At 47.8% G+C, this 139,859-nt stretch overlaps 7 protein-coding genes across 9 annotated transcripts in view; 2 read left to right on the forward strand and 5 right to left on the reverse strand.

The window, feature by feature from the left end:
- Positions 1 to 36,079: 36,079 nt before the first annotated feature.
- On the reverse strand, positions 36,080 to 40,717 carry LOC130610090 (DNA-directed RNA polymerases I and III subunit RPAC2-like). The gene is made up of 5 exons (XM_057429674.1): positions 40,653 to 40,717; positions 39,281 to 39,378; positions 37,601 to 37,677; positions 36,608 to 36,690; positions 36,080 to 36,279 (listed from the first exon to the last, which is right to left on the reverse strand). The coding sequence occupies exons 1-5, from the start codon at positions 40,689 to 40,691 to the stop codon at positions 36,232 to 36,234; spliced, it is 345 nt and encodes a 114-aa protein (XP_057285657.1). The 5' UTR covers positions 40,692 to 40,717; the 3' UTR covers positions 36,080 to 36,231.
- Positions 40,718 to 40,780: 63 nt separating this feature from the next.
- On the forward strand, positions 40,781 to 56,562 carry VAMP7 (vesicle associated membrane protein 7). The gene is made up of 8 exons (XM_057429592.1): positions 40,781 to 40,845; positions 47,356 to 47,509; positions 49,277 to 49,334; positions 49,899 to 50,036; positions 52,446 to 52,536; positions 53,118 to 53,185; positions 54,228 to 54,320; positions 54,561 to 56,562. Exons 2-8 carry the CDS (start codon positions 47,364 to 47,366, stop codon positions 54,627 to 54,629), a joined length of 663 nt encoding a protein of 220 aa, XP_057285575.1. The 5' UTR covers positions 40,781 to 40,845; positions 47,356 to 47,363; the 3' UTR covers positions 54,630 to 56,562.
- Positions 56,563 to 58,552: 1,990 nt separating this feature from the next.
- On the reverse strand, positions 58,553 to 78,905 carry LOC130610043 (SLAIN motif-containing protein-like). 2 transcript variants are annotated; one of them, XM_057429595.1, is made up of 9 exons: positions 78,419 to 78,905; positions 76,300 to 77,024; positions 70,065 to 70,198; positions 67,324 to 67,473; positions 64,101 to 64,241; positions 61,928 to 62,245; positions 60,964 to 61,101; positions 60,491 to 60,812; positions 58,553 to 58,878 (listed from the first exon to the last, which is right to left on the reverse strand). In XM_057429595.1, the coding sequence occupies exons 2-9, from the start codon at positions 77,004 to 77,006 to the stop codon at positions 58,821 to 58,823; spliced, it is 1,968 nt and encodes a 655-aa protein (XP_057285578.1). In that variant the 5' UTR covers positions 77,007 to 77,024; positions 78,419 to 78,905; the 3' UTR covers positions 58,553 to 58,820. The 2 variants fall into 2 exon arrangements, with proteins under 2 accessions (XP_057285578.1, XP_057285579.1); XM_057429596.1 differs by lacking the exon at positions 67,324 to 67,473.
- A 1,239-nt stretch (positions 78,906 to 80,144) lies between these two features.
- Positions 80,145 to 105,557, reverse strand: ZNF185 (zinc finger protein 185 with LIM domain). Its single transcript, XM_057429605.1, has 31 exons — positions 105,461 to 105,557; positions 104,645 to 104,783; positions 103,737 to 103,790; positions 103,390 to 103,428; positions 103,003 to 103,077; positions 102,643 to 102,717; positions 101,946 to 102,026; positions 100,876 to 100,959; positions 99,573 to 99,611; positions 98,916 to 98,990; positions 97,106 to 97,180; positions 96,381 to 96,461; positions 95,892 to 95,960; positions 94,372 to 94,455; positions 94,109 to 94,153; positions 93,623 to 93,727; positions 92,909 to 92,992; positions 92,324 to 92,425; positions 91,796 to 91,894; positions 91,256 to 91,369; positions 90,612 to 90,692; positions 90,314 to 90,412; positions 89,696 to 89,848; positions 88,386 to 88,499; positions 88,025 to 88,120; positions 86,821 to 86,925; positions 85,334 to 85,402; positions 83,702 to 83,782; positions 83,257 to 83,359; positions 82,599 to 82,697; positions 80,145 to 81,823 (listed from the first exon to the last, which is right to left on the reverse strand). Exons 1-30 carry the CDS (start codon positions 105,483 to 105,485, stop codon positions 82,599 to 82,601), a joined length of 2,544 nt encoding a protein of 847 aa, XP_057285588.1. The 5' UTR covers positions 105,486 to 105,557; the 3' UTR covers positions 80,145 to 81,823.
- Positions 105,558 to 122,464: 16,907 nt separating this feature from the next.
- On the reverse strand, positions 122,465 to 131,368 carry NSDHL (NAD(P) dependent steroid dehydrogenase-like). Of its 2 annotated transcripts, XM_057429608.1 has the most exons (7): positions 131,318 to 131,368; positions 128,886 to 129,047; positions 127,824 to 127,970; positions 126,528 to 126,656; positions 125,697 to 125,839; positions 124,120 to 124,222; positions 122,465 to 123,438 (listed from the first exon to the last, which is right to left on the reverse strand). In XM_057429608.1, exons 1-7 carry the CDS (start codon positions 131,336 to 131,338, stop codon positions 123,103 to 123,105), a joined length of 1,041 nt encoding a protein of 346 aa, XP_057285591.1. In that variant the 5' UTR covers positions 131,339 to 131,368; the 3' UTR covers positions 122,465 to 123,102. The 2 variants fall into 2 exon arrangements, with proteins under 2 accessions (XP_057285591.1, XP_057285593.1); XM_057429610.1 differs by lacking the exon at positions 126,528 to 126,656.
- Positions 131,369 to 132,570: 1,202 nt separating this feature from the next.
- On the forward strand, positions 132,571 to 136,231 carry CETN2 (centrin 2). The gene is made up of 5 exons (XM_057429677.1): positions 132,571 to 132,627; positions 132,802 to 132,981; positions 134,352 to 134,480; positions 134,780 to 134,917; positions 135,467 to 136,231. Exons 1-5 carry the CDS (start codon positions 132,571 to 132,573, stop codon positions 135,554 to 135,556), a joined length of 594 nt encoding a protein of 197 aa, XP_057285660.1. The 3' UTR covers positions 135,557 to 136,231.
- Positions 136,232 to 137,049: 818 nt separating this feature from the next.
- The window catches only part of LOC130610089 (glutamine amidotransferase-like class 1 domain-containing protein 3, mitochondrial), a 3,640-nt gene continuing 830 nt past the window's right edge, over positions 137,050 to 139,859 (reverse strand). The window contains exons 2-4 of the mRNA XM_057429673.1: positions 139,298 to 139,469; positions 138,591 to 138,792; positions 137,050 to 137,751 (exon numbers count right to left, since the gene is read on the reverse strand). Coding sequence (XP_057285656.1) covers positions 137,559 to 137,751; positions 138,591 to 138,792; positions 139,298 to 139,469 — 567 coding nt within the window. The 3' untranslated portion in view covers positions 137,050 to 137,558. The remainder of the gene's footprint in view (positions 137,752 to 138,590; positions 138,793 to 139,297; positions 139,470 to 139,859) is intronic.

Genomic DNA, 139,859 nt, shown 5'->3' on the forward strand with positions numbered 1-139,859 from the left:
GTGGGGTCTATTGGTTTTCTGTTTGTTTTTTAAATCACAGTGACTGCCACAGTCTCAACGTCTGGCTGAAATATGCTGTTAAGCAGACTTGCTATTGACTCTACTAGGCATAAGGACTCATACTGATGACACTTTCACAGACAGGTCAAAGAGAGCATCCCCAGGTCCCTAACCAGAAGCACATGGAGAGGTGGGGAGCTGGCAAGGCAGATTTCCTGTCTTAGTTGAGAAACCAGCTGTGCAGATCAGATGTGTGCAGTATTTTAGTACCACCTCCATGTGACCCCTGCACGTCAGCTTACAGGCACAGGATACAGGCTGTCCCTTGAGCAGCATTGCCAAAGGGCTACTGATGGACTGCACCCTCTCAGATTCATTTGAGGTGGTGCAGTCTGATGTAGGTGTGACTGTACACAGCTGTAAGCAGGACACAGGAGAGTAACAGCGTGAGTGGCTGAGTGGTGCTGTAGGTGTCGTTGGAGATTTGGATCTGTTAGAGATTTGGATCTGATTTTGACTTGCTGTCATGGTGGCACTGGTGAGGGTTGAGGAGTGAGTAATGTGTGGATGAAGGTGAACTGAACAAATACGGTTGGAGTCTGGGAGTGTTTGTGATGGTGCTGGTGTGACACAGGTGGTGAACCTGTGGCAGGCAGAAAGCTGGAGTCTGGCGCGCTGGTGCAATGCTGTCCATAAGGGACTAGGAAAGAATCCACAAGAAGGATATCTACATCAGAGCTGCAAATCAGCATCTTCCATATTACAACCGGAGAGGACCTGAGATCCCTCATGGCTAGTCATAAAAACAAACATCCACTACATCTTCAGGCTAATTGAGAGAAACCATACCAATGGTACATTCCTGAACATCTCCCACTCTTATGAAGTAAAACCAGTCTGACTGCACAGATGCTCAAGTTGCATCCCTTGGGGTGCAATCTAAGGGAGTGATAGCCCCTGGAGCTAGCTCCTCTGCAAAGACATGGTCATACACTTCCCATTTCTGGAGCCAGACTAGCTGAATTATAATGAACAAAGGTGAAGCATCAAGAAACATAAATGGTCCCTTCTGTGAACGCCAAGCTCACCTAGACCAGAGCCACATTAAGCAATCTACATGTGGGTTCAGCCAAAACCTAAAGTGCAGCAGTACTTAAAGGCAAGTCAAGAGAAAGCAGTCCAGTGCTGTTGATGGAAAGACCTTCACTGAGCACCCCTGAGAGTCTGCAAAGGAGGCAGAAACTATAATTATGGCTAGAGATACCTGACCAAAATCAGGTTGTGCACCCTTCCAAAGCGTGCTACTGTGTTTGATAGGGATTCCCTCAAGCTGCTTTCAGAAAACGTCATCTTTTCAAACCAATAAACTTAAATACTCGTTTTCCTCCTTCAAAGAATCAATGTCAAGTTGTAAACCGTCACCAGAGGGCGTTAAATCAATGACCTTCCCAATCAAGCCAACTGCCTCTGTAGGCAGTGAAGATCTCGGAGAACTCTTCGCTGCAAACCTTGAGGGGAAGGTTTAAAAGGTCTACACGTATCAAAACGGCCTCCTGACAACTTCCTCTCTGGCTCACGAACTAAATGCTTTACTTCTCTTCAGGCGTGCCCTGAAGAGTATCAGCCCAGGGGCCCACGAAATGCACCCAGAACTGTCCTGCAGCTGGGCGTGAGCTGCGCCAGGTCTCAGCAAGTTCCTAGAGCTGCCCCATGACCAGGAACACTGTCATTTATACATATCCCATCAAGTACCAACTGCTTAATGATCTTGAAGTCATGCTGGACAAACTGATGACCAGGTCCTTGAAGAAATCACTGGGAAGTATGAGGTGCAGTGCCTGGTGGTGCTCTATGCATCCCAGAGAACACAGTCCATGTAGGAGCTCCATGCTCCTGTGGAATCAGATGTCTGTGACCCTACTGCTCCAGCTGCTGAAGCTGGCAACTGGCCACAATGCTGGGGGAAAGAACATACTGCTAAAGGCCCTCATATTCCATCTCTGCAGGTTACATGGAGTTAGGACATCACAGCAATGCTTTGTCTGGGTTACACAGAAGAATCAGCAGAGAGGTCTAGTTAGAAAAAAAGTTAAGGAATGTTCTAAATATAGAACAAGATGGGAAGTTTCTATGATTCTATGAAAGATTCTATGGTCCTGTGATAAGTTAAAGGGAAAACCAGACATCTGTCACAGGTAGGGCCCACAGGTAAAAACTGCGGGTGTCCCTCCAGAACTGGCAGCAAAAGCTGCAATAAAACATCGCTCTGGACCATAAGGATCTCTCTGGCTGTGGGCACCCTCCAGCCCCTGGCAAGCACTGTGAGCATTACAACTGCTTGCAGATTTATTTTTTTTTAATTTTTTTGAACAGAACTTGCTATTTATTCCAGTGGAAACTCCCTGCAAAGAAAACAGCCCCGCTCAGCTACTGTTTGTCTTGGATGATCTGCTTGAGAATTTCAAACTGGCATTTTGAATGATGTTTACAGTTTTCTCCCCTCATTTTCCATTCTTTCAGGCCAACCCCATGCTAATACGATATTCTGTTCTTTGTTCTGTTGCGTTTAAAAAAGTCACCAAGGGCCGCTGCCGTTCAGCACAGACTGAGCATCTCTTCCCCACCAGCATCCTCCCTCCTCGGCTAGACTGAGCGCCACGACGCCGTACCAGAAGGACAGCTTTGCCTGCCACCGTGACCGGACAGGAACGCCGAGTACCGCGCACTTGACAGGTCTCCTGCAGTGACAGCGGGCTGCAGAAGCGCCGCGGTTCTGCCACCGCTCTGGAAAAGCCACTCCGTGAACACGCCTCGAGCAAAGGAGCTCTGGGAACCCCTCGCCGCGGAGATCTCCAGGTTATTCCCTTCCTCACCCGTCCCAAAGCCAAGCTGCTTCCCCGCTCCTCTCCCACCGCCCCCCGCTTCCCGTCCCTCCTGTAGCCGTTCGGAGCAACCGGACGCCCTCGCCCCCTCCCATACTGGCGGTGCTCCTTCCCCAGCGACACCCGACCCGGCTCCGCACACCCTCCGGACACCTCCGGGGATGCGCAGGAGCCCCGCCACATGCGGGCAGCTGCGGGCATGGGTCCGAACAGACACCGCGGTGCCCCAGAGACCCCGCTCCGCAGCCCCCGCCGGGAAGGGCAGCCCCGGCCCCAGCGCGGTACTTGCCTGGCTCCTCGCGGAGCCCGCGGCGCAGCTCGGGGCTCGGCCGCCTTGTCATGGCCGCGGCCGAGGCGCGGCGCGGAGCATGGTCGGCGGCGGCGGGGGCTCCGCGGTCGGTCCCGGCGCGGCGGCGGCGGCGGCGGCGGCCACCGAGTGGCGGGAGGCGGGGAGGAGAGGGGCGGAGCGATCAGGATGGACCCGCCGACCATTGGCTGAGGGCAGGGAGGGGCGGGGCTGGAAGGGACGGTCCCGCAGGCCATTGGCTGAGGGCGGGCCGGTGTAGGGCGGTGGCGCCCCCTCCCGGCGCGGGGCGGTGGCCACGGGCACGGAGCGGCGATGGCTGCGCTGGGGCAGCGCATCCCGCTCGGCCGGAGCTGGAGGAGGAGGGAGACCGGGAGGAGGGACCCGTGGGTGCCCGCCCAGCCCCGTGGGGATGAATGCCTTGCGGAGCAGCCCGGTCCGTAGCTCCATCCCGAGAGACCCCGCAAAGGCACAACCCAGGCTCATCCAGCCTCTCCCGCTCGCCCAGAGTCCTGAGAGCGTTGCGCGGAAAGGACACGGAGCGTGGCTTTTCCTGGGAGAAGGGCAGGAACTGCTCGTTGGAAATCAGCGTTTCTGTGCGAGCTTGGGCATGCTGGGGAACCGAGAAGCAAAGCGAAGCAAACCCGGCACGAAAGGATTCAGTAGATCCAGTCCCTGCTCCTGCTAGTGCAGAGCCTCACTTCCGGGAAGGGTATTGCCAAAGAGCAGAGTGAGGAGCTAAGTATGGGGAAAGAGCCACCCAGAAACTGATGCTGAAAGATAGGTTTTCTGGGCAAGCTTGGTGGAAGAGCCGGGATGGGAACTTGAGACTGTCATTCTCTTGTTCTGGAAAGCAGCTGTTCCTGAACGGCAGGGTACCTGAGCAAGAGGGCATGAAAGTAACTTTGCAAGGTGTCAGACACAGTTCCCAACCTGCTTCCTTCCTTCACCTGGACCTCCAGACCTCCTGCCCCAGCTATCAACAACGTATGTGCCCACCCAGTTTTCCAACTTCTCCTAAAAGCAGTCGGCTTCCCACTTTGCCTGATCCTATCTGAGTCATTCCTTACACCAGTTTCCACAGAAAGCCCCCGCAAATCTTGTCCAATTTAGTGTTCCATCTGTTCCTTTGGGAGGAAGACTTGGGTTACAACCGAGTGGTATGCATGAGGGTATTTGGCCATTTCCTCTCCATGCTGTGATCTTTTCCTGATATTCACTCTTCCTCCTTCCAGCTTTCTCACTTTGTTTCGAACTTCTCCCTTTTCCTGCATCTTTTCACCAAATAGACCACACTCGTTGGGAGAGAGACCACAACCGACTCGGAATTCTGACTACAGTCTATTGCGAGTACAAACACAAAAATAATGGTGAGAAATTTTCCATGGAATTTTCTTCTTCCAGTGGAAAGAGCTGAACGGTTCACATTTGGGGAAAAGCTGTTCCTTCTGGCAACTGCAACGGAACTCTGGCAAATGCAGTGGAACTCAGGCCACAGGAAGGCCTTGGCATGGGCTGGTTTGCTGCCAACGCAGCTCAGCTTCTCAGATGAAAACTGTGTTTTTTGAGAGCTTATGATTACAGCCCAGGCTGTTATCTGGGGGGTGGTCAGATGCTGGAGGCTCTGCGAGTGTGGCTCCCACTGTCAAGGAAGGCATTTGATGTCTGGCATCTAGGTTGGAAGGCTAAAGGTCTGTGACAAGCACGTCTCCAGGAGGGGTGCAAGAAGGGCAAGGGCTCCTTCGTGACTTACAGAAATGGACATAAATGCTGCCAGAGCCACTGCTGCCAGGTTAACCAAGTACTGCTGCTGTTCTTTGTCTTTGGTTTCCTGGCCAGGTAGAAAATCTGGACATTAAATCCACAATTCCACCATGATTGCTATGTAGTAACTACCATGGAAAGTAACTAAAGCATGCACTGACTAGGTACATACCTCTGAAATTATTCCTACAACTGTAGTGATGAGACCCAGGTATTGATGAGACCCATGATTGAAGCACACTTCAGGGGATTGCAAACAACCTCCTGTGGCAGTCACCCAACTTTCCACTCTTCCGTGCCTTCCACAGAGAACTTGGTACCCATTTGCCCTTCTCTGCTATGTGAAGAAAACTCATGTTCTGTGTTCACAACGCTGTGATAAAGCTGATGGAAAAGAAACAGAGTGGATCTTAAAGGGAATGTTAGTAAAAGAGAAAAGACATTTAGTAATGCAGGTTCTTGTTTTGGAAAGATTTCCAGATTAGCCTATTGCCTTTTCCTTTCTAATTAGTATGAGGTGAATGTTTGTGGGAAGCCATCATCTGTCACCAGTTTTGCTAGGTCTTTTTGTGTGCCCTGACAAAGACTGTATCATTCCCCTTTCTATTCCTTTTCTCTTATTAAATATCTGCTTTGAACATTTTGGCACTCCCTTACTATGAGCTTTCACCTGTATCATAGATCATCCCCTGCAACGTGTGGCCCTGGGAGGGGAGTCACTGTCTTGTTTTGGGAAAGACTTGCTTACCATCCTTACTGTATTTGTTTGACCTTTTCCTTGATCTTTCTGCAAGGAAGCCAGTTAATGGCAATTGTGCTAATAGATTTTATCTTGAAGTTATTTGTTAGTGTTGCTATGATGTACACGGCTGAAATTTTGTGAAGAAACCCCCTAAGTTGGGGCTTGAGTCCCACTGCAAGTTAAGAGTAACCGGGCAGCTAAAGGCAGTGGCACTCCGTAGTGTTCTCACTCCAGGATTTTTAAAGTTCCTGCCACGGGAATGTTCTGGCATTGGGAACAGAGTTGAGAAGTATGTAAATTCCCCCAGAGACTAGCCCAAAGTCCTTGCTGTCCCCCATTACTGGCGCTGCTTGAAGTGGGATCTGCCTGGGTGGCTGTCTCGGAGGCTGAAGTATCTGGGACCATTTATTATTGGGAAGACAGGAAAAGCAATAGGGGCCAAGTGTGTTCCCTCCTGCTCCCCCTCCTTTATTTGTTGTTGTTGTGTAGGAAGTTTCCTTTAGAAGGTTTTCTATCTGCACAGCAGGGAGATTTTGCCTCTGTGGGGAAGTCTGTTTGTGTGGAGAAAGAAGGCTCTTGAGAGGCTATTCCAAGGTAAACATGTACCAAGGGCGGATACTTTCACAGTTCTGTCACTTTGACAAATATCCGTGCTATAAAATCCTCTCTGGAGATGTGCTGAAAAGAATACATTACACAGAGAGAACGCACTCTAATCCACGCGATGATGTTTTCCTCTTTCACATCCTCGGTTCAGTCCTGCAAACAAACGCTTAAAGCATTAAATAAACAAAGTGTTTAAAAACCAAAAGAGCATCACATCTCAGTCACACCGCTGAAGTCAAATGATCATTTGAAACGGTAGACAAACACAAGGAATGCTTTATTTGACACCTGGCACGCTGTGGTCTGGTCCTTGTTTTCTCTATGTATACAAGATTTGAGAAGTTGCAACCTTTCGGTTATGACATCTCCCGTCTCTAAACATCCCTTACAAATATCTTTGACACGTAAGAGAGACTTTTGGAAAAGGAAATGGCCACTCACCCACCCCCTCGTACCCCAAAGGTCTGTGTGGTTTGTCTTTAAAAAGACAAAATTAAAGCAGCCAGCCTCCTGCCAGCACACATTTGTGGCGTATTGCAAACCATGCAGACCCTCCCCATCAGCTCCCGCTCTCCTGGGAAATACCTCCGGAGGCATTTCCTGCAAGAGAAAAGGTACAAGTGGGCCAGAAAACGTTCAGATTGCAAACAACACTAGTGCTTATGAGTGCTTTTCATTCACATTTTCTGTGTCTGGGGAAGTGGATCCACAATCCTCATTACAGCAGCAATACCTTAAGTACAATGGCACAACCTTTCCAAAGGAGCTCCCCAGATCAAGTTTCTTGAGCTTTTCTTTCCAAAGTACCTCTATCCTCATCTAGTGAGCAGAGAGTTTCCTTTGCAGTTGCAAGTTCCTGTGAATTCTGAATTTAAGAACACTCACTGTACTAATTAGAAATGCTTTAGAGCCTCTAGGCTTACTACACTCCCATTTGTAGCTTGATGAAATTCAGCTGTGGCTCTTTGTCTCCACTGCATGGGCACAAGGCTTCAGGATACCTGTGTTTTATAGATCAGCAAAATGCATCAATAACCACGAGAACATTTCTCCTACATTTCTGAGCAACCTTAGACAGAAGATCCCCTTTGCCTTCTGCCCAGCAGACATCCATGAATGATTGACCATTTTCTGAAGAGCAGTTAATCTTCATAAGAAGAGGCTCAGAAACAGGCTGCTGTTTCCTCAAGCTGGTTTATGGTGTCCCAAGAGTCATATGGAGGATGGAAACAGTTGTATCATGCTAAGTAAGGTACAAGTGCTGGGTCATTTTCTCTGTTAGTGATAGAGAATTTAGGATGGTCATCTCTGCTTGGGCTGTCTTTGCTTGTGGCTTTGTTGCTCCACTCTATCATCTGCCTTTCTGAATCACTCTGCAATGTTGCTGGTGTTTTCATTTTCCTGTTTTGAAATGCGAATATGCATCAAGATGGGATTTTTTTAAAGACACAACTGCTCCACGCCAACCAAATTGGCTGCAAGCCTGGATATTATAGGGAGGAATTCAGCCTTGGAAATTGGACAGCATCAACGGTTTTTATGTCCCTGGTGTCTTTCAGAGGGGCACAGGATGTCAGTGCTTCACCGAAGCAGCCTTTTCTGGCAAAGAAACCCATTTGCAAGCAGATGAAACCCAACTTGTTCCAACTGTAGCCTTTAGAGTAACTTTTAAAAGAGTTATTCCAAATCATTGTGCTCTGGAATGAGGCAAACTGCTCATTATCACATGGGAGGCATCTCACATGGACTCCATTCCACACCTTTGGCCCATTTACATTAGAAAATAAAGAATCAGCCAAGGGATTCCGCTCCAGCACAGTTGTTTTCTTTGCTGCTTATGGATTCATTTCAAAATGTAGTGCAGTCCAGTCCTCATCTTCTTGTGCAGGCAGGGAAGAGCTTGGAATGCTTCCTTTGTTCAAGGGCATGGCTGAAAACCTTGCTCAGCTGCTGTCGGGTCTCCTCAACACTGTTGCTTGAGCACCACTGATGAGGTCTCTGATGGGAGCAACCCAGAGACAGACCAGTGCTGAACAGAAGTTAATTGCTCCACAGATAGGAATACTTCATTTTAACTTTTTTGGAGGTCTTTTTTGGTAGAGCAGAGGAACTATTAGAAAGAGTTTCCGATGCACGGGATCAGCCAACAAGTTCACTGTGCTCCTGGGTTTGCTTTCCACACTACAGTGCTGCAGAAATGCTACATTTCTCACCATTTGCCACACCGTTGACACTGCTGCCTACATGTGTAACGCACTGATGTCCAGTGGTCCTAATTAGATTTGTATTGAACAAATGCAGGGATCACCTAAGAAACTTTTCCATGTCTAGCAATGCACTGTCAGTGAGCTGAAACCCTGGGAAATTCCCTCTTCCCTTCAATCTTGAAGTCATAGGCCATGGCTGAGAGCAGGAAATTGGGTTAGCTGGGGCATGGATTAGATCTGTACAAAAGTCTGTATTCCTGTGCTGTGAATTTTGATGATAACCTTTGATGTGTGAAGGCTAGTTCATCACATCCTCCCTACTCAGTGTCAGGCTGGATCTTGTTCTCAAGCTAAAGGTTGAGCTGGCCCCTGCTATAGAAAGAATACATCCTATAGGCATTGTGTACTCCTCTCCCTGATTTACATCGTGTTTCCTTTAGTAAGGCTTGCTGGCATCCTGTTTGCCTGGTTCCTTTGTCTGCTGTAGCTTCGTTCTGGGCTGAAAATACCATAAGGATGTCTGTACAATGATTTGACATGTCTGAAGAGCATGGAGGCTACTAAAAGGAATATGTTTCCCAATGGCAGATACTCCTTTTTCTTTCCTTCCTCAGGGCAAGAAGTCAGTTTTATAACAGCCCTTGCCGCAGTTCTCTTAACCACCACTTCAGGTATGCATTTCCCATGCAGTTTCCGGTCATTGCCCTTTCTTACCCTCAGCCTGATGAGCCTTACCTCTCATGAATGACTTGCTGCCTTGTGAAAGGCTTTTTGCCCAATTAGCACAGGTCCCTTTGCTGCTTGGCTGGTACTCATTAAAGTGGAGCATCACATGTTTTTGCTGCCAGGCCAGGAGAAAAATGTGTTCACAACGTATGTAATGTTCTCCCACAGGTACACCACCCCTACCCCTTCCTAGCATGCATGCAAACAGACAATACAGAGATCTTTGAAAGCCACCTCAAACTCGGAGTTGTGGTTGCAGTACAAACGCACAGTGTGTCTTGCCACGCCATTAATCCAGCAAACAGCGTTAGAAAACACCTCACTTGTGCTATTTGGCCAAGGTGGTGTTGCTTTTGGAATCTCATCTTTTGTATTTCCTTGCACACTAGATTAGCCAGTTTCAGTGTGGTTAAACCTCCATTTAGCCATAGGAGTAGCTGGAAATACCCATGCAAAAATCCACGACCTGCTGAAATCAGTGGGTTAACTCCTTGCTTGCTCCCTGCTCCTCTGTTTCAATGAAACATTAATCACATGAGTAAACCCAGTGAGATTTAGGCTATCATTTTAAGCAACATGATTAATTAGGTTTTGCCTTGCTTCTATTTCATAGACCCCTGCAGACTGAGAGGAGCAAGCCACTAGATTAGAAAAGCTGTGTTTCCTAAACAGTTTTGCAGAGATATAGAAGAGACTGGAAAGGGAAAGAACTGGAGAACAGGCCTTTAGATCTTTAACAGTGATGGCATGAGGAAGGCTCTCATCCCATGCCCGTTCTTGTTATTGCCTGTCTGGAAATAGCTTGACACAAAGCTGGTTTGAAAAGGCAGGAATATGACTATTTACATTGGGACTGTTTTCTCTCAGGTAGAATAAAAGACGACAACTCAGAGCTGGATTCCCAGCTGAAATGAGCATCTCTCCATCACTCTGTTCTCACACACTGTTGCTTGTTGAATGCAGCTCAATGTAGGAGTTATCTAGATGCTGGGAGACCTGTGGCTTTCTTTGATTCCTGAATAAAGAAAGGTCTTGTGAGGATTCTGCTTTGTGAAGCTGACGTTGAAGTCCTCTTCATGCAAACTATCCCAGCAGAAACCCTGAAGCAGCAATGACTTGGCCCCCGAGATGGAGGAGTGGAAGCTCTGTCAAGGTCCATTACAGAACTCTAACAGATGCCCCAAAGCACACTCAGGGGGAATTTTCAAGCACTGGTAATAATTCCACTTCAGGTTCCACCCTCCTCCTGTCTCAGCACACATCACAGCCAGGGATTTAGTGGCCTTGGATTAAGTCCTCTTTCCAGACCTGGTCCTGAGCGCTGCCTTTCATCTCTCCTTGCTGGAGGCCTATTGGAAAGCGTGCAGCCTCGATGTTTTCACAGAGGGGAGCCCTGCACACTGAGGGTTCGGGTTTGTTTCTTTTCACTTTCCTTGAACTTGAAAATACCAACTGGGATTTTGTTCCCAGTTTCAAAACAAAACAACCTCTCTTAAGAGAGACCAAACATGGGAAATGGGAGGTCAAACGCTCAATGGAAGCATCCTAAGCAAACTCAGGATGACACTGGATGGTTTTGTGCAACCCTACATTGTGGTGGCTGGTATCTGCTGTAATAGCACACTGAAATGTGTGTCAATCACTTAGAGAGAAATCATGCTGAACGCCAGAAAACTTTACAACGCTCACTGTGCACCAGAGCTTTCGAAAAATCACTTTAACAGGTTATTAAAGCTATACATTTTCTAAGATAGTTTAGAAAGGAGTTGCTATCATTGTTAGTAAGTATGCTGGTACGGTCCTTACAGGTGGCTTGTTTAATTTGGGGTATACCATCACACACTGCCCGTGCCCAAGAGGGGCTGGAGTCGGAGGTGTGCACTGCTCAGTCTGGACATGAATGTCCCTGAAGGGAGGAGTTTCTGCAAACCTCCATGTGCTAAAAGGGGTCTCTAAATTGACCACCAGTGAATTACTCCCTGATACTTTCCCAAGCTGTTCTCATCTCACTATGACCATAGTGCTGCCTGTCCCTGGTAGGGGAGCTTAACCTACCTCCAGCAGCGATGGCTGTGGTTTGGTTGCTCCATGTCCTTTGAGTTACATGGGGAAGATGGAAGTCTCAAGCCCTGTGTGCTGGCTGCAGTGCCCAAGCACCATCTGTGTGTATTTCAGTGGCTGAAGCCACCTAGGATTTTATCCTGCGGTCCAAGCATGTCACAGATCTGCTCCCTCATCATTAATGAACAGAGCTCCTCCCTGTGCCCGTATCAGTTCATGGTGACTGGTTCTTAGTGACTGGCCATTTATGGGAAAATATGTGCTTTTGAGAGTATGAACTTTTACCATGGTAGCACCCTGCCCACGCAGGCAGGGCTGTCCTTGCCAGCTTCCAGCCTTGGTCCTGCGTGCATGATTTAACCTTTGGAAAAGAAGAGGTCGGCGCATCCTGTGTGTGTTGAGGAATTCACAGCAGCTTGTGAAAATGACTTATTGCATGTGTTGAGCACCAAGAATGTGCAGGACCGAGGGCTCGCTGTGGGATCAGCCTGTGCTTTCCTTGCAGTCGTTCCTGGGAGCATTTCTGAGCAACCACCATCAAGTAGTCAGGGCTGTGAGGAGCACAATAGTCACAAAACCCTGAGGATTTCCATTCTTTTCCTTCCACTCTTTGTCAGATTCTTCTCATCTGAGCTGTGTGTTGGGGGACCTGTATGGTAAAATAGCGATGACAGGTTGACTACGACTGCAGACCCCGTATCTTCTGTGAGGAGCGTATGTGAGTTTATGTGAGACACACAATGTGTGTTTGCAACTGTATGCAGCATGTGTTTTTGGATGGGTGTGTTTACAGATGGTTTTGGCCCACTTAAGACATCTTTGGCAAGAGGCAGTTCTGTGAATCTGAACCAAGCCAAACACATCTCTGAGGTCGTTCCTGCCATGAGATCACCACGTAGGCAGAATGCTCGGGACCTTTGAAGACTCCTTTTGTAGGTTCCTCTTAACATTTTCCTTCCTATTTGAAGCTGATCCAGAGCAATTGCAGTGCGCCAAGGGAACAAGCAGAAACACTTTGCAAAGCAGAGCTTAACTGCTAGGCATGGAGATCGCATGTAGGGGCTAAAATAAAGTGTGTTGCTGTGCTCTGTTTTTTCGCAAGGGCTCCAGGCTCCTGAAGTCAGTATGACTGCCATTACCGTGATCCTCTGGAATTTCGAGTACAGCCTTCTCCTAGGTCACTATTTCAATGTTTGCATAGAAGCAGTCTCTGCAGAACATTTATGAAGCTTAATTTTTCTCTTCTATTTTGGCTTCACACGAGTTAATTTGACTTGTCAATCTACTTGGCACATACCAATTGTTGTTCAGGAACCCAGCTTAGAGAGGGATCCAATCATATATGTCAGATACGTTAGCACCCCTGGGTGTTGGGGGTCCAAGCTGTGTGGGCTGGGGCAGTTCGCAAGCCAAGTCAATGTCTGGGGCTTGTTTTGGAAACCAGAAGAAAAGAAGCCTTGAACTGCAAAGTGTGAGAATCGTATGGAAGAGCACGGTTGGAAGGTTACTGCAGTGAAGGAGGGAGCTTTTGATTTCCCTGTGGTAGCAGTGATACCTGTGTATACATTTGGTTAGAAGAAGATGGCTCATGGGCTCCAAAAACAGGAGGCACTTTTCTGGGGTGTCGTTCTGCAATGATCATCAAACCAGAGCACTGCAGCAGCTCTGAAGTCTCTCTGTTCGCCCAAGGGAGCTTTGAGAAGATGCGATGTTTATTTGTTTGAAGGGGTGGACAGCTCTTGCTGAACCTTGGCACCCTCCCCAGGCTGTAATACCACAACTTTTCTGCTTCAGAAATGACACTGGATATAGAGTGTTAACAGGGTAAAATAACTGTGTAGTCCGTGGGACTGGAAAAGGCGGTCAGAGCATCCGGGATGGGGTGTTCTGTTTGGCAGCATGGTGCAGGCGCTGCATCCATCTCTGCGCCACCCACAGACATCCTGCCTCCCTCACATCTCCTCTTTGCAATCCTCTCACACACACCCTCATCCTCCAGTCCTCTTCAAGCGGACTCTCTCTTTGCAGCCATACGCAGCCCCTTTTGTCCTGCTCCACTCCCTTGCCACCACCCACCCACTCTCTCTCAATTACTTTCTTCTCTGGTCTTCATGCAGACGCCTTCCCTCCATCCCCTGTCTCGCACAACATCCCCTCTTGCCCGACACACAGACACCCTCCCTCTCCAGAGCATATGCAGAGCAGAGGCATTTCCTTTTATTGTCCATACAGCCCCTGCAACCCCACCCATCTCCCGTTTATTCACTGCAGTAACACATTTGGAGTGGAAGTAGTCCTGCTGAGAGCAGCCACACAGGCAATGCAGGAGAGCCAAGTCTTCACCCAAAATTGCTCCCACTTGTAGACTACTGCTTCCTGCCTGCACACCCGGAGGAAGAGGCACGCTCAGGCTTGGGAGATGCGGTGGAGAGATGTCCTTTGCTGCTCAAAGACTCTGAATATGTTTGCAGAGCCCCTCTCTTCTCTGCCAAAACAAATCTGGCACAGGCAGCTTCAACAATGAGCTTCCCAGCGCACGCTTTCCTGTGACATCCACCTTGTCTGGGAAAACCACGAGCACGGAGGGGAACAGAACAACATGGTAAAAGGTTGGAGAGGACCAGTGGTGAGAGCACCAGCTTATGTTACACGGGTCACGGGCAGAACAGCTCCAGTGCAGTCAAAGAAGTAACAGCAGCTTGTGCAAGCTGACCCCAGAAAGCAAATCTTCATGGGGCTAGATGACAAAAACAACCCCAGAAATGCAATCAGCAGGACACTGCCCACGTATTCTCTCTTCCTTAGAAAAGCAGATTTGAAGGTATGGAGCATTTATGTGTTATGATAAGGTGCAGCCTACAGGACCATACTGGACCAAAACTGATTTCTATTAGTTCTTTCTTTCCTCAGGACCCCTCCATGAATTGCTCCTGTGCCAGTTATCACTTTTGGCTTTGCACCACTGCCCGCTCATGAGCAGCCAAACACAAACTGGGGACCACTACTTACAACAGAGCTCCTCAGCCCTCTCACAGCAGATCCACATTTCCCCTTACTTCTCCTCATTCCTAACAGCTCCAGACCTTGCACTGCTCCACACAGAGCCCAAGTGAATGTGTTACAAAGCCCTTAACACCTACTGGTACGAAGTGCTTAAAACTACAGGCTTTACCTGTAATGTTAGTGCATTTTATTAGCAAAGTGCACCTTGCCATTGAAGGATCAGTGATGCTGTACAGGGTCCAGGAACCCTCTGAAATCAATGATCCATCATGTTAGGGGCTGTATGCAGTCTATACATGGTATACATTTATACATACATATAAATATATAGATCACTTAGTCCCTGTCCCACGTCCCTCAGACTCTAGCGTGGTAAGACGAAGGAACGGTAGCATAGTCACTGTGAGGTGGCTTACACATGTAATATATATTTATAATTTATATATATGGTTTTTTGCTGAGTTAATTCGAGCTGGGATAAGGTCCCCCACTGGGAGCACCCTGACAGCCCTGTCAAGGGCTGCTTCTTCTGGTGCTGAAGCCAGCTTATGGCTTTTTAAAGAGACAATGAAAATGCAGGCAAAGTGTAGGACAGGACCCTCTGATGGTCAGTGTCAAGGTTAGGAGCGTAACAGCCCTTGCTGCTAACTCCTCATCCAGGGCCATAGTCACTCACTGAAGCTGGCTATAGAGATACAGAGGAAAAATAGCTGCCGCAGGGAAGCCGCAGAATGTGAAGACACAGCACGTCTGTCTCACCAACCTCTTCCTCTCCTCATTTGCCTTAGTACATTTGTCTAGGGATTAAGTGCCAGATGAGATAAAGAAAGATGCACCCCCACCCCTTCATCTTCCCTTCATTGTTTACAGCCCTTCCTGAACCTGGGGACAGCAGCAGCAAGAGGAAAAGGCACGGAATGAAACCAGCCCCAGTCTTTGATATGCCTGAGAGTGATGAGGACAGAAGGCATGTGGATGAGGACAGTAGGCATATGGCAAACCTAATTGCTGTGCAGAGATGGTTTTAATAGAGAGACTTGGCGTCAGGACCAGTTCTGGGACATTAACATCACTGTGAGCTCCTACAGCAATGAAACATGAAAAGGGGCTGGTGGGTGGTGGGGAGGGCAGGAGGAAAAGGAGGAGTGGGTGTGAACTTTGAGGGATGCTCGGTGCTGTGTTCTGGAAATGCCTGACAGCCCCAGTCCTGTTTGGACTGCTGACTCTCTTTGCCATGGACCGCCACTGCCAGAACTTTGTTCGAAGTTTAATTGGTTAGGAGCTTAACTCCTTTTGGGTTACATGTTAAAAGAAACCCTGTTAGCAAGGGCTTTTCCCACACAGGCAGATGAGAAACCAACGTTTATCCAGCCAAAACTAATGAATCTGATGAAAACTCATGAAAATTCTCAAGGACTCAGATATAAAACCTCCCAGTTTTAGACCTGATTTCAACTTCAGGCTTGCCAGTTGTGGTCCACAACACTTTCCTTCCTGCTCTGTTATCTGAGGGGTGAATAAATGTAGCTCTGAGCAAAGAAAATGTTCAGAAAAGTTGCTCTTGCAGCATTTCCAGCCGTAGACCCAAAACTTCAAGAACTCACAGCAGAGCTTTTGGCTCTCAGGAGCTTTTTTGTCCAGTTCTTCACAATCACATCTTTGTGTAGGGCTGGAGTTGATGATAGAGTAGCTCCATCTTCAGAGAAAGCTCCCTCTGGCCCTGAGGGGGCTTTTGGTTTGTACCTTACCTAGGAGGACCTCTCAGCTTTGAAGAGAGCTGTTCCACTTTGAATAAATCTTGAGATGCTTGTTAAAGTGGGGACTTCTGTGTTCATTTTTTTATGTCATCTTTGGTATTAAAAATGTAACTACAAAAGGCCACAGGAATTTTCTTTTTAAGTGTGAAGAAATGCAAGTCCTTGGAGTCTCACTGGGTATAATTCCACTAAAGTGTATTAAAAGCACCATTTTCAGCTGACTTAGAACTTTCTGTTTTGTGTTGTAGTGGAATTGTGTGGTTTTCATGCTCAGAACAGGCAGATTTATCTCTTTATAGCTTCTCCCATCTCACATAAAGATATATTTAGGCTTTATGGTAAAGTACTTTGCAATTCTTGAGTGAAAAGTTCAAAATACCAGGTACCACCCTGCTAATATTATCAGTCTGGTCCCCTGACAAGGACGTTGCGATATGCCTATTTGAGTGGGTAATCTTATCATAAGGATGAACTGGTCTCAATCTTTTCTTTTGGTGTGTTTGACTCCAGACTTCCCTTCTACATCTGACATATGGGTTTTATTATTCAACTGACTTTCTTCTTGTACAAACATCCTGACTGAAGCACGTGCAAAGGGAGGGCGGGAGACATTCTTCTCCATATATGTTGGAGTTTCTCCGTTCTCTTGCTATGTGGTCCCAGGAACACATGGAGGACCCTGCCTACTTATAAGCTCTTTGTTTGCCCATTTCCAGAGCCAGCCTATCACATTCTGATGTTTTGTGGCACTTTTACCTTTAGGCCCTGAACTTGTTACAGACTGTGCCCTTACCATAGCCGTGGGCAGCTGAGGAATGTCTTACTAGTTACTGCTTTGGTAATAGGGCGAGGTGCACCAAAACTAAAGGAAGAACAGACCTTGGCAAGGTACTTTTCTTGCACTAACCTGCCACAGAATACTTTTCTAGTCATCTGTGCATGAGATGGGGTAACATACACCCTGGTAACAGTCATGGCAAGGCTAATGGATTTGTTGTCTAAGGTCAAGGTCATTGGACTGCATCTACGTTCACAGCTGCCTCCCACTGGATGTTGCACTTGGGTCTTTGTGCCCTTGTTAGCTAAAGAAATTGTCAGATGTTCCCATCTGGTTTTGACATCACCTTTATTGTTAATGACCTTATTACCAATTAGATTGTTATAATACCACAGTGATCAATTTTATATAAGCAAAAAGCAGGAGGTGGTCCCTCATCATCTCATGCAAGACAAAGAGAAGGAAAAGAGGCAGAGTTCATTCATTTCATGGAGAATCCTCTTCTCCTCACTTTGGAAAAGTTGCTGCAAGCTGTATATGGTGAAGAACATGAGTTTGGCTGGAGTATATGAAACGATGAGGTTTCTGCTAATGTGAAGGAAGTAGGAGAAGGTACCCACTTGTCAGCACAACGTCTTCAAGGTCTTGTCCGAGATTGTAAAGTATTGTTATAAACACTTTCTTTTTTTTTAAGAGGACAATAGGAGCCATGATCCACAGGGTAAGAGAATTCTTGTTTCTCTTTCAGTCACAATCTGCTGTGTTTTCTATCATGTCAAATCAGGGATGAAGTGGGTTACATCTTTTTCTGAAACTAAATCGGCATTAAGATCCCCCTGTTCAACCCAGGTCCTCATGTAGTTAAAACCTGTAGAACTTCATTACGTTACAATGACAAATCTGAACAGGCTGAAACTTTTCCAGAGCTTAATTAAAAATTAACGTATTTGGGTTTATAGTAAAAGCTTTGTTTTACTACAAAACAAAGCTAAGAATACATTTGAGGTCTCTAAGGAACAATGAACTAGATCCCCTTTACCACTCAAAAAAGACAAAATCTGTGGGATGTCTTTTAGGTGTCTCTGCATGAAATAGTTCTCTGCTGATTTCTTTCATCTGGGTCTTATTGAAATTCCCCTAGGAGTAAGACCCATGGAGAGAGAATACTCACTTTATAGTTTTTGGCTATGGTTTATGATGTATTACAATTTCAGAGCACTTACTCTCCATAAGAAGCCTGATCTTCTTTATTGTCCAAGTGCTCCAAGAGAGGACACTATATAGGCTGTACAACTGTAGGTATGGTGAAACTGAAGCATCTTTGCAAGTGCAGTCAGTTCCACAGTTGTTGCTGATGTGGCTTAGTTAGTCTGGGTCTGTATTTATGCTCATCACAGCTGGGTTGCAACAAAAAGCCCAAGCACAAGAACTGAAACCACTCAAACCCTGGTGAAAAGACAGCATGTGCAGACTTAAGTCACCTTCTTCCTACTATCTTACTCTTACTGCTGCCATGAGACACAGGTCTACGTGAACTGATGTGGTACAGGAGTTGGGTGGGAAGGCCAGTGCTGACACTGGTGATCAGTTACCTAAGAAAAAGCTATACAGTCCTCAAACCTGGACCTGGTGTGGATGCATCACCAGAGATAAGCAAACTGCTCTGAAATGGCAGAGAGCTAGTGAGCTTATTTACATTGCAAATGGCACTTTTCCATATTCAAATTCAGGGACAGATAAAGATCACGAAGTTCTCTTCACTGAGCAGATATAAAGGCAGCACTTTCTAGAGATTGCTACTTGGCTTGTACCTGTGATACAGGTAGTGTGGCATTTGTTTGATATGATCTGGATGATTGGTCTAAGTTTTCAAAGAGAATTTGTGTTCTATATATAAATCTTGTAATCTTATATATATACACTTGTAATCTATATATAAATCTGTATATAAAACTATATATATGTATATGTATATATACACACACATATATATGTATATAAACCTATACATAAACTTGTAATCTACATAAGTTCTGAAGATGTTAAGGCTTTTCCTGGCACCCATGTAGCAATTAAAGTGGAAGGATATGTTAGGACATATCTTCTCATGTGTTGAAGACTGAAGATGTGGACTATGGAACAAATTTGACTGAGATTAACGATCATGCCCCCATCTACCAGAGGGCTAAGATCTTGGGATATGTATTTTTCTCCTTTTGAGTTCTTCTGCCCCCCATGAAGGAGCACAATGAGATTCAATACTATTCGCATCCAAGCTTAAAAACAAAATTAGAAGGAAACAGTGCTGCTGAAAACTAATCATTAAAAATGCTCAGAGTGTTAATGTTTTGGCAAAAGCCTTTCTTCCTGTTCATTTGCCACTTAGGCTGCTGAAAAAGTTGTCCTGGAAATGAACGTGCTCACTATTAGCAGCAGTAAGTGCTTAATAGGCATCCTTTGTATCTCCCAATAGTCAGCGTTGTTTTTTCCAGCTGGGAAAGTTCACCCCACTGGTGAATGATTCTCAGAATACAGATGCAATGGCCCAGAGTGCTCTTGGAGTGACACCATTGATGGTCTTTGCCTTTCATGTGGTGCAGATGTTTTGCAACATCAGACGCTGCTAGTAATGACTGGGGTACTGCAGGAGCTTTTCCAGGAACATTGTAAGAGCTAGTGCCTAATGACTTGCAGTGTGTGCTGCAATGCCTGTAACACCTCACATGTATGACCCCCCAGAGATGGTCTCTGAAGCCCAACTCCACCACCTTTCGAATGTCAGCTGGCCAGCTACATCCTGCCCTTGCATGTGCAGATTCATCTCATGGCCCTACTGACTGAGCCATCGCTAGCCGGCACAGTCGTGGCAAATTCATCAAGCCTGGATTTCAAGCAGTAACAGCGTGGAACATCAGACCATGGTAACAGGGCTGCTGATCTGCAAGCTGTGTACCGGGCTACAGCAGATTCTCTAATCAAGTCTAGCCTGTGAGATGGAAAGAGACATATGTGTCCGTTTGGGTCACTAAATGGTGATTCCTTATTGCAAGGACTCTCCTGCACCTTCCGCATGGTAAAAGCCCTGATTGTTCCTTGCTCAAGAGCCAAAAATCACATCCTTTTTTGGATACTTTCTGCGGTGTCACTGAGATGGACCGTTTCTGTTCTGCACCTGCAGAGCAAAATGTGCAACCCCACGAACAGGCAGGGAGGCGTTGGGAAGTGCACGATGAGAGAGGTACGTAGCATGGTGCCTGGTGGTGGTTGCTTCTGTTGTTCTAGCTCAGACCTGGGCTGTGTTTCCTGATCCTCTTGCTCTAAGCAGCGAGCAGTTTATTTCCATGATTTGTCATTGATTCCAGATGAAAACCTGCTGGCACAGCGGCCCATGGAAAAGTAATTTCACAGCTGCCCAGCAGACTCTTCCAGGAGAGGGAGGTAAGCGATGGCTGGGATAAAAAGCATCTCTTAACTCTGTGAATTCAGCCAGCTTACATTCTAGAGGGTTAATGAGTTGAGAAGGCTTAAATGATGTTTTTATGGCCATGTCAAATGGCTGGAATGCAACAATATTCTCGTGGAAAACAGCGCTGTTGAAGCAAAAAGCGCAAGTGCAGCGAGTCAGAGCGAAGCCAATTATTTGAATTACATTTGTGGCACACGCCTTTGGCCTTGCGAAGGGATACCCTTGCAAGTCCTAGGGCAGCTGCAGCATCAGTGCCTTTGGTGACAGCTTGTTGATACAGACTGGTTCTACAGTCCTTGCCCTGGGAATTCAACCCAGTACAGAGCAGCGCTTCCTCCCAGAGCTGAGCTAAGGCATGAAGCCACTGCACACTTTATCTAGTCTGTTCCTCTCAGCTCAATGCTTTTAACTGGTGGGTAAAAGGGGTCCTGCACAGTTGTTTTTCATTTCCCAGCTGCTGGAAGAATTACTGAACCCTGAGTACTCCTGCACTGTGCATTTTTGGACAGTTTTAAGTCCTGATATAGATTCATATTTCTAGTATTGCCAAGGGTTGTTGTTTTTTTTTTTTTTTTGAGATGACAAGGAAGCATGAAAAAGCATCAAGAAGGTTTAATAGCAGAGAGGGGGAATATTCTGATCCTGCGCCAGCTCCATATGATTAATGGATTCTTCTAGAATGGCTTTCCAAGATCTGTTTTACTACAGGAGTGGTGGGGATGGATTCTTAGAATCATAGAATAGTTTGGGTTGGAAAGGACCTTAAGATCATCCGGTTCCAACCCCCTGCCATAGGCAGGGACACCTCACACTAAACCGTGGCACCCAAGGCTCTGTCCAACCTGGCCTTGAACACTGCCAGGGATGGAGCATCCATTTGCCATCCTTTATTCTTTCACTCATTCTTGCAGGAATAAATGCCAAGTAATTATCAAAACATTGCCTATTGTCATTTTTAGGTACTATTTGTACAGTATGTTTCACCAAACATTTGAGAAGGAGGCAAGAACTGTCCCCCATCCTTCACAGAGCAGAGCATGGCTAAGGCTCAGGGAGCTGAAATCCTGGGGGGGTGGTTGCAAAAGAAGCACTGCTTCCCATGGGCTGCAGGGAAGTCACCCCAGACACGTGCTGAGCCGTGGTCCTCAGGACACACACACACATGCGTGCACGCTGCAGTCTGCTAGTGGCCCGGGTGCCCAGTCCTCCCTGAAAGAGCTTATTTAACATCCAGGCAGGAGAGGACAGAGAAGCCGTGGAAGCGAATCCAGGGAAGCCAGGCTTTCAGCTTTCCACCCTTTAAAGGATGAACACATAAGGGAAGGTGTCAGAAGTCAATTTGCTTTGGCAGAGAGAGGGGGGAAAAAAACCCACCCTGCGGCCTGGCTGGGAGCCAGAGGATTTGTGCTGGCTGCAGCCAGGATGACGCCGTGGACCAAGGAACAGAAAAACACTTGTGCGTGGTCCCAGTGACCTGGCTCTCGGTGCGGTGGGGGAGGCTGAAGGTGATGCTGGTGCAGGGCCATGGTGGGAGAGGGATGCACCAGCCTGTGGTGTCACCGGAGGTCCTGGCCCATGTCCTGCCATCCGGCTGCATAGGGAATTCCTTTCCTCTTGCTTCAGGATGCGTGTGTGTGCCAAACTCTGTGTGTGTGTGAGTGCTGGGGGGGGAGAGATGGGGGTGGAGGAGAAAAAAAGAAGCTATTCAGTTAAATAACCTCCTCGGCATTAACCTGTACATTCCCGGCTTTTTCTGGACAAAGGAGCTTTCTGAGGGATGGGTAAGGGAAAATCCCATTCTCCCGTGCAGGGAAGCACACGGATCCCTTTGAATGGAAGCTCTTAGCAAGCCCTCAGCCCTGCTTTCTCCGTTTGTGCCCACCCCCTGCTTAGGAATTTCCACATTCTGGATAGCCCTGAGCACCAGACCCAAGGGGACAGTCAAGGTTTTCATCCAAACCGGCAGTGAACGGTGCATCTGTCCAGGCTCCTTAATCAGTAAAATATGATCATCGTGTTGAGAGTTCAGCCCATGCCAACCCCTCCCTACCCCAAACCTCTAGCAAGAATTCCACCTCTGCTCACTGACGTATCTGTCTTCAGCTGATTTTATTTTGGTGAGGTGGCACAGACCAGGATAGAAAACAGGATAGATTTTATTTTAGAGGGGATGGAAATCCTGCTCTCATCTAGCAAGCTGGAGACGGCATCTCCTGACCTGCAGTTCTTGCTTTTGGGTCCTACATATGGAAATTGTTACTCTGAGTTATTACAAATCATTACTTAGTGACACTGGAATTCCTCAGCAGGGTATCACACCCATGTTAACGCTCCTTCCACCGTGCCGCACCGAGCTGGTTGCATTGAGGACATCACTGGGGCATGACCAGTCTCCTGTCGCAAGGTTTTGTCTGCTGTCTGCAGCCTGTGATTGCTGCTAGGAGGAAATGGGCTGTATGCAGGAGGGTTAGTCACAGGGCTTTGAACTGGGTGGAGGAGCTTTGGAAACCTGTCTCAGAAGCATCACGAGGACTGGATTGGCCAAAGTGGGATCAAAGTGTTTCCCTCAACTGACTCCTGCCTTGGATGGTCATTTATTGGGGTGGTGAAACCCCCTCATATGAAAATGACCGATGTGTGGAAACAGTCCTGATCTCCCTCCAACAACCTGCTGATTTGCCTGTGACCTCACTCACCCTGTGAAAGAGCATGGAAGAGTTCCCAGATTCTAATCTCCCCCTCTATCCCCATTGTCCTGCGCGCTTCCATAGGTGGAGTAGCACTGGGAGCTCCCCAGGAAACCGGGGATGCCCAAAAGGTTTCTGCAAAGACTGCCAACATCCCTCCTTGAACAGTGAGACCCATTGCACTCTCTGTGCAAGTCCATCTCTGTGCAAGCCTTGGGGTACTGCGAGGCACGGAACATGCTCCTCAGAGAGATAAAGCACTAATGAGCAGTGTGAGTTTGTGGCAAGATGCTTGTGTTGACACCCTTCCATCACATTGGCATTTGGGTAGAAGGATCAATTCTCCTGCTGTCCATATTCCCAAGGATTTTATGGGATCACTGTGGGACACTCTAAGGTTAACAGATATTAGTTAGGAATGAAACAATCTCAGCAATGGATTTTTTGTGGCTCCTATGAGAAATGAACAAAACCGATAACATATTTGTTTTTGTTTTCTTACTTTTTTGCATCAAGGCCAAATCTTTCCAGAAATGTAGCAAAATGAGAGGAAACCAAGCCAAACAAATTTGCTTTCCCTTCTGGTTTGTTCACAGTTAAAAGCAAACAAACAAAAAACCCCTCTCATGTGCTTCGATTGCCTTCAAATTAACCTTAGGTAGCTTGACATTAAGCAATTAAAAGCCAAAAAATGACCGTCTTTTGACTTCTCTCAGTTTTCAGGTTTTCTGGATAAATAAATTGGATTCAGATGGCTTTGATTGCTGGAAATATTGGGGGCATTTGGTCTGAACAAGCCTTCCTAGCTTGCTCAGGATTGCTGATTCCTTCTGCCTGTCTTCACTGGCAAACTGAGGTTTGCTGATAAAAGGAGGAAAAGAGAGGATGAAAGAGAAATAAACTCTTTGGCTTCCATGAGGACTTTAGGACTCAGCACCTTGGCACATCCAATGCTTGGAAAGAAATGGTGAGGAAGGGGACAGTAAAGCCCAGGAGCTGAGCTGAGCCATTTGTTTAAGGGACAAGACGACATGAGAATCTCTCTGGAACCCCCCCACCCTCCATCCCTGAGTCAATGGGCATGGGAAGAAAGACATCTGACTGCAGCGTGTGCATGGGTGTGGGGGCACTGGGGAGGGGGAAGCTTCTGAGGAGAAGCAAATGTTTATTCTGTTCTGTTGTTTAAAGCCCATCCATCGGTTCACACTGAAGGGCCAAGGCTGCCTACGAGGCTGGGAATGGAGACAGCACTGCCCAAGGAGCTGCTGAAGAACAATGGAAGGAAATACAGATTTGGAGAATGACATGGATGGATGGGGGCTGTGGGTGTGGTGGGAGGATGTGAGCAGAGCAATGTTGGGGGAGCAGATGTGGGAAACTGCTGGACCCAATCCTCCTGGTTTTGCTCTCCCAACAACTTCCAGGAAGATTACGAGGGCCACGTTCAGGCCCTGTCCTTGCAGAGAGCTCCTGGCGAGGCTTATGCACAGAGGGGATCCCCTCCCTGGTGACCCACCCTGCAGTTGTGCTGTCAGCATTGGTGTGTCTCTGCAGACAAGGCACCCACTCTCTGGGACAGCAGCTCTTCACGTTCTCCAAAGTATGAGCGAGCAACGTGTTTTACTGGAGCCAGTTCTGCAAAGCCCTCCTGAAGAAACTGTTTGTTTCAGCCTGCCTGGGCCTGCTGCTGATGTGCTCATGTTAAGGATGGCACAAAGCCTGAGAGGGCAAGGCTTCGAGCAGCAGATGCACAAGGCACGCATCGTGCTGCCTTCTACTCACTCACTGGTTGCCTGGGAGAGGCGGGCGTCTGGATGCTCCCCCAGCTCCCGCCTATGATTTGCACCTGACCATGGGGAATGCACCCGTCTGCCTGTTTATTTCCTCACCTGCCTGCTTGAAGGATGATTCACATCACTATCAGTCTCAGAAAATGAGATAGGAGGTTATTCATTGCTTCATCTGGAAGAAGGGACTATGGCTGCCAGTCTGTAGGCAGCCAGCACATCCATTCTCTACTGTTCACTCTGCAGACTTTGTTATCAGGAAGCACCCAGTGATGCAAGGTTTCCTGGGCTTGGAGCATGGTGGGAGCATCTCCAGGAAAAGATGCAGTCTGCAAATGCTGCAGGCTCTTCTCCAGCTGAATCAATCCTTTTCCAATATGATTCCATTCATGAAAACATAAAGAAACAGAAAAGGATAATAAAACCACCTCAGAAATGGGAGAATGCAATAGCAGCCATGATTCTGGATTGTCTTCCTGATGGAAAGGCTTATATTAACAGGTTAAGGTAGAAGTTGAACATATGCTTAGGGTTGATCCAGTTTGAACATCTCAGTGAAAAACTTTCTTCTGGAGCCCAGAGCAATCTGGTCAGATTAGGGATTGCTGCTGTGTCTCTAGGAAGTGCAAAGGGGAATGAATAAATCTTCAGCACTTGAAAGCACATGCAAGCGTGGTATAAAATATAAAGAATATCAACCCAGCGTTAATTGCATGAGGACTGCCAAAATGTTTATAAATTTCTAGTGAAGTGACACAAATCCTGCTGGAGAAGCTTCAGATTCTCCTCTATGCATAATAAAGACGTGTTAGGCTAAACAAATCAGGGAAGAGGGCACAGACAATGTTAAACAGACTCAATATGTATGTTCCTGGCTGCAGCCGCTCTTGGGCTTGTTTATTGCTTCTCATGCACCTGAATAGTTGGGTGTCAGGGTTGCACTGAACTGTAGTCCCATGAGTCCTGCTTTATTCCCGTTCATTCCTTCCTGCAAAATGTCCATGGAAGGAGATGCCAGACTTGGAGAATCTGGGAGAAGACAAAGTTTATTCTCAGATGATATAAAACCTGCCCCCATCAGGCAAATTCATCTAACTTCACTCTACAGTGTTTTAGCACCCGTCATCAACAGCAGACCCAAGCAGAACTGAATAATTGCTTCTGCTGTCCCACTCGTGTTTGGTGAGGGAGCAAAAAGCAACAGACTTCCTTTAGTGGTGTTTTAAAAGTATTTTCTCAGAAGCATTGCAGCATTTTTGCATTTTATTTGCATGCATGCAAATAGTGTTTGATTTTCCAAATTAAATGGCACTTTTCATTTGCAGATCACAGCCCTTAACAAAGAACGAGTACATCTCAGTTTGCATTGCACAAGCAGGAAGCTGGACAAGTGCCCTGTCTTGAGAAATAAAGATGAATGAGGGCGTCTTTGAGGGCTCCAAAAGTCTTCCCCTGAAAGGTAAAACTTTCCAAGGGCTCTCCACCAGAGCCACTTAAGTTATCCATGCTCTGGCTGCAGCCCTGACTGCGCTCACGGCCCTGTTTAACACTATCTCAGCATTAAGCCCCACTGATGAAAGTGGTCCTGGTCAACAGTGCTGCAGTCCCAGGTCCTGGCTCACCTGCTCTCCTCAACTGTGGCGCTTAACTACTGCTCTGTGTTGAGGTCCAGCCCCAGCACTTCTGCCAACACACCTCGTTCCAGAGGTACAGTGCTAACTTTTATCCACCATGCCAAATTAAAGAGTGGCTAAATGCCCTGAGTAAGCTTTCCACAAACACCAAGATGAGACCTACATTATGCATTGAACTTGAACAAAACAACTACTGAAGAGGAGCTTGTGCTATGGTTACTAACGTCTTGGCATTCTTTCTAGTACTAAAAACTGTACTTGTGATCAAAGATAAAACAGATGCCAAAGTGACTGACAGGTCAGGAGCATACAGGGTATTACAGCCCATGAAAAGCTCCTACAGCACACTAAGGAAGGCAAACCGCATTAAGAGGGTATGCTGTGTCCTGTGCTTAGGAGACTTCCATCAATCCATTTCACCATTTTTTCATATCATCACTTTTCCATACTGAAAAAGCAGTCATCTGACCAGGGAGGGTCTAGAAAAGACAAAAATGCTGACTGGGGATTTTAAGGGAAAAACTTATGTGAAGGAATAAAAACAGATGGCAATGGGACCTCCCAATATACATAATCTCATCCTCTGCCTAGCTCCTGCAGCACACGTTATTGTTTCCTGGAAGGAGTTGGTAGAAGCTTCATCACATAGGAAATCTAAAACTTTCCTCAAGCAGACAATGCAAACAGTCACGCAGGGACCCATTCTGTGCTAAGCAAAACAGATCAGACCTATCAGCAGGTCTACCCTATATATAATTTCTGCGATATGTTTATGGAATGCTGCCCATGTGCCAAACCACAGGGAAATCTTTACACATTCCGAATTTAAAGAGTCCTTGCTGCAAACCCCAAAAGTCTCGAGCTGTCCAATTTAGATTCCAGCAGCAACACAGGCTTTGCTCAGTGTTGAAAACTCTCGGCTCCACGATTATTTTCCATTCAAATGCATCCTTGCTTGAGTAAAAAATCCCATATGGCAGTACAGTTTGGAGAGAAAATGGGTGTTAGCTTTCATGGATTGCCTTCCACAGGGCAGGTGAAACCTGGTTAAAGGCCGAGAGAAGAAAATTGACAGGTACCTCATGCACACATAGAAAATAGGTAGCTCAGTTTCCCTTGCGGAACTGTCTTCCTTTGTTACTCAAGGACTGCAGTTATTCATGAAACTGCCTGTGAATAAGCCAGAACCTGAAAATTACAAAGGGCTAAAGCATTCCAAGGAAATCAAAGTCTCATAATGGGCAATTAACTCATCATTAAAGGAAGCTGGAGGAGGGTGATGATTAGAGCGGTCTGATTTTGTCAAACTCCCTGAGCGTATTAAAGTTGATAAGCTGCTTCAACAATTTGCATATAAGCTCAAAAGAAGGTAGAGTGGAGCTCTGTGGCCATCCCGGACCAAACTAAAGCCCTTTTCACTGTTTTTGTCTTCTTGTGTGTTTTCCCTTAATGCTGGGCACGCGTGTGTGTAAGCACGAGCGTGGATCACTTCTCTAAGACCACTGCTTCCAACCCTGACAAAAAATTATACACTACACCTCTATTTTGAACCTTTTGCCTCTGATGGTGTTTTAATCAGTTTTAGTACAAGTATCCTCTAAGAATGTTCTCCAGGGACTCATTGAGCACAGGCCTGAAGGTCCTGAGAGATGGATTTTAAATTGAATCGTGGTTGCAATGGTGTGAAAAATGCACAGGTAAAATATAAAGGCTTTTGCTATTTCTCTTGGGACCTTATATCTCATTATAAGGATGTTTTACCTATTAGGTTACTAGTTAGCCTAGTGTCCCCTTTGCACAATCCTCATTTTCCTCTCAGCTGTAGACTTCCAATCAAAATATGTAATTCCTTCCCAGTCTTCATATCTCCAAGTGCGTGCCTGTGCTGCCTCTCTGGTTACTCTGCGTGCAGGGGCTGCACGGGGTGCATCTCAGTGTAGGAGTCAGCCACGTCATTTTATTTCCTGCATTAGGATCTATAAAAAGTCACATTCCTGGAATCAGCTCCCAAGCCCATCCTGTGCCCAGTGCAACACAGATGCCTTGCTGTAAGGAGGCTCCTCCGCCCTCCTTCTCTAAGATCAGTAACAACAGTGTGGGAGTCCAAGAGGCCATGTTAAACATAAACGACAAGTCCTAAATGGAGCGGTTTCCCTGTCCCAGAGCAGGGGACTTCGCTGCTGTGAGAATTCCCCATTTCCACTGCTCATCTCTTTCACTCTTGCTGGATCCTGACATGGACCCTGCAAGCAGCCCAGCAGCAGAGTAGCCTGAAACCTCATTGGGTTTCAGGGTCCATACACCTCTCCCTTCCTCCTATTCCCTTTCCTCTCCTCATCTAGGCAGAGATGTGTGCTCAGGGGGTCCCAAAGAGACAAACTTCTTGCTTTACTTTGACCTGGCTCCATGTGCCCAGTGCCATGACAATCTGTCCCTCCCCAGGGGCAGAGGGGAGCTGGGGGAAGCCACCCGTCCATCACCCCAGCAGGAGGAAGAGGTCACCTCTGTCTCTGTCGCCGTCTCTGTTCATTTGAATAGCCACGTTCACCTTGGGAACTGTAGGAAAACCCAACAGTTCTTGCTTTTCGTGTCAGGGGCCACATTTTTACTGTCTCAAAGAAAGCGTGCTGTTTGCATTGGCGCATGCCTGTCACAGCCTGCAGGGAAGCTCACTGGGGACCTGGAGGAAGAGAGGGGACATCGCTGGGTCACGGCCACAGCGCAGCACTGACATCACACTGCAGATGCAGACATCTCTCGTCCTTCTTTTCTCACACTTTAACTTCGATCATTAAACCTTTGCAGAAGAGTAAAGATGCTCCTCTTGCATCTTGTCTGTTTTTTACAGTGGGTGCATTACGTGGAGCTGGATGGTGGCACCACGCACACAGGCGAAGGCGTAGATCTGTGCAGGGTTAAGGTAAAACTTAGGTGTTGATAAGCTCTGCTGAGTTTCATCTCTCATTGCCCCAGGCTTGCTAGCATTATCTTCTGTGACAGCTCCTCAGTGGCTTTGTAGATCTGCACAGTGGAAACCATTTCAGGCTCTTGAGTGGCTGATGCATGTACAACACTTGCTGGCATGGGTTTCTTGTCCTTAGAATCATAGAATAGTTAGGGTTGGAAAGGACCTTAAGATCATCTAGTTCCTTAAAAGGCATTGTTTTGAAATGCCATTGAAAATTATCTTGATTTTTGAAGAAGTTTGAGGACCCCTATCCTGTGCCATTGGTTATTTGGGGAGGAAAGAAGTAAAACAGCAGCTCAAACTATTCACTTTCTCTTGAGAAGCCTTACACATCCCAGTGCTCTTTTGCAGAGCTTTGGGCCTTGGTGTGTGTCAGAGCTATGAAGAGGACCTGAGATCTGGAGGAGGTCCTCAGGGCCTAGAAACATGGTTTGGTGAACTACAATCCTTCCTTTTCACACCCTGTTCCATCCAAACACATTCAGCACCTTGGTTTGCCCTGGTCAAGACACTAGCCTCATGGCTCACACACAGAAGCCAGTCATACACAGAAAAGTAAACCAGTACATCTCTCACATAAGGCAGAACTGTAATACAGCTCTTCATGTATTATCTTTTATTCTAAACAATGGAATAGTTTCCACTGTTTGCTGTGATGAGCAATTGCACTTACCTAACCTGCTCCTGAATTTACTCAGCATCAAAGGCTCAGAGAACCTGCTTATCTTCCAAACTTTTAGCACCCCTTGGTGAAGGGGACTCTGTATCCTAAGCCACTCTTTCTCGCCTTGTGAATGGGGAAAACTGACTAGTGGGGATAGAGGACACAGGCAGCAAGAGGATGGGTGACAACATCCATCGCTGGGTATACAAGAGCAGCCAAAGAGCTGTCAGGGCGTTAAGATGGTTTTGTGAGGGAGTGTATGAAGGTGGTTTCAAAAGATAAACCATACTGAGCTTTGTGCTCCCTTTTTACTGGCTAGTTTAATCCATCGAGGACTCACCGAAGGGGGCAAAAAAGAGATCTGATCCTTTGAAGGAATTAAGGAAGCAGAATTCCTCCTGAGCTTTACCCAACACTTCACTGACCTCCTGCTCTAGCACATCCCTCATTAAGATTGCTGGTCTTGGGTCAAAGGCCTTGACACCGGCGACAAGCTCTGCACAGACAGAGGTGTCCCTCCTCATTGCAGGACTGGGGCTCAACTGTTGTAGGATGACATTTCTGCGAGCTGTTGTGCTGCTGATGCTCCCCCTTCTGTGAAATGGGAGTTGAGAGACATTGTGTAACATCTGCCCTTTGATTTGCATGAAGTATGCATTGCAGGCAGACTCCCACCCGGATCCAGAAGTACACACAGCCCTCCAGGCACAACCGGACCTGCAGTGTTCCATTAAGAATTCATGCCCTAAGGCTTTTTAAACTGTTTTCATTTTCTGTGGGTTTCCCCCCTCCCATCTTGCACCAGTGCCACGCACTTCCTAGGGCAGGAATGAGCAGGAGGAAAAAAACGATGATGGAGCCAGACGAGCAGAAACATCTGCCAGCCAAATGGTCTCAAGCCTGAAGCTCCAATTTTCAGTCTATGAACGGCACTTTTTGTCTCCTGCCAGAGGGTGAACCTGGATGGGTGCCCAGGAGTCAAACAAGATCTGAGCAGAGAAAGCATCAGCACAGCCAGTAATACGGGAAAAAGTGGAATTTTTGTGGAATCTTCACTCTTTCCTGCTGGTTTCCTGCTTACTACATGTGAGCAACAGAGACAGCTTTTGTATTGGAAACTGAAGCAAAGCAGTTAATCTGGAATGACCAGATTGAGAAAAATAGCCCGTGGATACCCCACTTCAGCCTTCGTTGTGATGTACGGCTCTGCAGTTCAGCCAACAACTGCTCTGACTTCCAGCAGTCTGGTCAAACTTCGCATTTTATTCCTTTTTATTTCTCTTGTTGCTTTGGTATAAGCCTGTCGGCCATCAAGCATTGGGGAGGATGAGCATGCTGGAAGTCAACACCGTCACCAGATCTCACATACATGCACCCCAGCAGCTCTGCCTGCATGGTTTTTCCCCCTCGTGGTCCTAAGAGTTTCTGCTTATTGATGCATGTTGATTTATACGGTCTATTAATTCAGGAAAATCTTTACCTGGACCTCTCACAAACTTTTGTTTTTTGGTGCGAGGACTTTCACTTCAGTCCTTCTGAAGGGAAATATTGAATTATTTCACTTCAGCTACTGAAGAACAAAAATTAAGATGCACATTCACCAAGATGTTTCTTCCATTCTGTTTTAGACTTGGTATGTCAGTGAGGGGGTGTGATTTCGGGCTGACGCTACATCCAGCACCAGGCTGCTGTATACTGTGTAAGTGTGTGTTTTTATAAAGAGATTACATTTATCTCCAAGCCAGAAGGCTGGTGGGGGAACTTTCCCAGGATCCTGACAGCATTTTGCATAGAAAGGAGGAAAAAACCCCATACAAAACCTTGCAAAAAATACATCACACTGCAGTTTTGGAATGGCTTACACTGCACAGGCCTCTCAAAGCAGAGAATAAAACTCAATCAGACTAAATGAGTCTGCTTCTTTTGAAAGAAAAGCTTGCTTTCTTTTGAAAGAAAACAGTCCATGCCCCATCCCAAGAAATTGGCCTACGAGCAACTGCCAGAGGGATGGGAGGCTTGAGAGATAATTCCTAACCAACACTTTGTTATCATTATGGCTCAAATGTAATTAATTCCGGTGGAATTTGTTGTAATAATATTAGTCCTGGTGATCTCATATGTTATACATGTTGCTGCCATTAGGACTCCAATGCGTTACCTAAAAGATACGGAACTCTCAGCCATCTGTGCTGTACATCTGGAGCTGTGAGGACATCTGGATCTCCTCATCTGCAATTGCAGCCCAATTCTTCCCCCTTGGCAGCTGAAGCTGTCAAAGGAAAACCACTGGCAGTGGTTTGGGGTTCAGGAATGGCCCAGTGTCTGTCCCAGCATGTTTAGACTTTGTTTTGCTGCTGCTACACTCACTGAGAAATCCCTGCTTTGTTTAATTTGTCTTTGCTGAGTCTTTGCATTCACTTTTTTGTCATCTTTCATCACCCTGGTCAAATCTCTGCTGTTTATCCATCTTCTTATTTCTCTTTCCTGACAGATACTGGCATCTGCTGATCTGGACTGTTCCTTCTGTCCGCAGCATGACTCTCATCTGAACTTGATTATTAAAAGAAGCAGGCAAGATTAAATCAGTTTAAAACTCTCTTTTGTTTGACAAATATATGTGGGATGATCACAGCTACTGTCAGAGGTTGCTGGACTCTGATCTTCTACCCAGGGTTTAAAATAGTAACATATTTTCAATGAAGGGATCAGTACAATTCCCTCTATGCTGATTAACTTTCAGACAATTAAACAAAGTTTGATTTAGAGTCAGATTAATGTACTTTCCCAGAGTCTGAGCCCTGCTCCTGAAAGTTGACCACTTGATGTGTACATCCAGCAAGGCAGAAGGTCCAGAAGATTCCCATGTGGATGCCCAGTGCTGGAGAAGACCTTCTGACTGTGCAGTGGCAGGTCTTGGGGCTGCTTGGTGCTTCACAAGATCTAGACACACACCCTGTAGTCTCACACCTTGGTTCCTATGCACACCCTGCAGGTCTGCACTATAAGGCATATGGATACTGGCTTCACACAGTTATAAAACTTCTTTGGTGTCTGCACCATGAGATATATTATTAACAATCAATTATTTGTCCTCTCAAGGACATCTTGTTCTGTTCCCTGCTTGTGTCCTGCAAACATGAGTTCATGCATTTCCCTTGGCTTCATTTCATGTTGTTCCTTTTAATTTTTGCTTGTATCTGAAACCAATGGCGTGAAACTGTGCAAAAGGACATTTAAGATTGAAACCCGGTTAGAAAAATGATCTACCAGCTGCAACTGTAAAACAGTGGCAGCATTTCCCAAGGTGAGGGGATGGAATCCTTGCCACTTCAATCATGCTAGTCTGGGCTGGTATACATCTGGAACATGCTGTAGAAACCCAACTTACACTGGGCCAAAGTGCTTTTCCACTCTCCTAATGTTCCCACCCCAGATGTGAGGCTTGGAAGGGATGCCATGGAGGGCAGACAACCCTTTGTAGTCTCCCTTTCTGAAAATAAAACAGCTTGATTTTCTTCCGAGCTCACTTTCCACCAACAGTTCCTGGAAGAATGGTCTGGTAGAAATATCTAAGAAAACATGAACTGATGGCAAAGCTTGCTGAGAACAAATAATAACTAGAGAACAGCAGTAGAGAAGGCAGTCTCCTGGTAATGGCCATCTCATTGGGAATGGATCCACCCCCTATGAGCCAGGTCTGTGCACCAGGAAGGTCGTGTCCTGACACCAGGAAGAACGTGTTCACATCTGAGCTGGGAGCTGCCTGTGAGGTGACTGCACATGGAGGGTGTGTTCTCAGACTGGAACAAACAAATAGTTTTAAATAGAGAGTCAAATAGAGAAAATAAGGAGGGGGTGGTTGTCAGAACAGAGAGCTTGGGTGATCTGTATTGAATAAAGTACTGTCTGTGAGTAATTCCTGCTGTGCTCAACAGAAGAAAATGAGCTGTTTAAAAGATTCTAATGTCCTGCAAAACACATTAAAAGTCTTTGTTCTTAAATGCCTTTTCTTTTAACTACTTTTCCACTAAATGTGGACCACCCTGCATTTTAGGAATAATCAGCAATGATTCCTTCCCAGTCCCAATAATGCTTCCATGGTATTTGTGATCCCTACTAACAGTGGCAGCAAAGTACCTTGCTGGGCATTTGAAGAAGAACCAAGGCAGCCCTTCAAAACCATTTCATGATCCTGTGCAGCCCTGATCCCAGCTGTGTTATATTCACAATACCTGAGCATAGCACCACTGATGCTACCTGTGATGCTCAAATCTGTCACTCTCCTTGGAGAAAAGCCTCCTCCTGCTCTCCAGGTGGCAATCCCCTGTTTGCTGCAGACCTAGCATGTCCACCACATCCCATTCCTGCCTGAAATGCTCATTCATGCTCGTGCTCTTTCGTATCAAAACAACCTTCACGCTGGAGCTGATTTTGTGATGCTTTAGACCAAGGCAATGTGCCATTTACAGGCACCAGTTACAGGCACGGGCGAAGCCTTTTACCTTACTAAAAGTACCTCTCAGGCCCAAGTGGGTAATGTCTCTTCTTAGGCTCCAAGGGCAGATTCAATCACTCCTGCATTAGCAGCTACACTCAGATCAACATTTTACCCTTAAATTGTTCAAAACCAGTCTCAGATCTGCACTTCATTAATACTGCCACAAACAGGCAGGGATTCATCCCAGATCTGGACATGGCCATCACTTGCTGCATGTATCTGACAGTGACTTCCTTCTCCTCTGGCAGAGCTTCCCCTGCGTTTTCCTTCCAGACATCATCTATTAAAACCAACATCATAAAGTTTGACCAAGTGTGAGAGAAGAGAGCTGAGATATCACCAGGAAACAGGACCTCTTTAAAGCTCTTCTATTGCACTAGCATCCAATGCCACTTTCCAATTCCTAGGAGGTCTCCCTTAAGCACAACCAAGACCATGACCAGCAGGTTCCAGCTCAAAGAGAGAGTAACAACTATCAGAAAAGGAGATTTTAGCTGCTCAAGGAAATGCAAGTGCAAAACCAGCTCCCTGCTGCCCAGCTCCTATTGCCCTTCACAGGAAGAGCTGTACAGTTACAGGCATGCACATCGTTCCCTTGCTTCCCCACTCAGAAAGAGTTGGTCCTTGCAGCTCAGCCCAACAAACATGCAACTGGCCCACAGCATTCCCTGGGTGTCAGAGGAAGTGACCAGCAGGTCGAAGACTAGCTGGGTTTCAAAACCTTTTTAAAAAGCTCCAAGTGATGGAGCAACTTTCAGCACAAGGAAACCAGCCCAGGGAGGAGCTAAAGGGCTGCAAACACAAACCAGCGCCAGCCTGCCAGTGAGACCAAGCCTATCAATACCTATTTGAAAGGGTGATTTTCTAGAGAAGACCTGACATTTCACATCCTCCCTTTTACTCCTCTGTATGTTAATGAAACATGGTGGTGTTTGAAAGGAGACTCTTTCTCATTGAGCAGCAACCTCCCCTCTGTCAGGTTAAAGCTGTTCACCCTTGTCCTGTCCCTCCATTCCCTTGCGAAAAGCCTCTCTCCAGGTTTCTCAGGCTCTCTCAGCCTGCCTCCAGAGCTCTCACAGCATCTCCGTGGCCTCCTCCAGACTCACTCCAACAGCTCCATGTCCCTCTTACGCTGCTGCCCCAGAGCAGGACACAGGACTGCAGGGGTCATCTCCCCAGAGCGTAGCAGAGGGGTAGAATCCCCTCCCTCGACCTGGTGCTCACACTCTGGGGGTGCAGCAAGGCCCCAGCAAGGCCAGTTGTATCTGTTGAAATCAACTGCAGTGGTGCCTGCAACAGGAAGATTTAAATTGGGAAAGGGTGCTGCCTCTCTAAAAGCTGGATTTTGCACAGCGCTGAACCCCTCTGCTCCCTGTGGACTCGGGCAGACTAATTCTGTGCACAAGACTACGTGGAAACTGTGTGATCTGAAAATCCCAGGCAGGAAACAGCAATGACACTCGGAGAGGGAAAGAAGACAGAAGAGTGGAAGAACTGCCTTCTATCATTTTCCATACCCTGCTGAGCTGAACACAGTGTCACCTCTGCAACATCAAACTCCATAAACTTTATTATTAGAGAAAATACAGGTTTGCATCAAAACAGTCGTAAAAACCGCAACTAAACAAAAGTACTTAGTACAGGGAATTCCACACACAGATGTTACACACATCCATGGAGACTGCCATCCCCAAACGCTACTGCATCTCTTCCTCCCGCTGGGCCCTGTACTCCTTCATGCTCCTCTGCAAACAAGAGCAAAGGACAAACGTTAACAGCATATACCTGAGCGACTCATGCATCCCATGCCACCACTCTGCTCTGTGCTATGACTCCTCTGTCCAGTGCAGAGGACCCTGAGCAGCTCTGACAGAGCTCCAGGTACCTTCAGAAGTGACTGAGCTTTACATTCACTCTAAGGAAAAGGAACCCAGGCCATGCCGCAGGTCAGGCAGAGAAGGTCTGAGCTAACTATAGGTTCTTTATGCCTGCAATACAGCCGTCAGCCCCTTCCTCTCGCCTCTGAGACCAAGAGACAGAAAAGCCCCCTGAACTCTTCAGGAATAGTCTCACCTCAAAGGTGCTGAGCACATGTTGACAAACACCCATCAGGTCATTCAGCCCCTTCCGGAACGGCTCAACAGCAGGAAGGGCCCCTTTGGGAAAGAAGATGGGTCAGTGGTTTCCAAAGGGGTTGGTGGCCCTCTCCCTCACTGCTCTGGGCAGTGTGGTTGCTCCCCTGTGATGGGAACAGGCTCTCACACCAGGCACATGCCACACACTTCCCTCTTACCAGCCCACCATCAGCACCCCGAGAGCTGAGCTCAGACCCAGGCTATGGTGCAGGAAGAGCAGAGCCAAACCCTGCAGGTAGCCCCACAGGGAAGGGGTTCCCTTGGCAAGAACAGCCTCAGCACTACTCATTTTTAGGAAATTAAACAGTCAGCAAGCACAAACTAGATACTCAGGGGAACAGCCCCATAAGGAATGAAATAACACTGTCCTCCTGGGGCAGCACACAAAGCTGTGGAGCCTAGATGGAGGGCAGTGGACTGAGCTGAAGGGGTTGGTGTGCATGGAGGTGTGAGTGATGGCCAGAGGCTCAGAGTTGTCAGTGCTACCTATTAACAGGGAACACAGACCCCTTTGGGAGGCACATCAAAACACAGCACAGGCTGATGTGGCTTTTCAAGACAGCTTTGATTCACAGTCTGATGACCAAAGCTGCCAGACAGCCAAGAAGGAAATGCAGAAGCAAATTATCTCATCGCAGCTATGTATGTCAGCACACTTTGGGGTGGCTTTCCAAAACCTCTCCTAATTTAGGCGAAGATGAAGCACTCATCATCTCTGACAGGATGTAGTAGATCTACCTTACCCCAGCACTACAGTACAGTGCCTGCTGCCAGCCAATCTGACCAGGCACAGCAGTTGCAGGCAGCTTGCAGAGAAGAGGGAGAAGAGTGGTTTTCTTTATGGAAATGACTGATGGTGGAAACCTGACATGCACAGAGGGGATTCCACAAAAGAAGGGCCCTGAACATGAAAGCAATGCACATCTCATACCTCTGGTCTGGATCCGGAAGTTGATCTTGCTTTCAGAGGGGTGTGTGATGCAGTAGCCACAGAACTCCACATCAGGGCTGCAGGAGGGGCAAGAGAAGAGAGCAGTGAAACACAGGCCAATCCACAGCAAATCTCAGGGAAGTCAGAGGCTTGGGCCATCCCAGATGTGCTGGGGCTCAGGATGTTTCTAACATGACTGAGGGTCTTATGGGAGGGGTGTGCCAAAAGGACATTACCCGTGTACCCTTATTCACACACCTCCATCTATTTCTGAGCTGCAGCTGGAGCTTTGTAGGGGAAAGACCTGGCTGGCACTCTGTTCAAACAGGGCATGCTGGGTGCTTGGAAACCTCCCTCCACACAAACCTGTTGCAATTCTGCTGGGCAAAGGAGGCAGAGGGGTCTCGGGCAACACAAGATGTTTGCAGACTGCATGACATCTGCCTTCACATGCCGAGGTGGTTGGTAGAACATTTGTGCACGCAGCAGAAAGCACAGCCCCTCACAAGAAGGCTGCTCTTTTTCTTGTCATGATTATCTATCAGAGGAATTCACATGACATTTGCAATGCAACTGTCGTTTGAGATGATGGATTGAACTTCCTGCTGGAATTCTTCTGAGGCTTACCAGTGAGTCTTCACAAACCCCCAGTGCCTCCCAGCTTGATAAAATCAGCATGAAGGCATTTGTATATATTAATGGGGCAGCAGGATAATTAATTTCCAGCATCAATTCCTGCATCTTGATGGAAGCATTAAAGATGATTAATTTGCTTAATACTGCCTGTTCCTACCCTCTTTTCTGACAACACTTGCCCAAGAAGGTGACATAGATACTGCCTGACCACCTGTACTTACACAGAGTTGCACATCATTTTACCCAGAGCCACATAAGACATTCAGAAGTCTGCTACATGTCAGGCATTACATTTCCTCTGTAACCAACCATCAGAGCAGTGAGGGTTGGCTGTTCCATAAGGGCTGGGGAGCTGGAAGCATGAACTGTAAGCCAGTCAATAGGGCAGAGGACTCACTGGCCAGCCCTGTCCCACAGCACCCAAGCAAGGGAGTAAGGTGGGTGCAAAGGTGGTAGCCAGGGCCAGCCAAGGGTCCAGGTCACCAGGCAGGTTTGTGGGGGTGAAATAGGTCCAAGGCCAGGCCAGGAAGACAATGTGCAGGCCAGGTGAGGGTAACGAGGGTCAGACAAAACCTATGACCACCAAGCAGGTGTACAATGTACAACAATGAGGAGAGGTTGATGTCAGGTCAGGAAGTCAGTCTATGGGTCAGCATGCAACAGCCCAGTATAGGCTGAGCTGAAGACCCATATTCATACAACACAGCTCAGGAGGTACTAAAAACCCTGAGCTGAGCTTAAATGGGGCTCCTGAGCCTGTGGGTAGGGTGTGTGTGGAGACCCCAGGTGAGGCTGTTTAGACCCATCAAGGCCTATTAGAGCTCTCAGGGGTTAACAGCCCAAGGAGAAAGTTAATCCTGTGAAGAGAGGGAGTAGGTAAGCAGCCTTTAGCACCAGGTCTGATATAAATACTCCAGCAGGCATACACAGAGGTAGTATTGCCTTGTTCTAGCAGCAGCTGAGATACAACTCAGTAAGGAGAAGGGAACAGTAGGAGACAGAGGAGCCCCCAGTGGTACCAGGGCCTGTGGGTTCTCCACTTACTTCTTCATGACCATGTATCGCAGGGCATTGCCAAGCGTGTGGTCCTCGTCGTGCAACACAAACGTGACGCAGTTTCCATCCGTCCCGTCTGCCTGGACCTGCCATGAATGGGGAGAGAAGAGATGCTGTAAGGTTCTCTGAACACCAGCCCCAGGGTGAAAAATCAGCGGCTGTGCTCAGCTTCACCACAGGCACCGGGAGGACGTGTAGCTCTGGCTGGGCCATCACTGCTGCTCATGTCTCAAGCGCTGGAGTGTGACCAAGAACAACTTCACAGAGGAGGGAAAGTGGCAAAATGATGGACCTCAGAGAAAGCTCTCCCTGGTTATCAAAGTGCCTGTGCACCCTTGCTCCTCACAGGAGAGAAGAGGAGCCCAAAGAAAGCTGCAGCTTCAGGACGCATGGTGGAAAGAAGCTGGGAGTGACTGTTGAGGTTGGTGTGATTCCAGGTCCTGCTCCCAGCCCAGGGCTAGACAGCAATGCGAGGGCAGTCAAAAACTACCCAGGGAAGCGTGCTGTCAGCAGGGAAAGCTTACCCACCTCAGAACCAGCTATAAGCCTAGATTCACACACTTAGGAGAAGCCTGGGGAAGCTACTGGCGAGCCTCAGGCTGCTGAGCCCACGTGTGATGAACCCCACAAGGCCAAGAACCAGCCCCTAGTGTGGGAGACCACTTGCCTCCTGTCTGCCCGCCCCGGAGCTCAGCTCTCCCCCATTCCCAGAGACAGACGGGGCAGGGAGCTCCCGATGCTCCCGTGCCAGCTCTCCCTGTCGCTGTGACCTAGGGAAGAGCCAGCGGGGAGCCCGCAGCAGTCTTCCTGCAGGGCAGTGCCATCTAGTGCCTGCTGCGGCTGCGGCCCTGGAGCGGGGCTCAGCGGCCTGAATGAATCGGGTGAAAGAGAGGAGACGAAACCGCTGCTGGCAAAGCCACCCAAAGGTCTGACGTTACACAGTGCTGAGCGATACGGACCGGGGGAGACTGAGATGAGCTCTCAGGCAGAAGCTCTTCCCTGTGAGGGTGCTGAGGCGCTGGCACAGGGTGCCCAGAGAAGCTGTGGCTGCCCCATCCCTGGCAGTGTTCAAGGCCAGGTTGGACACAGGGGCTTGGAGCGACCTGCTCTAGTGGAAGGTGTCCCTGCCCGTGGCAGGGGTTGGAACTGGGTGAGCTTTAAGGTTGCACTTCGCTTGGATCTACCCTCACTATCGCGATTTATCCAGACGCCGGCACACTCCTCCTTAGCGGGCCCGTGCTGAAGGGCCCGGCCCAGGGAGGCTCCGGCTACCGCTGCGGGGGGAAAGCAGCTCCCGCCGGCTGAACAGAGCCGTCCCGTCCCGTCGCCCGGTCGCCACACTCCCTCCGGCCTCACTCACCGTCTCCAACACCGCCTTCCGCTCGTCCTCCTCCGCCATGGCCTCCGGACTACAACTCCCAACAGCCAGCGCGGCGCGGTCCCACCGGAAACAACGTTCCGGTGACCCGGGGTAGGCGCGGAGGGGGGGGGGCTGCTCCCGAGCGCGGCGGGCGGTGGTGCCCAGGGAACGGCCCCTCCTGTCGCGGCGGCCGGTGAGCGGGGACGGGGCCCGCGGGGATGGGGGGGGGAACCGGGGCCTGCGGCAGAGCCGCCTGGTGCCCTCACAGCGTGCGGGTCTGCCCCTGCCTCCCCCGGCGGCGGCAGGCCGCGGCGGGGCCGGCACTGACTGGGCCCGGGAGGCCGGGAGCCGTGGCGGTCGGGGGGTGGCTGGGTGCTGCCGGGGTCGGAGGCCTCGTTCTGTATCAGCGGGGTTTGGGGAGCTCCGGGAGCGGGTGCTGGCGTGCGGGGAAGGCAGTGTGTGGTTGGGGGTAAAGGCCGTTGGTGCTGCGGTTGGCCCCGGTGCGCCGTGTGGCGGAGCTCGGAGCCCCGGGCACCCGGGGAGTTGAAGGACCGGATCGCGATAACTGCCTGCGGTTACCCCCGGGGGTGTCGGCGTGCTGGGGGCGCACCCGCTGCCTCCCTGGAGAGCCGCTTGTACCGCGGGTCCTGTTTCCCTGCCCCTCTCCAAAACACGGTTCACTGCCCTCCGGAACGGGTGAGGGGCCTGGAACAGAAACCGGATTCATCCTGGGATCTGTTCCCGAAGGGATGAAGTGGGGCATCTGCACTGAGCTCTGCGAACAGGGAGGGTACTAAACTTTGACTTGGTACCTGAATGAGGGGGCTGGAGCGGCTCTGCTCTGCAACCAGGCTGAGAGAGATGGGTGGGTCAGCCTGGAGAAGGCTCCTGAAGGGGAGACCTCAGAGCAGCTCCAGTGCCTAAAGGGGCTGCAGGAAACCTGGAGAGGGGCTTTGGACAAGGGCTTGTAGGGACAGGACAAGGGGAATGGCTTTAACCTGCCAGAGGGGAGACTGAGATGAGCTCTTAGGCAGAAGCTCTTCCCTGTGAGGGTGCTGAGGCGCTGGCACAGGGTGCCCAGAGAAGCTGTGGCTGCCCCATCCCTGGCAGTGTTCAAGGGCAGGTTGGACACAGGGGCTTGGAGCAAGCTGCTCTAGTGGAAGGTGTCCCTGGCCGTGGCAGGGGGTTGGAACTGGGTGAGCTTTGAGGTCCCTTTCCAACACAAACCAGCCTGGGATTCTATGAATGTTGTGCTTCTCAGACTTAAAATGAGCAAATAAACTACAGGGCTCAGTGTTGGAATGTCCTTTAAGGAAATAATAACTTATTGCAATGCCAGGGGAAGGTTAAAGGGAAGTCGAGGCTACTTGCTGCTGGAGTCACTAGAAATGACCTTATTTCAGTGGGGCTGTTTGCAATTTGCAGGGTTGCAACACGCTCGTTTCATGGTTGGAACCAGTTGGAGTAGGATGCCCTGTGCTTTCTGTAAGGAGGCTTTCTGGAAATGTAAGCAGTGACCTCCTCTGGTACTAGCTGGCTCTGAGGCTGTCAGTCTCCTGGTGGAGAACAAGAGGGGCAGTGCTGCTGATAAAGGTTGGGTGCAGGTTTCTGGGCTCCCTTCTTGTCCCAGCTCTCTTAACCGTCAGATAGGTTATGGGAGATCTTCAGTGAGGTCACAGCAACAAACAAGTTGGTTTGTGCCTCACTTGAAAATCATCAGCCATCCCTAGTGAAGTGTTTAAATGTCATGTTGAAGACAACCTGTGTTTTAGCTGCTGTGCAGGGTTTTTGGTGCCCTTCTCTCCAGTACCATGGGAGACCATGCAGACAGCAGAGCATGACTTGCCATGAGTAAATCGCCATACAAATGCATTGCTTGACCCACCTTTGTGCTTCGTCTCCCTGGGCTGCCAGATGCTTCTGGCACTGCTTATGGAGTTCATTGGATCCGTGGTGTTTATTGGGTGTCTGGTGTCTCCAAGTGAGTTTTTCTTTTAGGATGGTTTGGTCTTGGCTACTTCCAGCCATTCAGTATTGTAAGTTTAGACAGAAACCAGCTGTGATCTCTAGGTTATACAAAGGGGTTGATTTTAATGGATATCGTTCCTGAGTCTTGTAACTTCTGAGCAGAGATACTCTCTAACAGTTAATAGATGTGTGTTGCATGAGTTTCACAGGACTGCATGAGGCGCTGCTTACAGAGAGAAACATACTCCATTTTAAGCTGTTTTACTTCATTTAATCCATCCTGCTCAAAGCTGGGGGCAGGTGTCATTGCCAAGGATGTAGTTTCTGTCTCGGAAGTAAAGCTGGGAGCTGTGGGTCCAGTGAGTTGATGTCCTTGCTGTGGCAGGACTGTGGGGTCCTACAGTGGCAGCGAGTGTCACCTTACTTGTGGTGCTACTCAGTGCTACTTACTCTCTCCTCGCTAATATGAGACCTGAAAATACCCAGTGTTAAAAGAAAAGAGGCTTTTGTGGGTTGTCTAAACCACTTTATAATGCTGAGTTTGAACCTGGAGTTCTGCTACTCTGGGATTAAGGTGTCTCTTTGATTGTGGGCCTTGTTCTGAGGTTGGTCACTTGATGCTTTGCACACTGCTGATCTCCTGCAGTGTGTGTGGTAGGGAAGGGTTTTGCTCAAGAGGTTTAGTTGTGTTTGTGTGTCCCTGGCTGTGCCTTGGTGTTGTACCATGCACTGACATGGGTCTGGTTCCATTTCTGGACTGGCCAAAACATTGCAGACAACTGTATTGTGGTGGATCTCGAGGAACATGGTTGTATAATCAGTTCCTCCTGGTTTAGTTCAGTGTGCTGTGGTAATGCTCACAAGTTCTTTGATTTGTTAGGGAAATGAGGGTTGGCAGCACCTGAAGAGATCCAGTGTGGAGTGAGTAGAGAAGAGAATAAAGTGCAGCTTGTGTGGTTTGCATCTTCTGGCTAAATTAGAGCTAAGGTGTGGGACACAGGGAGCCTGAGCTTGTAGAGAGTCACTTTTGAAGGGCTGGGCAGTTGAAATGGGTCTATCTATCTGTCTGTCTATCTGTATTTTCCCACAGGTATTACTTTTTTTGCCTGGACAAACTATGCCCTCCCTGTAGCTGTGTCAGGAGTAAGCTGCTGTCTCTTTAACCAGGAGAAACGAGGAGCAGTTGCATGGCTGTTAATCATTACTTTATACAAGATCAGGATCAGCTCTGTGCTGCCCTGGTCTCTGGTGTGATAAGCTTTTAACTGATGTAATCCAAGGCCTGGCTTTGTTTCAGCTTTGTGGACTTGTTGGGTCTGGGTTTTGGTTTGGCTTCTCTTCTGTTACAGCTTCTTCAGGTGGAGGTAATGGCTCCAGTGGGAAGGCTCTAAGGAATTTCTTTTTCCTTTATGTTTTAACTCTGAATAATCTCTACTTCTGCTCAGTGCCAGGTCCAAATGCTCCCACCTTAACAATGCTGTGGGCAGCAGGCTGAATAAAGCTTTTGGCCTCTTCAGGTCTGGGGAGGTGCGACTTGTGATTAGTAATTTACTCATGTTTAACTAGAGGTAGGTGAGCCTTGGAGTATTAGAGTCTTGCTTAGAGACCCTCAGACTTCCATGTCTGTAGCACTGTGCTTTGAAGAGCTGATAGTTTTTTGTAAGGTCAGAGGCAGCAAAATATCACTGGAGTCTGTGTACTTTTCCTGCTCTAATGCCATCAGTGAGTGGTTGATGCAGTATTTTAAAGCTGGCTTAGAAAGAAGCCAAACTTATGTGTGGGCTGCTGAGGTCTTCTGGTGAGTGTGCACAAGCTCGAGTGTGGATGCAGGTGATCAGCCTGAGAGCTCTTCTGGTACAGCTTTCTGGAAGGAAGATGGACTTCTCTGTGGTGGGGCAGCTCAGATGCTGTGAGATGTGATCCGGCAGAATGCTTCGGTGGTGCTGGGAGGGAGAAGGTTGTGGTCGGGCTTCAAAGCGGCTTTCTAAATGTCGTGGCTCTCTGCTTGTCACATGAGGTTCCTGGTAGTTGAAGTGTTGCAAGGGATAGTGGGACACCCTGGAAGGATGTTTTGAAACTCTAAACTGGGACGTTGCCTTTGTGCAACTCTGAACTGTAGAAGAGCAGAGTGGGGAGCAAGAGCAGCCCTAAAGCTCAAGTACTGTGAGAGTTGTAACCTCGGCTGGGGCTGGACCGTGGGGCACCTCCTTGCTGCTTGAAGCTATTACCTGCTCTTTGTGGTGTTTCTCACTGGGGATACAAAAGCCCTGAACTTCTGTGGCATTACAAATGGCAGCACTCGGCCAGACCAAGGCCTGGCTCAGTGGGATGCCTTGAGGAGTGGAAGAGCAGAAGGAGCTTGTGATAAACTCTTATGCTCCAGTGAGTGGCTGCTTGGGTGACAGTTAATGGTGATTCTTGCCCTCTGTAACCTTGTAATGTGAACTCTTTTCCTCCATGATAGCATGTGAGAACATGCCTCAGAGGACACGGTGTGAAGACCTTCTTCCTTCTGCTGGGACCTGCTCTTGAGCTTTCTTTTCTTTTTTGTGTTGCAGATAGTGAGTAATCACGGCTTCCTTCTCTGCTTTATGCTCTTCCTCTGTTTGTGCTGAGGAGTTTCCTTAGAAAGTGTGTGAGAGCAAAAAGCTGTTACCCTTGCTTTTCCATGTGCTGTGACTTCCACAGTCACCTTCAGGTGGACATTGGTGTTGCTTCATTGACCCTAATAAGCACCACCTGTCCTTGTGTTTAAAGATCTCCTCTTAGATGTAAATGAATTTGGGGGGGTACTCTCTGTGATGCTGACAGCCTCAGTGTCAGAGGGCAGTTGTGAGCCTGCAAGCCAGCATACCTGTGACTGTGGGACAAAACAAACCCAAACCTGCCTGTTTGTCCCCTCTTTGTAGCCACGGTTTTAGGTGAGCTGGAGCTTGCTTGCTTCAGAATTGGAGGGGGACAGGGCAGAGGGTCTGTTAGTTTGGGTACTCTTCACCTTCCTTTTTCTTAGCAGATTTTGTGCAAGCTGGGTGTAAATCCTGTTCAAGTCCCAGAGCCGTGTCCAGATGAGATTGGCTCCAGATGGGAGTGGTGGGAGGGAAACAAGTGATGTGGAACACTTGGTGAGTGAGGACAAGGGAAGCTGCTATCTCAGAGCAGCAATGCAACAAGTTGCCTTTGTTCTGACCACAGATCTTGCTCTGAGACAGGGTGAAGAAGCAGCGAGTGGTGCAGAGCAGCACAGGGGGGGTTCCCTGTGCCCTTGGCAGAGGGAAGGGGCACGTGTCTGGTCGGAGGAGAGGCAGCTTTAGCCCAGGAGGAAGTGAAAGCGGTAGATCTGTTTAGGCGGGCTGCTTCTGAGTGGTCTGGGGCTTCCACCCCCTTCAGTTGCTGATGCCCTTTGGTTGTGTTACTGGCCAGGAGGAGTAAAGGAGAATTGGCCTGTTTGGGAACTCACATGTGCACGGTGTGAGGCTTCATCTGGCATGTTCTCCTGTCTCCTTTGCTGGCACTGTGACCCCTCTCAGGCTTTCTAGAGCACACTTGGCTGGGTGCTCTGCTCCAGAGCAGTGTCCTTCAAGTCCTCTCACCGTTCTGCTTCCTGCTTTGCTTGCTGTGGCCTCTTGTCAAACTCATCCTTTGCCTTCTGCTTCCTTCAGCAGTGCTGGCTCTGAACACCTCAGTTGTGTGTGGTTGTGTTGAGACAGATGTGTGAGCTTTCCAGCCACAACAGAGGTTTGTAGGTACAAACCAAGAGAGGCAACGTGAGAGCGGACAAGTGCAAAGTGAAAAATAAGATTTTGGGGGTTTTGCAGGGTCAAAAGTCTTCCTAAGTCTTTCCTAAGCAGAAAAGAGGCTTATGGAGGTACTGGATCAGCTGAGTAGATGTCACAGCTGTGGTCTGGCATGTGGTTTCACATGTTAAAACTTGGCTCTGACAGTAGATTAACAGGATGATACTTCAGCTGATTGTGTCCCGTTATATGGCAGCAGACATGTTCTTCCAGCTCTGGAGACTTCACAGAGGGCTGGCCCTCGAATACTGTAACCTGCCTGGTTCGATACGTTGGCTTTAGAACTGGTGTGCTCCTGAGGATGGTCAGCTTGCAAAGGTGCTGTCTTGCTTTGAGACAGGGTTGGGTGCTTTTATAGCAGTCTTGGGACAGCAGGCACCCAGTGAGTGTCTCCAGACCATGAAAAGGGGATGTGTGTGGGGTGACTCCACACAGTGGCAGTTTTTCTACTTGAATTTGATAGCAATCAAAGCCAAGGCCTCGCCCCTGAGCAGTCATGCGTTAGGGATGGGGGCTGCTGTTAGTGTAGCTGCGAGATTGTGACTTCCTTTCTGAACTGGAGCTCGCTGGCTGCAGGCAAAAACCTTGTTTTTCTCAACAAGCAAGAAAAAAACCCAGGGTCAGTTAAAGAGCAAAGAAATGTACTAATGATCACTGGAAACCTAAGTGGAACCAAGGTCGGTAGAATTCATTATGGGGCCACTGACTGTAGGATGCCTGGGAGCTGCAGTGAGAAGAATCTTCTAGAGATTGTTGTAGCCTTGGTGGTGTTCTGAACAGAAACTGAAAGGAAATGAGAGAAGCTTTCTGGTAGTGGCATCCTGTCCAAGTACTGAACAAGCTTCTGCCTCCCTCCTGGTGAGGGCTCAGGGAGTCCTCAAGGTGATGCTGCCTCCTCTGGCAGAGCACACGAGTGTGATCCTTGCGGTGTTTTGTTCCAGGTGAAGCCATGGCTATCCTGTTCGCTGTTGTGGCGAGGGGCACAACCATCCTTGCCAAACATGCCTGGTGTGGAGGGAACTTCCTGGAGGTGACGGAGCAGATCCTGGCGAAAATCCCTTCTGAAAACAACAAACTGACCTATTCACATGGGAAGTGAGTAATGCTGCTCTGCTGGGTACAGGGAGAGGCTGGTGAATGTGCATGGGGACTGGAATAAATGGAGTGTAGCCAGGTTTGGATGTGTATGTATGCCCACGGAATGTGCTGTCAGCTCAACAGCTGCTTCTTTTTCTCCAGAACTTTGCAGCATGACCAGGATTTGAATTTAGCTTAAGCAGTAAGTACTGAGGCAGTTGATACAAACCCAGGTTATCTACTTTTATGCAGCTCCAGAGGGATTTGGAGGGTGCTCAACTGTGGAAATTAAGCTGTTGGAGTCCGGTGTTTGCCCTGGGGAGTCTTTTGCTGGCTTTGCTGAGGCTAGGTAATGGCTTTGGGTAAGAGCATCACGCTTCTCAGCTGGATCACTTGTGGCTCCTGGTTGCTTGAAGATAAGTCATGCTGACAGACTCCACAGGTCATCCTGACCTACCACAGACCCAGTCTGTGGGATGGAAGGATTCTTCCCAGGCTTGCACAGAGCTCTGAACAGCCCTGGGTCAGTGCTGATAGGATGGAGGGATTAGATGCTGCATCACCTGAGCCTGTGCTGACTCACTGCACATGTGTAGTAGGTAAGTCAATGTGCTGGTGTGCAAACTAAAGAACAGACTGTGGAGAAAGCACATTTAGACACATTGGGCCTCACTCCAGCTCTGTTTGTGGAACTGGCAGCATGGCTGCATTCACAGAGGTGCCTGAGCTGCTGTGTTGAAGCTGTTCTGGCTGCCTGAGCATTCAAGAGATAAGAATCAAGGTAGTTTCCCCACATCCTTCCCTGGTTTGGGAGCCCTAAAAGTCCCTGGGCAGAGCTTTCTGGGGAAGCTGCCTGCCCTGTGGTGTAACATACTTCAGATGCTGAATCTTTGCTGTTGTCATTTTATAGTAGTTCTTTTCTTTTGTATCATCTTTTCCTTGAGTGCTGTTCAACCAACTACAAAGCCAAGTTTCAGGAGCACCACAGTGTGTTTTATAGGTGAAAACTTGAATTGTCCTAGAGATTGGTATGAGCCTAAAATAACAGCTTGGCTTAATTGTGGTAGGAAATAATGCTTTGAGCTGGTTTGCACTGTTTTTCAGGATACTGAGGGTTGCCTTTAACTAATGTCTGTGTTTGCTCAGCACCACATCTTTACATGAATGGTTAACCTGGATGATGGATTCAAGCCTGATTACTGTTCTAATTTGCTTTGTGCTGGGGTTGCTTTGTCCATTAGCCTTTGTGCTGAAAACCAAATGGCACAGCCTGGTGGTCACACAGACAAGGTTATAGAAGCAAGTCACTGTGCAATAGAGGCTCACTAAGGGGTTCTCTTCCTGATCACCCCAATTAACTGCAGCTCTTACCACATGTGAGCTGGTGAATGGATGCTTTTGTGCACACTGGTTAGGATTAGACACGAATCTTACCCCTGGGTTTTGCTTTTACAAGGAAGTAGCTGGAAGGACGTGGACCTGAAGTTGTTTGGCAACTAAATGACCCGCAGCATTATTGCTAAGCAGGGAGTGCTGTGCAGTACCTGAGGCCAGTGATCCTTTAACACATAGGTGGTCTCTGATTCCCTGTAGCTTATAGGAGTGGAAACATTTACCTAAACAAAGAGAGCTGGGATATGTTGGCATCTGTCTGAGTTCTTGTAGAGCCACTGGAACGTGCTGCCCTCCTTCTCCAGCCCTCGAGGGCCCTGCAGGCAGAAGTGTGTTCTAGAAGGTTAGTCCCGTGGTAGCTCCAAATGACCTTCTTTTTCTTCTTCTTTGCAGTTACCTGTTTCACTACATCTGCCAAGACAGGATTATATACCTCTGCATCACAGATGATGTAAGTGGTTTGGTTACAGCTGTTGCCCAGACAGGCTCTTTGCAGGTTTTGGCTTTTCTTGTATTTATATGTCAAGGAAATTCAATAGTGGGTGCTGATCTGAGGTGCCTTTTTTCCATTGGAGCTGCTGCTTATGTTCCCACTCACATCGGTTACAACTTTGAAGTGTAAGCCTGGAACTCAAATGCATGTGAATAATTAGTTTTGAGGTGGAGTTCTTGCTTTTGCCTAGTTTGTGCCTTAGCAGCCCCAGTGCAGAAGAGTCTAGATACAGAGCCTTGAATTGTCAGTGCAATTGGAAGTGTTATAGCAAAACCTTGTCCCTCACTGCAAAAAAGTACCAGGCACAGAATTAGAGCTATGGATTCCCTGGTAAAGTCTGCTGCCATCCCACCCCCAGGAGGCTGAGACTGGAATATGGCTGCTGCTGAATCCCAAGATAACCAGTCAGATCCCATCACATTACGTGCAGCATGAACTGATAATTACAGTTTCTCTACCTGCCCCATGTACTTTGTTATTCCTTGGCACAGCTCTGGATGTGGTCTCCTTTCTTCCTTGCAGGACTTTGAACGATCCAGAGCCTTCAACTTCCTGAATGAAATCAAGAAGAGGTTTCAGACCACGTATGGCTCGAGAGCACAGACAGCTCTTCCCTATGCAATGAACAGCGAGTTCTCCAGCGTCTTGGCTGCGCAGCTGGTGAGATCTGTTGCTAAATGGGGTTCCCCAAACTTCTCCCTAGAAATCCTCCTTGCGTTTGCTCCCTTGGAGCTGAAGCACTACATTGAGCCTGAGTTTAAAGCTGGGGAGCTGGCTGTTCTCTCCACTCTCACCCTGCTGCTGGGGTGCTTTGGCGTAAAAATGGGTTTTAATGGGCATTAGCTGGTCACTGCACTGGAAACTAGATCTTAATGGCAGCATTTGAAATGTCCAGTGTAGTTCCAGTGACCATCCAGTGCAGGCTGATGTCACCAAGAGCGGGACAAACACACAGTTTCTGTTAAACCAAAGTTCAGAACTTGAGTACCTGGTAATCCTGAACCGCTCTCGCTTCTCCCACCTTTACTGCACAGTGTGACAGGGTGTTTGCTTCCGGCGCTGTGTCCTTCTCAGGAGGAAAGAGAACTGGGCTTGGGTTACAGCCAAGGGCTGTACACAGAACCACGATAGGCTCTCCAGCTGGCTGGCACAGGGGCTCCAAGGATTTCCATTCCCAGGACAGGTAGAAGGTTAAAGAGAGGATAAACAGCTTGTAAAACCTCCCGCGTTCCCTGAGTTGAGGTTTTCCTTGCACTCTTCCAGCCTCAAGAGTCAAAGTGTGAGGGTGTTACAAAAGTGAGGGGAGTATCTGCTTTACCCTGAGCTTGCCCGTTCCAGCTGAGGCCATGGTGCGTTCAGGATGATGCTGGATTCCAAGCCTGGGACTAGGCATTGTAGGCTTTGCAAGGCAAGTCACTCCACTGGTATGATTCCAGCTAGGAGAGAAGATGAAGCCCACGTCAGTGGGGTCTGGGTAGGTGCTGAGCATATGAAGGGCTGTGGGACAGAGCCCTGGCACAAAGCGATGTGTTTCCTAGAGTACTTTGTCTTATGGAGCATTGACTTGATGTGTGACCCCGCCCTGCTGCAGAGGGGGTTTTGTGAGGGAGAGCAGGAAGAAAAGCAGGGAGCAGATGCTCCAGGTGTGGGGTTGGGCTGCTCTAAAAACCAGAGCTCTTAATGTTGTGGGAATGCTGCAGTTCCCACCCTCCCTGGTGCTGGTCTGCAGAGGTGAGCTTCCAGCACCAGCAAGGGAAAAAAGCCTGGGGAAAGCACAGACCTGCTGCTAGATGGAATCTCAAATGAAATGAATGAAGGCAGATGGAAAACATAGAAGGAATAAATGACTCTCCTGTGACTCGTGATCAATAGCCTTAATAGTGCACAGAACCTCAGGCTACAGGGAAAATGGTTTGAATCTTCTGCTGAAGACTCTTAAGATTCCCTAATTGACTGCAGACAACTTCATAACCTGGGCAGTGTTGGCTTGGGGTGAGGTTTAGTTTGCTTTTGGGTTTGGTTTTGAGGCTTCCCTTGAGTTAAAGATAAAATATCCTTGGAATATTGGGGTTCAGAGCTTGTACACAATCAGTACCTGGGGGAGCTACAGGTGGTGGTACAGGAAGTTCTCAGTGTGCTGTGGCTGGTTAGTGCTGGTGCTGTTCTCCATGAAGGACTTGGCTTTTTCCCTGCTGATTACTGGAAGCGCCCAGTTTGGTGATCCTGCAGTGCAGGAGGAGGGGTCCTTTGCTGGTGAGCCATGAGCATAACTCCTGCCTGTAAATGTAGACACTGGGTGGGTTTTACAACCCTCTGCAGCAGCAGTAGCTGCATGTTGAGGTGGAGGGTGAAGCCAGGGCACTGAGGTAGGTGAAGTGAGGATTTGCACTGCTGCTGCCTGCCATTTGTACTGGAGTTTGTGAGGAGCTGTTTGTGGTGTGTCCTCAGTCACTGCCAGAGGCCATGTGGAGCACAGACTTGCACATAGTTCACTGCAGAAACTGTGCTTTGGGTTATGCAGCAGATAGAAAGCCCTGAATGGTAATGCCAGTGTGGCATTGTGTGTAATAAATCAGACTAATTTCTCTCTGGGGTGGGACTGAGTTCTTCTTTTCCACCAGGCTTTGATACGTGGAAATTGGAGCTATATAGGTGATGTCAGAAAGCTCTCCCACAAATGGCTCTAAAGCTTCCTGAGCCCAGAGCCCTACTGATCCAATGCTGCATGTAGTGCAAGAGCAGGACTGTTACAGGTGATTCCTGTGACTGCAGAAGTTTGGTGTGAGGCTGAGGCTGGAGGAGGAGATCAAGGCAGGGCAGAACTCGAGTCCAGCGCACAGGTAACACTGGAGAGGGAGGCTGCACTTCCAGTACACCCAGTGGGCAGCCTTGGTGGCAGGCCAGTCCTGCCCCTTTGCCTAAGAACCAAAACTCTGAGGAGAAGGTTCAAAGCAGCTGTTGCACTCGGTGCTGTTACTGTTGATGATGTCTCTGATAACTTGAAACGTCACATCCCTGCCCGGGCTGTCCTGGGGGTCCCTCTGCTCACCGACTCCTCCTTTGTTCCAGAAATACCACTCGGAGAGCAAGAACGCTGACCAGGTGGCAGAGACACAAGCTCAGATCGATGAACTCAAAGGAATCATGGTCCGAAACATAGGTACCCGCTTCCCTCAGTGCCCGGCATTCCCAGGATCCCTGCAGGGAGTTACCAGAGTGCAGCTGATGTGGGGTGGCTTCTCTTGGCAGAGTGAATGGATGAAGAAGGAGCCGGGGGAGCCCGGAGTTTGCTCTGTTACTTGCCTTGCACATGGTTGAGGGTGGCAGATGGGTGTGAGGAGCATGCTGAGATGAACTTGCATGGGCTGTGGTGGGGTGAAGAGTGCTCTGGATTCAGACTGCTTGTCATGAGGCTTTGCTGCAGCTGCTCAAGGTGCTCCTTGGTAGCTTCCATATCCTTTGTGTGTGTGTGTGTGTGTGTGTCAGACTCTGGTTTGGGTTTTAACAAGTCTCGCCACTTAAAATGGAGTCTTAGGTCTGGAACTGACCAAAATTGAGTCAGGTCAGTCCCTAAACATAGCCTATGTGCTATGAAACTGCTCCTTAAGTACTCCTGCCTCCAAAAAGCTGGGAAGTGCTTTGTGCCAAGAGCTCCAGGATGGCAGCAGAGCTGGGGTGTGGGATGCAGCATTTCCCACTGGGATTCTACCTGCAGCTTTGGATTTCTGTCTCTTTCTCCAGACCTTGTGGCACAAAGAGGAGAGAAACTGGAGCTGCTCATCGATAAAACAGAGAATCTTGTGGATTCGGTAAGTCTGGGGAAGGACTTAGAAATGGGGAATGGTGTCAGTGCATCATTGGGGAGGAGTGGGGGTGATGATCAGTATCTTGAGCTGCTTTTAAAGAGACTGAAGCATCATCACTTTGGAGAGGGGCTTTGGAGAGTGGCCTGTAGGGACAGGCCAAGGGGAATGGCTTTAACCTGCCAGAGGGGAGACTGAGATGAGCTCTTAGGCAGAAGCTCTTCCCTGTGAGGGTGCTGAGGCGCTGGCACAGGGTGCCCAGAGAAGCTGTGGCTGCCCCATCCCTGGCAGTGTTCAAGGCCAGGTTGGACACAGGGGCTTGGAGCAAGCTGCTCTAGTGGAAGGTGTCCCTGCGTGTGGCAGGGGGTGGAACTGGGTGAGCTTTAAGGTCTCTTCAACCCAAACCAGTCTGGGATTCTATGATAAGATACCTACAGATCCTTTCCTGTGTCACACACAAGTTGTGTCTTATCCCCCCACTCCTTGTAGCTGTTTGACAAGCTGCACCCCAGCCCTGCTGCTCCATGAGGGAATGAGGACACCCTGTGTTTTCTTTGGAGTTGTGGGTGACTCAGTTGCCCCAGTCCTGAGGAGCAGCTGCCCCTCCTGTATATGAAGCAATAGGGAAGCTGAAGATCATAATGAAACCTTCTCTTGCAGCCTGGACTCAAGTCAGCTTGATCCATACAGACTGGAAGCCTGTAGAGTTGGTCTAGTGTGTCAAAAGGGGAGGTGCAGCTGATTTAAACAAAACCCCACCACCAATAAACCCAAATTGTTCTCCGAAGTAGCCTGGAAAAAACTGTGGAGGTTCATGGGGTGTTTCAAAGTGAGAGAAGACTGACACCCCCTCTCCCCCCCTAGCTTAATGTAGTCACAGAGCATTATGTTATCTAGTAGAGCACTGTGCACTTTGGAAGCCTTTCCCCTGGGGATCTCTGGAGGAGGTGATTGCTTTGGGTTATTAGGGAGACAGTAGCTGGGAAAAGCATGTGGTTCTTGGGATGCAGCTTCAGGAATGAATGGACTGTTTGACTTTCTCTTGTAGTCAGTCACTTTCAAAACTACCAGCAGGAACCTTGCTAGAGCCATGTGTATGAAGAACCTCAAGCTTACCATCGTCATCGTCATAGTATCAATTGTAAGTATGGAGCACAATAACCTTTAACTCTGAAGTCAGGTTCAGCTGTGGAACATGCCCCCAGCACCTTGCTGTGTTCTCAGCTCTGTGCCTGGCAGGGTCTCAGCTGTAAACCCAGCACGGCGATGGTGGGGTTTGCTAATGTGGGCTTTCCAAGCGCTGGGTGCCAGGCTGAAGCAGCACTGGGCTGTGGCTGTGGAGGGGCAGTTCTTGCCTGAAGTGCCTGTTTTCTCTCTCCAGGTCATCATCTACATCATCCTCTCTGCTGTCTGTGGGGGCCTTGCCTGGCCGAGCTGTGTGCAGAAGTAACTGGGGGCAGCTGGTGCTGGTCACTTGGAGATGAGAATCACAGGAGTGTGGAGAAGCAACCTACAGGATAACTGAGTCTTTCACTACTGACGCCTCCTCATTCTTCCATCCCTCCAGGACTTCAGACTTTTTTGCCTTATCACCCCAAACAGGCCCAGCTGGTCACTGCTCCGGTGCAGTGTTAGCCTCAAGCATGGGCTGGTTTCAATTACTTGAAGGGATTATTACTATTATTTGTTTCTTTTCCTGTCCCAACTCCAACCTCCCCGGCTGGGCGGGTGCTGTGTCCGGCTCCGGGGGGTTACGTGCATGCTCACCCCGTGTCCATGTAGCTTTGCACTTACCTATGAGCGTGCAAGTGGAGAACAGGACTGCTGGCAACTGTCCGGCTGCAGGGATGGGGCTGGGGGTGGTTTGGAGCTCACCTGATGGGGCAGGGACAAGGAGAGGTTGTGTGTGAATTCCCACTTCCTACAAGTATCAGAGATCCAGGTGCCTCTCCCTGCACATCTAGCCTCACGTGGTTATGGAGTGTATTAGCACGTGGAGGTTGTGAGGGTGATGGTGGGAGTAACGAGAACAGCTTTGGGCACTGCAGGATGTGGGTGCTGCTGCCACTGTGTGGAGCCTTCCTTTTCCTGGAGGTCTTTGTGCAGGTGGTAGGAGAGGGTGCTGGACCACCTCAGCCTTTTGAAATGGCAATGGCTGCCTCTTCATCCTCACTTCTTCCTCATCTCCCCCCCCTTAGTGTGTGCTAAACCAATACAGTAAAGGAGGCAGTTGCATATAGTTAAGGTTGCAATAATGTCTCTGCTTTCTCACATGTTGTTTCTCCTGTTGTTCTTTTGAGGGTGGACTAAAACGAGTACTAATGTCCCTCACTAAGGTGAAACTGGGGGCCAATCTGCTGATCTGATGGATGAGGTGCCAGGTATCTGCTGCTTGTGCTTCTGCTCTGCAGGCGACCGCTGTGAGGACAGAGAAGGGTAGGAGGTTGGAGTTGATGGATGGTGACTTTCTGTAGGGGCCGGGGAGGAAAAGCTCTTTCAGAGGATGTAGTAACGTGTATTCCTCTGAGAAGAAAATAAACCCAAACCCAAGGCTAATAACCAAATGTCAGGCCAGGTACACTGCTGCTGTGCTGCTGTCAGGGGACAGGGGCTGCTCTGCCAGATGTTGGCAGCTGTGAGCGTTGCATTTCTGCCCCAGCCAGCCCTCAAGTCATGGGCCCTGGCCCAGCTGACCAAAGCTGCTGTTGCGTGGGCGAGGGCTGCAGGGCTGAAGGCTTGGATCTCACAGGGGAAGGAACAGAACTGAAAGCTCACAGAAGCATCAGATGGGTGATGAAGGAAGCTGCATCTTTCTGGCCCAGGAAAGTGGCTTCTCGAGGTGGGAGGAAGTTGTTGAGGTGGGGAAGGGGAAGCTCGATTTGGTGATGAAGCTTGAGCCCTGGGTTGGTGGTGTGGGGTTCGTGGTGCCCTGCAACACAGGCTGGGCACAGGCAGGGTGACCACGAGGAGGAACTGCTGCCTTGAGGCCTGTCACACTGACCGGAGAGCTCCTGGAGAGTTCTCCTGTCAGCTCATACACTTAACATGGGATTCATCTACGAGGCTGAAACCTGACTGAGGGTTATCAGGTCTCCATTCCCAGGAAGCGCCACTGGTTCTGCTCAGCACTGGGGTCTGTTCCTGAAACTGAATCCAATGTGAAGCTTAGAGAAGATTTCCTTCCTCCTGCCCCGCACAGCGCAGCGCGGGCTCTGCATGTTCTAGGGGTTGTTGATGTTCCCGTGTTCATTTCTATGATCTGTTGTCTTCTGTACAAATACTTTTTAAAGCAAATCCTTCCTTTCCTTTTAAAGGATGCACCGAGGCATTAGTGTAAAATTAAAGTAACTTGGTTTCAATAAAAGTCCTGTACAGAAAGCACATTTCCTTAGTTTTGTGAAAGGTGGGTGCAGCACTGAGCGTAGGGACTGCTCTGTGTAACCACTGAGTAACCGGGGGGGGGGCATCACCTGTGGGGCTGCTTGGGGAGGTCACACTTGGAAGTGTGGCTGTGAAAACCTCCCTGTGCCAGGGGGATTCTGACTTGTGTTGATGCAGGTGCCTGAGCCCGTTCTGACCTGACGGGCTGATGGCTGGTGGTGGAAAGAAGCCATGTTGTGAACCTGGGGCACGTGTGACCTGAAGTGGGACAGCTCTCCAGGAGCTGGGAATATGGGACTTGTATTTTAAATGCCTGTGAATCCAAGCAGAATGAGGCCCTGCTCACCTCTTTGCTGCTCCTCTTAAGCCTCTGGTCTGTCTAGAAATATGTAACAGGGTCAGTATTGCTGTAGACATCAGTTCCTTGGTTCTTCAGAGCAGCAGTGTCACAGCCTGATGCACTTCAGCTGGGAGACAACCTTGATTAGTTAAACACTGCACTCTTCCAAGGAGATTTTGGTCTTTATCTAGCATTAAATAGATGTTCAGTAGCCATTAAGTAGCAGGAGCTGTCTCAACTCAGGAGCCTGCAGGGAAATGCTGGTTTGCTCTTTATGGGGGCTGTAGCCCAAAGGTAAGACAGAAGAGAACTCAACAGAAAGATCAACCCCCTGAGCTCTGCTGCTCTTTGTTCTGTACAGGGGGGAGGTAAATAAGTAAGTTCTCTACAACTGAGGTTCCAGCTTTACCACCTGGCCGGGTTCTGGAAAAGAACCTTCTCCATAAAGGAGAAGCCTGAACAGGGCAGTGCTGTAAACCTGCAGAGCTTTAGGGGGGGTGCAGAGAAACCTGTTGGTGTACAGTTGTCTGTGACACTCACATGTGGCAAAGAGGGGTTTGTGCTCTGAGAATGAGCTGCTGTAAAGCTTCCTCTTTGCCAGCGGCGTTTCCTGTACTTTGTTGTTCTTGGCCCACTTGTGGATGTTCTTCTAGGAAAGCCATGAAGCCAGGGCTGTGAATGGAGTTTTCCTTTGCTACCCCCACCTCATCCTGATGAAATCCAAGGAGATTAAAGGTAAATATCAGCACTTGCAGCACGTGAGGCTTCCTCTGAGCCCTGTTTACCCCTGCAGAGAGTTAGAGGTGGAGTGCAGAAGCCAACTCCTGCAGGCTGGGAGCTGCTGCTCATTCCTAGCACAAAACCAGCCCACAGTCAGGCTCAGTTTGAATAAAACAGATCTATTTCAGCACCATAACGTTTTATTAAACTACACTATCAAAATCACATTGATGGCAGGGAGAACATTGCTATCAGTGCATGTTTCCTGTACTAAGACTGCATTCAGAGCATCCAGCACTTGCTGAGGAAGAAGACACTGGAACAGAATCCTTCATAACCAAAGAGACAGTAGAAAACTGCTACAAAACCCAGGGCAGGTGGGAGCTGGGTGGAAGAGGAAACACTTCCATTCAGATCAGGCAGGGAGGGTTATTGTTAAGAAGTTCACTTTTAACTGGTATTCAACTTTTCATCTGAGTTCAGATGCTGCTGAACAGCAGGTTTTAAAGAGCAGCCCCTGTCCCTGCAACTGCCTGTTCACAAACCCACACAAATATTGTGTACTGCTCCTTCACTTGTGAACGGTGACGCACGTTGACCACAACAGCTTGAAGTGTTACTACAGTTATAAAACCCTGCTTTGTCTTCTAGAACAAACAATAAAAAGGAGCAGGAACACATTCTATACAGAAGTAAAAAACAAAAAATCGAACCAAAAAACGTGAGTTTCAGACAGAGTCGAGAACACGAGGCTGAGTTTGGAAAGTCACTTCTAACATCTCTATACCTAGTTCTAGTCTCCCCGAGCTGCTGCTGATGCTGTGGAACAACACAGCGACAGCTCCAAGCTGCGCCCTGGACCCCAGCAGCCTGCTGAAGCCAGCACCCTCCAGAGCAGGTCCCAGAGTGCTGCTGTGACAAACCTTCCCAAGGGCTGCAGTGGAGGTTTAAAGGAGATAAGGCTACTTGCAGTCTTCCTGTGAAGACTTGTGTTGCAGTTAACGTTTACAGCAGTGGGAACACAGCAAAGGAGTTGTCTGTTCTGCTGCTGTGAGGTCGGGCTCTTGGCAGGTGACAGGGTGAGGACAGTCTGTGTCAAGAGGAGGGGAGCTATATACATCAGTCTGCAATGTGATGGGTCTCTGGAGTTCCATTGCATGCCCAGCCAGCTGGGGTCTGCTTCACAGGGGTGTTGGGTTGTCAGTAGCACCCATCCTTCCAGGAATCGTCCTCTGTGGTCTGTGCTGACTGTAGAAACCTGGGTTGAGAGACAAATGGGAAAAGGGCACTAACAAACAGCTGCAAGAAGGAGGAAGATCCCAGAAACCTGCTGAGCACAGGGAATGCTTGTTTGAGGCTTCACATCTACTGATGCTAACATCTGGCGGCCTTCAGCAAACCGCTGCAGCCTCACATGTGCCAGAGGAACAGATGCAGCACCACCAATTCCAGGCAGTGCAGGGACATCAAGTGACATTTATGCTGCTCTGCTGTTAACACTGTTACAGGGTTTTTCCTGTGACTGAGTCCAGGAGAAGTATTTTCCCTGCAAATACAACTGAACACCTGAAAAATACCCAGGTTTTGTCAATGTATTACTGCAAAGTAAGACACTGATTTTAAATTAATATTCAGATGGGAGGTTTTAAATAGATACATTTCAATTGAAGGCTACAATGGGACATTAAAAATCAACAAGCACTTACTGTGTATTAGCCTGATACCAAATCACCTTCATTTTCCTCAATCATAAAAGTTCATGGTACAGCTGTGCCAAAAAGAGCTGTAAAAACCCAGCTTTTGGCAATTTATCACACAGTGAAGCACAGCAGATGCCTCAGGATGATGGGATGAGCATGCTTGCTCCAGTGCACAAAGCAGGCGTGCAGGTATGCGTTAACATGTCTTAGAGGCCTTATTCTTTAAAGGGATTTAATAGGTTCTAAGTAAACACCTGCTTCTTTAAGACTATCTACAAGCTTCAGGTATCCACAGTGTAAGTATTTAGGAAGCTAACTGTAAAAGCCAGAAATAAATGTCAAAAAAAGCAAAGTCCAACCCGCTCTCGCACCTTTCCGGATTAAGATGTGGTCCCTAAATCAGTTCAGACTCATGAAACAAGAACAAGAATTGTAAGTTACTGAAGCCCTTTTCTATGCTCTGCTTTCCCCTGTTGTAGAAAGTTACTGCAAGGATACAGAATCATTCTACAGACAAGCCTTGGTAATTTGTCCTACTTTCCAAGCCCTTTAGAAACTCACCTGAAGTCCTAACCAAAGACTAAAGAAGACAAAAAACCACAGCAACCTTATTCTACCAGTAACAAAATTAAGAAGCACCAAAGTAGGTCATCTGGGAAGATTATTATATGAACAGCAAAGAGTTATTGGTCTTTTGGAAGAGTTTTTCCCCTTCCCACTGAGTAAGTATGTGCCATAATGTTCATTTCTTATAGAAAGAAGTTTGACCCTGGGGCTTTTCACTTTCTGGGATAATCAGCTTGGTTTTAATAACACACTTTTTAAAGCAGATGGAACACTGAAATACTGAGTGGTTTGGTCACTGCTGATGTGGTAAAAAGGGGCATCTCGCCCAGAAGCTGCTGAGTCCCAGCCAGGCAGTTCCCAAAGACATCCACAGAAGGGGACTGCAACCCTGTAATGTCCATCTCCCAGCTAAGTACTGCTCTTTCTTCAAAGGCTCTCCAGCCACAACCCCACATCTACAGTTAGTCAGTAGTTGTGACCCAACTCCATACCCACGTCATGCTTTTAAGATTGGAGATGAACATAACTTTTTAACCCAGTGGTTTAACCTGTGAACCAAAAGGCAGATGTTAAAGTCTGTGAGGTTTGGAGCCTCATGCTTACCTCCTGGATGGCGGTGTTGGCTTGTTCTTGGGCACCGAGATCCCCCCAACAGACGTGCGGGCTTTGATGGGGGAGTTTTTTGCCACAGTGACCATGTTACTGCTTCTGGTAGTGCAAGTGTTGCTGGAAGAGCCTGCGTGGAGCTGTGAAGATGCCTGTGGCTTTCGAACTCCACTGACAGGGCCTGTGTAACTGCAGGCTTTCACTGGCTGCCTGGGTGTGAGGAGAGAGTTTGTGCATGACCCTGCCTTCATCGGCTGTCGCACTGTCAAGGGAGACTGCCCAGCACTGGAGGAATACCTGAGCTTACTGGGAGCCAGACCTAGGAATAGAGCAACAAAAGGAAGAACAACCCAGTTGGCAAAGGTAGTTTAAGAACAATTCAGGATACCAGGCCTCTTAGGGTGTCCTTAGGGTTGGTTAGACAGAGGGGAATCAGCTGCAGGGGTGCACAGAGAACACCTCACACCGACCTGCTGACCGCTGCTGGGTTCTGGGAATTCGGCTGCTTGGCACCTGCAGATCTGACTCCAAGCTCCGACTGCTCCTTACAGACTCCAAGGAGCGGAGGCTGGTCCTGGCCAGGTTGGGCATGCTGTGCCTCATCTCCTCTGAAACCAAGAGCAAATTCTCCGTTGCTGCTTCTGGTAGCAATGGGGATGTGTAAAGGGTTAGGCCCTCTCTTGAAAAACATACATGCTTAAAAACAGACAAGTATCACAGAACACTGGATTGGAACCTGAGGATCATCTGGTCCAACCTTTAACCATTAGTGTATAACTAATCCTAGAATCCCGGACTGGTTTGTGTTGGAAGGGACCTTAAAGCTCATCCAATTCCAACCCCCTGCCACGGGCAGGGACACCTTCCACTAGAGCAGCTTGCTCCAAGCCCCTGTGTCCAACCTGGCCTTGAACACTGCCAGGGATGGGGCAGCCACAGCTTCTCTGGGCACCCTGTGCCAACGCCTCAGCACCCTCACAGGGAAGAGCTTCTGCCTAAGAGCTCATCTCAGTCTCCCCTCAGGGAGGTTAAAACCATTCCCCTTGTCCTGTACCTACAGGCCCTTGTCCAAAGCCCCTCTCTGGGTTTCCTGTAGCCCCTTTAGGCACTGGAGCTGCTCTAAGGTCTCCCCTTCAGGAGCCTTCTCTTCTCCAGGCTGACCCAGCCCAGCTCTCTCAGCCTGGCTGCAGAGTAGAGCTGCTCCAGCCCTTGCAGCATCTCCGTGGCCTCCTCTGGAACCATTCCAACAGCTCCACGTCCCTCTTGTGTTGTTGCCCCAGAGCTGGACACAGTACTCCAAGTGTGGTCTCACAAGAGCAGAGTACCCTCCCTTGACCTGCTTCATTCTTTGTTTCCATTAAATAACAGCTCTTTTGAAATGTGTATGTCAAAATTACTTGCACTGGCTCACGTCAAAGCTCAGCCCCAGCTTACCCTCACTGTTGGCATACTTGAGCCGGTCCTGCATGGGACTTTGCACAGATCTCCTTGGGGGACGGATCCGGGATGTGGATGACCTGCTGTAATCTGCACTGGAGGAAGGGGACTGACATCGGGGTGAACTGAGCGGAGAGGGTGAGTATCTGTGCGCGCTGCGGTACGACAGGGAGCAGTCGTAGTCATCCTCATCCTCCAGGCTGTACGTGTCGAACTCCTGGTCGCTGTAGGTCCCTCTGCGCAGGGAGTGAAGGGAAGCGCTGGAGCTGCGCCGGGACACAGATGCAGAGCTGGAGGCACAATCCTGACGGAGGCCTGGAACAGAGGCAACCTGGATCAGAGGCAGGTTTTAAATAGGAATCCCTTACCCAGATGCAACACAATTCAGAAGCAACCCTTTTATCAGTGATTTCACCTTGGGAGGAGAGTCAAGTTAAGAACTTGCTTTGCTGGAGACACTCACAGCTTATGGAACACCTAAAGTGGAACAGTGTCACCCAGATCAGCACTGTTAATAGAGCTAATATTCAAATTGACCTGAATTACTCCCTATGTCACAGACACAAGCAGCTGTGACTGTGGACTAGATACTGCCACACGAGCATTGTGAGGTTAACTAGATGGAGGAGTTCAATTCACAGTATGAATGTTTTAGTTCAATTAATTACTCACCCACCGACATTTCAACTGGTTGAAACAAAGATCTGAACTCCTGTGTCCAAGGGAAAACACATCTGATTCTTACAGACACCTCCAGTGCACATGTGTATTTACAGGTCCCCCCCCACTTACACCTTTAGTTCATCTTCTTGCCTAACAAAATACCAGCAATTTCCTACCAAGAACTAATTCAGCAAGCTGGCAGAAAGGGCTTTTGAGAAAGGCACCACTTAAAGCTCTGAAAAAGCCTCTTCCTAGTGCAGGGATTAAATAAAGGAAGTGTTGCCCACTCCTCTCCCTTCACAATGCAACATGAAAAGCTTCCATCTTTCCGAGGATGAAGCACTTTTCATATTGCACTGGAACCTTTGTAATGTGACAGGATTTTTATCACAAAGCATAAGAAAATATTCAAGTTTAGAAAGGAAAAGGCTGTTATTTGCTTTGTTCACTTTAATACAACTTCTCCTGAGCTGCAAAAAAGTGATTGCAGATCTTGTGTCTTTTGCCCAGTTCTTAGATCATAGTGGTTTTAAAATGGATAAATGCACATTTCTAAAGTCAGTGAATGTTCTCCAAACCAGAGAACTTCATTCTCCATTTCCTGTAAATCAAATTAAGGATTCATTTGCACAGAAAAACAGATCCAACCACTTTGTTCCACCTTCAATTAGGAACTCATCCAAATCTCACTGAAGTCAATGCAAAGTTTACCCATGATTTAATGGGAATTGGATCCAAGCCCCAAAATTCCCCCACTGGGACACGAACTTGTTTCATTGTTAAGTTAAATCCACCGAGCTGCTTCTGAATGGTTTACCAGAGCAAAACTTAAACTATAACTCCATCTCTTCAGGTTTAGCACTCCTGAACTCCTGGGTTTACTCAGTAGAGCGGTGAAATAGTACATGCATCTTCTGTGCCATAAACAACTTGTAATACCCAGCCCTGCAGACAGCTGCTAACAGGGCTCCAGGCTGCAGCCACTGCTCAGAAAAACACACGTTTACAAGGAGAAAAATTGCTGGGTTATTATTTCAGCTGGATCAGCTCCCAAAGCAATCCACAGGGAATGTCCTGCTTGTGTTTGCTCAAGTGAGGGGGCTGCAACCAGGTGGGTACTGTGAGCTGCTGCTGTTTGAACTGCCATGACAATGAAACAGTCTCTCATGAAACTACACCTATACTTCAGAGACAACATGGGATGAAGGAGTTCTGAGTATTAAAGAGTGCTTATGTATTTAACAGTGGGGTGTGGGATAATACTTTCAACACTATCCTCTGCTTTAAGAGGTGTGATCTTGAGAATGTTCTACAATTGCTAAGTTTCAGTGGCAGTTCGGGCCTGTACAATATTAAAGGAAGCCCCTGCAAATCACAAACATGTGAAATGATCTTTTCAGTTATTCTTTTGTTGTTAGGGAAAGGGGAAGAGAACTCCAGTTGGAATCCATCTACGTTATCTCTACAGTGCTAAAACTACCACTCAAAGAAGATGGCCATCACCTACTTTCTTCCTGAAGGCGTGCCATGACCTGGACATCAGTCAAGTCCTGCAGTTTATATCCCATAGAGATGGAGTCATCAGATGTACTCAGCTCGCTGTCCACAGATGACTGAGAGCTCAGTGCAGAGTGCATGCTCAGATAACCTTCAGGAGGGAAGAGGAGCACAAAAGCATTCAGACATCCACATACAAACCAAGAACAAGCAGCAGAGCAGGTATTCTGACAATAAAGCCAGTGCAGTTGTGAAGTTGAGGAATGGTTGCTAGAAATAATTAAGTAGTTAGAAATAACTGAGAACACAACACTCAGTGTTTTGACCTGCAGTTTTCAGGAGGCAGAGTTGTACCTGTGCAGGGAACAAGCTGTGGAGAAGGTAATTTTGAGCTTAGAACCATTAGAGTATCAGTATTATTTCTCCCTATTTTGAGAAAAGGGCAACTATTGATCTAGATACATACTTGTATTAAAAAAAAAAAACAACCAAACCAACCCAAACCTCACACAACAGAAAAACACCCCCTAGGGAAACACAAAAAATGACCAGAGAAATTTCTGGGAGAGCAGAAGGATCAGTGAATGTGAAACCTCTACATGGCAAATACGCTCATCTATGCCACATGCTCCCAGTGTAACTAACCCCTGAACACAGACACATCAGACCATGTAACTCACAGAGCTATTTTAGGAGAAAATACATCATTATCTTAAATTAATTCCAAGACAAGTTTGCAATTAGTAGTGTATAGATTTAGACCCCCCACTCTGACAGCAGATTGGATGAAGCAGGTAGATATGCAAGAGCCTGAGAGCACTTAACATCACTTTCAGCTAAAGTAGGCTTAAGAGATACAAATCCTGCTCAAGCAGGGATTTGATATCATCTCTTAAATAAAAAGCAACGAGCAGGCAGAGGCGCACCAGCAGACACATCCAGAGTGGAAGTCAGCCTCCCAGAGCATCCATGGGATGTCATTCACCACAGACTTCCGCTTCAGCTTCAGGCTTGGCCTGCTGTGTTCTGAGGGGTCTTCACGGCAGCACATTGGCAGAGTAATTCTCAACAAGGATGCCAGCAATACAACATTTTGCCTGCTCTCAGCAAAACATCTAAAAGCCATTTCTGAGCAGCCCTTTGAACAATGGTCAACTCCAGGCAGGCAGGAAAAAGCAGCAGTTTCCCAATATTATTTCTTCAACCAGTTTTGAAGAGCAGTAACCAATGACATGGAAAAGACACATTTAAAGTCCATGTGTAAAATAAATAATACATTGAGAAAACTGCTTTGTACCAGTAAGCCTCCAACTCCTCATCTGCAAAAGCCAGCTTTAAGATGTAACACAATACCACGAGAGAAGTGTGACTGTACTGTAAGGACTGTGTCTGTGCACATGTGTGCTGCACAAATACATACTCCAAGTCAAGACCCTCCAGTATTATAACTGTACAACACAATCCTGTTTTTTCTTCTGTCGTCAGCAAAAGACATTGGAGGCAACATGAGCGTAGGGACTGCACCTGCGGGATGTAGGATAAGGAATAAGCAGTTTTCCCATACTAAAAGCTGTATTTTTAATGCAGCTGTATCCTGAATGCAGCTGTTTAAGAAGTTCCCACTCAGTTGTACGTGGTTAGTTTGGTTGTTGCATTCTGAACTGCAGGTGTGTTTTAAAATGGTCAAGGAAAGAAGAAGGAAAACATTCACATTCTTTCATGAGCAAAAAGCGCTGTGGGCTCAACACTGCAAGATGGGGTGACTGTGATTTTCATTACAGAACCTTCACATCTGGATTTTGTCACAGGCTCTTTGTTTAGTTTTTCAGGGCAGTTACTGTTAAAGAGTTTTCAGGGTAGGGAAGCTCCAATCTTCTCAGAAATAACATTAGATTTGAGTCACTCAAGTTGCTGGTGAACTTTAAACTCATGTTAGCACTTCCTTAAGGGACAAGCCACCACACACGCAAAGTGAACTCTCATGTATAATCCCATTTGGATAAAGCCTGTTCTATACCTGCCTTTTCATGTGGCACCCGTGACACAGCCTTTGATTTGCAGGGTGAATGAAGAAGCCTTAGAAGTTCCACAGACACTTTGGTTTTACACATCAGTTACTGTTTCTGTGTGAAAAGGTGGGTAGAATCTAGATCGCCAACCAACCTCATGTTAAAAACAAGAGATTGATTTAGAAACGTTTCCCTGCAGAATCCAGCTTGCAAAGCTGGCAGCCCTACATGCAGCCTTTGTTTGCAAACAGAGATCAGTGTTCACTTCTATTTACAGCAGAAACCCAGCAGCTCTCAAGAGCATACCTGCACCTGTGGAAACATCCATATCAACCCTTTTTTAATCCTTAAAATAGAGGCTCATCCAATAGCAAGCTTCAAGCCAGGACTGTTAAATATGCTTTATGTTTTTAAACATGCAAATTAGGACATAGCAATTTCCAGGAAAATAAACAAAGAAAGAAATCAAGGAAGATTCCTTTGATCATAAAGCCAAAGGGCAAAGTCTTTGTGCTCGGAAGCTGAGCACAACCTGCATCCAGGATAAATGAGGCTCCTGGAAGAGCCCACATGGACTCCTTAGGCAGCAGCTTTATATGCAAAGGCAGACTTGAGGCTCAGAAGCTTCATTATCATTCCTACAAATATGGGTTTCCAACAGGAATTGTGTGGAAATGGCCTCTAAGGTAGGAAATCTTACTCCAAACGCAATAATATCTGACAAAACTTTTGTTATATTGTGTTCACCTGCCCACTTGTCCTATCTAAAAGCTTCTCCTGGAGGTTACACCTTTTACCTTAAAGCACAAGGCTCCTTTCTGTTGCCTACACTAATCACGATTTACAAAAGAAACTCTCAAGCCAGCAAACTGAATCCAAGGAATTTCATAAAGTTAACACCTACAGAGGATACCATTATTCAAGAGCAGTATTTTCTTTGCCCCACCAGCTGTTTTCTACCTGAAGTCACTTAAAATTAGTACAATTTATAAATATATAAATTTATAAAAACAGAAACCATGAAATAAATACAAAACATTTAGAATGCAAGGAGGTTTTCTCTAATGAAACAGACGAGACCTGGGTCAGTCAGCAAGCAAAATAAAAAGAGAAAATCCCCATGAGTGAACTTGCATCTCTTAGTAACTTTTCCCTGTGTCAGTTAGTAAAACTCCTTGCATTTTAAACACTGGAGGTTTGCACTGCTCTATTGACATGCCATACCTGAGCTGCCACAGGTTAGTAGTGCTTTGTTAGTCGATTTGAGATGCCCGGGAGAGTTTAGTGCATTGCTACAGGAGCCTGGCTCTGTATTCAGATTATGGGTGCTTGGTGATGCCAGCGGACTGCAATACAGGTTTTTCCATCTACTGGCTAGAAGGAAAAATACAAAAAAGCCATCAAGGTTATCAAGTTATTCTGAAAACCAAAGAGCATAAGATAAAGCAAGGCAACAGATCAAACAAGATTCAATACTGGAACAGATGTACTTCAAATGAGACATTTTGACAGTGTCGGTTACCACTGTAGGAAGCAAAGCGGTGCCTGCCTCTTGCTTGCTCTCCCCTTTAACTTGTTCTGTCACTTCTGAAGAATTCCAGGAATAACTGCTGACAAACTGGGCTTTAACAAGCCACACGCTTTGAAAGGGCTGGTCTTCAGACATGGCTGTTTTCATGAGTATCTGTCATTTCTACACCCATCTTCCCTCTCAAGAACTCCACTGACCTGCATATCTTTACACATCTGTTATTTTGACTTTATCCTGATGGATTCAAACCAGCGTTACACTGCAAAGCTGTGCCTTGGGACTGAACTGAGAGCAGATCAGTATGGGAAACAGCCATTCTGAAATTCTCATTCAGCACAAAGACTCACATATGAGTTAGTGAAACAGTCAAAAGTAAGCCAGGTAGCAGAATTAGTGCATCCACACTTGTGAAGTGGGAAATGAGCACCTAAGGAATGACTTCATCTGTAACCTGTATATATTCAAGGGGCTGCTGGACTGCCCATAAGCCATTACCACTGAGAGAACAGTAGCTAAGAAAACAATGAAGATTCACTATATAAATAAGTTTTGTTGTTTATTCCCCCCCCCCCCCCCCCCCCGAAGTATAAGGTCAGACTATTTGAGTTTGGAACAATGCCGTACAATAAAAGCTGATATATTTCAGGCAGAAAGCAAAGAGTTAATGGAATGAACCTTCATTCGAGTTTTTCAGAGCAGATGGTTTATGAAAGTAAATGAAGTTTGGTCTCAAACAACATTCAGTTATCTCAAATGAGGAATTTCAAGGCTAAACTCAAAATAAGCCTGACCACAAGCACTGCCAAAACACTGGAAGAATGTAAACTTAAACCCAACAACAAATCATAACCCAAACAATGAGAAAAGCCACCCAAACCCCTCCCAACAAAACAGCATCCTCTCAGACTTCAAATCCCTGAAGTCAAATTACTGCCCAAACTGAAGTCAGGATTCTTGCATTCACACAGAAGACAAAGCCAGTTCAAACAAGGCAGACAGCAACTTCTGCACCAAGCTGGGGACTGGATTTCAGCAGTTAAGAACATCCCTGAACTTCACACCATTAATTCTGTTGGAAACTGCACTGTTTCAAACACTAACCCTGCTTTTGTGTTTAGATGTTGGCGAGTCAAACCAGACAGATGAAGGTGCAACAGCTCCTGCTCTGTGATGATTTTCCCTGAGGAGCTCTTAGAGGAACATACTAAAACTGGTCACTCCTCCAGCTGCAGGGTAAATGCCAGCTGCCTACAGAGGAAAGCTGTATGCTACAGAAAGCTGTACAGTATAGAGCAGGATAACTTACTCACTGCAAACCCCTCAGTGGTTTGGTTACCAGCAATTCAGCCCATTTCCCATTCTAACCCAGAGTACATTGGAAAAGACGTGGTTAGGATATCCACCACATGGATTCCAGGTGATATACTACAGGTATGCAGAAACAGAACCTTCTCAGGTTTGGAATGAAGTAACATCTGCAGCTATTCTAACAGCTCTTACATCAGTGAAAGGCTAATGTGGTATTGATCCTCTGGTGCTCTGAAAAGGAAAACACACAAAGCTACAACCCCAGAATACTACTGAACAGAAGGCTCTGTAGCATTTCATTTCAGGCAGATTGATTACGGGATTTTCCTTCCGTGGTGAAGTAATGCAGCTAAAAGCAACCACAAACTGCTTGTTGGGGAAGATAAAACTGGAATTAAAACTAGGTTTCCATGTGACTCCATTTCTTCAGCTTAGGGATTTTAATGTTTTATGATTGTAAGCTTTGAGCAGCGGACAACTACATTACCAGGTAATGCTACTAATGGTACGATACTGTAAGAATCATCACTATTAGAAACAACACCACCAGAACTTTTGATATAGAGAAGAAGCTGCAATAAGAGTTTTGTGTGAGTCTCTCCCCCATTCTCCTGAAGCATATTAGTCCCTCTGCATATTTGTACACTGAAGATGTTTAAATACTGAAAAATAATATCAAGAACCAGCAAACACTAAAACATGTTTTAGAGTTTTGGCTCTGAACATAATCAAAAGCAGAAAACAAGGTGGTCAATCTGGCTGTTAAATTGAAATGCCTCTATTTGCTTCTTAACAAATACATAGAGGTGAAAGACCACAGTTCCACTTGTTTGGTCTGTTCCTTGCCATCAGTGCAATTTTCTTGCTGTTTACAGACTGATCTCCTACCTTCATAGCCGAGGCATGACCAGCGTAACCAAAAGCAGGGAGGTTTCTACACACCACCACACAGGGCTGCACAAACATGCACAAATCTGAGCCAGTATGTGAAGTGCTGTGTCTGCAGACACTCTCCACCCTGCAACTGCACCCTTCAGTTCTCCTCTGCTTCACCACTTCTCACGGATGTCAAGTACACAAGTGGATATGAGGGACACTTGAGGCAGCAATGTCCCAGCTTACATACCTTGATCAAGTCTGCTCAGCAGAGTCCGACAGGCCACCTCTGTCTCGGGGCTGGGGTTATCCAGCACCTGCCGGCACCATTTTAAAGGTGAGGCTGTTTTCTGATCCACAGATTTCCTCGGGGATACGTAGAGCCTTTGCAAAGATGGAAAGGAGACAGCAAAAAATGCCCATTAACTCAAAGCACACAGCCAACGAAACAGCATTTACTAAAGTGCATTTAACAGGAGTTAATAGAGAAGTTACCCACATGAAAAACAGGGGAGGAAGATTTAGATTAGACATTAGGCAGAAGTTCTTCCCTGTGAGGGTGCTGAGGCGCTGGCACAGGGTGCCCAGAGAAGCTGTGGCTGCCCCATACCTGGCAGTGTGAAGGCAAGTTCTAGTATCTGAGCATGAAACGATGATGAGGATGGTTTTAAGACCTCAAGAAAAGTCTGCATGTGGTTCACTGGCCTCCTACGCTCTTGAGCAATAACTTTTGACACTCCTGCAGTGAGACACATCAAGTCTTTCTGCTCCAGTTACTCATTCTCACTCAGGCACCTTGTATTCAATTCATAAAACATAGCTCTCCACAACAAAACCAATACAGATCAACAGATATTTCAGTAATTATCCCATTACTTTCTAAAACCTCTCATGTTTAAAAGGCACAGAAACATACTATGGGGGTCTCAGGTGCCTATCCATGTTTGGCAGAGGTAAAAGAGACAACTGGGATATTTAAAATACTGGCATCAAAATGTCCATCTCAGCTATCACCCTGCCTTCTGTCCTGACTCCAGGTAAGGATAAGCATAGAAACAACCAATCCCAAAGCCATACTGAGGCAGAACGCTGTCCTGGACTCCCTCAGCCTGGCAATCTGGGAGTGTCAGATGGAGCACTTATCAAAATCACATTTTTTAGTGAAGTATCTACATCTAAGCCCATTTTTTACTTCATACCTGCTTCTAGCACCCACAGCACCCTATTGCAGCAAGTCCTGCAATGCCCCAGCGTCCAGGGTGAAGAACCACCTCCATCCATTCACCTGCCCTGAAAATGTCACCTGTTCTTTACACTTATATTCCTCTTGTCTGGCTCTTGAGGGGTGGGTACAGACGGAAGGTCATTATTCCCCATTGTCTCTTGACACGCTACTCATGGGTTCATAGATCTTAATAATATCCCTGCCCCTGGCCAGACCCATCTTTTGCAGTCTCTTCAGTCACGCTCTCCCGAAGAAGCTTTTTCATACCAAGCTTTACAGGCAAATACCAAAATCCAAAAGCTAATTTGCTATTGACAAAATAAATGCTGAGAAACACGAACACTATTATTCCTGCAGCTGCACTATCCCTACAAGCACGTCTTGCTGCGCTCCTGCATGGGTAAATGAGCATTGCAGCCACTCAGATCCAATAAATCAGAGAGAGCCAATTGCTCTCTCTCTGGATTTACTTTACAGTTGAGACAAAAAAAGCAGCAATAAAACCATCAAACAAAAAAGAGGCCAATGGCCTCCTTAGGGCAGGTCACGTTGTTCTTCACGTATTTTAGGTTAAGGGAGGAAATCCTGCTCTACTTCAGGAAGCAGTAGCTCTACCCAGCTCCTTCCACACCGCTAATCATGCTTCTATGTGATCAGACGTATGGTAACACTTGTTTGATTGCCAGAACTGTTTCCACATGGAACAGGGTACTGGAGTCCTCTGTAGTATGGCAGAGGACTCTCGTTTCCCAGCTGACAAGTCTATTGGTAAGAGATGGTCTCACTTAAATTTCATACAATCATAAGATCAATCACAGACTGGTTTGGATTGGAAAGAACCTTAAAGCTCACTCAGTTCCAACCCCCTGCCACGGGCAGGGACACCTTCCACTAGAGCACCTTGCTCCAAGCCCCATCCAACCTGGCCTTGAACACTGTCAGGGATGGGGCAGCCACAGCTTCTCTGGGTTCCCCGTGTCTGTGTCTCACCACCCTCACAGGGAAGAGATTTCACCAAACTCAAGGAAGAAAGCTCAACTCAGAGCACTGACAGACAGCTTAACTGAACAAGAGGGGAATTCTGGTTTTGATCCCACAGCATCTGCCTTAGTAAATTTCCTTTTCAAGAAGCTCTGGGGAAGGCTTCAATGTACCAACTTCTCAGGTACCCTGGCATCATGTATGCAGTGTTTCTGGTACAAATATGCTCAGGCGTGCCATGAAGCATGCACACAACCGTCAGTTAACCAGTCAGCCAAAGTCCTTTGGCTTTAACAAATACCTGATTCCTCAGTAAGCTTTACCCTGCAGTTTGCTCCCTCAACTCAGCAGCTGGGGTGTGAAGCGTGCACTGTTTAAATGCCAAAAGGTTATGCTTTGAATGTTTTCTGTGCTCAAATTGCAAATGACAATTTAGAACCTATCTGAGTAGTTACAAAGCCTAGCACAAAATTCAGAAAGTAAACATCAGGGGCATATATCCTAAATGTGATGTACTGGGGTTTGCTGTGGAACTGATTAAATATAAATGAGGTTTTCTTCAGCTTCTGTGAGGAAACCCTTAGATAAAACATCTTTACTTTCTGCTTAGTAGTGTTTCACTTTCCCATATCAAGAATGCTATGAAATGCAGCTCTGGTAAGTGCCAGGTAGTTCCAGTTGTGCACCAATGATGACAACTTTCCAACCTGCACACTGCATTGAAGAAAAAGCATCTTCACAATTCAGGACACATCAGATGAGTTGTAAGTGTGCAAGCCTGTACTGCCTGAGAGGTTAAGATCCTAATTAGGTAAGATATTTGCACTAGTAAATCTATAGGTCTTAAGAGGAGACTTCAGGCTGCAGAAAGCTCTATAACTCGTGCATTAGGGCATTAAACTGAGAGTAAATTGAACTGCAGTTTTTAAGACATGATGGTTTATTACATGCCTTCCACAGCACTTAGCAAAAGTTGCTACCACAGCACTAAACGTGAGCTACATGCATCAGAGCAAGAAGAAAGAGATTGGAGGTAGCTAAAGATATTTAGAACGATTTAGGTTTACAGGATATACTTCCAGAAAGTGCTCAGAAGGCAGCTAAATTCTTCTGTAAAGGTGTATTTCAAACAGGTAATGCATCCATTTTCCTTTCCTTCACACATCACTCCAGAAAGTTGATTTTAACATTTTTTTCTGTGCTTTATGTTGTTCTAGTCTCAAATCTAAACACTATTGTTGAATAGAACAGCTCAACAATAGAGTGTTGTGGAACAACAGTGAAACAACATTGGGCAGGTCTTATAATGATAGAAGCTAAGGGAAAAAGGAGGAAAATCATGTGGAAAACACTCCACACGAAGACATTCCCGTATTAGCCCAAGTAGAGGTCTGAGACTTTCTTACCCAGAAACTGGGAAAAGAGGAATAAAATGATACTGCAAAGCCCTGAAAAGGCGCTGCTTTTCCTGCCTATCTAGTGACTAATCCTGCTCAACAAAATCCCCAAATCTAGGCACTAAATCCCAGAAGCTCTAAACACACATTAGCTTAAGCTCATGACACAGCCAATAGTCTGTAAGATGATCAAAAGGCACCTTGTGGGACAACTCACGAGCTGCATTATACGAACATGGCACAAGGCTGCTGAGCTGCGTGTGAAAAAGATTTCCCGCTCTGCTCTGGCAGTGGGACCAAGCATATCCCTGCTCACACCTCACCCTAAGGAAAAGAGCAGGAGCCAACACCTCGAGCCTTTCTCTAAGCAAGCAGTTGACTATATCAAGTTAAAAATACCTCTGGAAGGTTTTCATCAGGTGACCAGCCTGAGAAACTAAGACCTTGTGAATTGCTTTTCATAGAGTGGTTTGGGTTGAAGGGACCTCAAAGCTTATCCAGTTCCAACCCCTGCCATGGGCAGGGACACCTTCCACTAGAGCAGCTTGCTCCAAGCCCCTGTGTCCAACCTGGCCTTGAACACTGCCAGGGATGGGGCAGCCACAGCTTCTCTGAGCAGCCTTGCCTGTGCCTCACCACTAAACAATAAACTAAAAGCAGAGAAAACCACAACTTAATTCTTTGGGGGAGCACCTACAAGGGGCAATCACTGAGGAAGACAAACAAGGTCAGGCTCCTGCAAGCACGGCTGGTTTGATCCCTTCTGTGCAGGGAACAGCCTTTCTGCAAACTACTCTGGAGCTGACCTGCACTGAGATGTAGCTTAAAGGAGCTCACCCATTAGCAGTGAGCAGCACTCCAGTCTGAATGTGGCTGAGCTGTGCTGACCCAGCAGCACAAAACACTGACTTCCACTTGATCAGGTCTAGGGGATATTTACAATTGTGAACAGCTATTTGAGAAAGGGACCTAAGCAAGCAAGTCAAAGGAGAGGCACCAAGGAGGTAGAGAGTTACAGCTGCAGCGTGGGATGCGGCACCTCACCTTTCCGAGTTCAGTGACCGCAGGGTTGTTGTTATAAACACAAACCCTGCTGAAGCTGAGGGAAGCTGCACAGAATCATGTGCAAGTTTGATCTAAATAAACCTAATAATTTCAAAGTAGTGCAGAAACTAAGCCTCTGTCTGCACCTGCAAAATAAGCCCCCTGCCGCGTGCCTTTGTGCTTCCGCCTTCCCCTCCTGGGGCCATGGGCTTTGCTGTTATCACATCAGCCCAAGGGCAGACTGCACCAGAGGCTTCAAACCTGCTGAGAAGTTATGATGCATAAGAACAATATCACAACAGAAAGCACCCTGAAGTTTGGACCTGTTCTTAGAACTAGAATGACACGAACATCTAAGAACCAAAGCCTCATTTTTTGAAAGCTTCTCACTCCCAATCCCCTGTTTTAAACACCTTCATATTTTAAAGACTACAAACTAAATTCTTTATTCTTTAAGGTATAAAGCATCACCCCCTCTAGTAGGTGATATTAAAGATAAGGTCAGCAGACCAAGAGGACCAGGCTGTTAACTGAACAGATAGAAGCAATGCAACATGATCAAAGATGATTTATGACAATAGTACTTGCACAAGTGCTCTGTAATACCACAGCTCCTTGGGGAACCTCTTTTTAATATGTTTGCCTGTATGAGACAAATCTGACAAGAAAACAGAGGTATCAACAACAGGAAGATCATGGTCTAGTGAGAAGATCACCTGGCAAAGAACAACCTCATGAGTCACCAGCTCAAGGGAAGGTGAAGACACAGCTGCTGGGAGCAGAATCAGTCTTGATGGCACCAACACCATCCATTGCCCACGTGATCTCAGACTCCCTCTGGTTCCTTCACCCAATCAATGCAATTTGAAGAATCTCATGAAAATGAACATAAAATTGACTGCTTTCATTAACACAGAAATAATGAAGCCTGTCTTCCAAATTTAACTGGTTAAATATATTCTTTTTAAAGAGATCTGCTCCAAATGCTGTTTAGGTATCCTAAGGAGTTTCAGTGATTGAGTTAGAACCATTATATAGGTTTTAAAAGAAAGCTTGCAAAGAAAAAAACAACCAACAATCATGTTTTTAATATAACCTCAAATTTAGACTTGAGCCAAGTGAGCTCCATTCCATTAACAAAAGTTTACCTTCACTTACATTGGCTGAAATTTCAAGTCGCAGCTACTGCATGAGTTGGAATTAGCCTCAAACTTTACCTAGCTTTGGAAGGGCAAAGGGAAATTAATCTGCTGATTTATACAACAAGTTCTAAACAAGGCTGGTGAAGCAGAGAGGCCTACACAGTGAGCTTGGCTGAGGATTACATCACTGATCTGTTTCACTTCATGTCTCCAAACAAAAGAAACAGGTTAACTGTGAAGAAACGGTATTCAGGAAATGAAAATTGTTTGTTGTCTTAGATACCAGCAAAAGCCACAAATTCCAGGCAGCCTGAGGTCTCACTTTGCATTTTACAACACTCTCATTTGTACATAACTATTAAATAACGTATTTAAAGTTTAAAAACTCCATTACTCATTTACCATGTGTTACACAAAAACCGGCAGGGAAGGGAAGTTTTCTGTGCTTGCTACAGCAGTGTCAGGAAGAAAGGGGGAAAGACAAAGCCTTAAACTGATTCAAGAAATAATAATAATGCTCTGGCAAAATGGTCTTAAAAATAAGACCAGTCAATAACAGGAACCACATTCCTGCTGCTAGCAACCGAAGCACTGTATAGAAATCACTTTATATCCTTAAAAATCACTGCACACCTAAAACCAAACTCCCAACTGCAGCAGGAGTTCCAGATATCACTGAGGGTTTGAAATACCTACCAGCAGTCTTCTTCTTCGTTGCAGTTTTCAAGTTCTAACACTTTGACTTCATCCAGATCCGTGTCATTGGACAGACTTTCTGATTCTCTGCATTTCTGGCTGGGATTTTGTTCGTTTGTTTTAACTGAGGAATCAATACCAGCAAGGACCACGTTTCCCATCAGCTCTGTACTATCACTCGTGGCTGTACGTGAGGAACACCTCACGTCACCATCATCCTTCACTTCCGCCTTACACACGCTGGAAGACAATTCCTCAGTGGCACTGCTGCTACTATACTGCATTTGGGCATCTGTATCTTTTGTGAAGCAGTTGTTATCTCCTGCCTCTTTCCTTATCTTGCTTAGTTGGCTGTGCAGATCCGCCATGATTTGCAATTCCTGCTTCTCGGTGATGGCATTGATGCTGTTATTAATCTCCATCCCATTAAGACCAGAGCCATGGTTATCCACAACAGTATGGAGCTCACTCTGCACTGTCCCAAGCACACTCCTGCTGCTCTTGGTCCTGGGGTGCTGGTTCTCTATCTCCAGCCTCCTCACCAGCTCCCTCAGCTTCCGCACCTCTGCCAGCTCCGCACCCACCTCCTGGGGGGCCGGTGCCGTGGCAGGGCCCATGGCTGAGTTCTCCATGGAGTCTCGTCCTAAGGCTGGTTCGAAAGCATGATCCTGCTGTATGACCGGCACATTTCCAGGCACCACCATCATCCAAAACACACAGTGGCACTGCAAGACATGAGAAACATCTAAAAGCTCCATGAAGATGCACCGTATTTTTAAGCCAACTGGCATTAAACCCCCCAAAATCTCATTTTTATAATCACAATTACATTGGGTACAAGGACATTTAAACAAAACCTATTGAAAGATAACAACTGAAATTAATAGGAAACATTTCAACAAACACAGAATACTCATTTGAAACAGTGAGGATGTGTGACTTGTGCTACAAAGTGGCTGTATAAAAGGAAGCTGATTTAATCACAGTTTCCATCTGTTTACTAACAAAATTTGTGAGAAAAGCACTGCCTGAGCAAAGCCAGGAAACTTCATTAGCAGGTGCTGACGTCAGGCAAGGACAGCACGAAGAAAATGCTAAAAACAGCCTTTGTTCATTACCAGGTTTACCCTGGAAAAGCAGAAAAGGAATTGGAGAAGGTTTCTGGATCAACTCACAGCAAAGACTAATGACAAGAACCACAGTTACAGTGGGAGGTGAAAATAAGCATTATTTGTGTCTTAACTAGCATCTTTTCCGGTTACAAGTGCAAAGGGAGAGGCAAGCTCTTTGAGGCCAACATAGCAAAAACCAGAACAAAAAGAGAGATAAATACACCCCACCATAGATGACATATTCCAGTAAGTTTCATAAACCAAAGCCTTCTACTTGGTTTGGTTTGTTAAATGCTACTGTTCACCCTGTGGCTGTCAACCAGGGTGAATAGCAGCAGAGCACCATCACTCTGGCAGCTTTACACTGCCCAAGTTTCCAGGCTTCCCAAAAATTCACATGCATTTAACAACCAGCTTTCCACCACTTACAGATAAGAAGCAAACACTGGTTTTCCCCTGCACTAGTGATTTACATGAGTTTTCCATTTCAACATGGGATTCATTTCTGAACTGACTCTTCACTGAAGAGCCCCTAACACAAGATTAATGCTCCACAGGAGTAAAAGGGAGTCCCTTCAAAAATATAAATCCTATTTCAGAGAAGGAGAGCAAACAGACGGACAGATGAGGAAAGTCAGAAACAACCACGCTGAAGTTTAATAGAAGATGTGATGCAGACACCACAATTTCACTTGCACCCTGTTTTTCTGTAGCTGTAGATGTTCTTCCCCCTCCATTTGTTGCCTCAAAGTTTCCCCTGTCTTCAAGGCCTAACTGCCAGCAGGTGAGAGGAAAACACAAAAATTCAGTGTCAAACAAAGGGCACGAAGCCAGCAAGGTTAAAAATACACCAACACCCCCTCAGCATCTCGCTGTTACTTCAATCCCTTGTAACTGCAGCACCTGAGTGTGTTTCCTACAAAACACATTTTGTTTTGGGTTTTTAACTTGTCAGTTGGTGGTTTTATTTAGGTCCTGTACAGAAAAGATGAAAGTTTCAGGCTTACATTTGAATTAGTAATGAAGACAAACAGCTCCTGTGAAGAGCTGACTGCAGTGCGCTTTGAACACCACTCTCAAAATGACGCCTCTAAGGAGCATTCCTGAAGTCGTTTTGACCTGGGAATGAGAAATTTAACGTGGGGCTCCCAGAAAATCAGATTCCTACTCATACGTCCACTTGGAAAACCTCCTTGTGGCATCACCCGCTCTCTCCATGAGTAACGAAGCATGGATGATCTCCAAAGGAACACGGAGGATTCCCAAAGGCAGCTCAAAGCTCCTGCTCAGGAACTTGCTGAGGATGCACCAGTGGGGAGTTTAAGCGTCCTACTGTCAAAGCAAAACACCACAGCCCAAGGGGGGAGCAACGAGATCTGTCACCCAACAAATCCCTTCCCCTCTAAGGCTGAGGAGCAGCAAAACCTGCTTTTTCATTCACAGACAGGGAATAAACAGATTAAAACCATTCCGCTTTTTCCCACGACCAGCAAGCCTAAATAAAGGAGCAGGGATGCAGGAGGTCAAAATGTGCATCTGAAAAACTTGATTTCATTGTATACAGGGCTCAAAAGGCGGGGGAAAGAGAAGGGAAGGGAAGAGGCGGCCCCATCTGAAGCCCTTGCTGTGCCGGAGACAATCATTCGGAGTTTCCCATCAAGACATCCGGGTTTCTAACGGGGGTTAACGGGATCCCCTCACCACAGAGGGCAGGATGAGGCCGGGGAGCGGGGCAACGGACGCCACCCCCTCCCAGCCCGCAGGTAACGGCCCCGGCCCCGGCCCCGCTCCGGGAGGAGGGTCCCGGCCGGGAGCCCCGCAGCGTGGACAGCTCCCGGTGCGCGGGCACGGCCTCTCCGAGGGAGGCACCGGGAGGAGGAGGAAGAGGAGGAGGAGGGTAAGGGCGGGGAGAGGGTCTCGGGCAGCACCGGGTGCGGCGAGAGGCGGCGGCGACGGGGCCCTGCCGGAGGCGCGGGGCCGTGAGGGGCGAGGGCGCGACCCTAACGTGGGGCGCGGCCGGTCCGGTCCGCGTGCTGCGGCCCCGCTGTGCCCATCTCCCCCCCCGGTACCTGCCGCCGGTGCTCGGTGCCCGCCGCTCCCGCTCCGCCTTTCTCCGGCGCCGCCGCGCGCCCCGCTCGCAAACGGCGGGAGGGACGCGCCGCGCGCGCACTCGGGACCCGCCCCCTCTGTGAGGGGAGGCCGCGGATCTGCGCCTGCGCCACCGCCTCAGGGCCGCGGCCCCGGGTCCTGGTCAGAGCCCGCAGGAGGCAGGGGGCTGCCCGTGCTCACACAGCCCTGTGCAGCCGCCTCGGCTCGGACACGGCTCTGTCCAGCCGCTAACATCGCCCACCCGTTACGTACAGTCATGGAGACATGGGGTGTTGGAAGGGACCTTAGGGACACCTTCCACTAGAGCAGGTCGCTCCAAGCCCCTGTGTCCAGCCTGGCCTTGAACACTGCCAGGGATGGGGCAGCCACAGCTTCTCTGGGCACCCTGTGCCAGCGCCTCAGCACCCTCACAGGGAAGAGCTTCTGCCTAAGAGCTCATCTCAGTCTCCCCTCTGGCAGGTTAAAGCCATTCCCCTTGGCCTGTCCTTGCCGAAAGCCCCTCTCCAGGTTTCTTGTCCAGGTACTGGGGAAGCTGAGGAATTTTTCACTGGAAAACAACACAAAGGGTTGGATCAAAGGGCAGGGACAGGCAGGTGCTACACAGCGACACAGCAGACAAAGATGCACGTGAGCAAAGGCTGTTTATTGGAGCTGTATACCGAGGTGAAGCCATTGCTACAGGGAAACAGTGCTGAGGAGAGATGGTGCTAAACACACAGCGGGCAGATCCTCTTCCCTGCAAGGCCACGTACCCATCAGGAGCTCTGGAGCCAGCAAATACGTTATTGCTGTAGATACCGCCTCAAGTGCAGCTGTAGTCACAGGCCCATCTGATCTTGTGCTTTAAACAATCCCCCTTGAAACAGAACAGCTGCTGTAGCCATCATTGCCCAGTGGTGGTACAAGTCCCAGCAAGGAGTGACTTGGGGAGACCATACGCTCCGTGACCGCCTTCTGTTCAGAACCATCTCTGTAACACCTTGATAACTTAAAGAAACTTCACCAAAATCAGTAGTCTGTTTTGAAAACCCCACCTTGGTGCCTCCTGGGTTGTTCCTGCTGCTCCAGCTCCAACTGGAGCTGCCCAATGCCCCTTTTCTAGGACATGGCTTTAAGGTCTCAACCTGGAGCTGTTACTGCTTTCAGCTGGAGTTCCCTCATGGAGTTGCTCCTGAGGTCGTGCCTATAGCTCAGTTAAATAACCTAGAAAAGCAAAGTGGCATTTGTGCTGTGAGCCCCTCACTCACTAAGCTGTTGCATCCATGCCAGCTTCCCTCACTGAGAATTATTCAGCAAACAAGAGTCTAGACTAGAGCTTTTGCCATCACCTATTTCCATGTGAGAGCTGCTACAGAACTGACTCAAGTGCTCTACAGACACTCCTGATGCTTTCAAAGAGAAAACACAAACTCTCTGGCCACATTTGGGGCTGTACTTGTAAGGCATGGAGATCAACAAGGTTTCATTATTCACCTTTCTCAAGCTCTCAGCTTCTGAACTAAGGGCTAAAATGACATGATTCTGGCTCTAATGAGCACAGCATCTGCTAGAAGTTCAATTTTGACTCTGACCACCAGAGGACAAGTTAAACTACCAGGTGAAAGAGTGTTATCTTCCCAACCAGGCAGCAGGGACACATGCTGCTGCAGCATTCCACTGGGGAGTAGGCAGGAAAGGGAAATTAAAGCTGACACACAATTAAAGTGAGTCTACAAAGTGCTCCTGAAAGCCCATGGAAAGCAAATGGGAATGAGGCAGAAGCTATTTCTAGGCAGAATTTGGGGGTGAGAGCATAAAAATAGGCTTTTGCTCAAAACTAAATTCAAACCCTCCGAAGAACCCAAATTTAGCGTTTAACACCTCCCGTATCTTGCTTCGTGCCAGCTCACACACACCAAGCTGCAAGCCTGGTTGCAGAAATGAAAGGAAAACAGAATCAGGAAAGGTTTCCCATGATTAGCTTGGACAGACATAAGGAGCTCTGCCCAGCTTCCAGCACAGGGAGGGAGCACTCTGCAATCCTAATGGAGTTAAAACAGGCAGAGGGGCTCAGCACCTTTGGAATATCAGCCCACTTATCTCTGCAGGTGGCACTGCCTTATCTCATTCGCATCAGCACTTGTCCTGGTGCAGCTGCAGTGGATGTGAAACTCTTCATCATGACGAGGCAGCGAGAGGGAAAATAACTTGAGGAAAGGGGGGAGCAGGAATTCTGCTCTTAGCCAGTCAGGAACTGCTAGATACATTCTGATAGGTGCTGCTGAGGCCTTCCCACTGGCTGCCTTCTCCAGCAGTGCAAAACCCTGCAAGTACACAAAGAGCAGGTGAGGACAGGAGCTGAGTACCACACACAACACTGCATTAGAGAGGGCAGTGGAGCAGGATGAAAAGGGCTGGCTGGTCACTGCAGTAAGAGGCAAACAAAGCCACTGCACATACAGTGAGGTAGAAGCCCCTCTTACTCCTCTCCACCACAAAGCCTCTTTTACAACCCCAGTACAGCAGTAGCATTTCTGGTTGCTACTGTGGTGGCTCCTGCCCCATACAGGTAAGCAAACGTACATCCCACCTACTCCCTTGCTGATCTGTCAGCAGAGCATACAACTCTAGTTTTCCCAGTGAGTTTCATCTCAAAGGATTTTTATGTAAAGGAGTAACTGCATCTGGTGCTGCCTTCTTGCTGGAGGAATGTTCTGGCTGCAAAAAGCACCCAGCCTGCTCCAGGTTAGCTCAGGATGGAGGAGGAACCTCTTACTACCTTCTGAGAGGACCCTCCATCTCTGAGGAGCATCTCTCTCATCACTGGAGCCTTCTCTCTGCTTGTCTCCCCACATGAAGCTAACACAGCCTGTTTACTACATGATGTCCAGAGATCCCTGAGAAACTAAGGCCCCTGGATCAGATCTACCATGTTTCCAGCTAACTCTGTAACAGCAGTCACTGCTTCCCATTGAAAAGCCACAGGAAAATCCCTGTATGGGTCACTCAGTAACTGTAGGAGTTAAATGCTCTTCAGTCAGAGAACTCCACGAGCTTGCTCATCCAGCCGTGTATGCTGACACTGCACAAGGCACTCACCTAGAAGAGCTTCTCATAGCACTTGTCACAGTGGACAATGTCCCTGTGGATGAATATTTTATCCAGAAGATCTCCCATTGCTCTGTGGCAAATTCCACACTGCCAAAAGGAAAAGCAGGTGGTCAGACAGTAACCAAAGCACCGTGCAGAAATGACAGCACAAGGGGGCAGAGGAATGGTCTCTATATCACTTTATAAAGGTGTGAGGATGGCAAAGCAGTGGCATCTCAGGCCTGACTTCTCTAAGGCAGACTAATTCCACTGCAGGCTTCCTCCTCCCACACTCACCATGTCCACCAACTTGTAAACCCTGCAAGGTTTGAGATGCAGCAAGACCTGTGCTGGGGCACAAAGGCCACAAAGCAGCACACAAGGTCAGCTGCATGAGGAAAAATGGTAAGGGGTGCTGCTGCTCCTTCAGAGGATGATAATTCTCCTTGTTCTAGTACACAGTTGTGTGAGGAACTGAAAAACTTTTGGGGACACAACCAATACAACATGCCTTTTTTTGTCCCAGTGTGGATGCAAGCATTTGACACACACTATATATACATGACTCAAAGTCTGAGGACAGAAGTTAACAGACAGATTCCAACCCCAACCACTCCATTTCACAGCAGCACACAGAAGGCAACCAGTAGTTAAGGGGTGTTTTTACCCTGAAGCAGTATTCATGGCAGTAGATGTTAAGATGCTCTATTATGATCTTAGGGCAGTCTCGGATCTCACGGCTGCAGTAGCTGCAAACAGGTTCACTGGACCTGTGAGGGAACAGAAGTGTAAATTCCTCTGCCACACAAGCTGGTTCCAGGCCCAGCACTGATAGCAGAGGCTCCTTTCCTACCACCAACACCACTCCCCATGAGCTGCCTGCTCCTACCTGTGTCTGACTGCATCCAGTGATAGAGGAACATGTGTTATCCCAGGGACAAAACCAGGGCAATACAGATCTTAACGTCACTATATTTTCCAAACATCATTTACACTTCATCCTGCTATTCCACCAAACCCATACTGATACTCTAACACAGCAAAACCTTAAAGTCATTTGTGTTTAAGAGTTTGCTGAAACCCCCAAGGCAGCCCCCAAGGTAGTGTCCTACCTCTGGAGGGGAGCACTGGACAGGTAACGGTGGTGGCTGTAGGTTGCTCTCTCCAAATCACTCATATCCACAAGGCTGCCACTGGAGACAGAAGGAAGTATCAGCACTTGGCAGTGATAGATAGGAAAAGCATCTCAGATGGAGTCATTAATCATTAATCTAAAGCTCTAACTGCAACATCCCAGCTGCCTGCTCTTTGCAGAGGAGGTTGGTCCTTCCTAGAAGGCTTTTACCTAATAGAGAGGGAGTGGGTCTGTCAGCAGCAGCATCTCCACCTTTGCTGGTTTCACGCTGCTCTTCAGAGCACTTGGGAGATGCATTTGGCTGCTGCTGTCCCCTTGGAGAGAGGCAGGATATGGGTAGCATGGCTGGGAAATGGGATGCACCCTGAAATCAGTGCCTTCGAGCCTGAGGCCAAGGGAGGTGGCACAGCAGCATGCTCTGCAGGGTGTCCCACCCTGTCACACTCCCTGCCAGGAGCAGGGACATCAGGGAGTCAGTGCTGAGAGTCCTACACAAGGGTCTGTCAAATGCAACTCAGAGGGGGCTGAGAAGCTCTGACAGCTATGCCAGTGCAAAGGGAAAGATACTGCTCCCTCCTGCTTTCCACTGGTAAAATGAGATGAGGTTGACAAAATCCTGCTCTGGCTGCTGGGTGGGAAACCTGTGAAATTCTGCCTCTGATTTCCACTCATCAGGGATACTTCTCTGGCCTCACCAGGGTCCTGATGTTTACATATGGACCCTACAAACAGCAGCGATTTGATTGCTTACCACACTCCCAAATCCTGACCTACTATGCAGGAAAAGGCACAAAACACACCCTCAGTCTCATCCATCTGAGTGTTCCCTCTCTATTCTGTCTGCCTGTGGCGTTTCAGGCACTGCAGCAACACACTGATCTTTGGCTGCTGACATCTGCTTTACCAGCCTACAGAAAAGGCTGGAGATTTATGGAGCCTGTCATCAGCTACCACAGTAATGCCAGCATAGCACTGCGAGGACAAATGCCAGCAGGGAGGCATCAAGCTGGTGGTTAACTGCCTGCCACGTCAGGGTAAGCCCGAGGTACACACAGCCACATTCTGCTCTTGGTCACTTTGGTGTTAATCTGGAGTAGCTTTACTTACTTATCTTCGAGCAGAATACAAACGACTGAATATTTAAGCTTGAAAATGACATCTTTTAACTTGTTCTAACTCATAAATAACTTTTTTTTGAGTGTCAACCCTCCACCTCCACATTTTTCTCAGCAATTCCAACCATTTGCTTATGTGTATAAACGCACAGTGATGCCTGACAGTGCCAAATATGCAGCCTAAAACACTGCAGTGTGGTGTTTTCATCCTGCCATCCACCTTAGAGGCTGGCTCACTTGGATGGGGGGTTATCCCTCCACTTGGAGTTGGGAGACAGACATCCTCCCGTCTCCACAACAGGATTGACAGCAGGGTGAGGTCCCCAGAGCAGCATTCCCTGCCCACTCCATGCAATGATCCATCCAAGGCTAATCCACTCATGCTGACACAGCACTAACTGTGAGCTTGCTCAATGTGTGGGAGCTGGCAAAGCCACACGCTGTTGCTCTGCACACATACATCGAGATGTGACTGTGTGTGGACACTCTCATACCTGCAATAGCGTGGGGAGGCCGATAACTCGCTGCTGTTCGTGTACTCCTTCACGAAGAGGACCCCTTTTCTAGGAAGGGGTGGAAGCACAAGGAGAAACATTTGCATTATAAAAGACTGGGGCTAATGAATCAGAGAAAGGAACCACATGTGTGCCCTTGGACACGTCACGTGCTTGAAAAGACACAGGGAGAGAAGCTGTTGTTCTTGAATAAATACTAAATATCAAGCATTGTTGCTAAATAACACATAGTAGAACCCAGTAATTAACCCACTGAAACAAATCAAGTTAATTACAAAGAATGGGATGGATAATACAACCCTTTCATCCAGTTATCCCTGGTTTTGCAAGGATAAGTCTTTTCCAACCATGTCAGGATTACGCAGACAATAAGTATTTAGAGAGCTCATGGTTCTGCCTGTTAACAGGAAAGCTCTGCTGGCACAGCACTGCTCACTGTGGCTGTAATTGGAGTATCTCCAGCGTCGTCATCCATTCTCAATAGCTGCTGGCTAGCTTTGGGAATGGTTTTGCTTACAGAGCTGCCCTTTCTTGCATATTTCCCCCTCTTTACAATTCTGATTTCAAAATTACATGCCCCCATCTGTCTGTCTGTGGCTCTGTTGCAGATCGAGGGGAGACTCAGTGCCGACCGGCTCTTCCTCCGGCCATAAAATGAACTAATCAGCCTCTTTATCCATGGTGCATTTTGGTTGTTCCCTATAAGCTATGATTAATCCTCTCTCCTTACATGAGCAAACTAAGCCCATGGCACAGCTAAAGAAAGGAAAGAAAAGCTGTTTTGTAACTTAGCATAGACACTTCCCATATAAAGTGTTTCAGATGGGTCTTCTACTCAGATCGGTGCTGCAATATGTGGCTGCAGCAAGGCTGCAGGACCCAAATATTCTCCACCAAAGCCTCTACTGACCTCTCACTGCTTTGAAATCCCTCTCTAAAATGCAGAAAACTGGATGGTGGTTTTCACCTCTGAGGAGGAGCCTGTGGAGACCACGAATCCCAGAACACAGCTCTGAGCTGACAGTTGCGCTGTGCTGGGACACTAAGACACCACAGATCAGGGTCCTGCACCCACCCCACTGAATTCCATAGCTATATTTGCTGTAGATTGCTCACAACACAGCAAAGAGTCTTGTGAGAGCCCCACACCTGTGATGAGCGTATATGGCATGAGGAGCTCCATCACATCCCTCCAGCTACAATGTGTTATGGAGGATTTGTGATTTTGCCATGCTAAAAAGACATAACTCACACAGTGAGCTACATCCTGGTCTCTATAAAAGGGCACCTGGAGAAAAGCACTCAGCCCATCTCTCCCTTTTAGGTGGCTCTGTCTATGCTCTTATAGCCAGAAGTGGCTAAATGTCCTGTGGCCCAGAGCAGCAAAGCCTGGCTGGTCTTCAAACAGGATGGCCATGAACAAAACCCCTACTGCAGAAGGGGGATCACAACCCACTGACCCTTACCCAGTAGTGCTGGAGTCAGGCTGGTACCCTGAGGCCAATGCTGGGCTGTTGTGTGGTGAGGCAGTGTTTGAAGTGCAGATCCTCTCACTGGAACTGGAGAGAAGCCTGCAAGAGCGAGGAAAGTCTGTGGGCACTGGGGACACGAGCTGTGACATGATCCCAGCTGGTAGCCAAGGAAAGACTGACCACTAGGGGAGCAGGTTGGAAAGATGCAATATGATGGCCCTTAATCACATAGATGGATTCATCTCTATCACTGACCAAAAATACTCCTTTCTCTTTATAAAGCTACATAACAGGACTGATTCCCTGGAGAAGTGACTTGGAAAAGTCACTTTACAGGGCTGTGGGAGAAAAGATCAAACAAGATCTCCAAACAGGTACAGACCTTAAGTGAATGATGAAGTCTGAAGGGGAGCATCTACAGAGGAAAACAGCACACAACAGTTGCAGGAGAGAAGGAGATGGGGATGAACTGGCCACAGTCCAGTATAATTATCCCCAGCATAACCATCTCCAATTTAGTGATCTCAAAAACTGCAGAAGGGAGAAGGTGGCTACTAAAATGTCTTTGGAAAACAGCTCTGTCTGTCTACTCAGGGAGACTTGTTGAGTTTGACTTTGCAGGGGTGAAGCTGATACTGCATCTCCTGCTCACACCCCACAACCATACTCTGCTTTACAGATCCAACCTCAGAGCTATGCTGGTGCCTCCATACAGTGTCAGATGCATGAGGATGGATTGACACTGCCATGAAGGAGTGCAGAAAGCCCAGGGTAATGGTATTCTGTACTGGATACCTCCTACATGTTCTAACACCCATGCTCTGTGACCAGTTCAGTCAGTTATTGACATCCTGCAGATAGTGATCCTCTGTCTTGATATCCCTCCTTTTTTTGCGCAGCCTTTGCAAAGGCCAGTTTCTGGTCAAGGGAGAGCAGCCAGGAACAGCTCTTCATTCTCCTGTCCCCTTGTTCTGGCACCTCACATGGCGAAAAATCTCCAGAGATGGATGTATCACAGACCCTGTGCTGGGTGGCTTTTACTAGGAACAGTTTAAGAGTAGTTCTGTGCCTCCAGATCACACATCCACTGCCTGGAAACCACTCCTCTCTCTCTCAGCTCTTGGCTTGGCTTCCTAGCTTCTTTTCCACCACTGTTTCATGGAGGTTTGCCTCACAACCATGAAGACTGCCCGTTTACCTGGTGCTGTTACAGTTTAAGCTGTCCATGTAGAATGGCACCCTGTGGCTTCTCTGGGAAATGGACATGGTGGTGTCTCTGGGAAGGGAGTCGTAGCTATGAAAGGAAGTGACACAATCTCAAGCACTGAACTTGAGCACGTGTGGGATTCTCACAAGAGAATCTTGGCTAAATGTCTCCCTGCTTAGCATCAAAATCACCCCCGCACCACAGCCATCCACACAAACAGCTCCTCACTGCATATGCTTAGATCCAAGGAATGAGTAAGAGGTGGGTTGGGACACTCAGATGGTGAGTGAATGTAGTAGTGGGGTGTTCTTTGTGTTAACAAACCTGGATCCCCCCCTCTTTGCCCTCTTACCGCCCAGCCATGGGGCTGAAGTCACAGAGCCCTCTGGCACTGGTGCTGTCATATCTGCTGTTCCTTGGGCTGCTGCTCCCATCATAACATCTCCCTTCATAATCCGGGGTAGGTCTGGCAAGGAAGCACAAAGACCTGCTTACCACTGTACTCCCTGGAGTCCCCACAGCGCCCAAGTAGTGTTTGCCCCAGCAGTCACCACCGTGGTGCATCCTCCCCCTGCTTTGCCCATTTCATCAGTGCTGGTTCTGCAACTGGAGGATACACACAAAGCTCTGGGGCTAAGAAAGGCTCAAAACCTAACCCCTGCACCACCCACATGTGTGAGGTGCTGACAGCTGGCCCATCCAGTATCAGACCTGCATGTTTTCCCTTTTCCAAGGCAGAAATCATCAGGGGAATGGCTTTAACCTGTAGGCAAAGCTCAGGCTCTTTCAGCAGAGAAAATGAGCTTAGAGCTTACGGTCATTCTTTTTTTGCAAGTGCCCTGGGGCACAGATTATGTTTATATTGTATATCAGCAATTTGATCCTGATCAAAGCTTCAGGCAACTGTATAACTTAATGTTCAATAATGCTGAAACCCCCTGAAAATCAATGCTGCATGAAAGAGAGAAAGAGGGACAGGCTGAGATCATCGTAAGATGAGAAAACCCTGCTTTGGGCAAGAAAAGCATTTGATTTCTGATATAAACCTGAGGGCGGGAGTGAAGTGCGAGGTTCCTGCTCTGCAGAGACATGTCAGCATCACACAGTGCCAAGGGTGACATCAGGCTATGAAATACAATAAAGATCTGTCCTGGTTTTTCTACTCCCAGCCTGCAAATGCCTCCAAAAGCAAGTGAGAGCCTTGGGACACCAACTAAAAAATGCTGGAAGAGGTGTTGGTGGCATTCACATCATATGAACGTAGATATCAATATAAATAGTAGTTCTAAGTGTACAACTTGTCTCTTATGTCATTGAGGGTCATGAGAAATAACAATCACACTGCTTCTGAATCCTCATCTCTGCAGTTACAGAGGAGAAGCAGATGTGGTTTCTACACATCTGTGAGGTTTCTGTGCCCTGGGTAGGTGATCTGAGCACAACCTGCCAAGAACTCTCTGGTGTTACAGAGCAATTATCAGCTTTGATCTCCTGAATCCTTCTTCAGCCCATCAGGTGCAAGAATGATCCTGTTACATGTGTTGTGAGACCTGCCAATACTGTTGCTCCCTCTGGGAACAAAATCATGCAACCTGGACCAGAGTTTCTGGCACATATTTCTGTGCCAGCAGCTTTCCCTGTCTCTGCACCCCGTGCCCTTACCTTCTGGTGCTGAAGGCTTGGCTGTCCACATAGGATGGTATCCTGTGACTGGGTGCTGACATGCTGGTGCTAAAGGGCTGGCGGTCCATGTACAGTGGCACAGGCTGCTGGGTCTCACTGCCACTGAGCGCACTATCTGAGCTGAAGTTGGACCTGCTGAAGAGTTAAAACCGATTTGACCATAAATCCAACAACTGTATTTGCTACAACAGCTCACACAAGTGTTCAGAATTTGCTGAGGCTGGATCATGCCTCTTTTCACTGGCAACAAGGAAAACCTGGGACATAATGCTGCTGGAGGTGCTTAAGGCCAAGGGAAACAGAGATCTGTCCTACTTCCCCTCACCTACATGAGCTGAACTCCCAGCACAATGAAATGCTGCAAGATTCAGCACTCATCCAAGTTAATTTGTCATCTGAAATGAAATATGAACAACTGGATGTGCATGGAATCCTAAACCCAACATTCCTTTTGTCAGCATCATTTGATTAGTATATGCTGGGCAAATTTACACAGCCCCAGGGCTTCAGCTAGGTTTGTATCAAGACTGGGAATGGTGAAGGATAAGGATTCGAGAGCCACTGATGGGGAGAAACAAAGGAATGGTCCCATAGTACCTGGCTGCCAGATCAGGCTCATTGTGCCTCCAGTCTCCCGGGCTCTCATGGCGATTGTCTGTGGTGGGGCAGGTTTGTTCTTCCCAAGCTGGAGTGATCCTGGTCAGGGAAGAAGAAGCCTGTTAGAAGCTTTAGCACTTGTGTCTCAACCTGTCCACTGTGGTGAGCAAACACAGGAACACACATGGTTGTACTGGTTTCTGAACTCTCCAGCCAAGAACTGAGCAGAGCAGAGCAAGAGGGAGAGCACAAGATGCAGGAGAAGCCATAAAGCATGCCTGATCCCTGAACTCCGTACCTTTCCCAGTGTGGGTCAGGTTCATTTCCACGGGGGGTCTCTGGAGCTGTGATGCTGCTTTCTCTAGGCAGAGAGCTGAGCCTGCCAAGACAGGAGATCATTACAGCCTGGAGGAGTGCCACTGGGCATAGTTACTGTAGGATGCAGCTGCAGCCTCTGGTGAATCTCCTGCCCTCCAGGAAAGCACAATATCCCTGCATAGGAATATGCTGGATAATCCAAAGAGGTGTGAAAAAAGGAGGGAAAATACAGATGCCTTAAAAAAAAAAAAAAAAGGTGAAAAATAAAGCTCCTGATGAGCATCATCTACCTGTTCATTCTTTCCAACTTGACAGTTTAATTCTGGTCATTTAGTTATGACCATTATGGGTTATCCTGTACCTCTGTGTTACATTTCACACTGCTAAGAGCATGACCTGGCCTCACTTGGGTACCACCACAGAAGTGTATCCACTAGATAACCACAGTGCAGAGCCACCCTGGACATGCCCACATTAATCCAGGGACAAGTTTGCTTGATTTTTCTATCTGGTTTTGTACGTTTATGCACACCAACCCCTCTGGGACTACTGATGCCCTGTAGCAAATCTGGCACTGGCTTGGATTCCTGCATCAAAATTGCATTTAACTACCTGATTCCTTACCTAGTCATGCTGGGTTCATGGTCAGTGTGTTCCCTCGACCTGGGAGGCTCCATGTGGACAGTGTGGGCAGGAAGTTCTTGTTCCTTCTCAATATGGTTGGTTGAGTCTGAAAACCTAAAATAAAGATTTCTGCTTAAGGCACTGGAGATAAAACATGGGTGGACATCCATTCCCTAGGCAGGAGCCATCAGGCAGGGAGCAGGAGACACAGTTTGGCTAGACCTATTGCCATACTGCCCAAATATCAGATCAGATGGGAATCATGCTTACGAATCCCATTCTAGCTTGCAGGTTGCAGCTAAAGGCCGAGATTGTTGCAGAAGGAAAACATCAGGCACAGGGAAAAGCACTTGTGTGAGAATTCTCTGGGCTGACAGATGCTTCTGACACCTCAGCACACACTCATGCTTGATTCTGAAGCATTCCTAAATGCTTGGATAGTACTTGCTGAGAACTCTGGGCAGTTGGTCTCAGTTCCATCAGGAACAGATGAAGACATGAAGAATTATGAAGTGTGGGTGAGTCCTGATGACCACTCACCCTTCTTGGATCAGCTCTGGTTTGTGGTCATCCAAGGCCCTCATGCTCTTGTGCCCCCTTTCCCTAGGGGTGTTCCCCTCTTGGAAATCTTGGGAAGACCTGGCAAAGGGAAGGAAACCCCACTTGTGGCTGCCAGGCACAAACACCTGAAAGTGCAGTTTTCAGTGCACCCTCAGAAGAAAGAAAGTCATGAGGCTTTGGTGGAGGACATTGCAAGGGCTAAGCTGTAACCAGTACAGACTTCAGCACAGCACGAAGCTCTGCTTAACTGCTTGGGATTCAGCGGAAGGGTCAAGCAGCAACATTTTCACATGCTGAAATTAGCTCTTTAAAATACCAGCCCAAACTATGTTTCCTTCTTGCGGAGTAACAGATTATTTACTGTGGCTTCATCATACATCAGGAGGTGTTTGCCATGCCAGGCATCACATCTGGTACAGTCTGATAGTACCTGAGGCTGACTCACTGAGTGTATCCAGTGATACCCCTCCACACAGCTTCACCTCCCCTTGCAGCCCAGGTCCTTACATTGCTTCATTCCAGTATGGTTTGCTGTATGCTGGGGCCTCAGGACCCGTGTATCTGCTCTCTTGGGTGCTGCTGCTTCTCTCCTCATAGCCCAGGACAGATCTGATAAGCAAAGAAAGGCCCATGGCACCTTTAACAGCTGACACATGAATACTCACACTATGTACTCACCAGGCAAGGCCTGTGTCAGTCTGTACCATTCAGTGTCCCCCACCAGGATTTGTCTCTAGGAACCATATTTAGACTATAATTGCATTTCAGTGCCTTTCAGTTGCCTTTCAGCTCCCTGCTGCCCCTGCAGCATCACTGTAGCACTTTAGTGGATTATCACTGAATGAGGAGGTACCAACTGAACCCAACCAAGTACAAACACCAAGACGAGAGAAAAAGCTAGAGTGGGGCTGCTTGGTTTCTATCAGAGAAGATGGAGGAGGGATACAACACAAACCTCTTGGTTTGTTTTGCAAGCTGTGCTTTAAGTATCAGCTGCCTTCACCCTTGGGACAAAAGCTGTAAAAAGAAGCCTCTTTCTGTGCCTGCCCATTCAGACATCTGTTAATCCTTATGTGTGTATCCCACTTGTACCTTTTGAAGGAATATTCCGTGTCCTCCAGGTGCACAGGGGCTCTCTCAGTAGGAGGAATTGGGACATCAGAATGCAAGTTAGACCTGTCAAAAAAAAAATGAAGGAATCTACAGCTTGCCAAAGGCTTCCAGGGCACTTGTGTGAAATCACAACACTGCACTTCATGTGAGACCAGAAAATAGGAAGTGTTTTCTCAGAGAACTGGTTTTCCCTCAGAAAAAACACATTTTCACTGTCTCTGACTAAGGAGAATAGAGGCTGTTGGTGGAACTAATACAGTTTGTAGGCTTCAGTTCACATACATCTTGGCTGGATACAGGACTTTTCCAGCCTGCCACAGGATCATGCAGCTGGGATGAAGTACGATAGGGATGACTTCAGGGAAGATGTTCCTACATTACTAGCAGCAGCTCTAGGTCTTGGGATTTACCCTAGTGGGAGCCCTGTGATCCTGCTCACCTCAGCTAGGAGGTCTGAAGATATCATTTGCTCATCTCAGGTCTTTTGGTAAGCAAATACATGCAGCCAAGTCCCAAAATAATGGACGTGCGACAGTGACCACTCAGAATTTTCTGCCTCCCCTTGCTTTGGTGCGCAGTTTGGAATCTAGTTCCAGCTCTATTCCAAACAAGTTACTTATTCATACCCCACCCCCTCCCCCCAACATCTTCCCTCTGTGAGCAGCACTGTGAGTACCAGCAGCAGGCCCTGACCTTGCAGGTTCAGACTTAGCATCATCTAGGTGGTCAGAGGTCTCATATGGGTGGTGCAGCTTGTCTGTGGCATCTGCAGCAATGTCTCTGCAACCAGAGTTGGACCTGGCAAGAGAAGAGAGTCATGGGTCACAGAAGGAAGCTTGGCATGTTGGAGAACAGAGCAAGGAGCAAAAATACCAAACATAAGATTTTCCTGTCTCAAACACAACCCCTTTTCTTCCTTCCTGCTTAGCTTGGTAAAGCTCCTGCAGCAGACCTGAAGGACAGAGACATAAATCCAACCAATTCATGCTAGTACAAGCAAAAGAGCTGGAAAAATCTCAGCCCATTTTGAGCTTGTGAAACAGGTCCAGTCCACTTTGCAAGTGCTGCTCCCAGAACAGGGAGTTCCTGTTAGGGAGTACTGGGTCAGCAGAAGACCCTTCTCACCCCAAAAGTGAGAAGGAAAGGTTATTTTTACACTGTTAGTAGGTTTACACTTACTTTGGTGGGTAAAATCCATTGTTGGCTTCTGTGTGTTCAGGATAACTGAAATGGAGAGACACCAACTTTAGGAAACAACTTTAGGAAGCATCTTTGATTTGGTTTGCGATGTTCTACTATGATTTTCTTCTGCATTTTATTAAAGAGAGGAGAGGAAAAACCTAAAACTTCCCAGAGGTGTTCCTCAGTGGATTTCTACAGGTCAAATGGCAAGAAACTCTGGGGAAATGCAAGTCAACGATGGAATTTCACCCCAGCTCTACCTTCCATTCTTGGATACCACGGTTGCTCTGGGAGCCTGTTCATCCCATGGGAATGGCTCAGACTTTTCCTTCAGAGGTTTGTCACTAGAAAAAAGAAAATGCCAGTGAGAGATGCCCTGGCAGCATTTATACTGTATCACCCTAGAAGAGTCTACTAACAGGAGCACAAACTGGGGCTAACAATACATCAGGATGGGAAGGGCTAACCTTCTGAGTACCCTGACCACTGCTCATGGGTTACTCAGAGATGGGCTGCTCCCTGCAGTGAGAGTCTACTCACCCCTTTGCTAAGGTGAGACTAAGTACCCTGCAACAGTTGTTCTCTCTCTGCTCATAGTCAGAAAGGGCAGGCAGGCCCTACACCCATCTTTCACTCCCCAGACCTCTCAACCTGTGCATCCATCTCCTTCCTTCCCTCAATTATTCCCTCTCCAGTTTTAAGTGGCTTAAGTAATGAGGCAGCCTCTAATTTTTGCCTCACAATTAGGAGCAGCTATGTGACCCAAGTGACCCCGAGCACAATGAGTGCCTTGTCATCAGCCTGTCCCTGCAATGACATCCACAGATATATTTACAGGCCTCAGCTACATGACCATGAAAATAGTCCAGCCTCTACCTTTTCTCAAGCACTCCAGACTTTGCTTCAGCTGTTGACACCAGTTTGGGGACATTTCTAGCTTTATCTTCACTGATGGAGGTGGAGAGCAATTAACTGTATAGGCTACAGATAATCATTTGGTCAATCTAAGCCTTCTGCAGCTGCTTAAGCACAACAGAGCAAAAGGTGAGGCCACACATACAACTGCCTGCTTCAGTCTAGAGGCAGCCAAGCATTCAGGGTGGGTAGCACTGAGAACAAAAGAGGCCTGTGAGTATGGGGTATATTTTATATATCTGAAATGACCCAAAGTACAGACCAGAGGACAAAGACCCCTAGACATAAGTGTACAAGGAGGGAGTGATCTCTCAGGGGAATCAGAAGCTTCCCTGCCATCAACTTCAAGTCAGAGCTCTGCCCCTTAACATGCCCATCACCTGCATCCATGACTTTAGCTTCCTAGTCATTTTCTTCCTCAAGTTCTCCTCCATACAACACCTCTTTCTACACTTCCCCATTACTCAGCCACCCCTTCAGATTTTCTACAGGGTGCAGAGGACTAGAACCAATGTCAGCAGGAGTCACCAGCAACCAAAGTTCAACACATGCCTTGTAGGAGGAAGAAGTTCCCCAGGGAACAGTAGTGGGGAGGCAATTGGAGCAGTAATAAAAAAAATGAATGCATGAGGTAGACTCTTTAGGGTCTGAGCCAGAGAGGAGAATCCTTGAGGGACATGAAGGAAGAGTAAACTGACAAGTTGCAGCTTAGCCAGCAGATGATGCTCTTGGAGTGCAGCCCAGGACCATGACTGGGGAGATCCCATCTGCTTGAGACCACTAGCAGGTAAATGCTATGTCTGAGCGAAAAGCAGGGTTACACCTTATGTTCAGCAGCACAGATCAGCCTTTCTCAACTGCTTACCCATTCCCATGCTGTGACTCGGTTTCAGATGAGGATTTCCCATTAGGGGCCTGTCCATTTTCCCCATTTCTGCAAGGGAAACAGCAAGAAGTTAGGTAGGGAGAGGAGGGGACACAACGTGAGGCATAGCATAGGAGCTATATGGCAAGGTGCTCGTTGGAACTGTGCTACCTACAGTGCAGGGACTGGATTAAAATGAAATCCTGATCAGTTTAGGAGATAGAAAGCTCTGCTATTTCTGGGTATCATAAAGAATTGGATAATGTTCAAGATGTGGGAGGCCTGCAGCTTCCATATGGGTGTATTTCCTCCCAGGCTGCTGAGGCTTTTGTAAAAGCTCCTTTCCCAGATTCCCAGTCCTATGGTACTTATTTTTCCAGGACTGCACTGTTTCCAGAGCAATCATGTGTAGTAGGAAACCACCAAGTGCAGCACGTCCTTCATTATCCTTAGCAGAGCATTAGGGTGATACAAGACCAACAGACTGACCTGATTTCAGCAGAAGTGGAGATTCTCTCTGAAGTTTCCTTCAAGGATGTAGTTGTTTGGCTCTTGGTGCCTGTTTCAGGGCTGCAAGAGAAGTCAGACAGAAGCTGTCATTACTGAAGGAGCTAGCTCCCCACTGCAGCTGCCCAAAGCTTCCCTGCATCCAAGTGTGAATGAATAAAATGGAAAACACACATCACTGTTTTCAATACCTTCACTTACAAAGTCGTCTTATCAGAAGCAATTTCTACCTTAAAACACTGACATTGCCAGGAATAGCTGCCTTCTGCCAACCACACACACACAGAATAAACCCAACAGAACCAGGTCAGTAAGCAAAGTGATCTTTGCAGTGCTGTGGAAAAACAGGTCAACATTTTTTATCCCCCCAGTCATGAATTCAACCAACCAAAGTTAAAAGCAACTGAAAATCATCCCCCTACACACATTTTGTAAGGAAAACTTTGGCAAGTTTGGATCTTTTCCTTTCAGGTTTTGAACACTTCTATCAGGGTGTTGTCAGCTCCTTGCAGCACCTTCCTTAAACCTTCCTTAAAACAGCTGCCTGCATCTAAGAAAAGTCTCCCATGTACAAGGCTGACAAATGTGCTTCTTTTCACCCCCCCCCAGAGGGGTGCCCACAGGATCCTCTGACCTACATAGCTACCTGTGGGCTGATACAGCTGCAGATGATGTCCGAGACCTCCTGGCTGTGCTGCAACACTCACCTGGAGGGAGATGATGCTGTTGTCTTTGACTCATTCCAGGAAGATCCAGCAGTGACTTTTCTTAGCCCATTAGTACTGACAATAAAACAGCCAAGTAACAAAGCATTAAAACCAGAAGGATTTTTAAGTGCTTTCTGTGTGGGGGACACCTCCTTGTCTGGCCCACAGCTCTGGTGCCTGCTTCCTGGCCAATGAGGCCAAACCCTCCTGTGCTGCTGTCTCCATGCCCTGCTGCACTGACGTGACCAGAATCTGCCTTTCTGCTGAAATACTCCGTCTTTAGAAACTGGCTTTTCCTATTTAACACTCTGGAGCTGTTTCTAGTCGCAGTGTTTGAGTCTGCTCTAAACCCCAACTTCCCCAAACAGATTAAAGCTCAGTGCATCCACAAAATTGATTGTGCTATGTGTGTGTAACATGTGAGGGAAGGAGGAAAACTGCTTCCAAGCCCTGCCTTAAACCTGCACCACAGTGGCACAGAATTGCTACCAACATTCATAAGGCAGCTCCTTCATCCTGAAAACAAAGTGTTTCAGGCTGAAAAGCCTCATTTATTGGGCTCCCTGCTGGGCCCACTAAGGACCAGAGTGGTAGAGAAGCCAATAATGCTGCTGCCTGGCATTGAGCCACCCCTCAGAGCAGGAACACAGAGCTGAATCCCAAATTAAACAGATCTGTTTGAAAACATACGAGAATCCCATGAGGATTCTTCTCTGAATCCTTCCATGAGGACAGACTGAGAATTGGGGTTATTTAGCCTGGTGAAGAGAAGGCTCAGGGAAGACCAACACTGTTGTGTTCCAATATCTAAAGAGGGCCAAGTTGGATGGGTCTTGGAGCAACCTAAAGATGTCCCTGCCCATGGCAGGGGGTTGTAACTGGGTGAGCTTTAAGGTCCCTTCAACCCAAAGCAGTCTGGGATTCTATGATTCTCCCTTCTAGGGCGAACATCTCCATTTTAGCCAAGCATTTCTGCATCTCACTGCTGCCCCACACCATGTGCGGCTGTTCCAACCAATGTGGGCTAAGGGACAGTGTCACTGCTGCCCCTTTAGACCAGAGGCAGCCTGTTCCCAGGTCTCACATACCATAGAAAGTATGCTCCACCTTGCCTGTCACTGCTCCTGTATACATTTGGGCTTCACAGTAGCCTGAGAAAAGGGCTGGAGACTTGAAACCAGGCTAAACATTTCCCATCGAAGCAAAGATCAATTTAAAGATAATGAACCTTTCAAACCTCTCTGCTCACACCTCCCTGCTGCCATCAGAGCAGAATAATTAAATCTAACTCTAAGGAAAGCAGAGAGCTGGCTCAGGGGACTGCAAATAGTGAGGCATTGAGTATTTCATGTCTAGGTGATGAGGTCAGGTCACACAGCCAGTTTGGGAGTAAAGGAAGATCATCACTATCTGATGGCTGCTCCAACTCCTTCAGAAGCTGTTTCTCCAGAAGTGCCACCAGGCTCATTCCTGTGGTGTGAGCTCCTTGTGAAGTCAGGAGTGTGATCAGCACAGGAGCTCAGTGGCAGGTTGACCCACATTAGAGTTGGCCTGTAGTTAAATGCAGCTTGTCACCCCCAGGACTGTCAGTTGGTGCACTTGATGCCTCTCCCTACGTCTGCCCATTTGTTCCACTAACCCTGTGTCATTTTCATTTTGGATTTTCTGAGCAGCCCCTTTGAAAAGCCCCATCTCTCGTTGTGTTCAGGTCTGCTACCTTCAGACAAATACAGTTATCTGTGAAGATGGCAAATCAGGGTGCTCTGAAACCAGAGATAGCCAACCCGATACTCCAGGATGAGGTAAATACCTATTGTCATCTGGTGTGAACCTGCAGGAACCAGTTGAACTCCTCCTCTGCTGTGCCTCCTCTTCTATCTCAACTCTTCCAAAGGCAAAAAGAGAGACAAATATCACTGCTTCATATTCCCACTGCTAACTCAGGCAGCTTATCCTTGTTTCCCATAAACTAGGTTTTCCCCCTGTTTCCCCCAGAGGCAGATTTTCCTGCTCCTCATGCTCCCTGCGTTCTGCCATGGGTGAGCACCTCAGATGAAGTAAGATCAGTGGCATTCTGCTGACACAGTTGCTTTACAAATAGCATCATCTGAATGCTGAAAACCCAGAGAGTGCCCAAGGCATCGTTCCCCATCCCACCCACTGCTTTAGAAGCTAAATGCTAGAAAAGCATTCACCCTGCTAGTTGGAGCCTGAAGAAGGGCAATGAAGAGTCTCTCCTTGTTTCAGGTTGCCACAACACAAAGCATCGTCAGCTCTGTATTCTCAGTGTTTCCAACACTTTGGGCTCTTAAAAGCCAGCGTGAGACAACCCAGAGCATCCTTTTCAAGGGAAGTGTCCCTCCTGTGCTTTGAAACACCCAAGATCTCCTGTCCCAGCACTTAACAGCAGCCATGGTACAGCACAGACACACAACCCCAGCAGTGCTTCAGAGGGCCAGTGACCTACCTCTTGGCAAACAAGGGTGGAAATTCTTGTGTTGGGCTGCTGTAAAGGAAGCATAAAGGCAAGAGTTAGAAGTTTGGAGGTAAAGACACACTTTGGGCAGGGCAATGCCCACAGACTCTTTGACCCATACTGACCCAGATGGTGCAAGGCATTATGGGGTCATGTAACACCATTTGGGCAGTGACCATGCATGTTAAACGTCTGCAAATTACAGAGTAGAGGGAATAAAAACAGGAGGAGCAGCTATCTACAATATGTGAAGAAGCTCCCCCAGAGGGCCTCTTTAATTTCATACCTTCCTGATGGCTGTTTTTCTTCCTGCATACAAACCTGCCTCCCAGAGGAACTAACAGTCAGTGCAAACACCCTTAATGGCCTCACAGATCCCAGAGAATGCCAGGCTGTTTTGGGTTGGAAGAGACCTCAAAGCTCCTCCAGTTCCAAGCCCCTGCCATGGGCAGGGACACCTTCCACTAGAGCCTCAGGACCCTCACAGGGAAGCACTTCTGCCTAAGAGCTCATCTCAATCTCTCCTCTGGCAGGTTAAAGCCATTCCCCTTGTCCTGTCCCTACAGACCCTTGTCCAAAGCCTCTCTCCAGGTTTCTTGCAGCACCATCCAAATGCTTCTCCCACTCTGGGCACAGCTGAGCACTGCTGGCCATCCTCTCCCTGCTTCCTCCTGCCCTTGCAACCTTCCTGTGTCTCATTGTGTCACCCTGAGTTATGTCAAGAGGAAAAGGGTTCACAGTGAAAGCAAGCTGCAAAAGTCACTTGCCATGATGGGCTCCTGGGGGGTCAGTCCTTGGAAATCTGCTTTATTTTACCCTTCCCAGGAAAGAGATGGGCAAAAAAGCCCTGAACACCAGTAGCTCCCACACAACTTCACACTCCTGTTACATACCCACACCACTGTTAGGTTCTTTTATCCCCATAGAACTATTCTGAAACTAATCAGGATCTTGTAACTCTTATCATCCAAAACCAGTGTAAAGGCAAACTGTGGCAAAAAGCTGATCCACAGTGGATGCAGTTTGTATTTGCTCTGATTTTCCCCTGCATGCAACAAACTGCAGAGAGCAGAAGTAAGAACTGAGTCTGAACACTGAAGTCTTGATTGCAGGCCTCCAAATGTCTGGTGCACCAAGTGCAGGCACCCCTGGCATTCCTGGAGAGACGGCAGCTCTGTCATCTCCTCTCATTGGAAAGGAACCCATCCCCTTCAGAGAAGCCTGGCTCAGGCCACCACCCCGTGAGTCCCCTCTGCAGCCCCTGCCCTGCTCCTGCCCCATGCCGCACACTCACCCACTGCTCTTCTTGGCTGCAGAGAGGACGTAAGCACGTTCCCTGCTGGCACTGTGCCTCAGGACACTGTTGGCTGCCTCTGTCCTGGAGGAGAGGGAAGAGATGGGGTCACCTTCTGCTCATGCCTGTAGCCTTGAAGAGACATGAGGTGAACAAGCCATGTGCCAGCCCTGCAGAGCTCCTGTGCTCTGGGAGCAGAAATCCAGCCAGAGCTGAAAGGGGTAAGTAACAACATCTAATCTTTTTCTTTAGCATCACTGATGCTGGGTCACAGCACTTGCACATGTAAAGTATAAGGGAAAAGAAAAACCCTTCCTCTTCCAGGTGGGCAGAGGGAGTTCTCCTTTTGAAGACCTGGACTGTTAATATTGCACACCATGGGACCAAAAAATGGGGAGCAGGAGTTGAGGCTGACATGCTACATGAACTGCATGTGTCTTACAGACATCAGCACCACCAGATGTACCAAGGGAGAGGTGCAGATCCATGAAAGGACTTTTGCTGTGGGCAAATAACCAAGTTTTCATTTGTAAAAGCCTTGTATCTGAACAAAAGCATCTTCAGAAACTTGACCAAAAGCAACAGGGACTCTGGCTGCACTGACGCAGGTCCACCATATAGACAAATCACATTCTACTCCTGGTATGAGAACAAGAGACTCATTTGGATCTGCACTTAGGTGCAAGTCCCCCTGTGGTCCAGACTCAGTTGCACACAGGCAGGCTGTGGGAGGTGGTTCTTCCCCTCACTGCCAGGCCGGTTGTAGTCTCTATCTTTCCACATAGACACGATGCAGCTAATGGGTTCCACAACCTGCTTCCAGCTGCCAGATTAATTGGGGTATGCTGTCAGGCTGAATCATGTCAGGCTTTTAATTATATGTGGTTGGGAGTGCAGTCACCCATGGGCATAGCTGTGCTCTGAGTAGAAATATCTGCTTATCATTATCTTACTGCAATGAGCCCTAATGGCTCAGCTGCAAACATCAAACTGACCCTCCCAGTAACAGTTAAACTGAAGTGCACTTGTCACTGCCCCTGCAAACAGAAGGTGGTTAACTGAGGACATACCTCTTTTTGTGCTCATCTGGAGTGAAAGGCACATCCTCCTCGTCCAAGTCCACTGATTTTTGCTTAACATTATATGGAGCTCTGAAACAGAAAGGGGAGAGCCAAGGTAAGGGAGCTGCCTCTGTAGAGGCAGCACAATCAAAACCCAGGGTAAATCCAAGGGCATGTGGCAGTGGGTTCAGGCCCTGGAAGCGCGGCACACAAGTATGGAGGGCACTTGTATTTTTCATGCATGTGTCCCCACATGACTTAGTCAAGGGGTTAAGCCTAGAGGCTGGTTCATCATAAATGCTCAGCTGCATTCCAGATTAGAGCCATGGTCTTTGACAGGAAAAGCTGTATAGGAAACATCAGCAGTGCTGCTCTGTCCCTCTTTTCCCCTGGTTGCAGAAAGGTCTGCAATACTGCAAGTCCCCAGGCTGCATCCTCCAGCTTTTGCCTTATCTACTACCTAGTGATAGAATTCACCCTGCACAAAGGCCATTACCACTTTGAGGGACCCCTGATGCCCACTCAGGCCTGGAGGGAGCACTGGGAACTGCTGCAGTTTCTAGCAAAGCTCTGCAGTGCGTGGCTGATGAAGCCATGCCTGGATGTCCTGCACACAGGCATCCACATGCAGATGGCCTCACCACTGAGGCTCAGGTGCTGCTGAGCCTGGCATGGGCAGAAGTGCTGCTCCCCTTGGCACACTCACAGCTTCTTGTAGTCCTCAGTGGTCATCCTGTAGCCAGAGGAGGAGCGGCACAGGCTGTGTCGCTTCGTGGTGGTGCTGCAGATGCACAAACCACATGTTAGCATGACCCTCCCCAGCTCTCACCCTTCACCTTCCCTTCCCCAGATAAGCCCATGCTCCGTGTGATAGGGGAAACAGGGTGATCCCATACATCCACTTTCTGAACTTGGGGAATCCTGTTTAACCAAAGCGCAGCATTTGCCTCCTTTGCACAGGCTTGGACTAGGATTTCAGGTCTGCTTTGCTTCCCCAGGGCCACTGTGAGTTGTCAGTATGGGCAAACCCTCTGTGGGATGGTGCTACTCCAAGACACACATGTACCTTTTTTGTGCTTCATTAGAAGGTGAAGAATCTGGCACAGAAGGGGTCTTATCAATGGTTTTTGTGAACACCCCTCTGGGGAGAAAAGAGACATGTTAGGAACTCAAATTAAGAGACTTGCAGCCATTCCATGGCCTAACAGTGTCTGTGTGTCCTGTCAGGAAGAAGGTGCTGATCAGTGCATCATACAGAGGAGATCTGAGACTCTGTTAACAGCACCATCAAACTACCTGTTAAAGGAAACACTCTCTCTTCATCAAGATATTCCCTGAGCATTGTAATGTTCCTAATAGAAGAACCCAAGACATAGTAATATTTTTCATGCTGGCTGCTCCTGATCTAGTTCTCCTTCCCCTGCAGACCAAATACATCCCACTTTATACTGACCTGATGAGATAACCGGATTGAGGCTTGGGGGGAGCAGACCTGTGCAAAGAAGACATCAGTGAGTAGAGAAACATGGGGAAAACAGCAGCAGCAGCACCAGGATTAAAGGGTCCATGTGGCCATCAAGCTAAAAATCCAGCTAACTGGGCTGTGATACCTCAGCGCTGCACACACATTATATTGAACAATGCAGGCTCTCCTCAGGGGCTATTTTTCATCAGGCACAGCAGTGAGGGGCTATGAGGAGATGAAGAAAGAGCTCAGGTTTATGAAGAACCAGTGAAAGTGTGCACTGACCCCATGAGATAACACAGAAAGGAAGTAACAGGATGTGTCCCCAGAATTACCTGTCACTCTGGGGAGCACTGGGTGCTGGGGATCTCCCACTGCCATGGCCAGATCTGAGTAAAGAGAAAATACAATGACATAATTAACTTCTGATCTTGCTGAGCTGCCTCACTGAACATGGCAATGGTGTTGAACATCAGCGGATTGGGGGAACGGCTTTAACCTGCCAGAGAGGAGACTGAGATGAGCTCTTAGGCAGAAGCTCTTCCCTGTGAGGGTGCTGAAGTGCTGGCACAGGGTGCCCAGAGAAGCTGTGGCTGCCCCATCCCTGGCAGTCTTCAAGGCCAGGTTGGAGACAGGGGCTTGGAGCAACCTGCTCTAGTGGAAAGTGTTCCTGCCCGTGGCAGGGGTTGGAACTGGGTGAGCTTTAAGGTCCCTGCAATGCAAACCAGTCTGGAATTCTGTGTTTTTCTGGAGAGAGCTGCTGAGAGTAAACCAATTTGGGCTTGGATTTGTTTCTAATCTAAGAGGAGCTGGTGCAGGTTGTGGTGTTCCCTGGTACAAGGGTTGCTGTGTTACACAGCCCTGTGAGCTGCAGGGGAAGATGCAGACCTGGCTGTTTTATCACTTAAACTCCCTCCCATCAAGGTCTGCTCCTGCCTTTGTCACCCTGGAGATGGTGAAACACAATCTGACTTCAAAGAACTTTAGAGTTCTCCCAAAGACTTGAAACCTGCCTATGCTGCTGGATTCCAGCTCTCAGGAAAGGGCATTTCTCAGAGCCTCCCCCCAGCCTGTATTTATCAGAAATATGCAGGAGCACCACTTCCCTCTGGAAGTGACAATTCCTGGCATCATGGGGACCCCAAAACATGCTAGCACCAAGTGTGCTGCTTCTGCAGGCAGTACTCAGGGGAGGCTGATGAGGTAAAGAAGAAGAGGAGCATTCCTCATTGGCCACACTTACAGCGTGCTGCTGCTCTTCTCATCCTCAGAGTCTGAGTTGTGGTGGTGGATCCAGCTCTTATCTCCTTTCAGGGTGGTGCGAACCTTCATCTGCTTAATGATCCTCCTGCGGTCTTCATCCGTGGGAGGAAGGGCACCTCCTGGGAGAGGCAGAGAGAAAGGGAGGAATGAGAAGGGTTGCTGAGAGAAGGCAAGGATTATCACTATCAGCAGGTGAGCTGAGGCACATTAACAAGTCATTTTTTCTCAGGATGATCAAAGACAACAGAAAATTAAATTTATTGCTAATGGAATTAAGGCATTTCCACTCCTCTCCCTGTCACTGTTACAGCTTACCTCTGGATTTGGGAACATCATCCCATCTATTCACATCTAAGTCCTGTGAGCATGTTGCTTAAAACTAAACCTGAGTTGAGTCTGCCACAGAGTTCTGCAGGGTGGGGATGTTCCTGGGACCACTCAGAACAGTCTGGCAGCCCCAGTATGATTTGTTTCACATTCCTCTGATGATAAAACATTATTAGGAGTTTATCAGCAATAAAGGCAGTGTTCTCATTGCTGTCTGGCTATTGCACACTGCAGAAGCGTGGTCTCAGCTCAAAATCTCAGCCAGGTTCTAAGCTCGCCAGCTCTCTCTGCCTTCACAGCTACTGAAATAACAGCTAAATGCATGACATGTTGGAGCTCAGGTTGGAGCAGGTCCCAGCTAAGGAAGAGGTGTCCCCTCCCTTGAACACACTGCACTGAGGGAGTTGAGCAGAGACAGATACAACCAAGCAAAGCCATCCCCGCAGCTTGGGACAGGGAAAAGAATTACCTTTGGTGACACCCAGGGACATCATGGTTCTCAGAAGCACCTTCCCCTTTAGTCACTGCTTGAAGACAACAAGCCCCTGGAAGAAATGGAAAAGGGGAAAAGCTACAAAAACCTGTGGATTTCTGTAGAAGGGAGAGCATCACAACAGCAGCACAGCCACAGAGCCTGGAGGGTGGTGAGCCTCCGGTATATAAACCAAAGTTGAGATCTCTCCCCATGTCATGTACCTTCAGCATCAAAATCAAACACATGGGACTTTGTGAGCAAATGAAAGGAAGCAAAACTCCTCAAAATGGACACATTGTTTTCAGATTAGTAGAACCTTTATCCAGAATGTTTCTTTTTCTTTTTCACTCCACAGTGTTTCATGTAAAATGGGATAAGTCCTTGTTTCAGAGGAGAAAATCCAGGGCAACTTCCAGCTTCTCCAACCCTTCCTTGCCAAAACTCTCTGCTGAACCTGAATTCCTAAGTGCCTATGCTATTCATTAATGAAAACACCCAGCCCTGTTTGGGAGCCTGTTAATCTAAAATTAGGCTGTTGTTATCTCCTGGTGGGCTTGTCCCTGCAGTCCTGCCACGAAGCCACACGCCCATGAGGAATGCTGAGCGCTGAGCTCACAGCACTGCTTCTTGGCAAACTTGGCTCCTCTGCCTTGTCTCAGCTGCAGATCTACCCAATGCAACATCCACTCACTCCTCATCCAGTTTGCACTGATGGTGAACAAGCTCACTGCTATTACCCCAAGGCTCCCTCTCTTCTGAAACGCTCCCAAACATTAATTCAGCTTTCTCCAGCAGTAGGCAGCCCACCTCATTCCTTATCCTTCCCAGATCCCGCTTGCCATGCAGATTTAACCAACCCTGCTAGAAGGGTGGTAGGACATCAGCACAGGGTGCCCAGAGAAGCTGTGGCTGCCCCATCCCTGGCAGTGTTCAAGGCCAGATTGGAGACAGGGGCTTGGAGCAACCTGCTGTAGTGGAAGGTGTCCCTGGCCGTGGCAGGGGTTGGAACTGGATGAGCTTTAAGGTCCCTTCCAACATAAACCAGTCTGGGATTCTATGATCTACAGATGCCAAGGGAATAGCTGCGATGAAGAAACAAGAACAAGAGAGATTCATGGGACCCACTAACCCAAACCACAGACAGACAGAACAGCAAACTACTAGCAGGAATAACGCTTCATCTTCCTCCTTAACTGCATTTGCCCAAGTTCCATTTTGTCCATGGAAGTGTTTCTACAAAAATATGCTTTTATGCCACCAGAACCTCCATGTGTGATGTTAAGTTACAAGGGGGAAAATGGTTTTGTTGGTACAGCTTCTTTGGGAATTATTAGTACAGCCATAATAGGATACAATTTCCTCTATTGGTACAGAAACAATGTGCTCCACTTTCCTGGAGCCAGAGCTGGCTGCAGCTGATCCCAACAGCAGTTCCTCAGCTCTGGGCACCTCCAGACTTCAGATAAAACAAATACTTTCTCTCCCAGTGGGTTAAGTCCAGGCTTCACTGGAGTGGGCAGGATTTCTGCAAGGTTTAGGATCCAAAAGCAGCTTCCACCTTGTGAGAGTCATTCAGAAGCTGGGAGCAGGGCCTGTGAGTTTGGGAGCCAGAAAAAGCCTCCTTCTGGCAGCATTGTGGGGTACGTGGAACCCCTGGAGCTGGCTCTGACACAGGGTCTAGCTGTACACCACTGCAGCTATGTTTGCAGAACAGCTCCTCAAAGAGCCCCAGAAGAAACTCTTTCCTTTGCCCAAGATGCCAGAGACATGGTGTTCCCTTGCCAACACGACTCAAATATTAACCCAGGCACCTGGCACTTGTGGTACAATCAGATAAAAGGGGAAAACACAGTTCAAGTAACTTACCATGGCCTCAAAATGATGCTTCAGGACAGGAAACACGGCAATGGATCCCTCTGTATTTTGTGCAATCCAAGTCCCCATTGTCAACACCATCCTGGTGCTGATACAGAGCACCTCTCTTGTAGACCAAAACCTCTTTCTTCTGTGTAAACCTAGATCCATCTCTTGCCTTATAGTGGGAGAATAAGCTCTGCCATGCTGAATACACCTTTCTGTATTCTGTTTGTTCACTGCCTCACAGAAAATGCTTATTCTGTGCGAGTGGGAACATCTCTATTAAAAAGGACATGCAGCAAGTCCCCAAGTCACTGGTTTAGATACCAGAGCTGGTCAAGAAAATACACTGTCTCCCAAATGTTCACTACAAATATAAAATCTGAGACTAGACAAAAATCCCTATTCCCCATTTATACAGCAGGTTTCCTCCAGATGCTCAGTGGGAGCCTTCAGAGCCAAGTGCCTCCTATTAAGCATCTGCACAACACCATCACCAGGCCCTTGATCCTAATTGGCACCCTTGGGTGCCCTTTTTATGTGAATGAGCAATAGTCCTCTGCTCCTGATCCCAACAGCTCCTGCAGGCTCTCTTGCACCGTTAGGTATTGCCCAGTTTGCTCTGAAACGCTTTGGAGAACAATTCCCTTTGTACACTTTCCCTGGACAACCTCACAGAGCCACCTTAGGCTCCATGTGTGCAAAGTGTCCTGAGATGCTGAAATAAATCCGAGATTGGGTTGTGTGAGCCCAGCTCTGAGAGGTGGTCCCCTGCTGACAGCAGCCATAGAAAAGAAGGAATTGCAGCTGGCTGTGGACAGAGAGCCATGTATTTCCTTTGCTGCTGAATAGCTTGAAGCTGCCCCTGTGGCACCTGTCCAGGTCTGGGTTCCAGCTATGTCCTGTCAGGGTGCCTTACTAAAATAAAGGCAGTGCAGACTTTTCTTGTCAGTTACATACTGATTTCCATGTGGACAGAGCCCTGGCACTCAGGCTTCAGGAGGCCATGGTGTACTACAGTTAAGTCTTTTACCCAGGACTGACATAAAGTTGTCAGCATGACCTGCTAAAGAGACACCAAACAAGCAATAAACCCCCCAAGTGACCATGGTGGAGCAGCTCCTTCCCTCAGCAGGGACAGCCAGGCATTGCCACAGGTAATACTTCAGACACAGCTATGTCCATCCATGATCTACCTGTCAAATACAAAGCTAGGGATACTTCCTAGGTAGCACAATGGACAGAATTCACTTCCTCTTGCATCCTGCACCTTCTTACAGACTTCTGGGCTAAAATAATTTGGATTTCATCTGTTTTAAAAGGGCTGTGACTCACAGAGCCATGTGTACTGCCCGTGCAGACTATGTCTGGGTGCAAATTCAAATACCATACCCCAGAGCTGGATGAGGACCACAGGGGGGATCCCCAGAGTGCAGTAGAGGGGGAGAATCCCCTCCCTCAACCTGCTGCTCACACTGTGGAGGTGCAGCTCAGCACACTGGGGGGGTTTGGGCTTTAGTGCACACTGAAGCCTGGTCATAGGGAGCTTCTCCTCACCCAGCACCCCAAGTCCTTCTCCTCCGGGCTGCTCCATCCAGACTCACCCATCCTGATGAAGACACTAACTCTGGAGATCCTCACCACGTGAATGGGAGCAATTACAAGATATTTAATAAGGAAAGCAGAGCTGAAACTGTGTTTAGATTCAGCCCACAAGGCACATCTGCCTGTGGGCAGGCACCAGCTTCCCTTTGGCATGTTCCAGGGTGCAGTGGTCTCAGCCCAACCCGGGTGTCTCAATGCACTTTGAGTTCATAAAGCAGCTCCCAGCTATGGAGTGCTGTAATGAGAGTCTCTCTTTGCAGTGCTTCAGAGAGCAGCTCCTGGTGAAACCTGCCACCCTGCCAGGCAAACAGCTGAGCTGCTTTTTAGATGCCCAGGGACCACACCAGTGGGCATCAACAGCAGTGGTACCAGCAGAGGAGATGGCTGGGAGTGATCTCAGCAGGGAGTGATCCCTACAGATCACAGCCTGTGCACTGCTTCTAGCCCTGGGCAGTGGGCAGAGTGTGATACATCCTTACCCACTCAGCCCTCTGCACAGGAACTGATGGACAGCCAGGCCAGCCCTCTTTGCTAATAAATTCTTCAAGTGCCTGAAATCAGCAGCCCATCACTTAATTGGGAATGATTCTTCTTTCCATGTAAGCCACTTAAAAAAAGATGTAATTACACCCCAGGAGATGAAACACTCGCTGTTCTTTAAAAGCTGACTGTAGCTCCTATTACCTGCAAGCACAGAAGAAAAACCTGCCAGCATCCTCCTTTGTGACAAGCCCAACTGCAGCTTTACCATGTTAATAACCATTTTTAGCCTGCTGTTGTAGGAGTTTGCAGGGCACTTACAGTAACAGCCCTTAATGGGCACTTTGCCATCCAGTCATCCCGGTGATGAGCTGGATCTGACACTGGACCCAGTTCAGAGGACTGAATGAATGCCCTAGGAAAGGAAGCAGAGCTGCTTTGATCCTGTGAATATAGCGTTCCTGGAGAGTGCCACAGGCTGCCTTTAAACTCCTCATCTGTCCACACAGCCCAGGCCAGGCATCAGTTCATGTTACAGCACTCCTGTTCCCCGTGCCTTCCTCCCTGCTCGCAGGACAGGATCTCCCTTTGATGTCCAGGGCACCAGGATCCCTTTATTATGCTGATCTCTGCGAGAACTGCACGGTGAGATGCTCTGTGCTGCATCAGCCAGCCCCCCCTTCAGCTGACCCATGTTAACTGAGTTAAACTCTTGTGGCCTCAACACAAAGGCCGTTAACAGGCGACAAACTGTCCTAAACCTGTCCTTTCCTTCAACCCAAAGCCCTCGTGGCATTACTTATGTGACCAACAGCAAATCAGTCCTGTCTCACCAACTGTGACCCAGGACCTGCAGCTAGCAAAGCCCAACCGTGCCACCACACTGCTTTCCAAGGAGCTCTCACACGCTCCTCCTGGCCCTGGGTTGAAGCACAAAATCCACTTCAGCAACAAGGAACTTGAGTGCTAATGGAGGACTTGGCCAATGACCTGAATGCTGGACCTCAGCACCAGGAGGACTGAGCTCAGTCATGCGGAAGATCCCAGTTTAATTGAGGCCTATTCTGACCTTCACAGTCCTCAAATTAAAATGTATTTAGAGCTTGCAAAAGGTTTGACCCTTCTTCATTTGAACCTCCTAAACCCTGCTGAAAATCTTGTCACTTGGACCTAAACCAAGGCCCAAATCCCTCTCTGAGCCCATGTGGTGAGAGGTAGGATCCCGCTTTAGCACTCAACACATCCAACCCAGCTCCTGCCTGCAGGAGGCAGAGCCAGGCTGCAGGGCTGCTGATCCTGACTGCCCTGGGTTAGGCGTGAGCACATACTCACATTGCTCTAGCATTAGCCAGAGCACACAATGCAAACTTTGTGCCTGTGTTATGCTTTTGCCTAGCTGTTACCTGATCTGCTGTGAAGGCTGCAGCCTGGCTAGACTGCGCCTGACCCAGCTAAGCCCTGCCAGGGCACACTTAACCCTTTCTATTGATTTCACCAAGTTTGAACTGGTAAAGGAAGTTTACCCTGGAACTGTGCCCAGGGGCTGTGACAGTTTGGAGCAAACATACTTAAAACTAGATTTAATTCTGAGCTCTGACCTGAGTGACATCCCATGCCTGGGAAGGATGGGTGCTTCCATCCCACTGCCTGCGCTTGAGGAAACCAGTGGCAACAGGCTTCACAATGGGAGCCCACAACCTCCAATTTAGGATCTCATCCCACCTCCCGCACACTGAATGTGTCTGAAGTGGGAGGCTGTCAGTCAGTCTCTGAAAGGGCAGACCACAGCCTGAGGGCATGGTCCTGGGCTTGGACTGAGTCTCAGTGGCAAATAACATTTATTGTCCCCATTGGCTCAGTATTAGGAGCAACTGGACGGCTGTGGGTTTCAAATGGAGATAAACTCATGCATAAGTACCTCTGAACAGTTAAAGCCCAGCTGGATGGTCATCTGTACAGGCAGGGTGGTGGGTCCTCACATTTTAGGCAATGTTTAACTTCTCTAAAGGACCAGCTTTACTCTTGCCTTTCCCCTTTACCATGCAGTGACTATTTAATATTGTTCCAATGGTGATTTTTAAGAAGCACCAGGAGATGCCCCATCCTTGGCAGTGTTCAGGGCCAGGATGGATGGGGCTTGGAGCAACCTCATCTAGTGGAAGGTGTCCCTGCCTGTGGCAGGGGGTTGGAACTGGGTGAGCTTTAAGGTCCTTTCCAACCCAAACCATTCTATGATTTGATGATCTCTCAAGTCAAACCTGTGAACAATCTGCAATGCAATAGTTGAAGCAGTCCAGACAACCTTAAATCAGTCCTTCTAGGCTCATGCAATACACCAGCTCATCCCTATCTTCTTCAGTGCATGCAGAGATGCTCTAAGGAGCACCTAGGCTGCAAAAGGAGGGAAAGTAGAGATGAAACCCTGTAAATGCACTGGGGAAGCTTGCACAGAACTCATTCACCTGAGCAGCACAGACACATTTCAGCCATGTCAGGGACAGCAGCTGTAAACCTGCAAATGCACAATAACCATTTCTTGTCATTCACTTGCAACCACATACCCCACAAGAAAACAAGGATTCAGTCTGACCAGATGGAGTTGGCAAAGATGTGAGCTACTGGAGTAAGGAACACGGGGCATACACTGACTGAGAGCAGCACCCAAACCTGCCTGTCCCAGGAGATCAACCTGGGGCTCTGCTGTACAAACTTCTGCAGCATGACTCCCCAAAACCCAAACCTCGCTGCTGTTACTGTCCAAAACTACATTTTTCCCTATCCTGGCTATACAGATTCATTACTATAATTACAAGGCATTAATTCCTAATTGCTCAACTAATTTCTGTATTTGAAAAGGAAGAAGGATGTGGAGGGTGTTTACCGCACCCACATGCCCTTGACCTTAAGCCTTGATGTCTACAGATGAAAGCAAGGCAGAAGGAAAAGTTCCTTCTGCTTTCAAAGGCAGAGCTCTGTGTTTGTGTCCCACAAACAGAGCAGGGCAGAAAACCTCATGGAAGCTTCATTGCAGAGAAGGTACCAAGTTTTGCCAAGAAAAAACATTAGTGAAAATGGGACTTCCAATTAAAACCTGATAAATCTGGGGAATCAACTTGGATGAGTGGTTAAAATAAACCAGTCTAACATCCTGATCAGTCTGACGGGGGGACACCTCTGCTCCCTAGCAGGTGGAGCAACCTGTGCAGCTGAATCCAGCTCATCCTCCTGCAAGGGGTTTGTCCTGGAGCAGCCCAGGGCTGAGCAGAGGGGTGTGGATGGAGAAACAGAGGCAGCTTCACCAAGCTGGGATGAAGCAAGGGCTAAGGGAGGTGCTCATCTCCTCCTCATCAGCTGTACCACTCCTTTCCAGGGTGCTGATTTCATCCTTATTCAGGGAGAGCAAAACAAGGCAGAGAGAGCAAAATATCTCTGCCTGCACCTACCTCTGTCCCACGCAAGTGCTGGTAAGTGGGGATGGAGAGGCAGAAAGAGGCACACACAGCTCACCCCACACATCCCAAGAGGTTGTCAAGGGTCACAGGCTCACATTAACTGGTGTTGTCCGGGCACTGCTAGCTCCTGCCCACATACAGACTGTCTCCAGTTAGCTCACACCATGCCCCTGCTGTACCAGGTAAATTAAGAGGGGGACAGGTTTTGGAAAGACGTGTGGCAATGGGCAAAGGAGGGAATTTCGATCAGACAGGGGTAAGCAACAAAGAGCCATACTCAAACCTCCCCTCTTCAGCCTCATGGGTGTACTTGTGCTAACACCATCCCTGCAGTACTCATGTACCATTTTAGAGCCACTCTTTGAATCAACACGCTAAAGACCTTCACTTCCCCTTGCAGGAGGAGGATTGAAGGTACTGATTCAAGCCTCCCCCACGCCTCAGATCCCTGCAGGTCAGGAAAAGACAGCCGTCCTCTTCGCCTCCCCACCCAGAGAGAGCGCAGGGAGAGAAGCAGCACTCAGAAACACCAGAAGCAGCACCTCTGCAGGACTCAGAGGACTAACTCCCCTGCCCAGCCCTACCTGCAAAAGCTCCTTCAGCTGCGGTGTCCCCCCGAAGATGAATGTGCAGCAGCTTGCAAACAACCTCCAGGCACTTCAGCCCCCCCAGGCTGGCAGCGGGTACCTCGGATGGCAGCAGGGGCGGCTGTGGGTGAGGCTGAGTGTTACCTGCCAGGGCTGAGAGGGCTGGCTCTGGAAGCCAAGCCTTGTTTTGAGGAGGAGACTTGGGTGTGTTTTGCCCTTCAGGGAAATCAAACAGGTTTCTCCTTACAGGTCTCCCCTCCCTGTGAGCTCGCCTCTACATTCCTCACATTCTCCAGCAAATGCCACGTTCCCCAGCCCTGTGCTGGGATGGGGCAGCACACAGCAGTCCCCCAGCTCTCACCCCACTGAATTTCATCCCAGGCCAAGCACTCCCAGCCCTGAAAGAAGGGGGCAGCCGCCACCCTATGCCTACCAGGTACCAGCAAGCCCATGAGTCTCAGAGCCGCTTGCAGCGGTGGTACCCAGGTAGCAAGAGGGACTGGTGTAATTAGCACCCAGCAGTGATTGTCTAGTTGTAACTAATTAAATGAGGTGCACAGGTGTGAATATCACTATTCACTGCAGAGGAAATTGCCAGTTACTCTGCTCCTCCTCAGTTCAGTTCCCCTTCTAATTGCTGTGGTCACACAAGATCCCTGAGGCCCAGCTTTAGTGAGTCTCTGAATGGACAAAACAGGACCCTGGGACACACATTTTGCCAGTTCCTAAAGACTGGTGGTTGGAGACATGAATTTAGAACACTTGTGAGAAGCCATGGCTTCAGCCCAGCACTGCTGCACATGAGAAGGTGATGAAGCCCCAGCTAAGCATCTCTCAGGTCCTCTTCCCACCTCAACACACACTTTCTCCTGCTCCATGCACCAACCAGAAGTAATATCATGCCTGCAGTAGATGGGCTGCTGGAGAGAAAGGCTCCAGTTCTCTCCTTGCAGCAATGTGATGGATCTGCTGTATAACAGTGGGCAAATCCCAGCAGGCCAGGCTGGGATGTGCTGTAACAGGGATAATAACCCATCCCTGGCTCCCAGCAGCACAGGGAAGATAAGGTCTGAAAAGCCCTGATGTCAACGTTGTTACTCTGATCCCAGATCTTTCCCTCTGATGTATTCAGGCTGAAACACCACAACCTCAGCTGAGCTTCCTTCCCCAGAGGCTGCTGGTGATCCCAACTCAGATAAGGGAAGGAGAGCAGATGTAATATCCACAGATCCACACCCTGAGCTGGGAGTGGGCACAGCAGGGTATCCAGCCCAGGAAAACACGAGGTGTTTGAAGTGGGCTGTTTAAAACATGGCTGAGACCCTACCTCTGTGAAGCATCCTCTGCTTCAGGGCTCCAGCTGACAGTGCAGCTTTATTTTCAGTAACCCCTGAGTCATCCCATCGTTTGCTGAAGGTTTGTTCAGGTTCTTTCCTGAAGTAAGAGTGACTAACAGCCTGGCCAGCCTCTCAGGTGCAGGAGGTGCTCTGCCAAGAGAACAGAAGGGACACCCCAAGCTCTAAGGACTACGCTTGTTTTCCAGTCTGAACACACTGTTCCACAATGAACATTCAAACAAACAAAAAAAGCACCTATCATGAGCACCTTGATGTTAAAACACCAAAAGAAATGGATGAGGAGATGCTAAAACAATACACACAGAAGCTGAGTGTTGTTTTACTACATGCAGACTAGTCTGTTGAACTGGCACCCACAGAGGCTAAAATATCAGCTGTCTATCAGCACTCAGTTAATTAGAACAGCAGTTCCTGGTGTTCTCCTTTCCTCTAAGAGGAGATAGGTGCAGCATGAAGTAACATTTTAGCTTGAAGACATGGGCCCAAGCACATGTACAAAACCTCCTAAGACAGGTCATGGTCAGGGGTGTGGTGACAAGGGAGAGTAGCTGAGAACCTATTTGCAAGCTGGCAGCTCCATCACAACAACTTGGGTGAGCAAGTTGTCAGTGAAAGACACGCAGCACAGCACGTAGCCTGGTGAGATACACAGACAAGACTCTTCTCCTCCATGTGAACCACCATTCAGACCTTGTCAGATCAACTCTCTACAAAGTTTCCTCACTGTCCAGCCTCCTGATGCCACCCAAAGCCCCGCTGATCTAGCACTGACCTGGCACGCACGGCCTTCCTCTGCTTCAGGAATCTGCTCCTTTGCTGCTCCAGTCTGAAACCTGTATCAGTCCCACAGGGGGTTCTCCATACTGTCCTTATCCTGCAGCAATGCTCCTGAGAGAGGGGGCAAAATGAGGCATTTTAGTTCACTTCATGTACCCACAGCTTTCTGGTGCGAATGCTACCTGGGTCATTTCAGCTGCTGGCTAACACAGCAAGGCTGTTGCACAGCAGCACTTGTGTGAAGGACATCACCCGACTACTCACTGCTGTACATCACACCAGCCACATTCAGCTCCCTGGGAGTAAAGCAAGAGGAGAGTTAAAGCTTCCCTGGGAAAGACAAGGGAGAACTATGACACTGCTGCAACTGCCACACATGGACAGTTTACACTAGAATAAAAGGGATTTTATTCTGCTATATCCACTCCCCTCTCAGCTTATTTCCCATTTCAACGAGGTACATTTAAGAAGCCATGATCCAGTTGTTAATGAAGCCCTGGGGAAGGGCAGCAGCACAGCTTCTTCCCCTTACATGCACGGTCCTTCAGTGCAGACGTACCCATGTCTCCTGGCAGCGCACTGCTCCGCTGTGGCAATGACTGCGCTTCAGCTGCTGCCTTGCATGGAATGTACCAGCTTATCCTTGTGGCTAAATCCAAGACCTACCCAGCAGTTGTCTCTCTCCTGTCTGTTTCGAAGCAGTGTCACCCTCCATCTCAGGGGAGCTGCTTTCATTTGCAGCAATATAATTGCCAGGAGAATCAAGCTCACGCATCTCAGAGACTCAAGGTTGGCACAGGAGGATCACCAACAACACATCCCTCAAACACTGCACCCTTGTCACCATTTAGCAGATGGCAGCCAAACACTGCTTCTACAGAAAGAGTAAAGCTGGGAAGCTCTTCCAGCCATAGCTGCTGCCAAAGAGGAGCAGAAGTGGACATTCCAAGGACAGAATGAATGTCACAGACCTCTCAGGGATTGGGTGTCCCAGGGGAGAGCACTTCAAAAAGCCTGGAAAGAAGCCTCAAGAGCAGTTGTCTTCCAGGACTGGCAGAACACAGAAAGGGACCTTCTATCTTCCTCACATGGACTAGGACAACACCAGAGAGTCAGGGACAGTAGATAACAAAGGATACACAGTATATATGTATATGCATGTCAGTATACAAGTAAACCACAGCTTTGCCTTATTTCCCAGTGAGGAGAGCAGAACAAGAACACACCTTCCTTTTCTCTTTTTCTTTTTCTCCCTCAGTAGAAAAGGTTTTTCATAAGCTTTGCTCAGCTGACAACCACCACAGCCAACCATGCAGACAGCTTACCTTGAACTGGAGCTGCCGTGTCACCACAGTTCGCAGTCCTCCCATTCTGCAAACAGAGCTCAGCAAAAACATATGTGGTGCACAGCAGCTTGAGCAGTTCAAGACAATCGGTCCCAAACAAGCCTTTGTGGGTTTATCCCAATTAAGCTCTTAGATAAACCACTCTTTCCAAACTATAGCTGAATGTCACTCACACCAGCAGGCACAGAAACCCTGATGGGTGGTTTGCTTCCTCCTAATTACAGGAGCATGTTCAGGTTTTAATGACATGGTGTTTCAAACCCATAGCAGTGGCCAGCGGCAGGAGGGTTTTGGCAGCAAGCAGCAGGCCTGGGGGACACCTGGGAGAGCCCCACACCACACAGCCACCAAAACACAGCACCATCAGGTACCTCCAGAGCAAAGGTAAAGGTGACGTCCAGTCAGTCTGTAGGGGAAGTCAGCTCACTTTAGGCACTTAACTGAGACAACCAGATCAGGAGCATCATCTCTCTCAGCTTCCAGAAGAGGCTTGAGATAAAGACTCCAGATTTATGTTCAGGTTGGAGAAGAGAAGGCTCCTTAAGCGGAGACCTTAGAGCAGCTCCCAGTGCCTAAAGGGGCTACAAGAAAACCAGAGAGGAGCTTTGGACAAGGCCCTGTAGGTACAGGAAAGGGGAATGGCTTTAACCTGCCAGAGTGAAGATTGAGATGAGCTCTTAGGCAGAAGCTCTTCCCTGTGAGGGTGCTGAGGCTCTGGCACAGGGTGCCCAGAGAAGCTGTGGCTGCCCCATCCCTGGCAGTGTTCAAGGCCAGGATGGACACAGGGGCTTGGAACAACCTGCTTTAGTGGAAGGCGTCCCTGCCCATCGCAGGGAGTGGAGCTGGAGGAGTTTTAAGGTCCCTTCAACCCAAACCAGTCCGGGATTCTATGAATCCATTCAATACACAGTGTGTGTGTAGGTGTGTGTATAGTGGGCGTGAAACTGGGCCTTTCTGCTACAGTTTGATACCACTCTGAAGTTAGCAAAACTGTAACTCTTACCATGGCAAGAAGTAGCAGCTTTTCCCGGTTAAACAGTGGCAAAATTAACCATGCTTCAGGAAAAAGCCACCAAACTCAGTCTCCCTGGCAAGACCAGCCTCATCAGGAGATACCACAGCCAACCTGCACACCTCTGGAGCAAACCCTTGACTTCCTCAGTCCAGGAGCAGAATCCAAGAGGGGCATTTGCTTCATCTGCACCAGGTTAAAAGGGTCTGGCTTGAACCACCCAAGTAGACCTGGCCTCCTGCCCCCGACATGAGCCTGGAGTACCAGACTTCACCAGGAAATGGATTCTCCCTGAACCTCCTTCACAAGAAAAGCACAAGCACCTCATAAAGCTGTTTCACCATCAGCACTGCTTAATGCTTGTTTCACTGCTGTTTGTCTCTTACATTCTTAGTGCAGTGCAAAGCAGATCATTTGGGATCAGTGAGACATGTGAATTGCATCACGCAAGGAAGCTGCAGCCACAGAAACCACTTGCTGGTAGGAGAGAAGGTGGAACAGCAAACACCTTAAAGGGCCCTGTTTAGGTACATAAATAAATAAAGAAACAGAAGTGACTTCACCACAAGAACTGCCCAGGAGAGATCATGGCAAGTATGAGGAGTACTTGCATCAAGAAATAAACAGAAAAATGGAGGACTAACCTGCAAATCAGACACTTTCCTACAAAAGTTTCTGTTTGAGGCTGGGGTTTGTTTGAACACTGCATTCAACAGAGCTCTAAACACCTTGGAATCCAGAGGCTGTCCCAGAGGGAATCCCTCACAGCCCAGCAGAAGCAGGTCAGGCTGGCTGTGAGCTGCAGTCATGCCTGTACTGTAGGCTCTTCTTGCTGGGTACAGCAGCCTGCTCTGAGCTCTCTTCTGCCACAGACCCACTCCTATCGCTTCCAGAGTGGCCCATTTAAAACCAGCCTGTGTAACTCTGCAGTTACCTTCCTCTCCAGGGGTGCAGTGCACATACCTTTACAAACAGTGATGTCTGTGAGGTAGGAACCTGCTCAACCCCCAGGCCAGGCAGTCAATGTCAGGGGAAGGTGGCTGTACGGAGCAGCACAGCAATTCTTGTCATTCCTACCACAGAGGCACAGAGCCTCCCTGACCAGCTCGGATTCAGTTACTACTATCTCTACACTTTTGTTACTATCTTCTAGTCATGAGAAGTTGATCACCACCCTCCAGAACACTGAGCTCCACTGGCATGTTTCCTGTTTGTTCAATAACATGTTCTCATGTGTAACTCTGTCCCCCATCCTTGTGCTGAAGGTGGAAGGAAGGTGACTAACCTATCAATGCTGTGGGCCTTTGCCAAGGTGACAGAAAACTAAAGCTCCAGTAGAGACTGAGCAGAGCTGTGATGAGTAGAAGGGTGTAAAACCACTACACCCATTTGTTACAAGGGAATCAAACTGGTTTTTCATGAGGTGTCATTACGAAGTATGCCAGACCTCACCTTCCTAATAGCAGGTAGCAGAACAGAATCATAGATCCTGGACTATTTAGGGCTAGAATACACTAATCTCACCCATGGTCATGAAGACACACCTGCATAGGAGGTCAGGAGCTCTCAGCACCGAGACAAAAACAGCTTGTCAGCAGAGGCAGGGCAGAAGAGCAGCCACGGCTCAGTGCCAGGCTGATGGCATTGCAAAGGCAGGAAAGCAACATGTGCAATCAGGTAGCAGAAACACCACAAACATGCCCTGCTACAAGCAGTGAGATGCTCATTTATTTCTCATCACCAGCTCAGCAAGCTTCCTCCAGGCTCCCAGGCTTGCTTTCCTTCTCCCATAATAAGCACTGAGTTGCACCATCACTTACATCTGTGGAGCTGGCACTTGCCAAAGGCTTGCCCAAGCCTTAGTGAAACTCAGTAAACGGAGCAGGGCCCGGCCCACTTGTGCCGTTTGGCTCTGCAGTGCTGAAGGGTGTGGAAGCTCCTACTGGTGCTTGGGGATCACCACATCAGCACATCTGAGTAACCTATGTGAGGATCTGCTGAGCCAAAGGGGCCCTTTCCACAGCTTCAGAGGGCTGTCTGAGCAGCAGTCATGCTGGAAGTCACTGGAGATGCTGAGCTTCCACAGTGTAACATCACACACATGGACTGGTTTGTGTTGGAAGGGACCATAAAGCTCATCCAGTTCCAATCCCCTGCTATGGGCAGGGACACCTTCCACTAGAGCAGGCTTTTCCAAGCCCCATCCAACCTGGCTTTTATCCTCCACCTGAACCCTCCTACTTATCTACCTTAGGCTTGACTTAAGTCAGTCCCTCTGTAAGGGGGAATGTGGGTTTCTTGGTTACTTTAACTCCACCTAAAAAAGCACTTTCATTCCTCTCTTCCCTTTCTCTAGGGTAAGCAATAGAATATCTTCTTTATCTCTCCCACTGCTTGTCAAACCAAAACCAGTCTCAGGTCAGCAAAACTAGGAGCTGCAGGAGGAAGCAGCCTGGAAAGCAAAGTGAGAGATAAGAAGTTTGTCAAGAGCACTATAGGAAAGTGTTTGAAGTCTTCAGCAGCTCCTGCTGAGCATTACTAGAACAACAGACTGCATCTGCCCCTAGGTATTTGGAAGATGTCGATAATGGCAGTTTTGCTCTGCAGCTCCTGCTCACTTGCCTGCTCACACACACACACACACACACACACACACACACAAGATAGAGGTTGTGAAGAGGTGGCAAGATGAATAAATCACAGGCAGGAAAGTGCAGAACAATCTCTTTGGCTTGCACAGAAAACACAAGATGGGACTTATGCAGGTGCTTATTAGAGAACATGAGTTGAAAGAAGGAGGCTGGATCAGGGATAGAGGAAGCTGTGGATAAAGCAAGGCACCTTCTATTTTGTGGCCAGGGAATACAGGCAGAGCACAGCCAGACTCCACCACAGCAACAAGGCCTGTTTACTCCTGGTTTGGAAAACAGAAGCCAGTGAGCCTGCCAGAAGAAATTCTGGGAACTGACCTAATTACATAGGGAGTACCAAGTCAAACAGACTTCAGCATGATGCAATGCCCCCTCCCATGCCCAGCTCTGGGAACTGCTCACCCCTATGCAAGCAAAACCTCTGGTTTACCCTTCTTGGATGAACCAGACATGTGAGGGAAACCATGGTGCTCCGTATCAGCAGACCTGCCCTTCCAGTGCCTCTTGTTTCCGTGGCGCCTTCTGGTTGATACCTTCACCTCTTACCTTGACAGTCCTCCAAAGATGAGGGGAGATGAGTAACTTGCCACTGCAACTGTGTCCAAGGACCGATACAGGCATTTTTGGGCCTGACTGAATCTATACGGCAGATCTAACTGGGAAATGCCATCTAGAGGTCAGAATGTGCTTTTACCTGTTTTTGTATGATCGACTTCAAGCAGCGGTAGCGTTTGCTCCTCTCGCTTCAGCATAACCTTATTCTCTCATCATCTCTGTGTGAGGGCAGCATTGTACCTGCTTCACAGACGAGGAGCTGAAGTTCTCTGCTGTGCACCATGAGCCCCAACAGTTCTTTTCCTATGTCACTATATATATATAGAGTACCAGTACACACTTAAGAGAACCAGCGAGGGAAGAAAGGGTCCTTCCACTGACACTGAATTTGTGCTGGCACATGGATGGATCACGGAGGTTAACACAGCTTAGGTCTTTGAAAGCAGCAGCTGTGTCCCACTGAAATGGGATGTGGGATGACACAAGCAGATTCCAGAAATGTAGCAAGCACAGGGCTTGTTCTCTGAACTCCAGAATTCAAGCTTTAACAATCTAACTCTAGAGGCTTGGACAGAGGGGAAGGAACAAAGAAAAGGCCAAGTGAGTGACCAGTGCAAACCAGAACTGTGTGATTTGGATGGCATTCACTTTAAGATCCAGCAAGGCAAAGGTTAGTAAGACTGGTTACCTGGTAAAGCAGCAGGTAGAGTGTCTAGAAGGAAAACAGCCCAACATAAAACTCCCCAGAGAGCAGCCAGAAGTCAAAATAAAGCTCTTTTTTTGAGGACACCAGAAGCATATTGAGCTTCCAGTTGAGGTTAAGGCTCATTGAGTGAGGCACTTCCCATACTTCTGAAATCTGAAACACCCAAACTCCTAGGGAGGCAGAACTGGCACAGAGACAAGTTCCAACTCTAACCTAGACTCTTCATCTAAAAACAAAACTGAAGCACTTAGAAAGATTACAGGGTGAAGTACACTTAATATACATGTCAAACTAAGCAGCTCAGTGAACACAGTATTATGGGAACCATCTTCTTGTGGAAATGAGCTTCTTTGATATACTAAGTGGTCAAAGCAACAAACCCCACCATTACCAGCAATAGCATGTCAGACAAGAGGAGAACTTTGTGCAGGAGGATCTTCCACCCAATGCAGCTCTTGTGGGAAGCGAGCGATGGTGCAATACTGCAAGCTGACTGATGACAGCCCCAGCAAAGTTTTCTGCCCCCTTCCAAAGGGAAAAGGTCATTCCTATCTGTGCCGAGATGATCAGAATGGGATCTGCCCTTTCAAAGACAGAACACAAACTTAGGAGTTGATGCCTTCTTGATTTATTTGGGTCTTTTTGAATAGAAACAGGCTCCTGCAGAAAGAAAGGCAAATGCTTCCTCACAAAGACAGGACCCATATGCCTATTCTCAGGTTTCCTCATGATATCTTAGTAAGAAGTCAAATCACCCATCAGTCCCGGAGGGAATAACAAAATTAGCTTCAGTGATTTAAGAGGTGGTGGCAGGACTCCTTTTTGGTGGCCTCTCTTTCATTGCTCTTATATAGGAAAAAGCCAAACCACAGAGGAACCAGCGGTGGGAAGTATTTCATTGAGAAGAGGTGGCTGTGATCACCAGAGCAACAAAACAGAGGACAAGGGTGGAGAGAGGAATGCTGATGTGCTGGGTTGGGATTGAAGAGGGCACAGCAGAGTGTTTATTCATAGTCCAGAGGGTTCAGCTTCTTGTTTCAAAACAAGAAGTCACATCAAAGAACTGTTAGAACAGCTCCTACAGGAGCTTTCATTTCAACCCAGATAAGAGCCATCTTGGTAACAGCGAGAGGGAAGAAGGACTTCTCTGGACTCTGTTCCAGAGAATTAGTGAGATTTGGCTTATTGTTCATGTTAAGATGTCAAAGCAATTCTGAAAATCAAGTAGAAAAGAATCCCTGTAGGGCTCCTCAGGCCTTGGCCCGGCGTAGATGAGGGTAGCTCTGCACAGTCCTCTCTATTGCTTCATCCAGGCTCACCACTGGTGTGTAGCCCATGGCTCTTTTAGCCCGGTCACAGCTGTAGTAGTGGAAGGTTCCAGCTAATGCCACTCGCATAGGGGTGAACGTGGCCTTGATGGTGACCAGTGGACTCAGCAGCCACAGCACCAGAGACAGGACCAGGGCCAGGTAATACGCCAGCCAGTAGGGAATGTGGTACTTGGGAGCATCGTAGTTCAAGCCAGTCAAGATACGGGACATGAAAGCCCAGAAAGGAATTGGTTCATCATTTGTGATATGAAATGCCTGGAAGAGAGGAAGACAAAAAGCCAAGTGATAAAATCATTGTGGTTTTCACAAACTGGTCTCTGTGATGGCCCATCTCATGCTCATGCTGAGGAGAACTGACATCCCTGACTTGACTGAGACCATGAGAAACTGCTTTGTGCTCACCACCTCTGTACGGAAAGCGATGAAGCCCTCCTTGGCTAGGAAGGCAGCTACTGCTGACACTCCAGAGGTCAGGATCACTTGTAAAAGGTCAAACTGAATGACACAGCACAATGCAAACACATAAAAGTACATAGACCAGAGCATGGCAGTGCCATAGAGATCTAGAAAAGTTTCTCCTGCTTTGAACTCTATTGTAAAAACTAAATAACTATGTTTATCATGCACACATCTTGGCTGCCCACAATTCTGCCTGTATTTCCTTTCACAAGGAGTTTTATAGCATAAAATTAAAGTATAGACCTACATCTTAGCCCATGTGGTTGAATGCAATGGTCACCACATGGACAACCATTCATTATAGCCATAGACAGAAAAACCCTGACCCATTTGCGCACTGGTTCCACTCATCTCCACAACAGAGGTTCAGGACAAACAGTGCCATGAATTACAGAACAGATGCATAAAGCCCGTACCTGGCTTGCAAATGAAGGTTGTCTGAGGGGCACCCGCTCCCCTCCCCAGGTCCTTCCTTACCTTCCCACACAGGGGAGAGCCCTTCTGAAGATTTTCTGCAGCCAGGATGTGTCCATGGACCACATTCTCCACATAGGTGAAGTCTACCAAGTTCTTTCCATCCCTGCACAGACAAAAGGAAAAAGATTAGCCCCAAGGCAAGTTAGGCTGAAAGTCTGCCAAAGGAAGGACTTCCTCACAAGGTATATTTGTTCCAAGTTTCTTCTCCCACTTTCTTATGCTGCAACTTCAGGCCATACCATGTCAGAGAGATGAAATCACTGCATATGGTTTTAGAGATAGGAAAGGCTGTTATTGGCTCAGCTCTTGTCTCCAACTTCATGTTCCTGTAACAGTACCAGCTCTAAACCTCACAAGTTAACCGGGTTTTTAGGTGCTGCAGATCCTACAGGGTCGGAGTGATTCAAAGAAGCAGAACAAATAGAAACAGAGAGCAGAGAACAGAAACCAGCACAGACAGAGTCACTTAAGGACAAGCTTTCAATTATGAAATCCTTGGCTCGGGAAGTTCTCCCTCACTCCCTCAATGAGCCAACTTCAGCCCTGGCTGAAAGAGATTCAAACCACTGTGTTTCTACCCAGGTACAGAAAGTGAATCTGCACATCACTTTCAAGAGCCTAGCTAAATCAAACCAATAGTCTGTTACAAAACCACTACTCATTTGGCCATAAACCAGTATTGCTGCAATCCAGCATTTTGAGAAAGAGTGATTTTCATTTCCTGCATTCATGGATGAGTAACTATTTTATTTGCTTTCTTAGAAGGGATGTACAGGCTGTAGCTGTAGGAATATTCAGATGAGGAATGCAGGTTTGAGCTGGAAGAGAATGCAGACTTGCAAAAAGTGGAAACCTTGAGTTTGTGTAGGTTTGCTTCTCTCAGAGCAATCTAAGAGATCAATTCAGATTCGAGCTGTGAGGAAGACTGAGAACCAAACACCTCCTAGAATCCAACACCAAAACCCACACAACCCTATTCCCTTCTTTTCACCCCAAGCACATATTCATGGCTGCACATATACACACAAACTAGCTTCTTTCATGGATTACAAGTCTATTATAGATTAAAGAGCATATTTCTTCTCAAGAGCATAATACAATCAATAAAAATATCCTCAGTAGTAGCTTGAACTATTTCTTGCTCTAAACTTTCAGCTAGAAGCTCTGCCAGGCTTAATAACAAGGCAAATACCTTTGATCTTACAAGCAGAGATATTCAAACACTGCCATTGAGGCCTTTTAATTGCTAACAGAAGGGTGTATTAATTAAATTAACAGCAACTAATCTGAGCTCTCTCATATTTAAAATGACAGCTCTTTAGACAATACAAAGCAGCTCAAGCTACATCAGCTGTCCCCACTGATAGTCTTTTTGCACTATGAAGCAAAAGGATTGTTTAAAAGAGAATCCTGAATCACAAGTGATAAATCAACTCCAACCCCCCCATCGACTCCTTTCCATGCCACAACAGCAGCTTTAATTGAATAACAGATTTAATATTATTCCTTTCCAAAAAGGCTTTGTAGGTTGAGCATTAGTTTTAACAAAAGCTATTAAAGGACTGAGCCTTCCTCACCCAATGATGAACTTCATCTTGCCACTCTTAGCTGCTTCAACGAGGATGGGAACCAGCTGAGGGTCTCTAGGACCAAATATCCCATGGGGACGAATAGCAGTAGTGAGGAAGTCATTGCCTGGGTCATTTGCACTGAGCACTTCCTGTAGGAAAAAAGAGAAAGCCAGATCAGGAGAGAAAGGCTGAGAAGAAAAATACAACTTCATAATACATTCCCAGATCATCACTAAGGGGTGGGTGCTCCCTCATCTCCTTGAAAAGGCATCAGTGGAAGAAACAGTCTGTCCATCTCTTTATAAGAGATCCTTCCTTTGTTCCCATGTCTTCTCCCACTCCTCTTGAATGAGAAAAACAGACAAAAATCTGTCCTCATTACTGAACGCTTCATGAATTGACAGACAAAGGAAGGGGACTCCTCACCTCTCTCATTTAACACCACAGAAATCAGGGGAGCTTTGAAAGTTCCTTCTCTCCACTGGAGAAAAGAAGGACACTGAGCAATTCCATCTCTCTCTCATCCATCAATGGATGATTTCCACCATAGGCCTCCTCAACCCGATTCAGAAGGGGTGTGATCACACCTTCCTGCAGCACCAAGTGCTAAGGACATTTAGCCAGGCATCTTTGAAGATGATTTAATTCTACTGGGAGTTTGCAAATGCTGTGCTCTACTTATTTTTAACAGCTGCTGCATTTTCCATTAAAAATCCAAGAACAACCCAAATAAACACTAACGCTTTCAGTGTTTCACCCCAAAGATGTCATTACTACTTTTAGAAGGGCAGTTTTAAGCATTGTGAAGAACAGTGTTGTTTGTATTATGACAAATACCTTCTCCTGGAGGATCTTCGTCTCTGTGTAATAGTCGATGGGTTTTTTTGCATATGGGAGATCTTCTGACCCATTTTTTATGTCTGTGCCCTCGAAAACAACACTGGCACTGCTGGTTAACACCAGCCTCTGCAAGAGATGCAAGAAAACAGCTGTTTAAAGCCCAAGGCAAAAGGGTACTTATTTACAAAGGCAGAGTAAAGACAGGAAGATGTTTAATCAACTGAGATAGTACTAAGTGCAGAAGAACATGGACTTGCAGGAGATAATCTGAAACTGCAGGAAAGAAAACTGCCACTCTTTCAATCGAATTATTTAGTGCTACTTAAAGGAGATTGAAGCATTTCAACTAGCACCCAAGACATCTCCAGGAAATCACAGCACCCACTTGGCACATTTCAGCCCTTAACATGAGTGTTTTTAAGGTATATTCACTCATCTTGATGGTAACAATAGTGCAGAGATTAAACCAGAAAAGAATTCTTATCTTGGATGTTTTTGTACACCAGGGGATCCAAACCAGAATGTCAGTGATGTCTTGGAGTAATCAGAAACATGTGGGTTTAAACAGGATTTACATTGTAATAGAAAGAAGACCAGATCCAACAAAGTTCCAACAGGATGGAACTCCTCACTCTGACAGAATCCAGACTAAGCCTGAAGGAAAACACCCCATGGCCCATTTGCTACAACAGCTCATTGCATGAGGGGGGAAACCACCCCAGCAAATAACAGACTCTGGGCTGGGAGGCCTGGGTGATATACACCAGTTAATTGTAGACATTAGCACTGCTGCATTTGCACTGGTTTTCCCCGGCTCTTTCTTTCATTGGCAAATGACTTTCTAAACCAAATTAGACTGGCTTATGGCACAAGTGTGTTTCTTCTCATTGTATGTTAAAGAATTCATGTAGGTAATAGATATCATGAACACTTCCAGTGCTGGAAAAGCTCTCTTCAGAACCATCCCCTTATTTCAGCATGAGGGAACACCCTTGTGGGTGATCTCCTGTGGGTGATTCCCAGATGTCTGGTAGGACAAATTTTAATGAATGCTTTTCCTGCAGTCAGGAATATTGCCATGAGTGGGTTTTCTGTGGCAAACATGGCCTGAGCTTACACCAGACGCTAAGCAGGAGACCGAGTTTCTTCTACTAATTTCCACACAACAAGACGGTACTTGCTATCTCAGAGACCTCTATCCCTCTCTCAAACTAGACTGAAATTGGTCCATGCTGCAACTGTTATAAAGTCACATCAGCAGCTTATAGTCTCTATATGCTTTTCTTTCCTTACCTGCACTCCAGCTTCTTTGCAGGCTTCAATGACAGCTTTGGTTCCCATAAAGTTCACCTTATAAAACAGTTCCCTGTTGTCACTTGAAGGTGCTGGCGATGCACAGTGAAATGCCACCGACACACCTTGTAGAGCTGGGAGCAAAGCCTGGAGGAGACATCACATGAGACAGCAGTGAAGCAACAGCAGCACCACTCAGAAAGAGGAAGAAAATAAAACATGAATCCTTTTCTTATGGAAAAAACCATCACTAAATTTCAACACATGTTCCCTCCATAAAGATGAGCACCTGGAACAGGATCAGCACCCAGGATCTCCACTATGTCCTCTCCTTCTTGCTAGGCAAAACCACACTACGTATTTCCTTCCCAGGGAAGAACCTGGGAATTTTCTAAGACCTAGAGGCTACCTTGACTTAACAACCTGCAGCAGTCTCAGCGCAGGTATGAGACTCCAAATTACTGGGAGACAGGAGCTAGAAAACCCAGCAAGCAGCAGGTTTAGCAGCACCAGTACCCCATGGCACTGTCTGCATTGGTGATGACTGGCATAGAGCTCTGAGCCATGGCTCTTTACCTTTCTGGGGAGATGCCTGTTCACATCATATACAAATGTTATGCCAAGGCTCAAAGCATGGCTGAGCTAAGGCAGAAGGTCTCAGCTGACTGTTAGAAGTGATGCACTATGCTGTTCTCACGCAGCTGGGGTTAGCCAGGAGAGCACCCACACACCATTACCAACAGGGACTGTAATTACACTGTATGCCTGAGCTAAAAGTAATGCAAATCATGATACAGAAACAAGTTCTGCTCTTTTCTGCTGCAAGAAGACCTCAAGTGAATTCCTTTAAATGTTCTAGATGAAGGTTTGAAAACTGCTTTGGCTACTGGCTTCCCAGGGCATGGCTGGGGGCCATATCCACACACCCTTTACAACCTGTGCAATGCCTTCAGGTGTTTCGGGGCCTCAGGCAAGGCTCAGTAAGCTGCTCAAGGGAACATTTATTTAAACACACATCCCTTCCCTCTGCCATGCCATGTACTGTCTGTCATTAGTCTGTACCTCTTTGTCACAGAGGTCTCCCAGGAAGAACCTCACTCTGTCATTGTCAAACCTCTTCTGAATATCAAACACATTGACTGCATAACCCTTCTCCAGGAGCTGCTCCACCATGTGCTGGCCTAAGAACCCAGACCCGCCGATCACGGTACATTTCTTACCAGCCTGTGGAGACAGGGAGAAAAGCGCCTTAACATGCAGACATACACCAAAGTGCACAAGTAAACTGCTCTGAGAAATTAATATGGTGGAATTTTGTACTCATCAGTGTGTAGTTTAATTACAGGAGTCTATATTTAGGTATCAAAAGACTCTTCAATCAGTCTGTGCTTAAAAGTTCAGATACACCAATGGTCCACATGGCTCATGTGCTGGTTTGTTTCAGTAGTGGCCAAAACCAAGTGGCCAACCAAGTGGCCCCCATAGTAGTGAAGAAAAAGAGGAATGGCTCCCACAAACTCTGCCCTGTGGCAAAGCAAACGATCTGCTTCAGCCAAATGGCACAGATACTTCAGAACATTCAAAACTATCATCATTACCAAGGACAAAACCATTTTCAGACCATGTGAAACTTTAAGTTTCTCCAAGCTGAGAAAGCACAGGTCAAGGCAAGGATTGCCCTTTTCAGTCAGCCATTGGTTCTTCCTTCCTTTCAAGCTTGTTCAAATAAATGGCTATAGTCACTAATAGATTCCAGTCTGGTCACTCATGTAACTGAACTGAGACTAAGACCTCACCATCAACACAAAACATGCAAGCAATGAGTCTGAGGAAGCTTTCATACAAAGAATGCTCTGTCCTGGTTGGAAATAGGTTTGCTCCTTATTGTTGCTACACAAAGCCCCACCTCTGCAGTTACACTATCAGGCTGAAGGGATTTTTAACCCAGTGAGACCACAGAAAAACAACAGTTACTCAGAAGTTTCCAAGTGCTACATCCTTAAACAAAGGCTCTACTGCAAAGTGTCAATTACACACACCAGAAATTAGAGGAGCGCAGCACTGCTGCTCAGTCACATTAAAGCATAACCAGTTATTTAGAATGGTGCATGCAAAGTACAATACGATTCAAATCATTAAAATAAAGCTCTAACGGGTTGGCCAAATCTGTGTGGGTTTGATAGTTGTAAGAAAACAGACAGAGAAAGCATATGTGAGTTTAAGGACCCTCTGCAGCTCACTCTCTGACTACATCAGTTTTGCGCATGCTTTGCTCTTCAGCTCCCTGATTCTCTAAAGTCAGTCACACTCCGCTGCAGTGTCCTCTCCCCAGGTGTACCTTCTTCAGAGGCAGCCACTCCATTCCATCAGTATTTCTACTTGCCCCGCTCTGTGTCCTTTCTTCTAAGGGTCCTTCCAACCCAAACCAATCCAATCCTATGATTCCAGCTCATTCTTCATCAACTGACAGCATCCCAGCTGCGCATCACACTTGAATGTGCTGAACAGTGCTCGACCGTGGCAGAACAACGCCCTCTAGCCCTAATTATCAGAATCATTTTCTGCCAGCACAGATGAGACCATCCAGGTGCTTCTGGAATAATAGTTTTCCACTCCCTCAGCTACACTAGCGGTATTCTAAATGGTGATGAACAGCAGGGTATTTAGATAACCTTTAGTGCACTTTTAAGACACACAGTCTAGTGCACACCTCTTGGAAAAGGACCAAATGAACCAACTCGATGACCAGAGTCAGTGTAACTGCAGCTAAGGTGGTTGCACCTGGATTCATGAGCAGGTAGAAAGCCAGGCTAACCAGGATTATACTGAGTTTAGGATATGAATTACTACCTAACTAGTGTTGTGCTGTGAAGATATGACAGCTTGCTCACACTCCACCAGGATACTACATTGGGTTTTCTGTTTCTTTGTTTCCTAACTATCAGAGATTCACTGGTCCTCAGTAAGCTTCACATGGATTCGTAAGAAAATAGTTCACTAGGTAGAAATGTCTCTATAAACAAGAGCCACAGGTAATGCAACAGAATAGTTGAGTAAATTGTACTCCTAAGAGCAATATCCAAACACCTTTCTGAGCTAGGCAAAATGTTACTCTTTCCATGTTCTAACTTCCTGTACTCAATGCAGCAACCATAGAGATGTTACAATGGCATGGTAGATCTCAGGGACCTCAGCTGGGCCTTTATAACAAAGAATACGTTATAAAGCATGTAGAAATGCTCCTGGAGTAGCTAAACTTCCAGCCCTATTGATCTGGCACTGACAAAGCTGCTGGTGTACTTTGGGGGCTGGAGCATTCCAGGAGGTCTTTGGAACTAACAACAGCAAATGATTCCTTAGAAAAATCCCATTTTCCTTGCCAGTATCTCTACTAATGCAGGAACAGTCTCACATCTTCCAACACTCAGAAGTATTTATGAAAATGTTTCTGCAAGACAAATCTTCATAGAGCATCATTTAAATCCTCAACTCACTGATCTGAGGCGTGTGGCCATTTCCCAGGTGATTCACTCTCAACCCAATTCCTTTAAGAAAGAAGAGAATTATTTCATTACTTTTTAACATGTTTATAGTTATAGAAATCCAGGTTGGAAGCCATTGCACTAAAGCAGAAGCATGAGAAGAGGTAATTCTCCCTGCCCTACCAAACAAAATAAGCAATACAAGAGTAACAGTGACATGAAGCAGCTTTCTCAAAGGCATACTTTTAATATCATAAAATACCTTTATAACAAAGGCAACATCTTATTTTAATTTTGTGTTAACTTCACAGACTTCCTTTAAGTCTTAATATTTACATCCCAAACAACATGAACACAACTTCAGGTTCTGGCAACGTCCTCTTCAAATATACAGTTGTTCAAGAACAAAATAAACTCGAGTTCAAGCATTTCAGCAGCACCAAGCCCGCCTGTTCCAAAGCAACAGGCACAGCACATCCAGCTTCTCCCACCCCGGCTTCCTTCACCCCTTCCTCACCCCTCAGCCCCTACTCCCAGCACCTCAGGCCCCAGCTGCCCACTCCACACACCCACAAGCTACCCTTTTACCCTCATCGCCTCACACAACCCCCACCTTCTCCGCCCCCAGCCTGCCCTTCCACACACCCCTCACCCTTCCCTAAGCCCGAGCCCTCTTCACAGCCCTGCAGCCCTCCTCAGCTTCCCTCCCCACACACCCGACGCCATGTTTCCTTCAGCCCCCTCAGCCCCTTCAGCTCCACGGTCCCCACAGCCTATCCCTATATCTCTATCCCTGCCCCGTTCCCTCCATCCCGCCCCTCTGCAGCCCCCAGGCCCTCTGCAGCCCCCAGGCCCTCCGCAGCCTTTCCAGGCCCCCTCACACCGACCCTGCCCCACTCACCACACCGGCGCCCCTCACACACTCCACCACCCACCCTCACGCCCGGTCCGGCTCCGCCCATCTCTTCACGCCCACCAATCAGCGCAGACGCTTCCAGCAGACCCCGCCCACTCCGCCGGCTCCCGCCACTTCTGCTCCCCCGCGCTCTGGGCTGAGCATCGCGTTAGGTGCCTGTCGCTCGCTGATTGGTCAGTGGCCTCTTCCCTAAGACCAATCGCGTTGACAGAAGAGGAACAGGCTCTTCCCTCCTCACGTCAGTCACCTCTTGGACCCGCCTCAGTCACCTGTTGGCCAATAGCAATTGTCCAAGCATCTCCCAATAGGAGCAAGGGTTCCCATGGCAGCGGCGTGGGACCATTAGCCAATGAGAAAGCGCAACTGCCAGGACCGGAGCCGCCGCCGGGCAGCGGCCACAGGGATGGTGAGTGCGGCCCGGCCCGGCCCGGCCCGGGGGCGGCCTCAAGGCCTGCCCTGCTTCGCTCCGCTCCGCTCCGCTCCCGCTTCCCGGTGCCGCGGCCACGCTGGGGGCTGAGGCTGCCGCTGCCCTGCGGGTCTCACCCACCCTTCACGGGGCGACGCGGCGTGATCCTCTTTGCTCTTGTGTTGCTGCGCCAAGGCCTCCAGCTTGCCGAAGCCCTCGCAGGGAGGCGCGACCCAGGGGAAGAAAGCGAACCCCACGCTGGAGCTCACCGAGGAGGAGAAGCGGGATATCCGAGAGGCTTTCGACCTGTTTGACACGGATGGCACTGGGTACGTGGATGTTAAGGAGCTAAAGGTAAGACTGTGCCTAGTGCTGAAAGCACAGTTCTGCTGAGGGTATGAATAATAGGGGCATAAACACCTAAATGTCCTTAAACGGGAGAGATATCCCCCCCCCCGGCTTAAAACGCTGTTGTCAACAGGTCCATTTGTCTCTCATTGTAGCTCTGTCCTGCTGCTACCACGTGTCTCCAGGGCTGGGCTGGCCAAAGTACATGGATAGTTCTGTATTTCTGTACCATCACCTCCTCTGTTACTAAAACATCAAAAAAGGGTTGTGCCTATTAAAAATGTGGTTTTTTTCCCTGCTTGTGTGTTGCTGAGGACTGCTGCTTTACAAATGGGGTTATCCGAGCTATGGAACACACCGGTGGGAATTGTTTTCATGCTTTTATTTATTGCAAAACGTTTTCAGTCCCTCCCCACCCCTGTCCTGTTGGAAGAATAGTAACCAATAAATCAGGAGTTACTTTGCTTTCAGAATTTGCCTTTCCTCTTTGCAGCTGGATATCTGTGTACTTGAGACCATGGAAAGAGAGAGAGCCGATTCCAACTTGCCACTTGTGCCTTTATCAGAGGAACTAAGACTAAAGCATGTAGGTGGGCACTGGTCACCAAGTGAAGGCATCCTCTGGTGCTCTGCTTATAGGACTGTTGTCAAAGGCACAGAGTGTTTGAGCTGTGTTTTCCCAACATCCATTGGAAAACATTTTTGTCACTAGAATAAAAAAAAGTCAACTGATTGAAGTTCCCTGAGGTCTCTCATCTTCAAACCTCCCACGTTTGTGCCATCAGATCTGCTTGTTAGAGTCCAGCAGAGCTGCAGGTGTGATGGAAGCTTCTTTCATAGTCACTTGGCTTGAAGTTGGTTGAGACACTTCTGGGTGTCCCATTTACCATCTTGCTTACAATAGGCCCTGAAATAAGCTTTATTATCACTACTGCTATTCCTCAGTATCTTGTTCCTCGTTGCAAAGGGAACACTGGTAGCAATTCCCCTGACAGGAATGGCATAACATTCAGTTTTCCAGCAGCCTTGGAAATTGCTCTCCACAGTCCTCCGCGACAGTCTGGGATTTTTCCTTCAGCGTAAGAATGGCAGTGGCACTCTCTGAGTGCCCATCACAAGAATTTTACAAAGCACTTACCAAAATAGGCTTTTGTAAGAAAAAATCCACATTTTATCACAGAAAACACTTCTCCAATGCTCTGTTACAGAGCTTTGTCCTCCAGAGTCTCACCAGTTCTGAGCTAGGGTTGGGGGATATATTTTTTCTGGGGACATAAGACTTGGGTTTCAACGTGATGAAGTTCAACTTTCCCCCCTTTCTCCTGTGGTTCTGTTTAGAGTTTTCTATGATTTATAATTGTTTTTCGTCTTTACAGGTGTCCATGAGAGCACTTGGGTATGAACCTAGAAGAGAAGAGATCAAGAAAATGGTATCAGATATCGATAAGGAAGGAACAGGAAAAATCAGCTTCAGTGGCTTCTTAAGAGTGATAACACAGAAAATGGTATGTGACTTTGAAAAGCACTTCTGAGAGTGGTGGGGCACTTCTTGAAACATACTGAATAAAACCAGATATTAACAGTAGAAGATCCCAAATCTGAAATCCCAGGGACATCTGGCCAGCTATGAAAGAAAAAGCATCCCCTGAAGCCCTGGTTCAGGAACCCTTCACCTTTTCTACATGTGCTTCCTTCTGGCTGGGCTTGGTTAAATTTGCTCTTCAGAGAGTTTCTTAGTCTAATGCTTGTCTTTATATTGAGTGTTACCTACCACATAACCACTACTTATTCTTCCTTCTTTAAGGTTGAAAAAGATTCCAAAGAGGAGATTCTCAAAGTCTTCAAACTCTTTGATGACGATGAAACTGGTAAAATCTCTTTCAAAAACCTCAAACGTGTCGCCAGAGAGCTGGGGGAGAATCTCACGGATGAGGAGCTGCAGGTTTGTTTGAATGGGAATTACCTCAGTGAGGGAGGGAAGCTCAGGGTCAGCTTCCAGGCAGAGGCAGCAGCCACTCAGATTTAGCTGCTGTCCTCTAAAGGAATTGTTAGGAAAATCTGCCCTTCCTGGCAGGAATGGAAGAGCTCCTGTTAGGCAGGGATTTGGGATCGCTGATCTTCATGAGGGCTGGAGCACCTCTGCTGTGGAGACAGTCTGAGAGAGCTGGGCTGGTTCAGCCTGGAGAAGAAAAGGCTCCAGGGAGACCATAGAGCAGCTCCAGTGTCTAAAGGGGCTACAGGAAACCTGAAAAAGGGCTTTGGACAAGGTCCTATAGGGTCAGGACAAAGGGGAACGGCTTTAACCTGCCAGAGGGGAGATGGAGATCAGGTATTAGGAAGAAGTCAACATTTTGTCACATAACGGGGTCTGGCGTTGTACCACTGTCCCTTCCAATGCAATGTACTAAAAAGTTGTTCTAATTCTGAATTAATCTGCTAATCCTAATCCAGTCTAACCTGGCATTGATTCCTGAACACAAATATCTTCCAGGAAATGATCGATGAAGCAGACAGAGACGGGGATGGGCAAGTGAACGAGCAGGAATTCCTGAGCATCATGAATGAGACCAGCCTTTACTGAAACAGTTTCACCTCTGTTTTGCACATATGTGTAAACATTTAATAGGCACCTCACTTTTTTACAGCCTTTATTTCTTTTCAGACAGCAAAAAATGTGGGTCAGTGTTCTTGACGTGAATGTTCTTACACTTGTGTTTGTGAGCAGTTACCAGCTGCAAACCTATTTAGGTGTAACAATGTGGCTGCTCCTTCGTGCTCATAAGATCTTTACACTCTGTGTATAGATCACATTTGTCAGTGCCGGTGTTCACACCCCTTCTCTGATTAAAACCCATGTGTCAAATGATTATGGTTTGGCAAAGAGAGGACTCAAAACCTGATAGTGCAAAGCTGTTATTCAGCAGTTGATGGTTTTAATTCAGTGCCTTGGTTTGGGTGCAGCTGCAGTGAACTATTTATATGACATATATGCAGGGCTCAGCACTTTATACTCTGTTTGACAGTGATTACCCTCCTCCCCATTTTTAGTATGTTCTTTAAAAATAAAGTAATAAGTAAATAGACTGCTGCAACTTATGGTACTGCTTCTCAGTACCCACCTTCGAAGAAATCTCTTTGCAGCAGGAGAGGAAAGTGGCCAGAGCTGCTGCTGCTGCAGACTCTGGACAGTTGCAGGAATATTCAGTGGCTTCACATATAAGATTGTATTTAAACTAAAGTGTCTTATTTTAAGCCATCGGAGTTGTGGAATGAAGCACACAAATGGCACAGCAGGCCCTCTGATCTGCTGCCAGAGAAACACCTGACTCTTTGCTTGCCCTGATTTACCCTCATGAAACCCAACACAGCTTCATTGCTTCTTTCATAGAATCCCAGACTGGTATGGGTTGGGAGGGACCCTAAAGCTCATCCAGCTCCAACCCCCTGCCATGGGCAGGGACACCTTCCACTAGAGCAGCTTGCTCCAAGCCCCATCCAACCTGGCCTTGAACACTGCCAGGGATGGGGCAGCCACAGCTTCTCTGGGCACCCTGTGCCAGCGCCTCAGCACCCTCACAGGGAAGAGCTTCTGCCTAAGATCTAATTACCTTTACATGTGTGTGGGTTCTGGAGAAGAAAACCTGCCAAGATTAAGAACCTGTGGCCACAGTGAGCTTTTAGGAGGTGAAGTTGTCCCACCACTCTCACCCACTTTCCTACCCTGTGAATTTCCTCTTGTCACATTTTCATGAGCACACCAGGATAACATTAATCTAGAAAGGTTGGACCAGGTGACCCTTGAGGTCTCTTTCAACCTGGGATTCTGTGATTTTCTTCAAAAAGAATGTAACCTCTTCCCATTAGACCTGTATGCTAACATGGGTTTGATTCTGCTTTCATCAGTGTCACATTCATGCCCAAGTCTGGGTTCTAACAAATCCCAGCAAAACAAGTGGGTTTTGCTGCTGGGGATTTCTTCCTGTATCATTTTCCCACTCACTGGCCAACAAGTAGCACATGGAACATATCCTAATCCCAAGTAAAAGGCAAAAATGAAGCAGAATTCAGCCTATGTAAAGTGTCAGTTTTTATTCAGTAGCCCAACTGCGTTCCTGCCTTTTGCCACTAACCCATCTGTGAGGTGGAGGTGTGGGGCAGCCTTGCAGTGCTGGCAAAAATGGATGTTTGAGGAGTCTGAGACACAGACTATTCCTGTTGACACATGGCATGCTCATGTTGGGTCAGCCCAGTCACACTGACATGACCTAGGCAACTCCTCAGCCACTCTGAACCAAGGACAGTGGCTGTGCTTGAGCCCCGGGGAGACCTGGGTTTTGCATGCCAGCTCCATGCGTGCCCACACTCCAGTTCCTACCAAGCTTGCTGTCACTAAGGGCTCTGTCCTTGGCAGAACACGACAGCACTTGTATTGCTCTGGAGTTCTGCCTCCTCAGCAGCACCAGTGGCCCGATGGGGGGGAAGAACTCCGTCTGAGCAGCAGTCTGCCTGCTGAGATGTGGATGTGAGAGGGGAAGAACGTTATCTGCACTCCAGAAGAGATGGATTCTGTGGCTTTGTGGCATTCAGGCAAGTCTGACCACTTCTTTGACCATCTTTCCAATGCCATCGTAGATGTCGTGGATGGGGGCGTTGCACATGAAGGCACTGGTAGTCACCAGCTTGTTCTTCACATCCACGTGGATTTCGGTGACGTGTTTGTTCACATGCTTACAACCAAGTTCCTTCATGGTCTCTGCAGTCTTGGCGTAAGGCCATCTACAAGAAGAAAAGAGAATGAACCCTGGGTGGGAAGTTGTCATTGCACAGACTGACTGATGAAGCCAGGAATAAAAGTCTGGATTACAGGGAGATGGATGGTCCCTCCAGAAAGCCAGCTCAATAGGATCCAAATGTTCTCCTGTCAGAGGAGTTTCTCTGGGACTATAGAACCAGGAAAACCTCCACATTACAGTGGCATAGTAAAACAATTCTCCCAGGTACTTGAAAGGTTTCAACTTTTAACTGTTAAGTCCCCCCAAGGGCCCTGGTTACTAAATGCTTCACTCCAAAGGCAGCAGCTATAGCACAGTTTGTCTTTGAAGTGGTGTCTCAAAGTAAAAGCGTAACCAAAGGGTGGCTTTTGCCATGTGTTGGAGGGAAACAAGCTCCCTCCTGTTACTTCTCTTTGTTTCACTGATCCCTCTGGCATCCTCCTTCCCTACTCCTAGTAAAGGGGAGGACAGATTCCTCCTGTCCAGGAATCTTAACATTGTCCTTACTCAAACTCTTATTCCTGTATGATTCTTGCAGTGTCTTGTACCCCACATGTTAAAACACTCCCATTGCAGAAAACTGTCCAAATAAAATCAGATTTCTACTTTAACAGGAGGAACATGTAAATTACAAAGGGAGGCATTAAAAATGCTGAGTATTTGGTTTATCAGCCAGGTTAATGCATGAAACGGATCATTCTCAGAAATAAAGTTCAGCTCATCACAAGACTTTCGCTATCAGGACACGACAGGTGGGACAAGGCGCTCTATACAGCAGGGGGGCATTGCCGATTCCATGACATTCCTGGTGGGATTTCCTCTGGGCACACTGAGGTTACTCACTTCTCACACTCTGTGTCATGACCCACTGTCAGCTCACAGCCTGGGAAGATCTTGGCTGCCAGCACTGGGGAAATGCAGCACAGGCCAATGGGCTTCCTGGCAGCATGGAATGCCTTCAGGACATCCTCCACCGCTTTGGAGATGACGCAGTTCTTGCCTTGGGTAGCCCAAGTACTCAGGTTTTTAGCCACTCCAAAGCCACCTGGGAGAAGAGAAACAGATTAGACTGGAAGATCAGTACTCCAGGGCAGGATTTTCCCAGGTATTACTTGGTAGGATGCTAAAATGGATTGGGTGCATGGCAGCATTTGCTCAGTGGGATAAAGGAATTAAGACCAGACAAGCTGAACGTCTGTGAGCTGACTGCCAGGAGATGAGACGTCACAGCACCTTGCTTCCCTCCAGGACTGAAGGAGAGTTATAAACGCTCTGATGAGTGCTGTGTTTCACACATAAATTCTTTTTTTTTCACCCATGGATTAGGGTGGAACATAGAATCATTGAGTCAGAATCAGCTAGGCTGGAAAAGACCTTTAAGATCATCAAGTCCTGACAAGTTTTCCCTTGTCCTTTAATCCTTGCTCCAGGCCTAATCAATCCCCACTGAACTGCACGGTCCTGATAAGGAGGTAGCATGTTGGAAGGGGAGACAGTGGGTTTGCATCCAGTGAAAGCAAAGCTCGGTAGATGGCGGGATGCTGTCCTACCTGGTATGATGAGGGCATCCAGCCCCTTGACATCCAGCTTGGCTAGGTCCTTGATGTTGCCTCGGGCTATCCTGGCACTTTCAACCAGCACATTGCGCTTCTCCTGAGTTGGCTGCCCTTTCACATGGTCCACCACATGCATCTGGTCAACATCAGGAGCATAAACCTCTGCCTGGAGAAAGAGGGGAAAAGTCTGTTATCCTTTAGCCTTGTATCCTAAGTGTGTTAAAGATGACAGGTAGTGAATGAAAACGCTTGAGTTACTTCATTAGGAAAGAAATCTATTTTCCATTCTCTATTATATTCCATTCCATTCCGTTCTGTTCTGTTCTATTCTATTCTGTCCTTTGCTTTTCTTCCTTAGACCAGCATGACCGAAAAATGAAAGCAAGGGATTGAACTAACACCTGAGCTTCCTCCACTAGAGGCCTCTGCTCATCCAGGGATGAGGCAGGACTCTGCTCCCAGCTGCCAGCCTAGGGAACGGCAAGAGGGAACCGAGTGCAGCAGCTCTAGCAGGGAAGAGGCAAAATTACACAGGCAGTGAACGAAAGGTCTGGAC

This window comes from Pezoporus wallicus, unplaced genomic scaffold (genome assembly GCF_028554395.1).
Source record: "Pezoporus wallicus isolate ANWC-B61680 ecotype Strahan unplaced genomic scaffold, APGP_CSIRO_Pwel_v1 contig_14159, whole genome shotgun sequence".
In the NCBI taxonomy this organism is placed as follows: Eukaryota; Metazoa; Chordata; class Aves; order Psittaciformes; family Psittacidae; genus Pezoporus; species Pezoporus wallicus.

Excerpts from the sequence above, each read along its gene's own strand:
- LOC130610090 (XM_057429674.1), bottom strand. The coding sequence starts at position 40,691 with ATGGCGGAGGAGGACGAGCGGAAGGCGGTGTTGGAGACG. Across the intron at positions 36,691-37,600 it reads CTTCCGGATCCAGACCAGAG|GGGCCCTTCCTGCTGTTGAG; the intron begins GTATGAGATGTG and ends TCTTTCCCAAAG. Across the intron at positions 36,280-36,607 it reads ATGTGCTCAGCACCTTTGAG|AGGAGCATGAAGGAGTACAG; the intron begins GTGAGACTATTC and ends TCTTGTTTGCAG.
- VAMP7 (XM_057429592.1), top strand. The coding sequence starts at position 47,364 with ATGGCTATCCTGTTCGCTGTTGTGGCGAGGGGCACAACCATCCTTGCC. Across the intron at positions 49,335-49,898 it reads ACCTCTGCATCACAGATGAT|GACTTTGAACGATCCAGAGC; the intron begins GTAAGTGGTTTG and ends TCTTCCTTGCAG. Across the intron at positions 50,037-52,445 it reads GCGTCTTGGCTGCGCAGCTG|AAATACCACTCGGAGAGCAA; the intron begins GTGAGATCTGTT and ends CCTTTGTTCCAG.
- LOC130610043 (XM_057429595.1), bottom strand. The coding sequence starts at position 77,006 with ATGATGGTGGTGCCTGGAAATGTGCCGGTCATACAGCAGGATCATGCT. Across the intron at positions 67,474-70,064 it reads GCTGAGCAGACTTGATCAAG|CCAGTAGATGGAAAAACCTG; the intron begins GTATGTAAGCTG and ends TTTTCCTTCTAG. Across the intron at positions 61,102-61,927 it reads CAAGTATGCCAACAGTGAGG|AGGAGATGAGGCACAGCATG; the intron begins GTAAGCTGGGGC and ends TCTTGGTTTCAG.
- ZNF185 (XM_057429605.1), bottom strand. The coding sequence starts at position 105,485 with ATGATGTCCCTGGGTGTCACCAAAG. Across the intron at positions 92,993-93,622 it reads GCTAAGTCTGAACCTGCAAG|GTCTAACTTGCATTCTGATG; the intron begins GTCAGGGCCTGC and ends TTTTTTTGACAG. Across the intron at positions 91,370-91,795 it reads CCAGAGCTGATCCAAGAAGG|GTTTTCAGACTCAACCAACC; the intron begins GTGAGTGGTCAT and ends TCTTTATTTTAG.
- NSDHL (XM_057429608.1), bottom strand. The coding sequence starts at position 131,338 with ATGGCCACACGCCTCAGATCA. Across the intron at positions 124,223-125,696 it reads AAGATGAAGTTCATCATTGG|GGATGGAAAGAACTTGGTAG; the intron begins GTGAGGAAGGCT and ends TTGTCTGTGCAG. Across the intron at positions 123,439-124,119 it reads GCTCTCCCCTGTGTGGGAAG|GCATTTCATATCACAAATGA; the intron begins GTAAGGAAGGAC and ends CCTCTCTTCCAG.
- CETN2 (XM_057429677.1), top strand. The coding sequence starts at position 132,571 with ATGAGAAAGCGCAACTGCCAGGACCGGAGCCGCCGCCGGGCAGCGGCC. Across the intron at positions 132,982-134,351 it reads TGGATGTTAAGGAGCTAAAG|GTGTCCATGAGAGCACTTGG; the intron begins GTAAGACTGTGC and ends TCGTCTTTACAG. Across the intron at positions 134,918-135,466 it reads TCACGGATGAGGAGCTGCAG|GAAATGATCGATGAAGCAGA; the intron begins GTTTGTTTGAAT and ends AATATCTTCCAG.